The 110,000-nt window shown below is 39.0% G+C and overlaps 5 protein-coding genes across 16 annotated transcripts in view; 1 reads left to right on the forward strand and 4 right to left on the reverse strand.

Annotated features, from left to right (window-relative positions):
• Got2 (glutamate oxaloacetate transaminase 2) overlaps nucleotides 1-14,618 on the reverse strand; it is a 37,522-nt gene extending 22,904 nt beyond the window's left edge. Inside the window, exons 1-3 of the mRNA XM_067081379.1 lie at nucleotides 14,207-14,618; nucleotides 6,565-6,721; nucleotides 6,254-6,382 (exon numbers count right to left, since the gene is read on the reverse strand). Of these exons, the coding sequence (XP_066937480.1) occupies nucleotides 6,254-6,382; nucleotides 6,565-6,721; nucleotides 14,207-14,286 (366 nt within the window). The 5' untranslated portion in view covers nucleotides 14,287-14,618. The remainder of the gene's footprint in view (nucleotides 1-6,253; nucleotides 6,383-6,564; nucleotides 6,722-14,206) is intronic.
• A 7,452-nt stretch (nucleotides 14,619-22,070) lies between these two features.
• Nucleotides 22,071-55,545, reverse strand: Secp43 (tRNA Selenocysteine associated protein). 5 transcript variants are annotated; one of them, XM_067081373.1, is made up of 7 exons: nucleotides 55,527-55,545; nucleotides 42,028-42,105; nucleotides 39,300-39,422; nucleotides 38,551-38,704; nucleotides 38,093-38,258; nucleotides 22,766-22,947; nucleotides 22,071-22,262 (listed from the first exon to the last, which is right to left on the reverse strand). In XM_067081373.1, the coding sequence occupies exons 2-7, from the start codon at nucleotides 42,091-42,093 to the stop codon at nucleotides 22,135-22,137; spliced, it is 819 nt and encodes a 272-aa protein (XP_066937474.1). In that variant the 5' UTR covers nucleotides 42,094-42,105; nucleotides 55,527-55,545; the 3' UTR covers nucleotides 22,071-22,134. The 5 variants fall into 5 exon arrangements, with proteins under 5 accessions (XP_066937474.1, XP_066937475.1, XP_066937472.1 ...); XM_067081374.1 differs by lacking the exon at nucleotides 55,527-55,545 and adding an exon at nucleotides 55,308-55,462 and having other exon boundaries at nucleotides 22,770-22,947; XM_067081371.1 differs by lacking the exon at nucleotides 55,527-55,545 and adding an exon at nucleotides 55,308-55,462.
• Nucleotides 55,546-61,119: 5,574 nt separating this feature from the next.
• Nucleotides 61,120-67,085, reverse strand: LOC136825286 (zinc finger protein OZF-like). Its single transcript, XM_067081377.1, has 2 exons — nucleotides 66,618-67,085; nucleotides 61,120-63,043 (listed from the first exon to the last, which is right to left on the reverse strand). Exon 2 carries the CDS (start codon nucleotides 62,593-62,595, stop codon nucleotides 61,582-61,584), a length of 1,014 nt encoding a protein of 337 aa, XP_066937478.1. The 5' UTR covers nucleotides 62,596-63,043; nucleotides 66,618-67,085; the 3' UTR covers nucleotides 61,120-61,581.
• Nucleotides 67,086-67,740: 655 nt separating this feature from the next.
• On the reverse strand, nucleotides 67,741-82,127 carry LOC136825287 (docking protein 1-like). The gene is made up of 9 exons (XM_067081378.1): nucleotides 81,360-82,127; nucleotides 76,030-76,224; nucleotides 74,807-74,875; nucleotides 74,292-74,385; nucleotides 72,564-72,805; nucleotides 72,025-72,192; nucleotides 71,568-71,838; nucleotides 69,600-69,649; nucleotides 67,741-69,002 (listed from the first exon to the last, which is right to left on the reverse strand). Exons 1-9 carry the CDS (start codon nucleotides 81,444-81,446, stop codon nucleotides 68,781-68,783), a joined length of 1,398 nt encoding a protein of 465 aa, XP_066937479.1. The 5' UTR covers nucleotides 81,447-82,127; the 3' UTR covers nucleotides 67,741-68,780.
• A 16,780-nt stretch (nucleotides 82,128-98,907) lies between these two features.
• spir (spire type actin nucleation factor) overlaps nucleotides 98,908-110,000 on the forward strand; it is a 506,323-nt gene continuing 495,230 nt past the window's right edge. For 4 of the 8 annotated variants that reach the window (XM_067081383.1, XM_067081380.1, XM_067081381.1 and 1 more), the window contains exon 1: nucleotides 98,919-99,189. In XM_067081383.1, the coding sequence (XP_066937484.1) occupies nucleotides 98,934-99,189 (256 nt within the window). In that variant the 5' untranslated portion in view covers nucleotides 98,919-98,933. Of the gene's footprint in view, nucleotides 99,190-110,000 lie in introns of all 8 variants that reach the window. The other 4 variants (XM_067081387.1, XM_067081385.1, XM_067081388.1 and 1 more) reach the window with 2 other exon arrangements.

Raw genomic sequence — 110,000 nt, forward strand, 5'->3', positions numbered from 1 at the left:
TGGATCATCAAAGAAAAAGGACAGTCATGGAATGGCAAATACTTCAGAGAAACTGTGCTTACTGGTAGAGTATTTCCTCTCCTCAAGGATCCTGAAAATGTGTTATCTGTTGAAGAAGTCACATTTTTGCATGATAAGGCACCATCTTTCAAGGCTCTTCAGACACAGGAGCTGCTTCGAAACAGTGGTATCGATTTCTTCTCGTTAAGTGATTTTCCAGGTAGCTCCCCTGACCCTAATGTGTGTGAAAACATTGGTAGTATCTTAAAGGATCGCGTTGAAGCACGCACAGTGACCTATGATGGTATACCAAGCCTCGACGACCTGCAAAGAGAGGTGACCAAAGTGCTCAGGGAAATGGAGTTTGAGTCTCGGTTTTTTTGTGATTTACTGAAATCATACCCCTCGAGAATGCAGGCTGTGGTACAGGCAGATGGAAGCCACACAAAATATTAAATACACATCTCGCACACATTTGCCCTGATGCCTTTTCTCTAACTGACTCTGCTTCCAGAGCCTTCTTATACGTGTATGGGTTCGATGCCTAAATCTGGTATAATTTCCCCAAGCTTCATCCAGATGGGAGCAATTCATCCAGGTTGTTGCCAACAAAGTCATTAAGAGACGGAATAGAAAAGGATTCAAATCTATCGTCATGAGAAGTCTTAGCCAGGAATTCTGGGACAAAGTCGAAGGACAAGGACATCCAACCCCTTGTATGTTTGACAACAAAGGAGAGGCCACAGAGTTCACCAACTTGTTTCGAAGAGGCCACGGCCAACAGGAAAACTATCTTAAGAGTCAGGTTTCCGACTGACACATAACATAAAGGCTCAAACGAAGCACGGGTGAGGCTGCCCAGTACCAAAGTCAGGTCCCGACTGGGTGGTCTAAGTTCTTTTTGAGGATAAGACTGCTCAAAGCTCTTGAGAAGAATTGAGATTTCCCATGAGGAAGAAAGATTGACATTCCTCATATGCAGAACTGCACTCAAGACAGCTTTGTAGCCCTTGATGGAAGACAAGGAAATTAATTTCTCTCTGGGCATAAAAACGAGGCAGTCTGCTACCTGCTGAACAGAAGTTACGACTGGAGAGAGACCCTGTTGACAACACCAACCAAAGTAAATGGTTCACTTGCCCTGGTACACGGCTGAGGAAGATCTGAGAAAGCCAGACATCACCGATGCTGCTCTGCGAGAAAAGCCTCTCGCTTGAAGGAGATACTGGGTAGTCTCCAGACGTGAAGAGAGGGACCCTACCGAGCGGTGGTATCTCTGGAAATGGGGTTGACACAGGTTGTGCCATGGAGGAATCTCTCTCGGAGCTTCTGACAGTAGGGTTAGGAGTTCGGGGAACCATTCTGTGTGAGGCCACGTGGGAGCAACTAGGGTCATTCTGAGATTCCAAGAGGCCATTTACCCTGTTCAGAGCCTGACAGATTAGGCAAAATTAAGGGAAGACATAAACCTCCACATTGTCCCAGGCATCCAGAGCCACGGAACAAAAGAACTCTAGTTTCTTGTTGAATCTTGTTGCAAACAGGTCTATTGAGGGCCTAGATGAAAGAGCCTGTTTGTTATGTCCTGGTGCAGAGACCACTCTGTCCCTATGACCTGACTTCAACAACAACTGAATGATCTATCACCCACTGATGAAGGAGCACTGTCAGGGAGTGAAGCTGGCGTGACACCACTTACACTGAGCCCATTCTCTGGACAACAAAATCGAAATTTTTTTTAAAGAAACCCATCACTCATACTGAGTTCATTTTGTGGACACAAGATCCAGGAGACTTCAGTTGTCCAAAAGAAAAACAGTAAGAAAATGGGAGTCAGCCAGTAACCCTGCTCATTTATGTGCAGATCCAGAGTCTCCAACAGCTGAACAGCCTTCATCTGTATTGGAAGAGATACTTCAGCTCATTGCTTTTGGGAGGAGAATTAAATATGTCAACTCAATGCTGGTGGGACAGGGAGTGGGTAAAATCATAGAAAGAATTGTGATCCTGAAAATATCAGTCTGGGAGACTGACCGTTATTGACTGTAGGGTACCGGAGGCTCCCAGTGGTACAGGAGCTGTGGGTTGATGCTATATAAACCATGGGTTTGATATGAAACAATTCAGTATTAAGACATTGAGATATGAACTCAATCTTTGTCACAGCTATAATGACTGACATCATGAACTTAGTGAATCTACCTTAAGCTTCGACCTATCCTGTTGTGTTCTGCAACTTTTTCTATTTTTAATCTCTTTTTAGTGTTAACTGCCAGCCTTGAAAATAGTGCAGTACAGGTACACAATCCTCTATCCAAAATCCTTGGGGCCAGATGTTTTGGTTTCTGGAATTTTTTGGATTTCGGAACTACGGGGTCAGGAGCATAATCAAACCTCAATACTGCAGCAAAAACAGATTTTTTTCTTTTTTTATATTTTTTCATTACTACTGTTATTTATTCATTATAGTTTATTATTATTTATATTATTAATGTTAAATGATTGTGAGATAATTAGGATCAACAATAATAAAATAGTGGGAGCAGCCAAAAAAATTTGACGATACTTTAAGGAGACCAGCAGCACACTCCTAGCACTAATACAGAGCAAAAGTGTTTACACTAATACTAAGGAAATAATGTAGCAAACACCCACTTGTGTCCTTCCCACCTTTAACTGTTCGCTTTTATTGTTTAAAACCATGTTGAAAAAATCACAAACACACCACACAATGAAAAAGATGAAAGAGGTTTCAACCTGATGGTCAGTCAGAGCCACCAAGACATCACAACTCGACCTGCAACTGAAGAAAAAATGCTTGATGATGGTATGTGAGTGGGGTGATTCTTCCCTTACCCATCTACCACCAGTTGACTACCTTGTTACCTAGTTTCAATAACCCTTTCCTACTTAAAAGGAAATGGTTTAAATTCCAGTAAGAATAAACAGAAAACCATCCTATAGCAAGTGAATGGAAGCAAAGCTCTCAGCAAGGACTACCATCACTATTCCTGTAGGTGGTAGGAAAAGAAACTTATTCATTTCAAATAATCCTGATTGTGTTAATTATGGGCTATGTGCAAAATTTCACTGAAATCACTTAATAATCAAATATGCTGTACAGAAATTCTGAAATTAAAGTTTAGCACAAGAATCTGATTACACCCCTCACACAAAATGGCCATACCTGGAGTATCTCATAACTCATTCAAGACAATGTTACAAGCAAGCTATGTGCAAAATTTATTTGAAACTGCTTTATAATTATATATGTGAGAGAATTCTCAAAATCCTAGAACTATACAAACACCTTACTTTCTCAAATAGCATAACTGTTAAACCCAGACTACCTTATAAATCATGTTAGGAGCTATCAACATGGTACAGTTTCAATGAAATTAATCCATTCTCTTAGGTTTTGGAGTAAACAAACATGCGATAGACAGATGAGCTGACTGACAGTTTTGGTACATCCCCCAGACAGCTTTGAAAGAAAAGAATGAGAATAGGGAATGTTGAGGTATGTTATCAATGATATGGTAACCATACTGGGTTTGCAAGGTGTCACTAGCTTAATCCTTTACACATAATAATTATTAAATAGCATAAGAATGCAAGCAACTTCACATCCCACAACACAATGACTACTACTGGCCACCCTCAGTAGTCTGGTTAAACTACTTAATATCTCTACCCTTACAAGTGTTAGGCAACCAAAATGATTTCAAATGACCACCCCAATGATATTAATCGTAAGATGAGTGCCCCCTCAACCCCCCAAAAAGCCAACAATGACCCATCTCATAACTTCACAACTGTATCAAGTGCAAGGTATGTGTGTGCATAATATACACTCTATCACTGCTTGACTGTCTACTTCAGACACGATTGTATCAAGTCCAAGGCACGCATAAAATACACTATCACTGAAACTGCTTGGCTGCCTACTTCAGACAAGCAGGATTCCTGTGAATGCAACACATACCAGACTTTCCTAAACATAACTTAAGAAAAGAAAGAAAAAAAAAGCGACAACCTAAGATCATGGCAAGTGCAAGATAAGCGTAACATGTGACTGAAATACAGCCATACTTCAAGTTAAAAGAGTAAACAAAAATCATGATGAACTGACAGACTGGCTGAGGCTTCTGTCATCAGGAAAACTTTTGAGAAAAAAACATGCACTATTGGAGTATGTTATCTGTGATAAGGTATCAATTTTGGGTTTTAGATGTCAGTGCATATGTTCATCATTAGCCAACTTATTATAGAAGTAAAAATAAACTACTGTTTCCACTTTCATAACCATTATCAAGACTTATCTCTGCGATGACAGTTATTATTGTCAAGACTTATCTCTGTGGTGAATGTTACCTAATACTGTATTTCATTTATGAATTTAACAACACACTATGTTACTTGATATACAATTTACTGTATCAGTTCTGACCTAATATTATTTTAACTTACTATACAGTGCACACTGGCTATCTAAGATATATTCTCTTGTTCCTGAATGTCTGAACTTTCAATTTTCAAATACTTGTATATATAAGTTCCTTGAAGAAACAGTTGATGACTTCAGTAAATTAAGCTTAAATCCACATCTGTAAGTGAAGGAGATAATGTACAAGAACAATTTTAACTAAAGCTTTAAAATATTGTTTCAAGAGTCAATAATCTACAAGTAATGAATAAAATAATAACTGTATTAAAAAAAGTTAAGTATACCTTAGTTTTACCAGACCACTGAGCTGATTAACAGCTCTCCTAGGGCTGGCCCGAAGGATTAGACTTATTTTACGTGGCTAAGAACCAATTGGTTACTTAGCAACAGGACCTACAGCTTATTGTGGAATCCGAACCACATTATAGCGAGAAATGAATTTCTATCACCAGAAATAAATTCCTCTAACTCTTCATCAGCCGGCCACGGGAATTGAACTCTGGCCCATCGAGTGACAGTCTGAAGCTCAACCGAGTCAGCCAACAAAGGGCTTAATAACTGTATTAACCATCTTCCTTTTGGCTCCTTCTTATTCAGTTCTAAACTAAAGACCTTAGATTTTGTGGCCACTCCTTCCATAAAAACTACTAGTTTTTGCTTGATACTTTCTTAAAAAAAAAAAAAAAAAAAAAAAAAGCAGCAGCAGCTGAGAGTACTTGTTTTGTCCCCACCCTGTTTTTGAAAAACACCTTGCATCAATTTAAAAACAGTACAGTACAATACGGAAATCTAAATTAACTTATGTAAAACTCACCTTGATCTTGTTCGTGCTCATTCTAAAAAAAACTCTGTGAAGCACAAGTGAGCACTTGTGTACTTGGGAATTTGTGCACGTGCTTGCAGTAAACAAACTTTTACTATATTCAGACATTTCACAGGTGGTTACTATATTCAGACATTTCACAGGTGGTTACTATATTCAGACATTTCACAGGTGTTTACTATATTCAGACATTTCACAGGTGTTTACTATATTCAGACATTTCACAGGTGGTTACTATATTCAGACATTTCACAGGTGGTTACTATATTCAGACATTTCACAGGTGGAAGATATGTGACTTGGGTGTTTGCTAATTCAGCACCTGCAGTACAGCCACCTTGGGATGTCTACGTGTCAGCAACACGTGTTTTGGGCCGGATCGAACCTTCTAGAAGGTTTTGTCCGGTTTTAATCAGACTTCTAGATGTATTAAACAGAAGTGTGTATTATAGCCCTATATGGGAAATGGAACTGGTAACATAACTGACTTTGAAAGTTATGGACAACAAACCTAGAAATAATGTGGACTGATTTGGTGACTTCATAGGAGACAGGAATGAATCCCCACACAATATGTTTTTCTTGCGACTGTTTGCTTTTGGGGTGTTGATTTAATGGGCATAATTTTATTATGTTAGTTTGCATAATAAATTTTTTTGTTTAGAAAAAGAGAGAGAGAGAGAGAGAGAGAGAGAGAGAGAGAGAGAGAGAGAGAGAGAGAGAGAGAGAGAGAGAGAGAGAGAGAGAGAGAGAGAGAGAGAGAGAGAGAGAGAGAGAGAGAGAGAGAGAGAGAGAGAGAGAGAGAGAGAGAGAGAGAGAGAGAGAGAGAGAGAGAGAGAGGAAGTAAGTTTCGCCTGAGAGAGAGATTCCCAAGGCCATTGCTACCAGACTCTTAAAACCAGGTAAGTGTTATTAAAATACAGTATACTAATCGTTCATGGTAGGGGCATAACACATACAATAAATTCACAGAAAATACTCACCAATCCATCTTTAAGAGCTGGGTTGTCCTCCCCAAGAGCTAGTCCAATAGAGAGCTTGCAGAAATCAGCATTACCTGAAATGGGCAGGTACTCCTTGTCCAACTTCTGACTTACAATCAATTCTTCAGCCTGAAATTGAGCAATAACAACTATAACCTAATAATAAAAAAAACATATCAAATTTCATCTCCATGTGAATGCACAGCACAGTATCATGAACTTTGCTTCAAGAAAAGCGAGTTTTACTTCCATGATAAGTTATAAAACCAATAAAGTAATTGCAAACTTCTCACATCTTATTTAAGATTCACCTTTCTCACTGATGGAAGGACAAAAGGCTTGCCACTGTCATCTCGATATGCACCAACACCAAGGTTCATCTTTTTGGGATTAGTATCCCTTTTATAGGCTTCTGTGACTCCAAGGATGGCATCAGGAGGACCCATTTCAACACCACTCCACCAAGAGCTTAAATAGAGAGAACAAGATTCTGTAATTATTCCAGTTTATGCACAATACAACCACTATGCATGAACATGCAATGATTCCCACAATACAAAAAATTACTGTCTTCTGCCTTTAGCTGGTATACCACCATAATTATCAATTACTAGATGACCAACCTGGCACTGCCTGAAAAACTGAATGACAACCGATAATCTCTCTCTCTCTCTCTCTTTCTCTCTCTCATAGCATTCCACAGCCTCAGGCCAGGTATTCATTATCAGATTTACCTGTCACTTCTCTGTCAGTTAACTTTCATGTAGACAACAGTTTGTGGGCGTAATCATTCCATTCACCAGAACAGCTGAACTGATTGAATTACCTACTGTAAGGTTCTTCTGACCGACTGACAGGTAATTGCAAGTGTGGATGGGTAAGCAACAATTCTGCGACAGTTCGTCACTGGATTTCATCCGGGAAGAATCTCAGCCATTTTGATAAGAATATGAATAAATATGTATAGGCCTAATTCATTTCATTGTTAGACCCTTCAGTGCAATTTGTAGGCCATGATGAGTCCAAATCATATAATAAAAATGTAAAGCAACATTTCCATGTGATACAGGCAATTTGGTATAGTCCTAGGCCAATATGCTCTCTTTTTATGATAGGTGTTACTATAATGAAAGTAACTTCACTGTCCATTCATAAAAAACTGAACCAACCCCAGGTTCTAATTTAAACTCAAACATTAATATTGTAGGAGAATATGTCTTTTTTTTAATAAGAAATGTTTAGACTACATTGTTATGCCTTTTTGCTTGTTTCCTATTAAGTGAGCTGCGCAGCTGTTAAGTCTTCCACCTCCTCATCAGATTAAGAAAAAAAAAAGTGGCAAAACATTTTCTAATACGGCTAACTTCAATTTGTGATAGGTATACTTCATATTAGTTCTTTGGACGTTTTTAACACAACAATAAATTACAACTCATTATCTTTACAATGACATCAAATTCATTAATGTAGCATTCAGTATAAAGTTACATGGAAATACAAAAAAATTACAATATCAACCCCGTCAATTCGTGCCTTTGGTGATGACGTAATCATGTACATATTATAAACAAAAACATTCCCTTTGTGGACGAATGTAAAGCAAACAGTTATTTATTGTTTTGAATAAATAACATTGATAAAAGATAGAAATTAATACATACCATTCTAAGAAATAACCACAAACAATCATTTTATTTTCCTAAATGACAAGAATGGTTTTCCTTACTGTATACGATTACACCAGCAAAAGGTGCAAATTTTGACCGGTAGTTCAGTCTTTCTGTCCAAGGGTTGATGTAGTTGTCTGACACCACAATGTGTAAGTGAGATTTAAATTTAGACATAAGGTTTTAGTTGGTGTTTGCTCTTAAATCTTGTTAAGTATTGAATATAAATAGAGTTTGCAGAATGAGAGTAGATTAGAGACAGAGAGAGAGAGAGAAATAGTAGAGGTAGTTGTAGTATTATATGCTTTTTTTTGGAAGCAGTTTTACTACAGTATTAGCAACAACGCTGAATTTAACAGCAATGTCTTCGCTAAGATCTTAGTAGTTGTACAGATGCAGTTAGCATCAACTTGTTAAACCTACGTCCTCTTATTACACGCTTTTATTTGACTTGACTTCTCTCTGCCTGTCTGTCTCTTTGGGTCAAAACTTGCAATAGATTTTTGACCCACTTCTACCCAACCGATTTCACCCAGATTTGGTAAGGGATATGTAACAGAAAAAAAGGAAAACTGGTTTGCTTTTACAAATTACAGACATCATCCTACTTAAGAACATTCAACTCACAAACATTCAGATATAAACAAACGGGATCGCATATTACAATTGTGTTCAGAGCACTCCCCTTTGCCACCTGTAAGTTCAAGTTTTGATTTGAGTACCTACAGTATTCTGTAATTACAGTACTGTATGTACAGTGTATTGTGTTTTAGGATGAAAAAACATACAGTAATGTATTGATTTTATATCATACTGTACTTTAATAAGCATGAAGATTACAATAACAAACTACAAACAATTCAATATACAAACAGCCATCTGAAACGTAACTCACTTGTAAGTATGGTGGTGTCTGTATGATGAAAACAAAACACTGGCTAACCTTTCATAAATTTTTATTGTTTTTTATAATACCAGTAAAGGCAAACTTAAAGCACACTGCTTACCAATGCTTCCCTTGTGTTTTCTAAGAATTTCACCATTACAATTGACACTATACTACTGTATTCACTTTTCCCAAACTTTGAAACACTGTTTCTCATTATGGTTCCCTGTAATATATATGCTTCCTGTTTGAAGTGAGGAATTTGTAATACTACTTACAAATATTTTGGCTACATACTGCTGAAGCTACACTGCTTTCCACTAACTGGAATGTCTCTTTCCTTATGAATTTAATACCAAGTAACATTATCTTGCTAATGGGATCCACGTAATGCCAAAATTCTATCACACATCTTTACAGTCCCAAATATTATTAATTATTTTGTAAATAATATACCCACATTCTGCCTGAAATTTAATGCATTCTAACAATATCCCCAAGGGTCGACACAGTCCGCCAAAGTTCATCTGAGATGCTAGGTTCAGTAGCCTTATGCCAAATACAGTATAGATTAATACTAAAACCAACTGCTAACTTTCTGGTTATGCAGACATTTTTCTTTTATTGTGATTAAGCTACTCATATGTTTTCCTTTTAGTGTATCTGCTTATTTATGGCAAACTTCAGTCTTCATTTCCTAATAGTTCATTTTGCATCATTTATGTTTTTGGCATAAATCTTAAAACATTTAAATTTTGGGTACAGTACTCCTTTCCAACAGCTCTTTTTCATTTCCATAGGCCTATGGACATTCTTGCCTCTTTTAGGGAATTAAGCTACACAAGTCTTGGCATTTTTCATTTGCTCACATGAAGTAATTTGACATGACTTGGTATTTTTCATTTGTTCTCATGAGTTAGTAAGACGCATGGCATAAAACCTCTCAATCTTTGCTTAAAGAGGCATTTGTAGTTTTATAACCTGTCTTGATAGACTACAGCCTTGGTGTAATGGCAACATCACAACACCCTCAACAAAACTGTTTAGTCTTGGTTAGGGCTACTGTCACTTGCACTATATTTAAAGATGTTAGGCTTCCTCAACTGGCCTCATTCCATGGAAATCACTGTCTGGAATGTATACATGAATTCCTGTACCTGAGAAAAACTATCTTGGGTAACCTAAGAGATACAGCTAACATAAAGCATCAATGACTACGGTTTGTGAAATCATTAACAGGATTACAAGGAAATAAGCCATTTGCTCTTGTTAGGGGGATGTTAAAAAAAACTGATTATGTAATTTAAAAGTCATTAACATAAGATTTATGTCCAGCCTGATTATCAAAGTATGAAATAGCAGCCATCCACTAATCCAAAACATCAGAAACAGTAAAATAGAAAGGGAAAAACTATAAGAATGATGGGAAAAAGGAGGCTGCTTTACCTTAATGATAAGCTCACTGGAGTTTTATAAACATAGGAAGGCTTGCATCATGTTTCTAAGTCCAAAATATGAAGGCTTGCATTGTGTTTTTAAGTTAATGTTGCGGCTCTGAAGGTGTTTGTTTCATATGTTCTTTGTCAGTGGGCAAAATTGTGAGGTAATATGAAGTTTTAACAAATGCTCTCTTTTTAAGTACAGCACATGTGGGAGCTTTGTTTTCTATTACATAATTAAAACTTCCTAAGTTATGCTAAAGTACTCAGATATTGTTGCTACTGCTCTCAGTTTTCTACTATTGAATGCTTCTCTTCTACAAAAACAAATTTGGCTGAAAGTCATTATAAGAACTGGAAATGGGGCAAATGTGTGCCTTTTAGCTTTTCAGCTACGGACATCCCAACTTCTAGTTAAGGCCTATGCCTAAGCAATGCTAAGAGGGAAACTGAGGGTGGCCCCAATTGCCAGTTAGGGTCCAGTATGCACAGTTAGGTTGAGATTAAATTACGCATAATTTCTGACTTATGATGCACCAGGTCAAAAAGGGATCCATCTTCCAGTCAGGCACCATATGTTGGGTTAGATAAAGGTGCATCCCTGTATGTACTTCATAACTTTTACGGTGCTCTTGACCTGGTTAGGTAAGGAGGCACCTGTGTGACTGTCCTTAGTATACATTTATGATATACTTGAACTAGGTCTATGCACTTTTATGACTAATTAGGCCTATATTGTAATTTATATATTTCTTACCTTCTAACTGGTGCATCGCACTTGCCTTTTGGTTTTCCCTACCAAAAACCTCCATTCCCACACAGGTCACCAATTATGTTGGATTTAGTACGGAGGGAAAACCAGAATGGTAGTTTGCATCCACAATGTTAGTTGAAAAAGCAGCCATTCAGAAATTATATGGGTTTTGTATTTGATTAAGAATTAAAGTAGTATTACCATATTGTTGCACTGTGGGTAATTTAAAGTATTTTCTTGTTTCACTGTTTCTTCATCAACTTTTATTATTACTGCCTTTATTTTTACATCAAAATAATGTCTAGCTTATTATGCACCCCTATTAGGCAATATGAAACCTTGTACAATACTCTTGCTCCAGTATTATTTTCATCTATTCCTGCGCGGTTCTTGTCCCTTAAATTTACTGACACCCAGCTATGATTATTATTGGTATTATTATTATTATTTATTTTCTTCAACAGTGGCCTTGTATATTCAATGACAGGCAGTCCCCGGTTAACGGCGATCCGGTTTTATGGCACTTGTCTAGCGACGAAAATCGGCAATTTTCGGCGCCGATAATTGGGTATTGGCACCAGTACATGCCTAACAGAGGCGCCGATAACAGAAAATCGGCGTCGATAAGCCCCGAAAATTGCCAAAAATCTCCTATTTTCAGTTAGCGGTGATTTTCGGTTATCATCACACCCTCAGAAACGGAACGCCACCGATAACCGGGGACTGCCTGTACATGCTTCATTACCCTTGCATGGACTGCTTTCATTAAAGTTATAGGCTTTTATTAAAGTTATAGCTTCATTAAAGTTATAGCTTCATTAGCCTAATATATGAAAATGTGATTACTACTGAATGAAATTAAGGGTAGATCTAAGCCAGCTGTACGCATTTTTAAATACAACTTTATCTGCTGAACAAGAATTTGAAGTAATATTTTGTCGCTCGGCTGTAATTAGACAGTAAATTATCTTAGGACTCATTGGTAAAAATTTGAGGTTTTTGGTGGGGTAAATAACTTGGGAAAAGGTTTCGGTACCTTATTGTATTTCCTGTTATATATGTCATTTGGAACACGAAAAACAAGCGTAAAAAGAAGGGCGAATAAATGGATAGTGGGAGCCGTTACAAAGGCACTTTTCATTCATTACTAGTACTACTGATTCTAAGCCTTAACACGCATACGATAGCTTTTGGTTCACCAATCACGAGTTGCTGGTTTTCTGCGCTTTCTGAGAACTGCGAGACACTGGCAACTGACGTTTTCCTGTTATTTTACTTGCTGAACAAGAATTTAAAGTAATTACCTCTTGCCAGAACATGTGAGCTTGCAGTAATCTTTAAAAATGCAGATAAGGCGCGCAGCACCGTTCTGCTACAGCGACCTATAGAGGCCACCCAAGTTGAAAGTGAAAATGGTCACGTTTTGTTTCCTGTTTACGAAAGCTTCAAATAGTGTGCAGCGGAACTAGACTATGGCAACTGACGTTTTTCTATGTTATTTTACTTGCTTTACAAGAGTTTAAGGTAATATTTTGCCAGTCAGCTGCTGCTAAATTGTAATTTAACCTTGAGCTGTGTGCAACCCACTGGCGGTTCTCTCTGCCCACTGGTACAGACATGCAGTTTTCAGGGGTCAATTACAATTTTAGTTACACCCGACCGACAAAATATTATTTAAAATTCTTGTTCATCAGGTAAAATTACATAGGAAAACGTCAATTGCCATAGGCTGGCTCACCGCAGACCGCCGGCTTAGAATTACCAAATCAAGTAATCCCATCCTTATAATATAGGCTACGTACCATATGTATTACAGTATTATTTTACAAGTTGCCAATACACACTATGAAATTGTGACTTACATTTTTGAAAAGAGCTCTTCATTCTCATTATTTTGAACCCCATAAACACTATGCTCAAATGGTAAATAAAAATCAGAAAATTTACGACTTATAAGGTAAGAATACCCCCTCCATAGCTAATACGGCAAAATTGTAACCAGTCAACATAGGTGAAGTTATATTGGTATTTTAAGGTTCTTTTAGTGCCTTATTATTTCCTAGTCATTTTTTCATGAAAAACTCAAAATGGTTTTTCGTGCAAAAATGGCTGGCTGGAGTCTTATTGGCAACTTATAAAATTTTACCTGTATTACAAGCTACTCGTGAGCAAAAGTCCACGGTCACATTAATGTTGTATCTGACAAAGTAAGTATACCTTAGTTTTACCAGACCACTGAGCTGATTAACAGCTCTCCTAGGGCAACACTACGAATGCAACCATCCATATATCATTATTATTATTACTATAAGTTAAGTTGCTATTACTATAATCATTAAAATAATAATTATTATTGCTATTATGCAACCCTAAGTTAATTTTACTATTGCTGTGTTTAACTTATGTTACTACTATTATTATTATTTTTGCTATAAGTGTTACTTGAGTTATTATCTATTATATTATCACAGTATTACAATGAGTAGAACATCTTGGAATGCAGTTTTCCTGACCCCGTTCCCGCCTACTGCACAGGTATTGCCTAACTGAGCTGAAAAACGCTAATGTATGTTATCAATTCATTCTATTTCTTTGCACCTATCCATTACAAATACGTTTAATCCAACAAGTTTAAAAATTATTTTAAAAAGATAACCCATGCTCCATTTATAAATGCAGACTGGCAGGCACCTTTCGTTACTAGACAATTTATTGATGAATTCCAGTCGATGATTTCCAGGAACTCAGTAAGAACAGAGCAGACATACTTTTTGCGTTAATTATACTGCCCTGGGGAGTTTAATCTGCATTTTCAAGTCCTTGATTTTCATTCATTGGATAGAAATTTATTTCTTTTTTCTTTAGAAATTTAAACTATCACCGGAGAGAAATTGGATTCCTTTGATAACTCTAATTGTGCCTACGTGCCTGCAAGCAACCTCCGCTAGAGAGCCCTACGGGTCGAATAATGGAAACTATTAGAGGCCTACTTATCTCCCTACAGTATATTAGGGACTGCGGACGACAACACCGTCATGCCAAGGTGCACCTCATTACCTGTCATAATACTCTCCCGAATAGCCGACCTTTCCGTGCCCTTCACATAACACAACCCCATTTGCTTGACAACCGGTTGCCGACACATCAGTATTTGCCTGCAACATTTCACCGGAAAAGTAAATAAAACGTCATCTTCCTATCACTTGCCTGGCCCTCGAAGACACATTCTGAATGGCGCCTAAGTTGTGCCGAACGAGATTCAAAGTCCGAGTGCCACTGACTGCCATATTGCCGAGATTTGGTGGAGGGTGTCACGTTGTTAGTTCCGCAACAGTCGCGGGTGTTTCACCTACTGCAGGAGATAAGTGTGTGTCGGGCACTGTCGGCTGCTACGGTGTCCCTTCAGAGTTACCAACTGGTGTCGACTCCATGTCGCTATATTTATTACAAAAAGACGGCAAAAGTACTAATATAGATGTGCCTTATAAAGATCTTAGATATATTAATAAAACTTAGATAGTCCCTCAAGAAGTCTCTGAGTCTTGTAATAAAGAAGGAAGGTTGCTAAAAAGATAAAAAAAAAAAAACTCGCTGATTTAGCAACAAGAGCTTAATTGGCAACTGTGGGTGTCAGGACCCTGCGTTCGGTAAAACTCTCATGGCCAGCCAACAGCTGTACGAGAAAAGCGAGCTCCGTAAAATAGAATTTATATACTTCGCATTTAAAGCCTACTTTAGCATACGCTTGGTCACATTAGACTCCTTGCACATTGCGTCATGGCGATCTTACTCAAACGCTACACAAACGAAACGCTTCCTGTGGGTGGCGTTGGAAACTTTTCGTACAAATATATTTATCTAAAATTCCCTTTGTATAAATATCAAGAAAAGTACAACGTAGGATGACTTTGATTTAAGATGAAATAACGACAAGGAGTATCGTTATTAGGTTTTAATGCTCAGAAATCGTAAAGAACGTATCTAATATTCTACTATTTTGATCTATATTAATTTCTAATATATTTTTTTACATTGCATGCTACTGCATTTATATAGTTACTAAAGCTTTTACATCACCATTAATTGATATGACTGTTTATTTACAAAGTGCATAGCCTTTCGTCACGTCAGCTTATCTAGTTCAGCCAAGTGCTGTTGTCAGAAAATACTCGTGAAAACAGACCGGATTTTCTCATCTTTTATCTTAGGGTGATAAGATTTGCTGTTTTTCATATGTTAACATTTGTACTTCTTGCCACAGGTGACTGCGGATTCTGGCAAAAACAACAGATAATACTGCAAGACGAGACAAGAAATAATGGGCGAGTAAACAGAATACGTATTGCAGAAATGCAAATGACTTAGTTTTTGCCAATTCTCCACCACAGAAAAGCGCTGTATCGTCACAAAAACTCAAACCAAGTATAATATAAAGACCATATCAAATGAAATTAAGATGTTATCACCGACGACCCGTAGCATCCATAAAGGAATACCTGTTTACAAATATATTTAAAATTCTCATACAAAACTTTAAAGTACTGGAGTTTAATTAAAACTCAGTCAAACTGGTGATAAACCTACACCGGATATGGTTTTGCTCTTCTGTAACTATAAGTGCATGAACAAATACAGCTAAAAAGGCTAAGAAGCAACAAGATATTAAAAACAACAGTCTGACTGCCCGCCCCCCAGACTATCCAGTGAATTGCCTCAAGGATTGAAAAGATGTAAGACATCTAATCAAACCCAGTTATCGTGTTGAACAGATTATTCAAGAAAACTATAAAATGACACTGACGAGTAATTGAGGACTGCCAGGTGGACCAAATGACGGCCGAAAGACACAGGATGGCCCACAAAAATGAACAAGGGAGCTTGAAGGAAACTGGACAATGGACTAAGGTGACCATGAGTCTCTAACACAGCCTCAATTTTACTCCTCGGTAAAACTAAAGAGGAAACAACAAAGACTAATGCATTTAAGAAAGAGACTACTACTCTAAGACAAAACTTGTCGAGAGGATAGCATTGCTTTATCCTTAGACGCGACTCCAGTAATGGCAAAGTAAGCAAGAGTTTTCAACCTAACATCAAGCCATAATGCTGCCTGACTCATCAGCCAAGAAGTCCCTTCTTGGAGTCTCTCCAGAGGGCGTTCGTTTATCATTCCGCAGGCTGGTAGTCAACCTGAACAAGGTTTGTTTCAGTATTCTCAGGAATGTGAATTCCCTCATATAATAACAGCAAGGGGAGTAGCTTACTTGATCCGCTGGACAATCTTTTTCTTTTAACGTGCTTGTTTTCCCATTTGTATGGGGTAAGCACGATGTCTTCTTTTTGAAGGTTAGCGTGGTCTAAGATGGATTTAGGTTTGACAGTGGCCTTTCTGCAGTGGTGCTCCAACTTAGGCTGAAAAGACTGATGGTAAAGGGCCCTCTGGTCCTAATAGATCCCCCAAGGCATGAGTCAGAACCTCTGCCAAAAGAGACCTGATGGTGTCAGTCACTGCCCCTAGACCCAAGGTTGAATGGAATGAGCACACTCCAAACTGATGACAAACCTTTTGTAAGAACCCCTATGTCTGTCTGAAGCAGAACCAAGAGAGGCACTTAGTCACACTTAGCCATGAATTCTGGACAATTCAGGAAACACCCTGAGTGCCTGTGCAATAATACACGCTTACATAAATATATACACACACATGGGTTGCAAAGATACCCATCAGCATCAGACAACTGACCCTTCTCAGGGGAAGGGTTGTTTGCACAAGCAATATCTGGAGATCGTGCACACACCGAACAAGAAGGTATTGTTAAGTGAATTACAAGCTAAGGAAAAGACTGGTTCAATCCCCAGGTCATGAGCTTGCTCAACAATCCAGTGTCAACCCTACCTATGGCCAACTTCCTGCCCCAAGTGAGCAAACACATAGCTGCCAACCTTTGGAGAGATGGATGACATTCACTACACGTCCAATGAGATTCTTTTGAGAGGCCCCCCCAGAACCACTTTTTCATCTACCTACAGGAAGGGCTTGTGCATTTCTTAACCTTACATTGTCCATTAGTCTTACTCTCCTCAGCTACATCCCAAGATGAGATCGTGGCAAGTACAGGTGTAGTTGGAGCACTGCCTTTGTTTGACACCAAAAGGGTATCTCCCACATGCAGGATGACTGTTACAGGAGGCTTAACAGGGTTGAGCACCTTAGCAGAAAAAACAACCACAGAAGCAGAACAAGGGAACACTTAGCTGAAGCCAAATGCTTCACAAAAGCAGCGAAAGATGGGTCTCCTAGAGTTCCCAGGGAGTCACACCTTCTGCACCCCAAAAGAGCTAGTCCCAAAAGAGCTAGTTCTAAAATAGCTAGTGCACCCTAAGAGCTAGTGATAAAATAGCTAGTGTGCCGTAAGAGCTGGTGTGACAAAATAGCTAGTTCTAAATCAGCAGTTAAACTTGTATTACATACGTGGTTATTACATGTACTGTATCTTTTAGCAAATCAATTATCCAACTGGCAACTCTAACAGTTAAAGAGATTTGTTTTAGTTTGAGATAGTTGTCTTGTGATTTGGATTCCATTTTGGTTGTGCCTGCCTTAACATAATTAAAGATATTTGTTTTAGTTTGACAATAGTCGTCTTGTGATTTGGATTTAATATTGGTTGTGCTTGCTTATTTGTCTGTTGGTTGTAATTATTTTAATTATACAACCCTTCAACATGAAAGTAATGAAATCACACAATGGAAGTGATCAAATATGTCACGAAGGATACATTTATGGAAGAATACAACCAATAAGGAAACACAAAAGTGGAGATGAGTTATCAAAGGCTGTATAGGAACAGCTACAACTGCAGTTGATTACAGAGATAATGCTGATGTCATTTTAGCTCAAAAGCATTCACATGCACTTGCTATGCCACAGGAAATGCTAAGAGTGCCTTAAGTATGCTAAGAGAAGAATCTTACTCTTTAACTGCACCACCACGAAGAATCATTGCTAACATTACTCAAAATATTGGTCATAAAACTGGTGTCTTTATGCCAAAAAGAAATGCATCCAAAGAAAAAGACCAAAAATTGAAGCTTACTTTCCCAAACCAGAATCAATCTCAAAAATCAATTTACCTGAAGATTTTAAAACAATTACTATAGGGAACAATAAAGAAAACTTTTTACTTTATGATGATGCCAGTGATTCCCACTAAATACTAATATTCACAAGTAAAACCATGCTAGACCAACTTCCAACTGCTACACACTGGATGTGTGATGGTTCAAAATGGTTCCACAGTTATTTTATCAACTATATATGATCCATGCTATTAGAAGTGAACATTTATTTGCATGTTTATATCTTGCTGACAAATAAAGCAAGGAAACTTATAAAAAAGCCTTTAGAATTTTGAAACAACAGTGCCCAGATTTAAAGCCAAGTGCAATTACTACAGATTTTGAGAAACCAGCTATGGATGCTTTCAATTTTTCTGAAAATGTAGAGATACAAGCAATTTGGAGGAATATTCAAAGTATTGGTCTAACAAGTAGTTATGTAACTGATGCTAACTCTCACTTTTATTGTAAATTGCTTGCTGCATTAATATTCCTACCCTCAAATAAAATAACCCAAGCATTTGAAGAAGTGCTGGAAACACTGGAGAATCTTATAATGGGGCAAGAAATGGAAGAACTATACTGTACTGTTATCTTGAAAATACATAAATTTGAAGACCTCAAAGAACAGGAAGAAGAAGAAAGGAGCCTCTATTTTCTCCAATAACTTGGAGCGTTGAACAAAGGATGGCAGAGGATTTACCAAGAACAACAAACAAGCTGTGGGATGGCATCAAGCAATTCAGACCCTCTATGATTCCCCACACCCTTCCTTATGGCAGTTTTTAAAAGGCATTTAGCAGGAGGAAGCTATGCAAAGAACTAAGTTAACTGCATATTTTTCAGGTGAAAGGGAGACCAAGTAAAAAAGCCAAAGAAATTAATGGAAGGACTGAAACATTGAAACAACGGCACCAAAATGATGAAATTTCAACATTTGAGTTCCTACGTGACATTACCTGTATTATGAAATACTGATTACCGTAAATATAGTCATGATTTATTTTTTACCATGACTTATTTGTGACGAGCTTTTTAAGTAAAAAAAATTAGCTTTTTAAATGATTTTTTGTCCCACTAACACTAGCAATTTTAGTTACTAACTATTAAAGTACTAGTGCTTATGTAGCACTATCAATTGAAAAATAAGACATTTTGTTGATCATGATCTTACTGTGAGAGGGGAAATCTTCACATGAACAATCAGTGCAGTAATAGTATAAATAAGGTAGATTCAACAATTAAAAACAAAGCTGTTAATCAAAACTTAATCGTTGAGGCAAAGGATGAAAAATAAAAAGATGGTATTGTAGCATGTACACACATTCAAAAATAATGTAAAGTATAATGATAAAATCTTGCTCTTAGGCAGCGTAAGAGGGGCAGGGAAATAGGAAGATAAGTCTGGGAAGAATGAGCGGAAAAAAATTCAGCACTGTCAAGGGTTGAGCATTTGCTCCTTAAGACAATGGGAAATGCTTTTTGGCCTTCCTACACTTCTTTCATACCACCTCCTCTACAGTAACCAGACAATGCACTCCCCACAGAGAAAAACAGGATTCCAGGACTTATCTCTGCAGGAAAAACACATTTTAAGGGTGGGGATCCACCAACACAGAGAACCACTTTTTGACCTGTGTTGCTTACATCCATCATCAAAAATTAGTACATTAAATAAAAAAGTAAAGAAAAATATCTCCAGCGGTTCACTTCTGCTGTACCAGGATACTTTATTCAGATCTCATTTATCAAGTTTAATTTGAAATTTAAAACATTTTCAAAGACAATGTATGATCATGGCTCAAATTTAATTTTGAACCTCAAAGTTTATGCAGATTTTTCTTATGATTATGGAACCTACAACTGTAAGCTTTAAACTTTTGGCCATAGCCATATGTTCTAAGAAGGAGTATAAGGAAGGCTCACTCAGGATGCCAAGAGAAGGATACAATGCCTTTGGCACTGTGGCCCTCTCTTGCTACCCTGAATGAGCCTTGGCATCCTTTTTGTTTCTGCAGGTCAGCAACAGCCAATTGCTGTCTGGTTTGCACATACCCCCCTTGAACCAAGCAAGAGGGAGAACTTCGTCAAGGTAGGTACAGGACCTCTGATTTCTTCCTTGACCCATACTTCATCCACTGGTCAAGTCACCAAGGGACACAAGTCAGTTTGACCTATCACAGGTCTCTCCCAACCTCTTACATGGTTGTCAAGCAAGGAATCAAGGCAAGCATCCAAGAGGAAAAGACGAAGGAGTTGCTGGAATAGCTACAACAGGAGCAATAAAAGGATCACCAGTGTTGGTGTGCATGGTTTTAGTTGGAGAGGCAACTACCAAGGCAGTGGTGTCCATCAAGATTAGTGCAAGCTGAGAACCTTTGGACAAAGCCACATGTTCCAAAGAATCAGCCACAGGTTCTTAAGTAGATCCTTCACCTTCTGCTGGGGAATCCTTAGAGTTGTCAACAAAGATGCAAGAGAAGCAGAAAGCAAAGCATAGGTAATGGAATGACAAGAATTAACATCATACTGGCCAATGTTCTTGCCGGGACGAACACTAATAGATCATTGTCTGGTCCACATGTAACCTCCTTCTTACAGAGAATGAAGGATGGGCAGATGCTGTCCCAGCAGTAGGAGGAGGGATCAAAGCAGGTGATGTAAAGGAAGGAGGAGGGAGTGAGAACAGTGGTGTATTCCCTCTGAAGACACTAGTGGTGCTTTCCTCACCATACTTCGTCTCAACCTGTTCTTCTTCCACTAGTCAGGCAAAAATGAGACACACAACACAGTTCAGAGCCAGCATACACTTCTGACCTCTGTGAAATGCATAGGAAGAATGAGATGCAGCACATATTAAGAGCATGAATTATACCCCACACATCATGGGTACCTATGCCGATCATTTTCACAAGTAAGAAAACATCATTCTTACAATAAGCATCAACAAGGTCAACAAGCAGGCCAAAAAGTCAGCAACCATTCAAGCCAGACAATACTTGGATGTTCAACTTCAACAACCACCATGTTCATTGCATAACTATAGCACAGATGTGTCCAGCAAAGTGGCTAAAGAAATAGTGTATGTTGTTTGCCATATGAGTGGATGGTTTATCCACCACATCAGTCACCCACCACTGCCTGTTACCAAGCTTTAATGACTAGACCAGATTTTGCCTAAAGCAAATATGGTTTGTATTTTTGTAGGAATAACAACCATTTCTTAAAAACAGGTTAAAGATATTAAGTAATCACTGACAGGGGATGGCTACATATAAGCTGGTCGTAGTCTTGCGGTTTAGCAGCAATTTAGTTTTCCTCAATGACCACACAATTAGGGATCCAACACACTTTAACACTTACAACTACACAATTTGCATAATAAAAATAACTTGGTGTACCAGAGAATTTCTGGGACATTTGTTTTGAAAGTTTTTTATATCATGCCTGATCACGGTGGTATAAATTTTTGTGGTGGTGTATTCATTTTTAATAAACTACATTACAGTATTGACCTTATTGCACACAGTGCTGCTGTGAAAACAAAACACTGTTAAGTAAAAATGTTATCAATTACATAGTGTAAACCTCAATGTCTTGTATGCTCGTTGCATGCTGTGTATAAGGTTCCAGTGCCAGTATAGTTAGGTACTGTGTGTTTGGAGCAGATGGTTCAAGGAAGAAGAAGTTCATGTACTGCATGAATATTAACTCTTCTATTGACTGAATAGCCATTTGTTGACTCAGTAGCCAATCAGCTCCACCTGGGAAGGACAGGGGTTACTTATAAAAACATGAAGATGTCCCATTGGTCATAACAGGGACCACTATTTTCTCCCATAAACTTAATTGAAATAATGGTATGTAGAACATCCAAAGATACTTAATAGCAATATAACCATTGAGTGCAGAAGATTTAAAACTCAATTTAATAGGGAAGTAAACTACATAATGCATGGTATCCAATAAATTTATTGATACAAGATCATAAAAACAATGAGTCACATGGAAAGATATTATTCTTCTTCTTTGGTTCCTTCATCCCAGAAATTCCATCGAGCTTTCTCAATAGCTTGCCATAATTCTTCACTTCGATCAATATACTCCTTATTGGCTTTATCAATGTCTATTGGAACATTCCATTCTGTCAGAAGAAAAAATGGCTTCAGTGAAAACTCTCTTGTAACAAAAATAGTGTACAGTAATACATATTTTAATGTTCTGGTTACAAATAAAAAGCAACAATGTAATACCTTTATTCTTTCACAGATTTAGCTTGGAAGAAATGAATGGCAATGTTTCATTCAATGGTTGATTCCAACATAGAAAAAGTGTTCGTGCAATGTCCTTATCTAACTACGCTTAGGGAGTGTTAAACACAATGTTTCATTCAATGGTTGATTCAAACATCAAAAAATGGTCGTGCTATGTCCTTATCTAACTAGGCTTAGGGAGTGTTGAACACAATGTTTCATTCAATGGTTGATTCAAACATCAAAAAGTGTTCATGCTACGTCCTTATTTAACTAAGCTTAGGGAGTGTTGAACACAATGTTTCATTCAATAGTTGAATCAAACATCAAAAGTGTTCATGCTATGTCCTTATCTAACTGAGCTTAGGGAGTGTTTTACAGAGTTAAAACTTACCTACTGGCTCAAAATCTTCCTTGCTCGCATCTTTTGAATCTCCCGAGCCCCCTTCCATCCCAGTACTGTAGTCCCCATACGAAGATGAATATGGGTCATAGTAAGCATTGTAGTTCTGCCAGGCTGCGTAATTGTTCCAGTACTGTTCATAGTACTGACTGTAATCACCACCCATGGGATTCCTGTTATCAGATAAAAAAAAAAGTATACATTACTGAAAAATGTTATTTTCATGATAAAATGGTATTTTCATGATAAAATTAAGTTTCATATATATACTTACCAAGTAATTATATAGCTATACTTTTCCACTCATGCAGCAGCTTAAATTTTAAAAATCGCGGGCACTTCTATTGCTTTCATGAAGGTGACTATCCCGCCCACTATTGGGGAACAATAGGAACAAAACAGAAAAAGTCACTTCTTTTGTGCCCTTATGAAGATTAATTTGAAACAAATACTCTGTTAGCATTGGTAAAATGCTTGTTTTCTTACCTAGTAAGAGAGCTACTGCAGGTGATTACTGCCTCTGGTCAGGGCTCATCCTGACCAGTAGTGACTTAGTGGAATAGTCACAAGTAGTCACTACTTTTAAGTGGAGTTTTGGAGTAAAGTATTCCGATTACCCACAAAACATAAGAGTAGCTGTCCTTGCCTTGGGTGCAGTAACAAAAAGACAATAAAGACCAGACAACACTGTCACCTACACTGTAAAACAAATAAAACCATAACCCAATCACTAAAGACTGGTGGGCATTCCAGGTATAAAGTAACCCCCAGGTTCCCCTAAAAAAAAAAACTTAAGACACCCTAATTTCAAGGCAAAGAGGCCAGGGATGGGAAGGAATGCTCCTATGCTTCTTCCCCCAATACCATTGCCAGCCACTGATAATGGACCAAGGGCACTGCGGTTTTCAAAAACTATTTCTATATCTTTCAAATAGTGAGTCACAAAAATGGAATTACACTTCCAGTAAGTTGACTGAAGGATTGCTGAAAGTGATAGAGTATGCCTGGGAGCATACGAGGTGGCGACCGCTTTAATCTCGTGAGCTATCACCTTAAAGATACGCAGGACGTCCTCCTGGATCTGTGAGTGAGGCTCAATTAGATCCTTAAGAAAAAACAATGCATTTTTAGATACGGGATGAGAGGGATTTCTGACAGAGCACCAGAGATTACTGGAAGGGCCTCTGATTCTCTTGGTTCTGTCTAGGTCATACCTCTTCTTCTGGACAGAGGATGTCCATAAGATTCTTAATGGTGAACGAGTGTGGCCAGGGGTTGGATGGTGTCTGCTTCTTTGCCAAGAAACATACCGTAAAAGTACAGACTGCATCTCCCTGGGCGAAAACAATTTGCTTGTCCATGGCCTGTAGTTCAATCACTCGTTTGGCAGTAGCCAAGGCTACGAGGAAGAGAGTTTTCTTCATCAAGTTCTTAAGGGACATGGAATGGAGTAGCTCAAAAGCAGGCCCGTTAACCTCTTTAGAACTACGTCCAAGTTCCAAGATACGGAGTCAACTCTTGCTTGCTTGGAAGTCTTGAATGACTTAATGAGACCACTAAGATCTTAGTTAGAAGCCAAATCTAGGCCCCTATGCTTAAATACAGATCAGAGCAATATAGATCACAGCAGTGCTCTATAGCCTTTGATTGTGGACGTAGAGAGCCCTTGGCGGTCCTCAAGATAAGGAGGAAGTCCGCTATCTGGGTATAGAAGTTTTAGTAGACAAGATGTTACAACTGCTACACCACCGACGGAAAGCCCACTTCGATTGGTAGACTTGGCAAGAAGACTGATGTCTACATCTTGCAACAGCTTCCGCAGCTGCCTTGAAAATCCCTTTGCTCTGACGAATCTCCACACAGTCTGAAGCCTGTCGGAGCTAGAGTGGATAGTCCTTGATGGAATCTCCAAAGGTAGGGCTGTCTGAGTAGATGCGGATCTTGCAGGAGCAGTCTGGGAAAATCCACAAAAAGGTTTAGCCGGGAACCATTCCTTGAGTGGCAAAAACAGCTATCAGGGTCATTGTCACATTGTGATGGGACCGAAATTTGTTGGCGATTTCCCTTACCATGTTGAATGGAGGGAAGGCATGAAGGTCCAAATTCAACCAGTTTAGCAGCATTGTGTCAGTCGCCCATGCCTGGGGGTCAGGAACCGGCGAACAAAAGAGAAAGACGGTGACTCTTTGATGTGGCAAACATGTCTGAGTCGGCCTGCCCAACAGCTTCCATAGACTGTTGCAGACCATGGAGTTCAGGGCCCATTCTGTTGGAGGATCCTTAAAACGTCTGGAAGGAAGAAGCGGAGAGCTGTCCATGTCGTCCGTGCGTCTCTCCAAGGGATGAGACTCACCTGGAAAACGCCAAAGGCAGCTCTTGCTGGGACTGGAATCCGAGTCTGAAGATAACTGGTGAGCACAAACTGAGATGCCTTTCCAATGGCTGTCTTTTGAAGCCTGGGTGGGCACAACAGGTTCAACTGTGGGAGTGACTACCATGGGCAAACCCCACCGGCCTCCTTTGGACCTCCAGTATGTCTCCTCCCCGGTTCAGGAAAGTATGACATGGACCTTTGTCTACAACTGGCAGGATGGGCAGCCACCTCCTCCACTTGCACTGGCACTGCACTATTCACTTTGTCCTAAAGGACTTTTAGGGAAGCCCTAATTCAGCCACTATATTCACCACTAACTCAAACTTAGTCAAACTTGCACTCAAGACTGGCAATGGCATCAGGTTCGCAAGCATGGGAGCTAGGCACAGGAGACGTTACAATGTTAGGAGGACTGAGGATGGAAGAAAAGGCTGGAACAGGGGAAGAAGGAATGGCAAGATCATCTACAGCACTAGATCTAGGTGCAGGTTCTAGGCTACAAGCCCTACTCTTGGCATAGAGGCCGCCTTCCTCTTCCTAGTTCTATTAAGTTTATCTGTGATTTTAACCCCTTCCACTGCTTATCATCCCAATCCTTACACTCATCACAAGTAAGCTCTTTCGAACATAATCAGGCGTATAAGGAGACAGGGGCCAATATGCCATTTTTTAAAAAATACAAAAAGGCCATAGAAAAGGAGAAACAAAGGGTTAAAGTTAAAAGTTTGTAGAAGGAAAGCCATTAAAGATATTAAGATGAAACTTGCGGCAAGTTATAGATGATGTTGTTGGAATTTTTACAGACCCCCAAAATTTGTTTTGAGAATGGCTTGTGCGCATGCAAGCGCGCATCAAAGCAGACAAAATAAAATCATTAAATAATTAATATTTTTTGGGTTGTAAATGACAAAGATTTTTTTGCTATAAAATCATTTCACCATAACCCCTCGCATCCCTCAGAACACACTATTGCATTATTGGCGCGCATGCGTGCGTAAAAACACACGCAAAATAGTACAATAAAAAAGAATATTTTTCTATGTTGTAATTTAGAAATAAAGACTTTTTTTGGTAGATAGTTGTTTCATTCCGACCCCCACTACCCCCAAAGTCCTAAAATTGTATTCCAGATCCGCAAGCGCGCGTCAAAACATACGCAAAATAGCAAATTGGAAGGAATTTACAGTTTTAGGTAAAAAAAAAATAACAATAAAGGTATTTTTTTATTGTTACGTTGTTTCATTTTAATAACCTAACCCTAAGAATTCCCTAATTTGCCTTAAGGGAGCACAGGCAAACAGCATTTTCATAGTATGCAACAATAAACAGTACAATGAAAAAAACATTGTTATAAAATTAAATGTAAAATAAGAATATTTTGTAACACATCGATTGCCACAAAGTAATATTGGAATAAGATAATAATAATTGCAAGCATGCAAGCAAACACAAAAACAACAAACACAATCTTACCCTAAAGCAATGATTAAGCATTAGAAAAAAAAATAAGACTGTAAATTGAATGAACAAGGACAAAAACATTAATGAAATGGCAATAAAACAAAATAATTAATGATAATAACACTCACCCTCCCGAAGATCTTGCATCTGCTCCAAATGCCCCCCTCCCCCCACTGATTTGACTTAGTAGTCAAAAAGATTCTCCTGCACCTCATCATCGTCGTCCTCTGCAAATTTATCCTGCTCACGACGACTGGGGCGCCCTTGTTTAGGTGCAGGCTCAGGAGGGGGGCCGGGGAGGGTATTCTGTGCAGCAATAATTTGCCGGAAATACTCTTGCTTTACAGGAGCTATGTACAGGCAAAGGGTTTTAAGGTCCTCCAACTTGTCACTGGCAATACGAATGGGGCCATTATACATTGGTTGCAAGGCAACTTCCACAAGGTTAAAGGCTTTTGCACTGAATCTCGCTTTCCCTCTCATCATGCGAACATTATAAAGAGGGGCATCTTCACTATAAGACCCCTTTATTTTAAAGCCTTCCTTGTAGCCACAATCATAAACTACGACCCTTGAATCCTTAAAATTAATTTCCTTGGCCTTACGTGTTTTTACAACATAGTTCTGTAGTTCATTGATATTAAGGAAGTCCTTTTGTTCAAGCTCCTTGACTTTAAAGCCTCTCCTGACAACATTCTTTATCAGGCGGATGTCGTCTTGTTTTGTTTCAATGTTTGCATGCTTTCTAAGTGCACGTTCCATGTTCCCAAAATTGCGATCGAAAGGCATGTACGAATGTCCCGGAACTAAGAAGTAATGCTCAATGGTGAAGAAACACTTCTCATGAATCAACCTGAGTAACGAGAGCGTCACATTCAAGTTTTTATTTTGTCCAGAACTATTATCTGTGAAAATAACTAGTTTTGTCTGTTTCTCTGGGTCATGATTATCCTTAATCCAGTCAAGCAAATAGCTAGCTATCTCAATAGAGCCCCTCTTTGCTGTTGCTTCATCCCAGATGTACATAGTTGCATCCCGATTCTTTATGTTAAGAAGCCCAAATTGTATGTGCACAATCTACGGCTGTAGTATGCCACATTTTACCTTTTACCGAGTCGAGTCGCATAAATCCCTTTCTAATTAACCGCGCAAGCCAATTTTGGCCATAATCTTTCAGATGAAAAAAACAGTTTTCAACCTACAATAGCTCTTATAGATAATGGTGCAGGGGCTTATAAGTCATACCATTGGAAAGAGCATGACTAGAGCAACGTTTTATGTTTTTTTATTTTTCTGGCATAAACGCCCCTTTCTCCTTAGACGCCTGATATCTGCCCCCTACAATTTGAACAAATCATGTGAGAATCATAAGTGGCTTTTGTTAACCTAGTCTTACAACCCTCTCGAATATACCTAATGCTGGAGGAACTCGAGTCTGACACGGTAAAATCACAATTTTTTAAAGTAAATTGTATTTTTCCTAACTATACAAGCCTGAGGTTCTTTGCATCAGGAATTACTTACAGCGAAGCTGGAAACGGCCGTTAAACTCTTGAACAAGGTGGCTAGGCAGTAACTACCATCCGGTAGGCAGGAATACCCGCCTACCCAGATGTATAAGTTCCAGTTTGGCTTTTGGCCCAAGTTTCAGATTGAGTAGCAGCATGAGGTGGGCATAAAAATGTAATGTAAAGGACCTCAGGTTTGTCTAGTTAGGAAAAATAAAATTTACTTTAAAAAATTGTGATTTGTTCCTACACTATATACAAACCAACAGTCCTTAGCATTAGGAAGACCCTCTGGTTGCAGGGAGGAATCTGAGTGAGTCTCTCTAAACTCACTGGAGTTCTGCACACCTGGGTTGTTACTCCTGGTCGAAAGAGCAAGGAGTACCGTGCCTCTGACATACTGATCGCAGTATAGGAACTGCGAGATCAAATGTCAGACATCTGGACCTTTTCGAATGAGTGAGGAACTGTAACCCATATGAAAACAGGCTGGGAAGAATCTGAGTCGGAGGCAGTAAGTAAAGACCCGAAAAAGGGTTTCCCTTATTGCCAGGATCTCCTTCTTCCCCTTGCTACAAGGAGTGGGAGTGCTTATGTGAATCTAGAGAGAAAAACAGAACGGGTGCTCAATGTGTACACTTACTGCATCAGACACCAGTTCCAGCGTTGGTTTGAGTCCCCATTCTCTGCCCAAAGGAAGAGAAGTAGAAGGGCAAGGAAGGAGGAGGAGGAGAGGCCAGTCACTTTCGGAATCCTTCTCACTTCCAGAACCATACACCTTAGGCGAGATGCTACCTGTCCTCTTAAAAGAAGCTGGGTAAGAAAACACAACTTGTTGAGCAGCCACCACAGGACCAAGGAAAAAAGGTTCCAAGGGCATGCAGGCAAAGACCCAAAGGTAGAAGACAAATGTGGTCTGATGAGACCACATCTTGCTTCCAGACCGACAGAATCTTCCAGAATGTGAGGGATGGACCAGGCCATTGACTTCGTGAGCTCTTAGGCGGAGTTTACCAGGGTCATTGTCGCCAGCTGTAGCGTACATCCTTCCGGTTACCTCACGAAGCCAGAAGAAAGATGTGTCCTTAGACACTTCTTCCTTGGGAAAGTCAGTACCAGTGAAAAAGTAGATGACATCCAGGTTGGGGATGTCAAGCCTTTTCAGAAAGTACTGCAGCACCTTAACAAGACAAAGTAGCGATTGATCTGGGTCATCAATTAACAAAATCCAAGGAGGAGGAGATCAAGAGGGACTCGAACCTGGCAATAGACGCCAACGGATTCGGAGTCTGCTACAACATCCCAGATGGTGTTGAGGCATTGATCTCCATCCCCTGTAGGCCCATGAAGACCGTCCATCCTCTACGCAAGGCCAGAGCGAGACTAGAGATGATCTTGAGAGGCAGATCTCTGTCTGACGACTCTCGTAAGGGCGCATGCAAAACACGAGACAGGAACCCAAGATGAGTCACATTCCACCCGGACCTGAGGCCCTTGGAACAGCAAGACCAATAGAAGCTTCTCATCAGTAGCTAAATCTTTCACAACTGAATCGGAGAGAAGCAACCATCGGAGGAGGAGACGAGGAACCCCGCAACCTGTTGAAGAGTGGCTCTGACTAGAGAAAAAGTCCTGTTAACAACACCAACCAGTGAAGACGGATCCAATCCCTATGTACTGCTGCAAAGGATGATAGAGATATCCAACTATCTCCATTGCCGCTTGGCGAGAAGCCTATGCTTGCAAAGGAAGCCGGATAAGTCTCTAGTTGTGAAGGCACAGGGATTGTACTGCCTGAGGAACTGCTTCACGTGTCACTGACACATAAGGTCGGGTCAGGGAGGAACTCTTCTCGGTGCCTTGGAAGCAGAGCTAGCAGGTCAGGCAAAAGGTGAAGTCTTCCAAGATTCATCTAAACTTGGGGTGAATGACACTTGCTGAACACCTTGCGAATTAGACAAATACAAGGGGAAGGTGAAGATGTGGAGGTTGTCCCACCATGTCGGCATGCATCACCGTAGTAGTCTGTGGATCTGGTACGATTAAGCAGAAGACCTGCAAACTTCTGTTGAGCTGGGAGGCAAACAGAAGGATGATAGGGAGCCCTCAAGTCGAGCAACCTCTCTGTGTGAAGAATTGAGTGAAGGGAGCTCTCTGTCCTCATCACTCGATGCCAGAGGCTGAGCTTGTATGCCAATACATCCCATTGACTGGAGTGTATCTGGCTGGCAGCTCTACAGAGTGCACCAAAGTTCACTCGAGCACCTGCAGTCAACCGAAGAAACAGGAGGGAAACGCGACCCTCTTGTTCGTTGACATATCCCACTACTATGTCTATGTCTATGTCTGACGGTTTATCAAGTATCCCTTCTTTCGCTATTAAGCGTTCAGACGGGATTTCCAAATAACTTATATTTTAGTTAAAAATTACAAAAGTTTAAAAGTCTATGTAATGTAAAGAGGGTTAATTGCATTTGTCTCAATATTATAGCTGAGTGAAAATAAATGGGTTTTCAATAGCTTTTTGAACTGAAAGATATTTTCAGCACACTTAACTGATACCGGAAGTTGATTATACAATCTAGGAGCACAGTGCTTAAAAAGTTCGTACCCAGAGTGGTCGTTGCGAGGCTCATCAAGTCTGAAATCATCACGGGAAAGGCGTGTATGAACACCAGGCCCAACTACGTATCTTTTCAGGCAACCTTTAAGATACAATGGTTCTCCGTGCTAATAGCTTGATATGTTAAGACGCAAAGTTTAAAAATAATCCTTGCTTTAACTGGTAACCAGTGTAATTTAATTAAGGTTGGAGTAATATGTTCTCTCGGGGATATACCAACAATTAGTCTAGCAGCTCTATTCAAAATCATTTGAAGTTTCTTAAGTCGATAATTAGGTAAGTTGTAATACAACGAGTTACAATAGTCTACTCTACTAACTACCAAACTATTAATTAGCAGCTTAGTGGCATCTTCGTTAAGATATTTTCTAATGGATGCGATATTCCTCAGATGATAATTTGCGGTCCTAACCACATTGTTAATATGTTCATCAAATGTCAAAGAACCATCAACTACTACCCCGAGATCTCTGACTTTATCAGTTAACAAAATATTCTCCTTATTGATGGAGATGCTATTAACGTTATCAAACCTTCTTAAGTTATATTTAGTGCCAATTAGAATACATTCAGTTTTATTTTCATTTAGTTTCAGCTTTTTCTTTTGCATCCATTTCGAAACATCTGCCATGAGTCTATCAATAACAGCTTGATCTTCAATCATGTCATCCACTATTAAATAAAACTGGGTGTCATCAGCAAAAAATTTACATTGAACGCCATGTAATTTAAATATCCAAGACAACTCGATTGTATAAATACTAAAAGAACCGGGCCAAATACGCTTCCTTGTGGAACACCCGTGGTGAGCTTTCTACTTTCAGAATATCTATCTTTAACCTTCACCTTGAAAGATCTATTCGATAAATAGTTATTAAACCATTTAAGAACATCCCCATCGATCCCAATAGCAGTCATATCCTCTATTAACACTTCATGAACCACTGTATCAAAAGCAGCGCTAAGATCTAGGAGAATAAGCAAGCTACATTTATAGTTATTAAACCATTTAAGAACATCCCCATCGATCCCAATAGCAGTCATATCCTCTATTAACACTTCATGAACCACTGTATCAAAAGCAGCGCTAAGATCTAGGAGAATAAGCAAGCTACATTTACCGTCATCAGAGAAACCTAACAAATCATTAATTACGGCACAAAGAGCTGTTTCAGTAGAATGGAATTTCCGATAAGCCGACTGATCTTCAGGAATAGCTCCAATTACTTTCAAGTGCTGACTGAGTTGATCTAAAACGGAAGTCTCGATCATTTTGACAAAAAAGACAAGTTAGAAATTGGTCTGTAAGATTTCAATTCTTGATGATCAAGGGATCCTTTAGAGATGGTTTAATGATAGCAACTTTTTTTCAGAGGACAGGACTAAGCTCTTAGTAATACTCAAGTTGACTATCGAAGCTGCAATTGCAATAACCTATCTATGTTCGGGGCATCGATGACCTCATTTATTGGAAAAGGATCGTTACTGCAATAAGAGCGGCCAGAACTAATGAACATAGTTTTGTAAGCATCAGTGAAATTGGCTCAAACTGCAAAAACTTTGAAAGGAAAATCAGGAAAGTAAGGATAGGGGCAAGAAACATCAGTTGTGAAATTACAAAGTAAACAGGCAACCTTTGACTCAAAAGAATTCAGCAAATTCATTTGCCAATTCAAGCTCAGACCTCCCGTCTGGTAAAACATGCCTCTTAATTTTCCTAAAAGTTCATCAAACAGAGAATACAGCCTTTTGATATTGGACCCAACCTCAGTTACTTTTTCATTATAATATGTCTTCTTTACATTTCTTAATAATCTATTTACCTCATTCCTAGCTTCCACATATAACATTCAATTTCTCTTTGTTTTATGCTTATGCCAACGTGACTCTGCCAACCTCCGTTTTTCCTAGCCTCCCTAATTGCAGCATTGAACCATGGGAGCTGTCTTTTATAACAATATCTTTCTCTACCACAGGGCACATTGTGGTGTTGTTCCCTAGTAACACCCCAGAGTATCTCAAAATACCGATCCTGAAACTTTTGGAGGGCCAGGAAACTGCCCCGAGTTCCAGGATGTTGATGAGAAGGTACTTATCTCGGTTGCACACCTCGAAGACAATGGTCTTGCAGGTGTGTGCCTATTCCCCGGTCGGTGCATCTGAGAACAGAAGCATGTCTCAAGGAAAATATGCAGACAATCAGAGGTTCCTGTCGATCAAGCAAATCCTCCCTCATCCTTCGAGAGAGGGAAGGATTACGAACTAGAAGCATATCTCCTTCATTCTCCATGAAGAGAATCAAAGGCGATGCTGCCCAAGGGGACAGCTTCTGCAGCAACGACAGGACACCAAAGACAACTAGCTCTAGCTGGGCTCGCTGCTCCTGAAGTTGGGAACATGGGAGAGGAGAAGGAATGGAAGTTCGATGAAAGGTGGCTGAGACCCGGAGGAAATAGATACTTCTACTGAAGGATATCCACTGCCAGATCTCAGCTATGGTGCTGTCATATAGCCCAATGACTTGACAGTCATTCCTTCATCAAGGCACCAGCAGGAGGAGAACGCTGTTCTGAGTGTTCCCCCTTCCTCTCCTCCCTCTGCCCTCTTCCTGACGGAAAGAGGGATGAAAAAAGGGTACTCACATGCACACATATGCACACTTATTAAGAAGAAAATGAGGAAGGCTGAGTGTTCTGCGAGCGCCCTTGGAGCCTGAGACTTCTAGGGACTGAGGAAGGGTTAGGCTGATGGTGTCCGGAGGACAAAGTGGTTGCCCTGGCATGTTCCTTGACTACTACGGTATCTACCTACTCTCTGCAAAAGAGGGAGGCAGAACCAAGTAAAGGTCCATTCCTGAGGGAATGTGACTATTTGGGAATTACTAGACTGGAGATCGGTATCAGGACAGTGTCCCTCTTCTTAGTACCAGAACTGCCCACAGGTTGCTCTCTGATGCTGGGTAGGCAAACCTACCTCTAGACTGGAACAGTCTCTAGGAGGCAGAGACCTCTTCAGGAATGATCGCATCCGAGGAGGCAAACTCTTGAAAAAGTGAAGGATCAAAGATTCATCAGACTACCTGGAGGGACACCATAGTGGTGTCCTCAAGGTTCGCCATCTCTTGTTGTGAGAGGGAATACCCATTGCAGCAAAGAAAAACAGCAAGAGATCCAAGTCCGGATGAGCTTGAGCCAGGACAATCTGCTAGTCGGCATAAGACCCCTCTGACGCAAGAAGAATCGCTTCTGTCAAGGAAGAGGAAGGGAAAGGAGCTTGATTGGGTGGCTCGACCAAAATGAACTCCTTGTCTAGGGAAAAGGCATTCATCTGGTCGAGAAAGCCCTTATAGCGAGCAAGGACCATGGCAACCCCAACAAAACCCTGAGATCATTGTGCTGACGAATCAGCATGAAGATCTCTGCAAAAAGAAAATCGACACTCCCCATCTCCTCTTCTTAGAGGGATAACCTCGCCAGTACCCAGAAAGCCATCCTCTACTACACGAATGTACGGCGAGCCGGTCCGAGAACAGAGCCTGAGACGTCGATCCTTGTAGCGGAATTCTGATAAGAAACAAAACTTGTCAGAGTCCTCTCTATCCAACTCGCATACCCCGGCAGCAACTGAAAGAGTTTAAAGCAGGAGGCAGGAGAGTGCTAATGCCACGGCAGAGCGATAACCTGACGAGAGCGAAAGTTCACTTGAGGTGAGTCTCCTGAAGGAAGGAGAACCTCGATGGTATTTGGTTCACTGAACTAAGCAGGCCGAGTCGATCACGTAGAGCAAGCTGAGCCGATCACGTAAACGCCATCACGGGCCAGGTGAGCAAGCCAAGCAAGTCGAGCCAGTCTCAAAATGCGATCAGTGGCTGGGCGAGCAGGCTGAGCCGAGTGGGCTGAGCTGATCAGAACTGAGTGCATAAACACAATCGGTGGCTGGGCGACCAAGCAGGGCTGTGCCGAACCGAGCCGGAAAAGTTCGGCTGTGAACTAGCGCTGTCCTCAAGACATGCTTTAATCTCCTCCGAGGCCGAAGCCACTCGAGAAGAAGATTTAAAGAGGATTCTTATCTGCTAACCAGAGTGCTCGAACCCAAGGGTTCGAGACAAGTTCCGGAACTGATCGACCACTCAAAACAAAGTGGGCAGGTAGTGTTGAAACATCTGAATGTTTCGACACCTTCTCTCGTCCTGTGCCTAAACCGACCAGAGAGTGAACTCCTTAGTAGTGGTTTGGGGAGTTTCCAAGATTCCGCAGAATCCTGGACACTCGACGACTCGCTAGTTGAGCGCTTGCGATCCCAAGGAATCCAAGGGCTCCTCACTGAGCACTCGAGATTCCAAGGAGTCCATGCGCTTGGTGAGACTCCCAAATCTTGTAAGAACAATCATCGGGAGTAAGCTCCTCTTGGCTTCCGAAGAAAACCGAGGGACAGGCACAGAATCAGTCTTAGACGCAGACTGTTAAGAACTAGAATCAAGAATGCTGTCCCAAAAGGTTGGGCACTCAAGGCCCCCGAGGCACGAGACCCCAATGGGGAATGCGAATTGGTTCCCGACCCCAAGGGCCGGGAAGAGCCAAATGAGAGAAAGCACTGCCTTTCCGAAGAGAGGTAGTCCCTCAGAAGTCCTGCAGGACCTCTGAAGGGAACTTCTTCCTTGCCTCTCCAGGTGCTCGAACCCTGGGAACCGAGACACTAAGCTGGGAACCTGACCGAGCACTGTTTCGAGCACTGGTTCGGAACTGACCGAGCACTGTTTCAGAACTGACCAAGCACTCAGAACTCAGTACTGGCAGGAAGAACCAAGACTCTTGCATGTCTTGGTTCTTTCTCTCGCCCTGTGCCTGAACTGAGGCAGTTAGAGGTCTCTCTGACATTGGTTCGGGATGCACGAGACTCTGAGGATTCGCGAGCATTGGTGTGACTCAACAAAGTCAAGCACCCGGCACATCACCAGTCTAGAAGCAGAACCCCTAGAATAGCGATGGGAGCGCAACCGAAGTCTGCATGGTCGTTGCCAACTCCCAAAACGCAAGACCCTGGGGTAAGCAATTTGGTTCCTGAGCCCGAAGGTGGGGAAGGGTCGACAAGAGATCCCACTGCCTCCCCGTGAAGGGAGGAAGCTCCTTAGAAGCCCCATGGTGGGACTTCTTAGGGGAGGGAGAGGCAGTCCCCCTCTTCTTCGCCCACTGTTTCAGAATGAGCCTGAGAAGAAGGGGAGAAGGCAGCAGAAGATGAAGTCGAAGATCAAGTTGACGAAGACAACTACATCTCACAGGACTTCTTTCTCGATCTCTTCTCTGACATCTTCTACAGGATGGTGGTCAGAAAACAAGAAAACCACCAGGCCAGCTAAATCAGGAAGCACAACGGGAGTGGCCCAGGTGGCAGGAACACCAGAAGCGACAAGAGCGACCAGGGCAGCTGAGGCAGGAGGCAAGACAGGAGCGGCCCATCCTGCAGGAGCTTCATGAGCATCAGCAGTGGCAACAGGGGCAACCAGGCAGCTGGGGCAGGAGGCACAGCAGGAGCTGCCCAGTGGTTGGTCGCCAGGGCAACAGGAGCAATCAGGACAGGAGGCACAGTGAGAGTAGATGGAACCACAGATACACAGAAACCGAAGACACCAACGCAGACCTAAGCCATCACCACCAAGGTACTGTGGTCGTTTCCGAAGTAACCACTGTATGAGTGTCACAGGGAAACTCCTCAAAGCTAAGATATCCAACAGTGAGATATCCAGCCATCTACTGCTGTGTCTACAATGCTCACAGTCAACCTGAAGAAAAAAGCAAACATGATTAGTACAGGGAGACTCCTCAAGCTCCGAGGGGAACTGCCCTATGAAGCGAGAGGCAACCCCTATGAAGAGGTCACCCGATATCCACCCCCCAACGATCCTCGCCTGACAAGCGAGCAAAGAGGGCAAAGAAGGGACAGCAAGAAGGGAAAGCTTACCAGGAGAGAGAAATGAGGACGAAGGGCCGGCTACCAAGGGCGCTGTCGGAAGCAAAAAGTTTTCAACCACGCCTGGCAACCTTCCTCTGGAGTTTCCTCCCAGCAAACTCATCCACAATGAGGCAGCGAAGAGCATAACTCAGCACAAGTCAGAATAGGGATACAGTCATGCCCTTGTACAAGCAGAGGGTGCGAGGTCCAATAAAAGGGGAGTGAACTTGTTATGCCCCTGGCCACCAAACCCAAGACACACACGCTGGGGGATAACGGCCTACATAAGGCTATCATAAATCGTGGGTTTGTACATCAACAAATATCAAACACACAAAATATATACACAAAAAGAAAAAAAGATCCCATCGGAAAAAATGAGCTTAATGACAGTCAGGCAAAGAGGTCCGAAAACACGTCTGCAATGCATGACGGCTGAAAGCAAACTGGAATGTTTACATCCGGGCAGGCAGGTATTCCCGCCTACCGGATGGTAGTTACTGCCTAACCACCTTGTTTAAGAGTTTAACAGCCATTTCCAGCTTTGCGTAATTAATTCCTAATGTAAAGGACCATGGTTTGTATATCGTGTAGGAACAATCACAAAATTAGGAATACACACAATCTGAGCTAAGCTAAAAAGCTTGAAGGCTACACAGTAAGTGAATTCTTCACCGAATCCTGGAAGGACAGACCCAATAACTTCATGAAATAAATCAACAAAAGCTGCTGCAAGCATTCTATGTTATGTCACAGGCCAGCTGAAAAGAAGTGATGCTTTCTGCTTTGTTGTTCCTATTGTTCCCCGATAGTGGGTGGGGTAGTCACCTACACAAAAATAATAGAAGCGCTACCGCAATTTTTAAAATTTAAGCTGCTGCGTGAGTGGGAAAGTATAGCTGTGTAATTACTTGGTAAGTTACTTATATGAAATTAATTTTTCTAAACATTACATGAAATGTTCCAAATAAAGACATACAATGGTTAATGTGAAAAATAAATTTACATGCTGTTAATCTAGTTTATGAAAAATTTTCTAATTTCCTTAAACTGAATGCTTTCAAATTTACCACAATGTCTTTTAGCCAGTTACTCTCCATTTAGAAAATACTTTTAAATCAATTACACTTTCCATAACATGGAGTAAACAGTTTAATGTACTATACAATCAAATAATGTTTACTGGAGTTTTAAATTGACTGGCTGCAGCTCAAATTACCTTAAAAGGCCAACCCAAATTAACCTAACAGCATATGGAACATTACAACATAATTAAATGTTTATCTATGCATTCATTATATGAAAAAAATATTGTTCCTGGTAGGAAAAACACAGCATTAATAAGTGATACACTTCCTTACAGAAAATAATCATGCAGCAAGTTTTCTATACGATTAACTTACATGCCAGGGTAGTGTTGCTTCTTAGGAACAGCATAGCTCACTTTCAAGGGCTTCTGGCCTAGTCCTTTGAAACCATTCATGTGAGTTAAAGCATCTTTGTACTCATCTTCTGAATAAAATCTCACAAAGGCAAAGCCTTTACTCTGGCCATTGGGGTCATAAATAACTGTAAAAAAAAATTACTAAATTACATAGGATACTAATGGCAAGATATATAAACAAATTCTACATCACTGTGTAATACAGTCGTTGTTATTGCAAACAGGACATTATCACCCAATATTACCCATTCATCCTTTACAAATTATAAATTAATTAGGTCTATTATTTGTACAGTATCCTAATTTAAATAAAAATTTTGTATATCATATACAAACACAAATTACAGTTAGTAAGAAAATTTCACAACAAATCTGAAATTTTCATGTCAATCTGGGAACATACAAATGTACACAAACCTTTTGCTGTTTTTATACTGTTGTATCTACTGCCAAAGGTCTTGTAGAGGGCAAAGTCATCAACATCTGGGGTAAGATCACCCACCCACAAGGAAAATTCCTTGTCTGTTGTGTTTCCTCTGGTACTACTGTGATTCAACTTAAATCGGACAGGCTACAAAGAAAAGTAAAACCAGATTTTAAACCCAAAAATCAAAGTCAAGCACATGGAAAATAAAATATAATCAAAGTGAATGCATGTCTCAGTAACTGAAAGTAAGAACAGCAGGGAAGTTATGTGTTAACTTCACAGTGGCTGAAGAAAGTGGTAAGCTTGTATGGTGAGCAGTGAAGGCTATCCTGCCAACTATGCTTGCCTTTCACACACCTGGTTGCCAAAAAGCTAGCACCTAAAGCTACGCCTATTCAAGATGGCATGCATAACTCTAGAAACTAACAGTAAACAATATCAAGACAATGAGAAACGGAATGTTAACTATCACAAGATTTAAAGAAGAGAAACAAAAATCTGAATACACCTTACTTTTGACCCAAGAACTGGCTTTTGGACAGCCTGGACAATTTAAAACATATGCATGAATTATGAGCACAACTTTACAAAATGTCACAAATAACATTAAAACATAAGGCGGAATATTTTATACAAAGCACCTTTTCACATAATTACAAGTACCAGTTTCTGGGCAAATTATTTTTACTCAAGTCTATAGAATCACAAGGTTGAAAGGTCTTTTGCACATTTTACTTACAGGTTGACTGTGAGGAATGACTTTGCCATTGAGTTTGTGCATGGCAGTCAAGGCTGCTTGATCTGAATTGAAGTTAACAAAGCAATAGCCTGCTGGATGGCCAGTATAGCGATTCTTCATCACCTGAAACAAAAAATACAGAATCTTGCAAGGCTATACACAGTCTAAAACATCTTTAATTACTATACTAAAGGTATTTTATATGAAATCTGAACTTTCTACAGGAAATGCTCAGAATTTCAACATTATTAAAATACATGCCACAATATTCAACATTCCTTTGTCATTTCATTCCATATCAATTACATGGAGTACCTGACCTACAGAAGCAATTACCATAATTAACAGCCGACACCTGATCTCTCAGCAGTAAAATCAACACATGATTAATAACTGTAGGACTGTACAGTAGCAACATATGCCAAACAACCTGCAAGCAAATTCTTTATTTAACACTACTGTACATATTTCACTGAGCATATTGCTTTACCTGACTATAATACAATACAGTACAGTACAGTGTATGCCTAAAGGCAAACCATCCATTCCCTGGTAATATAGTGTCCTTCTAAATGTCAAAAAAATTTACAATATCTAATTTTACATTCAATTTTACATTCAGTCTACCTCCTACTTCCATAAGCAGTAACTGGGCAAAATTCCAAGATATTGGAATTTTGTAGATTCTTAATTTACCTCAAGATTCATTGAATATTCATCTTTATAGCTACTGTACATGTAAGAGAATCCCTTCCCAATAAACTACCAGGTACATATGAAAAACATATGGCTGATATGATTTGACATGACATTCTAACCAAAAACTGCTTGAGGTATTACTCATGGGTCATGGAAAATGTTCATTTATACTTATATACTTATCACAGTAGAAAACTCTACCTACAAGGTTTACAAGGGATTGAAAGATATAAAACAAGACATGGACAGCCGAGATCCTGCCGCCAAGCCAAATTCTAAACCTTAAAATGCATTCCAACAAGTAATTAAAATTAATTTAGAACAAACTCTACATACTGAAGCTGCAACTGAAGATCAGTGGTTTATTTTCTGCATCTGTTTCTCTCAAAAACATGCAATTGCACTATGCCCAGTTCTGATGACTAAAGAAGTTAGGATTTCAAAAAATTTGCAAGATAAAGGTTTTACCTACAGTTCCAAAACTATAAACAACTGATGAGGTATATAATTTTTCCTGCATCCATCTCAACTTTATCATTCTGTAAGTAAAATACAAAATCACCCATAAAATAGCTATGTAAAGTATCAGCCTAAAAAAAATAAAAATACGTGCCTATTCAAGTACAGTATTAGATTGAGTATGAAAATATTTGAAAAACTAGAAAGTACCTAGTCTTCCAACTTAAAATTACTGGCGCATTCGTGCACCAATAAACTACTAAATTAAACAAACATTGACATAATACTACAGACTAAACAGTTCAATCCAGTAGACTTATGATAGCAAAACATCATCAATGGATTCTGTTCAAACAAAATTCTGGTTACAATCCACAATTTTTCATCCCATTCCGTATTTTTGAATTTTCTTATGCACCTTTCAATTACCATATTCTAAAACTCAAAGAGCAAACAATATAACTGTCAAATCAAATACTGTACTGTACTGCATTTTCAAATGCAGTACTGTTATCCTTTTACACCCGACCCTGAGCATTATTGCTTTAATGTTCAAAATTTTCTGTCTGAAGTGAGTGAACTTCCCATTTCAATGATGAACTGAATTGCATCACCAAAAACTTATGGAAATGAACCTGTAATTATAGTTCATAGGTTTTTTCATTTATCAATGAAGAAATATTTATTGGTCATATATGACAGGTTCTTCAGCCATATAAAGTTGTGCTTTGCATGTGCAATGTTGATTTTTTCTGGATGGAATACAGTACTGTAATATTATCACAATGATCAGCATATAATTTTCCATATCCATTCATAGTATATACAAGTGACAACTAACCAAGAGCTGAGGCTCGGAAGCAGTGCAACTACCCTTCATCATCACCGCAGTGGGAGTGAAGTTTTCAACACAGGTTACTGAGTACACAGTTTATGACAAACACAAGTGAATGCCGCTGAGCATTATGGCATCCTATTGACCTGATAAAATCTTAAATCTAAAGCTGGATTCTGCAGTCTAAAGAACAAAAAATTACCTCTTCCCTTTTTCTTTAAATACAGAAACACTATATAGTATACATTAGAAAAATTCTTCCAAATTGAGTTTAATGTAACTCCTTTTTACCTTTGCAAAGATTATTTGGCAATCAACGGTCACTCTCAAATTCTTTAAACATTGGCATCAGATCACTGTACAACATTTTAGGTGCTGTTACTTCTGTAATATATAAGATCTCCTAAAACCAAGGATAAAAAAATTTTGCATATGCTGGTTAATCCAACTGATACAAAATGAATTTAAGAGGTCATCAATACAGATGTTTGGGTATAAGGGGACAGTTTTTGCATCTCTGACCACTACTGTCATTTCTCCATTCAGTTAAAAAAGGATTGTTAAAAGTACATAAAATTACCATACTGTACTGTACACTGCTCATTAGACAGCATGACATAATTTACCGAGAACGATGGCAGTAAAATACAAAAGAGAAACTGAACCGAATTTGTCCAGAAAACATCAAAAAGCCAAAGCAGTGTTGATCTTGTGGCATTTTATGCATATTATTACCTTCACATTCTGCACATTCTCTTCCCCAAGAGCACGGAACGCAGCTATGATGAAGTTTTCATCCATATAGTCAGCCAACTGTGAGAAAATAAACAAAGGTCATGGTCAACATTCAAACATAGAGCATTTTTATCGGCATTCATAATTTTGATAAAGCACTTAGGATTGTGTCAACCTCTCTCTCAGTCTATCACATATAGCAAAAAGACTTGTCATTCTCAGTAAATTACTATTCATACATTTTCTTGTTTGCATTTTAACAACATAAACATTGAAATGCAGTGTGGCCTAACTGTACAGTAGTAAATGTAAGAATGCTTACACCATCTAAGAAAAAATTTTTTTTTTAGTCTTATGTTCCAAAATACAAAACATAACTTCACATAACACTAATGGTTACAAATATAGCCAAACCATACCTAGTGAATAACTTGGTAATGTTACAACTACATGCAGTATCAAGGTAATTTTCCTAAAAACAGTCCCTTCTAATCTAAGGCATCCTTCCAAATCAATCCCTACTTAGAAACGATTAACTAACTGAACATTCGATTCATGCTTATTCCTAAACATAAGCCTCAATGAAAATGACTGAGAAATAACAGTGGCACTCTTCACTGAGCTGGACACGGGAAGAATAGATCATAAAATTATCAACAATACAAGAAAAGTTCGTTTATTCCACGTAATGTTGCTTGTAATAAAGAACAGTGAGCATGGATTAACATTTTAATGAAATACCTTGGATGATCTACTTAAAGTCTTTTCAACTGCAACAACACTGTATGCTCTTTCTCATACTGTATCTTAAGACTATCAAGGGTAGGCCTTTTAAGGGCTAGTCTTCAACAGACCCGGACCTCCTTTAATACCATAGGATGAAATATCTAAAGAGGACTGGCATCTTTTGGTAAGAAGTAATGAGTATTACTGAGCTACAGCTGCAATAACACAACTTTTTCAATTTTATTTTCTCTAGTTGTGCGGCCATTACGACAGATAACTCAATAATGAGTCCTCAGCAACATGTCTTGTCATACCAATGTTCCCAAAGACTGGACATCAATACAGACCCGTTAAGAGAGATAAATAAGCAAAAGTACTGTACTGGAATCAATGTGCTTGAATTACTTCCTTTTCATTCTTAGCCTGCACTGAGGAAAGTAAAGCAATGTTGTGCCCCAAACTCCCAGCTAAATTTAGGTCATTTACAAAGTCCACTGGCTAACAACTTTGAAAGTACAGCCGCTTACATGGCTTATTACACAGCACAAAATATAACAACAATACTATCTTGACATTGTGGTGCAAGTGAAAGCCTCTCTGAAGCTTTCTCTATAAAACCAATAATTCCTCCTTAACTGTTACAGAAAAGTACTAAACAAAGGAAGTCAGTTTCACAGGCACAAGGGATCTGAAGAAGAACCAAAGCAAATGTTTTTATGCTGGCTGGAGCTGTATCAGGAAAAAAATTTTTTTTTAGCATACTTTAGCTGGAGGCTTATGAACAATGACCTTTGACTTTTTTTTTTAAGTCGAAAACTAAGCATTTCCGAAAACAATGGTATGAAATATGCAAAACCCATCAAAACAAGCAAGAAAAATATTGTGTGTAGCCTGAGAGGCAGTGCAGGTGTAAAGTATAATTTTACTGAGAATCTAAGACTACAAATGATCTCTAAATTTCACAAACAGGAAAAAATTATACACAGCTGCTGACAGTTACCTGGATGAAAGTAAAATCAGGATGATAGATTATCAATAGGAAACTACAGCTCCTCCTTAGATAGCTTTTGAAACTTCAAATAGTTTTCCTCATAATATTACCAAATGACATTTGTTAGCGATCTTCTTGATCTTCCTGTTTATACAGTACTATCAGTGGTGGTATGAAAAATTCATCACAGTAAAAATATTAAGCTTCCCAAGTTTCACAATTGAAAAATGCCAACAGCTACCTTAAAAACTGTTCAGTTTTTATACTGAATGCACATTGTCTCACAAATAGATTCTGTAAATTCCTCAACATGTAGCTGTGTGGGATGAGCAAAAATCAAGCTTGTATCTTGTATCATTAAGAGGAAGATGAAAGCTTGTTAAAGAAGGTACAGTTAAGCTATGACATAATGCTGTAATTAGCAGTAACAGATCTTTGTCCTTTATTTTGTGTTTTTGTGCCTGTCACTAATCCAAACATGATCTATGTATTTTCTAAATGGCCATCTTGTGATTTATATACATTTTAGACCATTCCTATTAGGCTAGTACAAGTTACACATTTTTTGTTATCCATCACCTAAAACCCTAACTGCTGGATTTACGAGGTGAAAAAAAATAAGTGGTCTACACCAACAATAATAGTTAGACGTATAGCTTCAATGTGGGTAGTATGCAGACTGGAAAGGTCACGGCTTACTTGGGGAGGGGGAAAGGTGGGGGAGCCCCCAGCCTGGTAAGGCACAGCATCCTAGGTAAGTTTAGGTAAAGGCAGGTCTTGTTAGGTTGTATTTCCTCTGAAATGCCTACAGCAGTTAAGGGGTAGCTTAAGCCAGACCACCCTACATTATATATACGAATGAATGCTGAGTGAGGGGTCTTGGCTACTGTATTAGGTATTTCTGAGGGAATATTACCTAATCAGACTTACTTCTACCTAACCAAGCATCAGATGCCATGCCTTAACTTTGCTTAAGGGGGGAGGGGGGAATTCACTCTCCCTGGATCCCCACCAACTAAGACCTGACCCCTCAATCTGCATTTTACTTTCCTATGTTTTTATGCAGGTTTTGAACATTTGACCTTCGTTTCCTTACCAAATAACCTAACCAATCACACCTAACCTAACCCAGGGTACCAGTCTACGCCCTAGTGCATGATATTAGTTTGAAAATATTCCATAAACTTACCTTAATCTGAATGGATAAAGGTCTTAGTATTTCACTTGTTTTGTGTTTTCCTCCACCCAAAACCCCGCTTTCCCACAGTGGTGTCCCTGGGTAGTTTTGGGAACAATGGGAGCAGGCTCTAACACTGATTCTATGAGCATTTAGGGAGGTTGGGAGGAGGGGGTTAGGGAGAAGCCCCAGCCATGTCATGGTATGGCACCTAAGTCAGGTTTGGAAAGCAAGGTCAGGTTAAGGTCAAGACATGGCTAATTAGGGTAGAACTAAGCAAGAGGCTCTGTATATATTGCTTTGGAAACTGACTGTTCATATAGTATATATTTTGGTTGCTTATTAAGAATTTACCATTATTTTTTGTTGGTCGACTGTAATTAACCTCAGAAGTTGTACACTGGCCATCCTGGAATGCTATCACGCATGCCCACTGTTATAGGGAAGCTTTTGGCAAAAGTGGAGTTTCCTTCACTTGGGGGTCTGGGGGGCAACAGCCCCGACTAGGGTTAGGTAAGGTTAGGGTACATTAGACTATAGTGCGACCATTTTAGGAAGAGACTTTTCCTCACTGACAGAGACAGTACGTTGATGCCACTTCTTCGTCGTTCTTTTAATTCTAAACCTGCTAAGAGAAAACGATTGTGTTTATTGCAATAAGAATAGTGTTGGTATTTTTAGGACAAGTATATACTCGCTGAAATTTATTTAGTTCATAAATCATTGTCGATGTTAATGTAATTTAGAGAAGCGTGGCATATGTTTTTACAGGCGCTGCCAATAATTCCTGTCAGCTTAAGGCAGGTCATTTTCGGGATGGTTAAGCCGTTTAATCAGAGAAATAATGAAGGATTATTCTCTTAAAGTGCAGATTCTGCCTGGAAGCATCCAGTAACTTGGAATGTTTACAAGTACTTCATCACAGAAAAAAAACAACGGTCCCTTACGGCGTTTCAAAAAGCAACAACGTCTACTGGAGCAAGAAGCTAAGTAATCGACTATTCATTGTATTGTTAAAGAAGCTGAAGAAACTGGAAGAATATAAACTCCTGTTTTCCCACAGAAAACACGCTTAAGATCAAAACGGTGACAAACTTAGATGACTTTGATAAATTGTGCTTTGAAAGGACAGTGCTAAATTTCTACCTCAGAGAGGAAATTCCCACCTCAAAAAATTTTGTTTGCATTTAAAAAGAGAAATATAGGATTCAGTGGATGCAAGGAATCATTCACGGAAAATATTAAACAAATTGGGTTTAGATACTGAAAGGTGAATGGAAGAAATTTTCGTGGAGCAGACAGATGTAGTCAGTGCTCGGACGAAATTTCTACAGGACAATGAAAAAGTTGAGAGGATGGATATAAATATGAAATTTTTATGATAAAATAACGTTTCACTTATACTTACCGGTAGTTACATATGGCTATGCGTCTTTGGCGTCCGCGGCAGTATTCAAATTTCGCTAGCGTAAGCGTTACAAAAGGTGATCCACTACTGCCTCTAGTAGGAGTTATCGGGAACCGTCCCAAGAACGCGATCATAAGTTTTTGCCCAACTGCCCAGGTGAGGAGGAGGAGGTTATGATTATGTAACTGCGGGTAAAGTATAGAGTGAAACGTTATTTTATCATAAAATTTCATTTCACTTATAACGCACGACAGTTACCTCTCTCTTGATTAGCACCTTGAGGAGGTGAGACACTGGCAGCTAATAAAATTCTTGGTCTCTACTTGCAACAAGTTAGACATGGGTTCCTTACCTTTAAAGGTAGCGGCTCAGTGGTTACTGCCTCTGTAGTCTGCTGGCCTTTATATTGTGCGGAGGATATAAGGGATCCGTGTCGGACACAATAAAAACAGTACCTGCCGTGAGAACATGGCTGTGATGCGGACAAGTCTGATACCCTTGATCAGGGGCGCAGTACAACCGAACAACAAAGCGAGGGATCACCTAACATTACCATAAAACCAATACCAAAGATTAAAAACTGGAAGATACTAACACATCATGTATCTCCAGGCAACCTTCAAAAAACAACAACCCCAACACCAAGGTGAAAATGTTAGTTAAGGAGCGGACTCCTTTTCACCCTCCAACACCCCGTGTCAGTATAAAGAGACTGGCGTACTGTACTCAACCGAAAACAGTTTACGTCCACTAAATAATGCGATGCAAACGCTGACTTGCATCTCAAGGTAGACTTAACCAAGTCCTTCACAGATAAGTTTCTGCTAAAACTGCAAGTCGAAACCGCTCTAATCTCGTGTAGCTTTTACCTTAGAATACTCATCTCGAGTCAGCACACTGCTCATGAGCTTCTTTATCAGGCTTCTCAAAGAAAGAAAGGGCATTCTTAAGAAGTACACAGAAGGATCTCTAACCGAGCACCCAGGGTAGTCATTGGGACCTCTGAGCTTCTTAGTTCTCTGAGCATTAGAACTTGAAGAGCTCTCTGGGGGCAGAGTACCTTCGGGTTCTTCGGGACCGACCAATTGGGAAAGGTCCTTAATTTGAACTCATGTAGCCAAGGTCTAGACAGGTCTTCGTTCTTAGCTAAGAAACCAGGGGAAATGAACACATACTGCCTTCCCCTTAGCAAAGCCTACTCTTTTATGTCGCATGTAGCTCACTTGCTCTCTGGCACGTAGCCAAACTACCAAGTCTTTCGTGAGATCCTTCAAAGGTGTTAGCCATCGGTTCAAGGACCAAGTTGTAACCATCTCAACCTCGATCAAGATTCAGCCACTGGTCTCTTCTGGTCTCTCTTTGGCGTATTAAATGATCTAATCGAATCTGAAGGTCTTGACTCAAAGACACTTCAAGACCCTATGTCGAAGACCCGAAGCTAACATGGCTCTATACCCTTTAATGGTAGGTACAGCAAGCTTTTTCTCTCTGTGGAGGAACAAGAGAAAATCGGCCATCTGGGCTATAGACGTCGAAGAAGAAGACACGCCTTCTCTTCGACACCAGGACCTAAACTGTGTCCACTTCGCCTGTTAGCTTGTTAGCCGATTCTCTTCTTGGCCGCGATAGCTTCGAAGCCTCTCTTGAAAAACCTCTCTTTCTGATGGAGTCTCCTGACAGTCTGCAGGCGACAAGATGAAGAAGCGGACAAGTTTGGTGGGACCTCTGAAAAGTCGCGGCTGTCTGAGTCGTCTGGTCTCTCTGGCAGAAGTCTCGGAAAGTCCTGACAGTAGGTTTAGAGGTCCGGGAACCACTCCCTGGGCGGCAGAATGGAGGCCACCAGAGTCATCCGCCTGCGTTTCGATGGCTTGAGAACTTCGAGTTACTTGCCGCAGGATCTTGAGCGGGAAAGGCATGCAGGTCAAGTCCGACCAGTCCATGAACATTGCATCCACAGCAGCTTTGTTGTCTGGAACTGGAGAGCAGTAAAGGGGCAGCGAGTCGTTTGTCGGTTTGCAAAGAGATCTATGAGGCGTCCCATATCTTCCAAACTCCTAAACTAGAGGATGTAAAGTCCACTCGTTGGATAGGACCTGGTTCTTTCTGCTGAGAAGATCCGCTGCTACATTTTCTCCCCTTGAATGAATCTAGATTTACTAGTCTGGTCGATCTCCTCACGTCCAAACTAGAAGCTCTCCCGAGGTCGTAGAGGACCCGCAATCAAGTGCCCCTGTTTCGAATGTATGCCAAGCGGTCGTGTTGTCGCCTGGACCAAACGCATTGCCTTCCACTTCTTTTTGAAAGGCCCCAACGGGGCTAAGTGAACCGCTTTTAGTTCCTTTCTGATTGATATGCCAGTTTCTCTCTTCTCTTTGCCACTGGCGAAACTGCCCTTTTGTCCCCATAGTCGCTCCCCAGCCCTTGTCGTCGGAAAAAGAGTTAGGTCTGGGTTGGAAGCTGAAGAAGGAAGTCGTGACAGCCTTCCTTGACCTCCACCAACGGAGAGCACTCCTTTATCTTTTCGAAATGGCCCAGTGTGAAGGAGTCCGGGAACTGTTTCCTGGGCCACTTCTCTTGCAGGTAAAACTGCAGTGGTCTCAGGTTTAAGCGCCCCAGTTTTACAAACTTCTCCACTGAAGTTAAGGTTCCCACGAGGCTCATCCATTCGTTCGCGGAACAAATCTTCCTCTGCAGAAAGTCGTCAATCTTCTGCAGGCATGAGGCTATCCGTTGGTTGGACAGAAAAGCCTGAAAAGTCTGAGAGTCCAGACTCACTCCCAAATAGACAATCTGCTGACTGGGAGTAAGGCAAGACTTCTTCTGTTAATCATGGGCCTAGAGACCGTTAATTGAAGAGTCTTTTGATAGGTCCTCCAAACAGCTCTCCCACTCGAAGCAGCTTTGAGCAGCTGTCGTCGAGGTATGGAAACTCGAATTCCTTCCAGGTGAAGATGTCAGCTACGGCAACAGGATCCTTGTGAAAACTTGGGGCTGTCTGACAGACGGCAGAGGCGAACTGATAAACCTGTGCCTCGAGGCGAACCTCAGGAACTTCGCTTGAAGCCTGATTAATATCCCGGGGCGTGAAAATAAGCGATCTTGGGGTCTACTCCGAAACCATCAATCCCCTGATGTAAGGCATGCAAGACAGGCGGAGTTGTCTCCATGGAAATTTTGTCTTCTGAGCGAAGACGTTGCGCACTCCGCGTCAGGGCGGGTCTCCATCCCCTGATGCTTTTCGTAACCAGGAACAGGCGATTGTAGAAACCTGGAGATAGAGGGCTAGGCTGCTTCTATAAACTGTCTCCAGCATGGCTCGGACTTCTACTGTTGGCGTCTAGTTGTGAGTTGTGCGAGTACGCCTGTAAAGAAACTGGAGCCTCCACTAAAGGAGGTTTGGAAAGGAAGGGGATGGCATATCCTTCTTTTAAAACTTGGATCGTCCAAGGGTCTGCCGAGATCTGTTGCCACTCTTGCCAGAACCTTTGCAGTCTGGCTCCTACAGCTGAATGGAGGACAAAAGGTTCATTTCTTCTCTGGGGCCGTCGAGGTTCTGAGCGTGGCTTGCCTTTTCCTCTGGCCACACCAAAAAGCCGTTTAGAGGGTCTTCCTTTATACTGTCCATCTGACGGGGGTGAGCTTACCAGCACTGAGGCGGTAGAAAGCACAGGTCTCTTAGCTTTCTTGGCAGACTGCGACAAAAGATCCTGGGTTGACTTCTGGGCTAACGCCTGGGAAATTGCAGCAACTAACTCTTGCGGAAACAGATGAGCCTTGTTTAAAGGAGAAAACAAGAGAGCCGACTTCTGGCTTGAAGAAACACCTTTTGCTAGGAAGGAGCACCAAAGTTGCCTCTTTTTGAGAACCCCTGTCGTAAATAAAGAGGCCAGTTCTACACTGCACCGTCATGAATGCCCTATCCATGCAATCCACTACTCCTACCACATCATCCAAGAGCTCGGAAGGAAAATTAAAATCCTTAATCTTCCTGGCTAAGGGCCTGTCGCCCAGTCCAGGAAGCTCACAATTTCAGAGTCGAGGAAATGCGCTCTTGAGCTTGATCAGTTCGGAGGGGCGTAAAGACCTTCGCAGAATTAAGTCACCGGTCCTCCTGCGGCATCCATGAACTGGAGAAGTCCCCCTGTCTTGAGAGCAGCCACACCCAGGAAAACATTTCCCCAGTCTCATACCAACTCCGGTTCTGGAAGGAGTGACAGCGAGAGGGAGAAGACAGAAGGCGTTCTTTCAATTCCTCTTCTCGGTAGCCAAGCATCCATCTTCTTAAGGCCTTTCGCCCGCGGGAGCGGACAGGACAAGTTTGGTAAAGTCCAGAAGAAACAGAAACCTTGTCCCTCTTGTACTGGGACCCAGGAGGCGGAGGCCGCTGGGCGGAGCAGATCAGGGAAGTTCTCAATAAAGAACTTCAAGAGCTTCTTGTAGGAAGAGAGTTCGCGAGACTTCTCCCTCCTTACTGCTCCTCTAAGCCCGAGAGGGTTAGTCAGAGAGAATTGAGGATAAGTCCAGCTGGACAAGCATCTTCATCCAAGTCTCCTTAAACTGAGACTTGCAGGTTACCTGGCGGGGAGCTGGAAGGCTAGTGACATATTCTTGCTGTATCACTGAAGAGTTTAGGCCTGTTGAGGAGCCATCGGGCGCCAAAGGCGCAGTTGATACAGCAACCGAAGGTGGCGCCAAAGGCGGAGCCGTCGTTACCACAACGACAGGAGGCGTCAATGAAGGCGCAAGCGGCGGCGCTACCGGAGCGGCAGACATAGTCGTCGAGGCGGGCGCCCTTCAGTATCTGAGAAGCGCCAAGGCGCTGTCGGCTGCTGTAAGGTAGGCGCCAACGGGCGCAAGCGGCGCTGCAGGCGACAGAATGAGAGGAGTTGAGGTGGGCGCGCTGGCATCGTAGGAGGAGCCAAGAAGAGACTTGATTTACCAGACAAAAGTTGTAAAATCCCGAGTCCAAGCGAGCGTTAATTCCGTCAATCACAAGCTGTTGAGGTTCATCGAATGCTGGGCGGTAGCCACAGGAACAGGAGTCACAGGAGTCGCTGGGCGCCAAAAGAACGAGCCTCTCAGATAGCAATCGATCGTGGGGAGGATCCGCCCGATAACGAATGAGGCAGTCCGGCGAAGAAAGCCTCTCGGTTCTGCCAAAAGCTACAGGAGGAAGGATCCTCCAGAGAGCCTTCTTCTTGAGAATCTTCAATGGAGAAAGCAGGCGAGACCTCTTCAAAGGTCTAGAAGAGTCAGCAGCGCCAACCTCTAGAGGCGGGGAGGAACTCCAACTGGATCCACTCGACACTCTCCGCTCCTCACCTTTTCGGTGGTGAGGGCCAGCAGCCTGGGAAGCGGCAACAGGACTGCTTGAGGGGGCAACTACTCGGGAGTAGGTCCCACTCACCTCCTTTCGGCTTTCAGCATGCCTTCCCTGGAACCTGGGAGCCTGACAGGCTAGAACCTGAGAGCGTGAATAGGCAGAAAACTACCTCCTCCTAACACTTACACAAGGCACAACACTCGCATTATCACTGCGGTCTACTAACGCTGCAAATTGTCCCAAATTTTCTGCATGGAAGACAAGCGCGTGGGACTGACACGGTATCAGGATTGGGAGAAAGCGGTGTCGGTGAGTAAAACTACCCAGGAACTACAGAGAGCAGGGATAATAGAGTTTACAAAAACCTCTTGACTACCTCCTGACCTCAAGACCTAGAAGAAAGGAGCCTTCTAATCCCTATCTCTTTTCTAGCTTCTTCATGTACTTCCCCTACTCAGTCAGACAAAGTTAAGTTCACACTGGAATTTAAGTCAAATCAGCAGAACATTTTTGCCCCTGCATGAAAGCACCCAGGGTGTCGGATCTAGACTAAGCAACAAGCCTGGTTTTGCAGCCTTTGCTGCAAAACCCGGATACCATAGAACCAGAATCAGACATAGTCTAACTAATATGTAACTCTCAAGCTTATTAACTAAGCGCCAGCCCAAGAACAACAAACCGGTACTTCACCAAAAAAGAATTAGAAGTTCGAATTGTTGAAATACTACCAACAGCAGAACGTATTACCGGTTCGACGCAGCAAAACTAATAGCGTGTTCTTGGGAGGCGGTTCCCGATACCCGATAGAGGCGGGGTGAAGGATCACCTTTGTAACACTAAGCGCTAGCGCGAGAATTTGAATACTGCTGCGTGGCGATCAAAGACACAACAACTATATGTAACTACCGGGTAAGTTGTATAAGTGAAACCGTGATTTATGTCGATGAAACTTGGGCAACTCAAATGATACCAAACTATATCACAATTATATGATTTCGATAACGGCAACGGAACAGTAATAAAAAAACTATAATAAATGACGTAACTCAAAAACATTGCTCAGTACAGCATCCAAATAAACGAAACTGAAAATGAAAGCGCATCTAATCGAAATATAGGTTTCCAATTTTCTTGCATTTACCATTTTTCATATATTGAAGATACATCTAAAATTTAAGTGGGACAACAAAGTTCATTCTAACTTTCTAATATAGTACACGATGCTTATTAACGAAGCGCAAACAAAAGAGCTTGAAGTCGAGAAGGTTAATCCAGGATTTACAAAGTCAATTTAAAGTGAATTAGGTATTCCCAAGAGTAATCGGCTTCTCTTGACAAGTAGGATTGAAGGACATCAAAAGAAGAGCAATACCGCACTGTCTCTGTCAGAGGGCAAAGTCTCTTCCCTAATATGGGTAGTACTATAGTATAGTTCCTTTTACAACAGGTCTCCTTAGCCAATCCCTTCAAACATATGAAAAATCACAGTGACTTGCACATGCGCTGAACATTTCCATAACAACAACATGTGGTCAGTCTTTCTCCCATTTACATATGTGTTCCCAAGGGTCCCCAACCATTGGGTAGATATGAGTTAATAATAGTTGACTGACAAATACCACCTTCACCAGCAACACCAAAGTATAGGAAAAATCAGTTTCAGGTCATAGTCCATACAGATACTTAGTCCATACAGAGTTCTTGCTTACATATGTCCGAATTTGTGAGTTAGGTTTTCCTTTGCTTGGGAATGTGTCCACGTCATTCTCAACTGCGTTACAACTTTACTACAAGTTGTGCATCCTATATCCCAGTAAATAGCCTTTCTTAAATCTCAGTAGTTGTTACTGGTGACACGCTAGGCTGCTCTTTCACTAGTTCTTCTGGTCACTGCAGTATGTCGTTACTGTTGGGGGCATTTTGAAGAGTTGAGTCAAGAAGCATGCGCATGCACAGACCAGGTTTGGGTTACTGCACATGCTCAGTTTTTTTCTAATTGATCTACCATATTCTCCGATTTCGATTTGATCCAGGCCAACCAAACATAGGACTAGGATTATACCCGCCAGGGCTGGGTTGTCGACCTTGCTCTGAATTCGTCCATCTGATTGCCACCCACGAATGCAATGGATCTTTGCCTCAGTTGTGATTTAAATATAGTAGTTATTTCTGTTATATCTAGGGATCAAGAGTTAACTCTTGAATATTTTGCACGGTACAAAGTGTTAAATTTGACATATAAATGTCCAACCTTTTGTATGCAGACTAGCGAGTCAGAAGATTGCAAAAACTGTACGTTTCGGCTAGCAGGAAACCCGAATTTTGCCTCTGTAGTTTAGCAGGCCAGCCTTAAGTTTGTAGTCTAGTGGGACCTTTTGTATGCAGACTAGCGGGTCAGAAACTAGCGAATTTGGTACGTTATGGCCACCAGGAAACCCGACTTTTGCTTCTCCCCACCCAAAACCACAGTTCCCAACACGGTCCCCCTTACTGTTTATTACTTTTTCGGTTGCTTTTCCTTTGAGCAACACTGACAAAACCACGCTTTTCATTACCGTCATGAAGCACAGAGGGAGCTATTTTTTTGGCGCGTTTTCTATAGCGATTTTTTGGTCCCAAAAGTGGGGTCCCGTGGTCTTTCACGGGCTCCCATTTCTAATACAGGTAAGGCTAGAACGAAGTAGCCTAGCCTAAACGACGTTTCTTATGTAGGCAAAAAGTAGCCTAGGCTAGTGAGGTCTGTAGGTGCAGCTGGGTGGACTACCCGAATGTTGTAGCCCTTCGCCCCCCGGGCCAGGTCACGGCAGGTCCCCCTTAGCGTTTGTTAGCCTATAGGCTTCTGCATATTCATCTGCTGCATGCTTACGACAATTACGACAAGATAAACGTTTTTCGTGCATTTTCTAGCGCGAAATTGGCCGCCCAACTGCTATAAGTTTTGGTAAAATTTTATAAGTTGCCAATAAGGCTCCAGCCAGCCATTTTTGCATGAAAAACCATTTTGAGTTTTTCTTGCAAAAATGACTAGGAAATAATAGGGCACTAAAAGAACCTTAAAATACCAATATAACTTCACCAACGGGTGTTGACTGGTTACAATTTTGCCGTATTAGCTATGGAGGGGGGGGGTTATTCTTACAAGTCGTAAATTTTCAAATTTTTTATTTACCATTTGCGCATAATGTTTATGGGGTTCAAAATAATGAGAATGAAGAGCTCTTTTCAAACATGTAAGTTACAATTTCCTAGTGTGTATTGGCAACTTATAAAATAATACCTTACCCTCAACTGGCTCGGCATGGTAAATCTGGCGAGCAAGGCTGAATTCCGTACACAAGAGTATCTTAAGCCTACACCTAACTAGGTTAACCTACTGTCACGTTTTACCACATGGAAAGTTAACCTATATCACAAGTATACAATTGAAATAACTACTTACATCGCCCATCCACAAAGCCCCTTCCCGCGCCATATCTACTGTAATATTAAAATGCAACGCCAATAAAATGCACAACGATTAAAAATATGTCGAGCGTCCGCAGATCCGAGGCAAATGTAAACAACGTATTAAACATTCCACCGGCTACAGTAAAACACGAAGATGAACTTGGCACACAATTTAAGCGCATTTCTATAATACATGTGAATAACTTACATCTCCCATCCACAGTGCTCCTCCCCATGACATTTCTGTTGAAACATCAACAGGTTCGTAATAATAGCAAAAATCAGTGTATAAACTTGACATGTGGTCGTTATCTTAACGAAACCTAAACCAAAATAAAAACTTCTACCGGCTGCAGTGATAACGTAAACTTAGCAAGTACTTTTAGTAAACTTTAAGTTTTCAAAAAAAAAGTTCCTTTGACCTTACAATAGTGAAAGGCTCTCAATCCAGAAGAAAACAAAATTATTTACAGAGCAGGAGTTTCAGGTTCTATAGTAATTTAAATATATCTTGTTTGAATAAATAAAAAAAACAGAGATAATATACTTCTATCCTCTAAAGAAATACAAGGACCCTAATCAATGGATTCTAAAAACCTAATGGTAACTTTCACCACTGCTTACATTTTGCTAGCGATGATTACCTCATTGAATATTAATTAAAGTAATTTTTCATATTCTTTAAATGTTCGTGTTGAATTTTCTGTGTACACACGTAAACTTATGTAGTATTAACACAAACCTCCCCACACTTAATAAATACCACAGAAAAGCGTGAATAACTTCAAGTCCTCTTTCAGATCTATGAATAATTCAGTTGGATCAAATTTTACTTCATTTTCCTTTAGGCTATTAGTCTCATGAATTTCTTTGGCTTTGGGCTATATCACTTTCTTCAGTCTATACAACAAAAATCAGTTTACTATAATGTGTTAAATCTTTGGCAACAAAAATAAATTTTGCTCGAAACTAAAATTTGTTTATCAACTGCTATCTAGGGTACACCTACACCTGCATCTACAGTACATATACCCCGTCTTAGTGGTCTAACTTTTTTTTTTTTCACATAACCAAACCACCTCAACAAACACTAGACCATCTTCATGTAACCGGCGAAATAAAATTGTATCATTGGTGTTTAAGTTGTTATGGTTCTTTGTCTGTTTAAAAGAGTCCCTAATGAAGTCAAATACGGACTGGGTTTTCTCCAAGCATCTGTGTCCTTTCAGGCCACTATGGATAAAAATTAATCTCCTTGCATGAGAACGGAGCTAAATAAACACAGAATCAGCCTTAAGCGCAGAGGTCTTAGATTAATGATCATGAGACTCAGACGATAAGGAGCCTATCTTGGTTATTCAGCGCCCTATTTATTTATATTTTTCTAAGGGCAAAAAGGAACTCACTGTTCTTAGAATATGCCACCAGATATGCTACTTGAATCTCATAACTTCATCAGATTGCAGATACTTAAACCAACTGTAAGTTTAACTTTTGAAATCTGTTTTGTATCACAAGAAAAAATATATACAATGTATTACCAGAGGAGATTCATCTATTGTTGAAGCGATTTCATTAGTTAAAATCGAGCTAGAAATTATTCTCACTCAGCTTCGAATTACTTAAATAAGTCCGCCAGGAGGCTCACGGTATGAATCGCGTATGTAAGTCCCAGCTTTGAATGGATAACTGAGGGCGCTAGGTAAGTCCCATGTGTACGGTAGCTTGGCCCCCAAGACTACGCAGGATCTTAATCAGGGGCCTGGTCAGTACGCCAGATCCCCACGGTGGCCAAGCAAACAAAACCCCCGAGGGCACCCCTCCCCCACCAACAAATAAATAAATAATGAAATGGTTCAGCTATAGCTAGACTGGTTCTCAAGCTCCTGGTTGTGCACAGAATCTTTTAAGGTTCATTTAACATTAGTATTCACAAATCTATGAGTTGTATCACGGACTTAAAATTTTATATGAAATTATTCTTCACCAAGCACTTTTTGTCAGAATTCCAATTCATAATTGAAAAAAAACTTGAGTTTTGCATGGGAAAAGTACTGTATATGAAAATCATTTTTGGCTCGCTAACTAGAAAATTTCCATGGCATTTACTTTGTATGTTACAAAACTATATTCTTCAGTCTTAATGAAAATATAAAAAAATGCAATTTCAAACAAGAAAAGGCACAAAATGATGTTAGATTTTTTTCCCCTTAATTACAATCCCATTGTCTATCAACCGCCCCTCCCCTACCTGATGGAATAAAATTTTTAAAAATACTTCCCAGTGCCCAAAGTAATCGGTCCAAATTTGCTCAGGGTTGGATGAAAAAAAAAAAATGGTTAAATATCTAATTAATAATTATACATATATATATATATATATATATATATATATATATATATATACATATATATATATATGTGTATTAACATATTTTTACAAGGCTAAACATTCTCAATCAACTTAGGAACTCCATACTTGCCAACAACACCATCACCCCGATAGGGGGTTAGTGCTGTGAGTCAATCTTACATGGTTCGCAGTAGAATTACTAAAGGGTGTTTACAGTTTCCCTTTAGCCTCTAGCTACACCCACATTTTAATCTCTTACTTAACCGTCATTCCTGCATCCTTTCTTCAATCTTGCTGTCAAACCTCATTAACCAGTAGTTTTCAGTTTAACTTCGGGGTTTTCACCCAACTCCACCTTTGGATCCTTGTACTTCATCTCCTATATTTTCTGGATCTCTTTATCTTGCTCCCCAAAACATTCCGACAGCCTCTTTACTGTCAAGCACTGAAAAGCTGAAAGTGCCAAGTGCTTGGCATGATCTCGATTTTATAAATCAAATCAACAACGCCCGTCACCACCTCTATCTTCATCCGCGATCTTTGCTCTCATCTTCCCCGTTTTATGTTCCTTTCTGGTAAGATTATTGGCTTTAACATTTGTCTGTCAGGAATTTCCTTTGTTTAACTCCCATTCATTTCTAGCACAGTGATATTCATCTGTATTTAGTTTAGTGACACTGTGCCTAGTACACATCTCTTTTAAGACCTTATGACAGTCCATTAAATTTACAATCCCATTAATTAACTTTACTGCCCACTTTTGGAAAAGAAATATTGTGGGACATCACTCTGCAGCTTGCACCTCTTGAGGGTGGCTACAAGCCGGTCAACATGTAAAAATCTCTTACTGATTTCTATTCAAAATCACAGATATTGAATGGGCAGATTAACAGGCATACAGATGGGAAATTAGCCAACAATATGGGTGCTCCACAAACCTCTTTGGCTTAATACAGGAGCAAGGCTGTCATAAAAGTTATTGGAAACACTGGGTAAACAGGCCAGAATCTGCTAATCTACCCTTGACCCAAGCTCACCTGTGTGCTTTCTGCTTTTTGTAGAAGTGAGTGACCTTGACATGACCCCAACCGTAAAATGTTGCTGCTCAGTTTCCCATTGAAATTAATCACTTTCATATCATATAAATATATTTTTTTGTATGAATTTCCTTGAAAATCATCAATATTTGATTAAGATTTGCCCCTTTTATTTTTTTTTAGCCAAAAAATTAAGGTTGTCAATCTAACACTATTTGATAGCAACAGTTAGGCTGCTAATTAAACTTCAAATGATTTAATTATTTCCCCTTACTTGTCTTTATACATTGTGAACAATAATCTTCAAACTTTCTTTATGAATTTATCTCCCCTTTGAACTGAAGTTTGAATATTGAATTGAATAAAGAATTTAGGGCAAAGGCCAAGCGCTGGGACCTTTGAGGTAATTCAGCGCTTAAATGGTAATTGACGGTAAAAGGTTTGAAAGGTGTAACAGGAGGAAAACCTCGCAGCTCCACTATGAATCAATTGTTAGGAGAGGGTGGAAAGTACTATGGAGGAAAGCGAATATGAAAGGAGGTACAGTAAAAGGAACCAAAGGGGTGGCAGCTAGGGGCCAAAGGCATGCTGCAAAGAACCTTAATTAATGCCTACAGTACACTGACAGCACTAACCGCCTCCAGAGTTGAATTGAAGTTTTGTGCAGTTTAAATCTTGATATGAGTATATGTATAAACTGAAGTTGACTTTGTAATCATTTTCTTCAACTGAAGAATCTATGATCTCCAGTTTAAATATGCTGAAGTTGCTGATTCCATACTGCTGGTAAGGCTACAATACTGAATTGTCTTTTGCTTGGCTATTATGTATTCTGGTGATGTTACTTGTTCCTCAAGAAGCACGGACAGAAACCCTTCAAAGTTATAGTTTATTTGGATTTTACAGTGTGTGGTCAGTTCCAATAAAAGAGGAAATGGTTAGAGGAAGTTTGAGAAGGTTGGAGAATATTAATACACCAAGATTTGATGGGATTATAAGTGGGATACTGCAGCATAACAAGAAAAAGTGTGACTGAGAGGCTGACCAGGATTTATAAGATATGCCTGGATGATGAAAAAGTACCAAACAATCTTGCACCAGGAATAGAGCGCTAAGCACATAGCCCCCTACCAGAATGGTTGCCTTAAACAACGCTGTGGTGGACCCAGTTATACATAATCCCAAAGAGGCACCTGCTCATAATTCTGGTCTCTGGAATGATTCCTACAAACAGTAGGCCATCTAAATTGTTTCTGGATGGAAAATTGTTATTCTCATTCGACAATGTAAATGCACTCTGCTGAGACATTCCCCTCAAGCTATGGCTAGCCTTCCCAAAACTGTTCTATCAGGTTGCTCCCTTCAACACTTTTCAATACTGCAACAGGACGCCAGGACCAACTGGGGATATAAGCACAGAAATGGCAAGCAAATGTGCAACTGTAAAGTGCACAGTTGCACCTTTGCTTGTTATCTACAGTTTACCAGACTGGACTTTGAGTGTCTTCAAGCCAGAGTGTTCGGGGAGAAGGAGCCATGACAGACTCAGCATGAAAAAGAGACCACAGCTGAAAAGTAATAAAGGGAGATTTTGGAATTAAAGGCATTGTAATACCCTGCAAAGATGCCAGCAATTACTTTTTGGCCTTCTTATGATTTGCCCAATACTTCTCCCACCGTGATGGAGACCAGCCAAAATATTCCTCACAAGTCAAATCAGAAGTAAAAGTCTGACCTCTGCAAAAGGAGCACTGAGAACAAGGGTTTGCAGGCCATGGGTAAAATTTAGAATCAACCCAAAACCAAAGGTATTCAAACACCTTTCTCCTTGGAACAGCCATCCATCATTCTCTCATCGTTATATAATCTCCAACGACATCCAGCACAGATAACAGATGGCAGCAGCCGAAGCTGTAACGAGTGCAAGTTAAGCAATTGAAAGAGCAGTGGGTACAACCTACTCCTCACTTACCTGCAGCTAACTTATTACATTCATAAGACGCATTAACAACTACAGGAAAAAATTATATTCTTGTGATGCAAGTGCCTAGATATACATAACAGAAAAATGCCTCCAAAGAGGCTGGTTTACATTAAGTCTCTCTTGACTTCTTCCCATGAATTTCATCTACATTAGTTAAATGGATACCTCGCTGACCTATGATAACTTGCATGAGGTGGGTGTTACTGCAACATGTACTCACCACCTTGAGCTAAGATTTAAAGTTCCAAATTTCTCTTCTAACTTGCAGGTTTGAGATCATCAAAGGAAATTTAAACAAGGTATTAATATACAGAGCAACCTAGAGATTTCAAAGAACAGCTTACCAGTAGGGCAAGAGCACATCTCAATCAATGGGTGTTCATGAATCTTGCGAAGAAAACATGCAATAATTTTCTCTAAATTCTTTTAAAATGAAATATCTTCAAAAGTATCCCATCAATGTACCCTCAAGTTAAGGAATACATCAATAAAAATAATTAAAATGATGGCAAGGTCTCTTCCAGCAAAGGTACATGAAGTATAAGGACCATGCCTCAAATAATACCTATATTATTTAGGTACTGACTATAATAACACCTATGCAATGCAGAGCAGGATAACAATTATAAAAATAAAATTACAAATGTACTAAGCATGATGTACTGTATTTCACAGAGAGGCAAAACACATGAAAATAAAAAACTATATGTACGGCACTATGCTACTACTGCATATCCATTAACACAACACAAACACATAAAAATCACCTTGATAATACACAATTCTTTATTAGAGAGAAAAATGCATTGCTGACATCAAATCTACTGACAAAAGTTGAATGGGATTAATGGTGAGCAGTCAAGAAGTAACCCGGTAGGGGCATACCACTAAATTATGCCTTGCATGACAGTGTATATGGCACTGATGGTTCTTTTACTTTCATCAATTACCTTCAGCTTCTTCCTACTTGGCTGTTCATTTTCTTTATTTTGCCTCACTTGGATTTCATGAACAAATCTCACAGGTAATCATCGCCAGTCTAGAAATGTCACTCGATGATCTCAAATAATTTATAACAAGCAGTCAAACTGCGCATTGTTTTTTTTTTTCAAGAACAGTCAATATCTGCTTCTCTTTTTACAAGATTAAGTGCTTCACTTCTAGGTGGACTTGATTTAAGCACACGGGGAAAATTATTAAAGTCATTTTTCCTCGATAACAAAGATTCACCCTGATTCTCATCTTTAAGCAACGACATAAAACCCTCTTTAGATGAAGAATGAATACTGTCTGAATCATATTCCCTTTCAGTATTCTCCTCTAGCTCACTAGTCTGGTGATGCTCTATGTGCTTGGCCAGGCTAGACTTACATTTAAATACTTTTCCACACTGATTACACGTAAATGAATGCCTGTCCCGTGAGTGAATGCCTAAGTGTCTTGTTACCTCTCCTCTATGGCCAAACTGCCTACCACAAACAGGGCAGACGTAATTCTTTTCCTTGGTATGTACAACGTTATGTTCCGTCAAATGTGATTTCTGAGAAAACTGCTTCCCACACAATTCACACTTGTAATTTTTCTCTCCTGTATGAATCACCATATGCCTGCTCAAATGTGGTTTTTGATAGAATTCTTTACCACACACAATACAGCTAAAGTTTTTCTGGCCACTATGTATGACCTTATGCCTAACTAAACTTGACTTGAGGGAAAAGCCACGTCCACACAGCTCACACTCAAACTTTCTCTCTCTTGTATGCACAATCATGTGTCTCACCAAGTGAGACTTCTGAGAGAAGGGTTTTGCGCAGATGGTGCAACTGTAATTCTTCTCCCCAGTATGAATGGCCATATGCTGTATAAGATTGGACTTCTTTGAAAATGCTTTGCCACACTCTTCACATATGTGAGTTTTCTCACACGTATGCACAGCCATGTGGTGATGCAGACCAGATTTATATGGAAATCCTTTTCCACAAACCTCACACATGAACTTTTCAGTACTGAACAACACCACTGGTTTAATTAACAGCTCCTCTGTAACCACGTCAGGTTCACCAAAGCCTTCCTCCTCCTCTTCTGTCTCCTTCTTTATGTAAACAGTCTCAACTCCTTCCATTTTATGATAAAAATTTCAATTAATGAACAGTAAGAAAGTACACATTGTATACAGACAATAATACATGTTTCATAAAAGTTATTTCGACATCCTTTGCCATAATGTAATACAAACAGTCAAGTATAAATAAATATCTCAATACTAAATATAATTACCTTAAGAATTATACTCATCAATAATTGTAAGAATAATTCACCTTTAATGCGCTAAAACATAGTGTTAGTACCGGGTACTTTTAAGTTCGCTGTTACAATATTTTTTCAAGCACAATATTGTATCTACTAAAGAACAACATTGACATATGCACTTAATAGATACCCTTCATGTTCAAATCAGGGTATGTACCATAACAAATTCATCTTATCTTAGTCATCATCTCTAAATAATTAAAATAGGCTCATTGGACGAAAGTCAACATTTCTTCTCCCTCTGAGCTTCTGCAGCCAACCTGAAAAAAAAAGTAATTCCATGAAAAATAAGTCCTTTCTTGAAATGATTTCATAAGACATTATTTAAGCAATAAATACACATTCATTCAAATATCTAATTTTAAATGAGAAAGATTTAATCACTAAAACAAGCAAACAGCACTTCATCTAGGAGTTAAATACCCACTGCATGTACCAGTCTCATTTGTTTGAATAAGTTAATATTTTGATCATACCACTATAGTCATACACAAAATGATCAATAACAAATTCTGTACGTACTGACAACATTCCATTTAAAAGACTGAAGGAAAATATGACAAATAAACAAAAAAAAAAAAAATATATTGTTGTGGACAAGGATATGGGGTACTGCACCTCCATATATATATTCTATATTCAAATCTGATATTTCAAATATGTTTATAACTAAAGTTCCTTTGTTCACTCACCTTGTTAAATTTAGTTTATACCTTGGTTAAACTGAGGGCATTTTCTTGCTACACAAGATGTACTGTACAATATGCTACAAATTATATTAAGTACATTGCAGATTAAGATGCAGAACTTTACTGCAAGTTCAAAGGCCCCTTTAAACATAGAAGTCAGCAGTTCTCTACTAAGAAACGCAGTATAAACTGTACAGTAATTCAAGACAGCAAAACTAATAAATTTTTATTATACAGTGCAGCAATAACAGAAATAACAGAATGATGTGACTATGTTTTGTCAACAAAACTTAAGGATTCAAGAGTTTTGTCAAAGAAGTAGATGAAGAATATTCTAATTGATAGAGGCATGAACTGCCTTTAATCACTCGGCCATAAAGGCACAAATGTTGTATCAGCCATTCCAACTTCAGTCAATATGCTTTATCTTTAATAAAATCATAAACAACCTAGTCAAAGTAATCCTTAAATAATCATTTTGTTAAGATGGGAACGAAATAAATGAAAATAAATGTCACTAAGATCAACAAAGTCCCATTTATCCAATTCTAAATCACACAATGTAAAAAAATATATAAAGCAACTGAACTCTTGGCTTACAAAAATAAAAATATTCTCTTAAATTGTAAAGGGATTAAAATTAGCATTCAAACCACAAGTTATGACTTCCTCACCCAGAATGATGTCTATAACTTCTTTTTTATGTATAGAAGTGGCCAAACTGAGAAATAGCGTATCAGTTATATGAAGCATTTTTTGTATCTATCCAACATTCTAAAACAATGTTGTGCAAAAATGTTTTGCAACACTGTGTTGTAATATTCATAGACAACATTCATAGTCTTTATTTTGAATCATAGGTACAAACATAGGCATTGATCATGGAAAACCACTCCTAATCTTCAGCACCAAGCCCTAATACCCTGATGTGTCACAAGTCCAAGCTTATGCAGTACTCTTCAGATTTACGTCATTTCTTCACATTTTCAGGACTATTACAAATTCAATGTCAAATTTCAGCTTCAGAGAGCACCTGGATGGATGTTTTTCTGACTCCTCCCAGTTTTCACAACCATTTCTTCTGTTTAACAATGGCTGTTTTATGTACGAAGTGTTGCAACTGACAAATGACACTCCTCCACAAAACAATTTCAGCTGCAAGAGTGAATTGCCGGGATTGGGAATAAGACAAGAAGCAACAAGTGACTGCTAGCTGTGGTCATACCAACCTAAGGAGGGGGGGGTGCCCCCATATTATAACCCAGTGTGCAAGATTAGGTTGAGACGAATTTCAGTATTTAACTAGCTTGATTTATGGCACTCCAGGTCGCACTCTACGTCAAGTAAGTTGGTCTTCATCCTTTTGGTCAGGTAAGGACTCAGCAGGGTAATAATGCGGAATAGTCGTGCACAAGTTCAGCTATGTACGATGCAGTGCTGGGGAGGCCCAGGGACACAAAGCCTTCCCAAACAGGTTTTGGTGCAATGCCCTAGAATAGGTTAGGTTAAGGGAAGATAAGGTTAGGATACACCCACAGTGCTTTAGAATAGGTTAGGTTAAGGGAAGATTAGCTTAGGATACATCCAATTTGAAGTATCTTAGAGTTGCTTTGAAGCAAGGCGTGACCAGTGGAAATACATCCAATGCAAACAACTCTTCTGCAGTTTTACCTCCCACCAGTTAACTGTTAAGCTACTGTTGATAGCATGAACTAGGCTATGTATCATTTAAACTAATTATTTTGTGGTATATGCATTTCCTACCTTTCTGAATGATGCAAAGCTCTTGGTTTTAGTGTTCCCCAACCCAAAAATACCCGGTTTTCCATTGCTGGGTCCACTATAACTGCTGGACACACAGGGGACGGAAATCCACAAAAATATGTGGTTCACACCAACTATAGCTTAATGGACATTGTTTTGCTTTAATACAACAACTCGATATTGAAGTTTTTATGCTGCGCTCTCAAGTCTCCTTAATAAGCTTAATGCAAAAATCTTATTAAAATCTACAGCAAATTGGTAAAATCTTACTTTGAACCATTATTGCATTTTAGATCTGAAAGTATCATTTTCCCATATCTTAATGCAAGCTCTGACCATTTCTGAAGCTCAATCTATTAGCAAATGAAATGCCCAACTACTATTACACCTATCCTTACCTAACCTAGGGTACCTGGACCTTACCCTAGCAAATGATATTAGTTTGTAAACATTCCATTATCATACCTTGATCTTAATGAGAACTATCAGTGAGTCTGCTGTCCCCAAATTTCATTTGGTTTGATTTTTTCCAAACCCAAAAACCTCACTTTCCCACTGTGGTCTCCCAAATCGTAGGATATTAGGGAGGGGTCCAATATCTCTGAAGATATTAATTTGCTAACAAAACAAACGTCAGAAACATTCAAAGCATACATTAAAACATAAGAAAACATTTTCAAATCCAAAATGCAATAATGCTTTAAAAGTAAAATAATACCATAAAATTTACTGTTATTGAGATATTATTAGCATCTCACATTTATGTGTGTGCTTATGGTCCTTGGGCCAAACACAGCATTCATGGAAGCAGCTGCGATAGGAGTGGTTAGAATTGAAATGGAATAAAACTTTAGGCTAAAGGCCAAGCACTGGGACCTATGAGGTCATTCAGCACTGAAAGGGAAACGCAGAGTAAAAAGGTTTGAAAGGTGTAACAAGAGGAAAGCCTCCCAGTTGCATTATGAAACAACTGTCAGGAAAGGATGGAAAGTGAGATGGAAGAAAGAGGGCATGAAAGCATGTAGGATATCGCACAGGAATGAACGAGACTGCACCTGCCAGCCTAGGGGCAGAAGGGAGGCTGCAAAGAACTGTAAGGCTTGGGCTACAGTGCACCGTCTGAGGTGGACCAACCCCTTCAGGAAAAAATGATTTGGAGTGCATAAAACACATGATAACCAGCCGAAAATAAATATAGTTACGCAAATTCACGCAATCTACGCCAGACTAGTAGGCTACGCTGATATACTACTAGACTAGGTTTAGAGTAAAACATATAAGTAGCCTAGGTTAACCTATGATAAGTCCTAAGTAGATTCTCTTCTGCGGAAAACCAGGATACTCATCGTTAAAAGGACAAAGACATAGTTGCCTTTCTTACCTTTGAAATTGGCGATTTCACTCACATGCCTAATTAATCGGGTAACATCTGTCAAATCTTGGTAGGTTCAACGTTGCTGAAAATACAGACGAGTTTTATTGGTAAAAGTAGTAGTAGGGGGACAAGCTTTGCAACGGCTCCCTGTTTTGTTCTCTTCTTCTTCTTCTGCCAGGTTGGCTTAGTTTAGATAACGCACGCCTGATGTGGACTTAAAGAGTTCAAACGTACCCAGTAAAAGATGAGTTTGTTGGTATTTCTGATAAATCCGCGGAAACACAGAATAAAACAGTCTAGTAGAGGTAAGTCGGGTAGATCAGATAAGTTTTTTTTTCCCTTTTATTTCCTCCTTTTCATTCTGTCCTTCTTGAAGTTGAAAAAGTAAAGACACATTCAAAATTCAGATGTTAATAATAAACTGCTGAGAAAGAGAGTGCCACTCAGTAGATGAGATGTCCTCTCCCTCAAGTCAAAGGCCTCAGGGTGAAAACGGAAACAAGAGAGATAAGAGATGATAAGTTTTTATAAAGCCGCCATTTTGAAGATTTCAAATAATTCTGCAGTAACAACAATATAACTGAAATAATGTCTAAGTATTTTTTTAAAGGTAAGTGGAGCTGGCGTCTGGAGTTATGATTTGTTACCAAAGAATTATTTGGAACTTCTGTTCACATTGGTGGTATTTATTTTTAAGAAAGAAGAATCAATACTTCCTCCCTGGGTGAGCGGGTTCCGTTCTCAGCTACCACTCTGTTGGTCGCGAGTTCGAATCTCCGACCGGCCAGTGAAGAACAAGAGGAATTTGTTTCTGGTGACAGAAGTTCATTTCTCGCTATAATGTGGTTCGGATTCCACAATAAGCTGTAGGTCCCGTTGCTAGGTAACCAGTTGGTTCTTAGCCACGTAAAAATAAGTCTAATCCTTCGGGCCAGCCCTAGGAGAGCTGTTAACCAGCTCAGTGGTCTGGTTAAACTAAGGTATACTTATAGCATTGAGGCATTTTGACACCACACACAGAATTTTAGAACGACTATAGGATTCTTGAGAAACTAAAATCTATCGTACTTCGTTTCTGAAACAGTTACATTGCATACCGAAAGTGTTAATTTCAGTAAAGAAAACTACATTTTTAAGCTTTTACTCGTTTATTCATTTAAAAAATAGAAACATGAAGATCACATTTGATTATATCATGACACCCATTTTACCATGAACACTGAAAATTTTGTGGAACATGTATGACACACAAGGTAATTCCTTTAAAAAAAAGTCTTAATTTCTTGCTTGATGTATAATGTGTTACACATGGTCTCAATGTTGTAATAAAAATATTGTAGGCTATACATAGTATTTTAATTGACTGATTGATTTATAGATTTTAGGCATGCGTGCCAAGCACTGGGGCAACTAAGGCCGTTTAGCCTGAAACGGAAATTTTCAGTAAAAGTTTGAAGGTGTAACAGGAAGAAAACCTCGTAGGTGTACTATGAATCAATTATTAGGAGAGGGTGGACAGTAAAATTGAAGAAAGAGAATAAGAACGGAGGTACAGTAAAAGGAATGAAAACAGTTGCAGCTAGGGGCCGAAGGGATACTGCGAAGACCCTAAGCAACGCCCAAATTGCACCGCATGAGGTGCACTGACGGCACTAACCCCCCTACGGGAACATAATATTTTAGACTTACTGACACTCTTGTCTTAAATCAGCTGTTCTCGTCAAGTGTAATGAAGTGTAATGATCTCAAATATTTAATCAATGTTTTCTTTAAATTTCTTGTTTATTGTTTTGCATAATCTTTCTGACAATTACATATGCGTTGACTTCAATTACATTGTTTAATTCCTGGTTGAGATTAGAAGAATCTGAAACCTCTAAAACACATCATCACATTATCATATTTAATTACGCACTAACTACAGTATTAATTATATTTATTGTATAATGCCATCATATTAATGTTATTCATATTGCTGTCTAATTATTCAAGCACCTTCAGAACCCTGCATCAAATCCCTTCTGCAGATCAGATCTGACTATTTGGTCCCCCTATACACACAAAATTCCTGGCTACTCTATTTGCCTGTTGCAAAGTGTAGCTAATTCAAACGACTGTACAGTAGTATTTTTCGGTTCGTTGGACTCGCCATCACTGTCTGCATCATCTCTATTGCTTCTCGCTTTTATTTTGCTTGCAAACTGTGGCGTAATTCTGTTCGCTGGTACCTTCGTCCCTCTCGGCGGGAGCTGGGTTCGTGGGATTTTTGCTCTTCTTCTTCGGCTTATAAACCTCGGCGTAAATCGGTTCGCTTCGAGTGCTCTCGTTGACGACAGTATTTTTCTGGTCTGGTTTGTCCTGATCTGGAGTTTTGCTAGACGCACCCCTCTGCTGCGGGTCAGGACGGAAAGGAAAAGTTAGATTGTACCTCAGTAGTGTTTAATTTTGCTGCGAATATAATGCTGACTGCAGGCGCGATAAAGATATACAACAGATATAATTATAACAGGATTTAAAAAGCTTGTGTTGGTTCTGAATGTGGTACGTTCATTAAGAACGATATACAGATACTTCTCTTCAACTTCTTTATTCAAGAGAATAATTTTTTCATAAACTCTCTCTCTCTCTCTCTCTCTCTCTCTCTCTCTCTCTTACTGTTATTTTATAAATGTAGTCTGTTAGTGAATATATGGCGCAAATACACACGCATTTATACACAAACACACACATATATTATATATATAATTATATATATATATACATACATATTTTCGATTATAAAAAAAGCTTTGAGAAGAATATTAGGAATCAAATGGCGGAACAGCGAGAAAAGATACCACATGCAGAAGAGATACTGAGAGGGAAATGCAGTTGACTTAGACAAGTCCTTCTCCAGTTTGTTTTTCAAAGAAGAGGAAAGCAAAATGAATGAGGAAGTAAATGCTCTCCTAGCAACAAGCGGAGAACTGAGTAAACATCTCTACTCACCTCGGACACTTTGTTATAATACTGCAGCTTATCATATTCCCCACTCTCTTCTGAAAAGAAATGCATAGAAATTACATTCATCAGTTGTAGTGGCCTGGTGACTATAAACCAGAAATCATGAGTAGCTGAAGAAATGCTTTTAGATGCTCAGATACATCGTTCGTCACTGTGAATAACTTCACTTGCGTAAATGTGTATGTGAATATATAACAAAATCCACGAAGGAAAGAGAAACAGTGGAGTGCTGCAAGGCCTTTCGACTCATGCTATTATGTTGTTGTTTTCCTTATGGCTATTTTTTTATTAACATTCCTTTTAATGTCTTATTATAGGAAAAAACGAGGTTGACATTAAAAGATTTTAACAATGATTTTATGTTTTTCCTATAATAACACTAAAAGGAATGTTAATAAAAAATAGCCCTAAGGAAAACAACAACATAATATATAAAATTCCATGTTTGGACTTAATATATGAAATTTCATGTTTGGACTGTTCCACTTTTTACATAGGCTAATCCAGCAAGGATTTAGATGTACGGATTAAACAGCATAAATATTTTGTCAAAACTGGACAGACATCCAATGCTATATCTATTCATTTAAGTGAAAACTCTCACAGGATAAACTGGACTGAAAGTTCAGTGATTGCCAGACCAAACTATTTCTCTTCTCGAAATCATTTAGAATCTGTTATTATACAGCTTACTTCCAGTTCGGATATTAATCTTAGCCCTGGCATGTATTATTTGGACCCCTGTTTAAGTAAAATTTTCAAGAATGACCTAAAAGATAAAATCACCGACTTAATTAAAAATTAGTTACCTTGTATATATATATATATATATATATATATATATATATATATATATATATATATATATATATATATGAATATAAGAAGGCCCATAAAACACTATTTAAACGTTGAAACCATATATTTCGGGCACTAGCTTCTGTGCCCCTGTTCATTGGTAGAATATGGACAGGTGGAAAGTTACAATGGTATATATACAAAAACATAAAGGTGTTTAAATAGTGCTTTATGGGCCTTCTTATATTCATATTACACTGTAGTATTACAGGAAAAGACATTCATATATATATATATATATATATATATATATATATATATATATATATACACACATACATACATACATATATATATACATATATATATATATATATATATATATATATATATATATATATATATATATATATATATACATATATACTATATATATATATATATATATATATATATATATATATATATATATATATATATATATATATATATAATGCATTCGTATGTTTAATATAAATTTTTTTAAATGTTCACCCTGTAAAAATTGTTATAATTCACTGAGTTGTAAATTTTTATATAACATTTTATGGCGGTCAGTCACCTTCCTTGTACAATCTTTCAATTGTCCTGTCCCTGCTTTTTGAGCCGTTGAACCTAATCCTTTGTAAAATCTCTTAAATATTAACCCTGTTTTGGTACGTCTGCTAATCCTTTAATTGTGTTGTTTTCCGGGTACATATTTTTCCTTTGTAGTCCCCGTCTGTCATCTATACGAGCCTTCTTTGTAAACTTATTTTTATATTTCTTTAGCCACGGTATGTTTGGAGGTATTTCCCCTTTCTACAATTATCTTGATTTCTTGATATCATAGGTAAAGAATAAATTAGTAAGCAAGGAAATATGAAATCAAGCATAACATAGAGTAAGTTGGACGAGTGAGAAAATAAACAATCGTATGCAAACAGATAATAATGATAAACGTACATCTACAAGTACTGACAAAATAGTTAAGATTAAGGTGGCCTTGTGCCAGCACGGGATCTTAGAGAGAGCGCCAATTCATTATACAAACAGCTTACCCCTGCAGTTACTAAGATGTAAATACTATATGATGTTGCTTGTCTAGACGGAAATGTTAAATATTTATAAACTTACCGGCAATCAAATTTTCGTAAGTCGGTTCCGTTTCCCTGCCATAGGTCTTCCATGCATCCTTATATTCGACGGTCTCGTAATATACAGACTGTTTGGGAGTTAAGTGGTTCGGACTATCGGGCAAATGTTGCACCGCTGCTTTTGTGGACTGTGATTTCACTTTTGGTAGCGAGTCCAACGTCGGCCCTTCTTCGCCGAGCTTTCCACTGGTAGGAAGCCTTCCTCTTGCCTGGTGGGCCCGAGCTGGCTTCGCAGGAGGCGACCTCGGGTTCTGAAAGGTATTGAGAATATGCTGTACTGCAAGAACTCTCGTTTTTTAAGCACTTACAGGATTACTCCCTTCTTCCTTCCTTTTCCTTCGAAACTCAGACAATTTTGCGTCCGTAGGTCTAGAAAACATATTTGCTAAATGTTATCTGATAGCATTCCTACCTAAACTTCAAAATAACTTTTTTACCGTAATATTGTTGACGGAAACTTCTTCATAAACGTGGCCTCCCGTGGTCAGCGGCATTTCACATTCATCGACGATGGCCGCCTTGAGTCCGGGAGACAAAGGTTGTTTACCAACTTTCCCCTTGACGAAAGACTTCTGCATATTCACGAGGCTATGAATCTGTTTTCCCTGAAATTCGAAATTAAAATTAAAAAAGAAAATAAAAAAAAAACACTAATGCGGAATGAATGTTGTAGAACGGGACAGATTGTGTGGACTTTGATATACTGATTTGATTAAGTGTCCGGGAGTCATAAATGAACGTCCGCTTTGAAAGAGGCCTATAACCTTGCCCTAACCTGCTGATTTTAGCAAGAATCGTGTCTTTACAGGTCTGACCTCGCCTAACCTGCTGATTTCAGCAAGAATCGTGTCCTTATAGGCCTAACCTGCTGATTTCAGCAAGAATCGTGTCCTTCTAGGCCTAACCTGCTGATTTCAGCAAGAATCGTGTCCTTATAGGCCTAACCTGCTGATTTCAGCAAGAATCGTGTCCTTACCTGGCTGGTTAGGAAGGTGAAGCACCCTTCGCCGTGGTCGCTCTTTCGTCCCGCCTCCAGGTGGAAATTGCTGTCTGTGTAACCGAAGCGCCGAAGGTGCTCCACCGCCCACCTGCCGATACGGTTCCCCTCTAACGAGATGAGAGTGATGAATCCGCTCTCCACGTGAAGGCGGACTTCTCCGTCCACCCCGAACTTTTGGCGGACTATGGCTCCGGCTGTCACCAGGAACTCCCTCAAGACTACGGAGAGAGAGAGAGGTGAGTGAGAGAGAGAGAGAGAATGAGAGATTTAGGAGAAAAACTTGAACGATTAAACCAGCTTCATTTCAAAAGCAAATTTTCACCAAAACACTGTATGAACGTTTCAACCACATGTTTCGAGCACTTCCTACCAGTTAACAGGGGCACAGAAGAAAGTGCTCGAAATATATGGTTGCAACGGTCATACAGTGTTCCATGGGCCTTTTTATCCTCATATTATATTGTTGCATTACAGTAAACGACATTCATATATGTGTATATATATATATATATATATATATGTATATATATAGCACTTAGGGTCACATTTGCTTTTGAGATGAAGCTGGTTTAATCGTTCAAGTTTTTCTCTGAATCTATATATATATATTATATATATATATATATATATATATATATATATATATATATATATGTGTGTGTGTGTGTGTGTGTGTGTGTGTGTGTGTGTGTGTGTGTGTGTGTGTATAATTATGTGCGTGTGCATGACAAGTAATAACTAAAAGGTAATGAGGACACTTCTTAGGGGATAGGCAAACGAGACTTAGTTGAAGCAGTAAGGTTGGGTTAAATGATTGAACGAACTGTCTTTGTTTCAGTGCAGAAGAGAGATAAAGGAGGGTCACATCCCAAACTTGAGGGCAGTATTCAAAACAAGGGCAGATAAGGTCAGGATAAAGCTTTAGTAACTGTGATGAACAGGAATTAGCAGTGCTCTGAAACATCTGATGAGAGAATAGACCGAAAAATAAATAAAGGCTGATGTATTTTTTCCGCTCATATAAATTCTCAGGCTCTGAGTTGATAGATGAAGTCAACTCGAAAACATGCGTGACCCAAGAGGGTTAGCACACACCATGCGGTGCACTGTAGGCGTTACTTAATGATCTTTGCAGCGTCCCTTCGGCCCCTAGCTGCAACCTCTTTCATTTCTTTTACTGTACCTCTGTTCATATTATCTTTCTTCTATCTTACTTTCCTCCCTCTCCTGACAATTATCACAACTGCGAAGTTTCCTCCTGTTACACCTTTCAAAACTTTTTACCGTCATTTTCCCTTTCAACGCTGAATGACCTCACTGGTCCCAGCTCTTGGCCTTTAGACCAAATTCTATATTCTATTCTATGCCATAATCAAAGCTATTTACAGTGGTGACATTATACCTTTGCCTTATTTCTAATGAACATTCACTTACACAGTTTCACACAAGATTTGACGGAACACGAGAACACTCGCAAACGCTGCCTCTCAAAAAATCAAGTTGTATTTTCAGGTCATTAGCTCTGCTATCTTTTTAATTTTAAATGCAGTTTTTATGTGACTGAACACCATATTCTTTGGAAGCTTGAATTTCAAGTCAGTGGCCCCTGAATAATAATAATAATAATAATAATAATAATAATAATAATAATAATAATAATAATAATAATAATAATAATAATAATAACGAAAACTGTTTACTTACAACAGTCCGCTGATTCATAGACGTCGTTCTCCAAAATCACGGTCGTTTTCTGTGGCTGAGAACTCGACGGAGAGAATAGGGTGTTTCTAAACTTCTGTTTGTAGAGAAAAAAAAAAAGTATATATAAATATATATATATATATATATATATATATATATATATATATATATATATATATATATATATATATAAAGAACTTTTAATAGCTAAGCATATCTGCATGCGTCACTTACTATGTATGAGTAGATTCTGAAAATCTGAAGGCAGAAAATAATGATTTAACGCAAGGAATGGTGTCGTAATCCATTGTATTCAATGACCTCAAAAGAAAATTTCAGATCTCTCATTTCTCACGTGAACCCGAGAAGTGTTCAGCAAAGTAGAAGAAAAGTGATGGCGAATAAAATAAATGAAAAGTAGTCACCGTAATTTTGATATACTATATCCCATTGCTGCTTATATGTTTACTTAGTTAAGTGAAAACCGAATTCTTTACTTCTTCTGATTAACTTACCTGTATCCAGTCAATTTGATCCTCCTTGTTCAGAGCATAAAACTGGTGTTGGGTCTCCTTCGTCGAGATCTGAAATATTTCAGCACATTGGAAATAAAACTCTTAAAACAATAGTGTCCTGTTTGGTCAGTTTTAGAAACTTTATTTATTTATTTATTTTAATTAGGCTATAGCAACTACATTTCTTCTATCACTACTGGAAAGGAGGGAGAGTCAAGATATAAGAAGAATGTTTAGCATATGTACTGTAAAGAAGACTAGGGAAGCTCGTTTGAGATACTATGGCCATGTAGTAAGAAGAGAGGAGGTGGAACCAATCAAGAGAGTTAAGAACATGCCAGCGATGGGGAGGAGGAGTGTGGGGGCGTCAGCGGATCAGATGGTTGGATGGATGTGGTGAGGAGGGATATGGGTGAGGTGGGACCCGGGGAAGGAGATGCCAAGAATAAAAATAGATGGAGAAAGTTGACTCAAGCGGTCGACCCTGCTATACCGTGGGACTAATAAGGTCGAAAGAAGAAGAAGAAGAACTACATTTCTTCTATCATACATCAGTGGGCAGTACAAGCATCGGGAAGTTTTTATTACATTTTTTTGTATTACTTCAAGTGTCCTGTGTGGTCAGTTTTAGAAATTTCAATTTTTCTTAGGCTATCACAACTACAATCCTTGTAGCACACATCATCGTTCGGTACATACATCAATCGTTTTTATTAATTTTTTTTCATTTCAAGGGATAGGGCCACTACATCCATCATTAGAAGCAAAAGCACCTACTGACCCCTTACTCCCACGCCATCTAAACATTTTTTTATATAAATCCAGAATTGCTGCTGGTTCAACCCTCAATCTCTTCTATCTTGGGAAAGACTTCTGAAACCCCGTACACCCCATTCCGGAGGTCTTCTCGACCCCGACCCAATAATAAGACCTCTTCTGAGCAGGAACAGGCCATGGTCTAAGAAAGACTTAGACCATGGTACAGACCGTGGCGTAGGCCTAACCATTTCTACCCAGGCATACCAAAGGTCGATCGCCCCTTGACCGGTCACCAGGCAGTTGTTTATAAGCAAACATAGTGTACACTTCCGCGTTGCTGATTAAGGTTGTTCTGTATATTACAAAATACCCAGTAATTGTGCATTTAAGGGTTTTTTTTTGTCACTGAAAGGGATAAATGGGGAAATGAAAACGCCTGTTTTCGAAAGAGTCGAGTCACTTACGACGAAACCGAACTGCTCCTCCGACGAACTACTCGTAGGCTTGTAGCCCTCCTTGACGGAGACTATTTCGGAACCGGGGATCAGGAAGGAATAGGACGACCCAGCGCCGAGGCTCTTCCTGCTGTCGAACAACTCGAGGCGCGCGACTCCGTTGCTTGAGGTGGCGTACAGGACCGCGTGGTGTTTCTTGAGTTTCTGTTGGGGGAGGCAGTTCATTAGTACCCAGAAAAACGTAATATTTATTGAGTTCCTGTTGGAAAAAGTTAGTCACTGACACAGAATAACGTACTACGTATTGAGTTCCTGTTGGAAAAAGTCATTGACACAGACTAACATACCATTTATTCAGTTCCTGTTGGAAAAAGCCATTGACACGGACTAACTTACTATTTATTCAGTTCCTGCTGGAAAAAGAGTCATTGACACAGACTAACGTACTATTTATTGCGTTCCTGTTGGAAAAAGAGTCATTGACACAGACTAACGTACTATTTATTGCGTTCCTGTTGGAAAAAGTCATTGACACAGACTAACGTACTATTTATTGAGTTCATGTTGGAAAAAGTCATTGACACAGACTAACGTACTATTTATTGAGTTCCTGTTGGAAAAAGAGTCATTGACACAGACTAACGTTCCATTTATTGAGTCCCTGTTGGAAAAAGAGGCATTGACACAGACTAACGTACTATTTATTGGGTTCCTGTTGGAAAAAGTCATTGACACAGACTAACGTACTATTTATTGAGTTCATGTTGGAAAAAGTCATTGACACAGACTAACGTACTATTTATTGAGTTCCTGTTGGAAAAAGAGTCATTGGCACAGACTAACATACTATTTACTGAGTTCCTGTTGGGAAAAGTCATTGACACAGACTAACGTACTATTTGTTCAGTTCCTGTTGGAAAAAGAGTCATTGACGTAGACTAGCGTACTATTTATTGGGTTCCTGTTGGAAAAAGTCATTGACACAGACTAACGTACTATTTATTGAGTTCCTGTTGGAAAAAGTCATTGACACAGACTAACGTACTATTTATTGAGTTATTGTTGGAAAAAGTCATTGGCACAGACTAACATACTATTTATTGAGTTCCTGTTGGAAAAAGTCATTGACACAGGCTAACGTACCATTTATTGAGTTCCTGTTGGAAAAAGAGTCATTGACGCAGACTAGCGTACTATTTATTGGGTTCCTGTTGGAAAAAGTCATTGACACAGACTAACGTACTATTTATTGAGCTCCTGTTGGAAAAAGAGTCATTGGCACAGACTAACGTACTATTTATTGAGTTCCTGTTGGAAAAAGAGTCATTGACACAGACTAACGTTCCATTTATTGAGTCCCTGTTGGAAAAAGAGTCATTGACACAGACTAACGTTCCATTTATTGAGTTCCTGTTGGAAAAAGTCATTGACACAGGCTAACGTACCATTTATTCAGTTCCTGTTGGAAAAAGAGTCATTGACGCAGACTAGCGTACTATTTATTGGGTTCCTGTTGGAAAAGTCATTGACACAGACTAACGTACTATTTATTGAGTTCCTGTTGGAAAAAGAGTCATTGACACAGACTAACGTTTTTATTGAGTTCCTGTTGGAAAAAGAGTCATTGACACAGACTAACGTTCCATTTATTGAGTCCCTGTTGGAAAAAGAGTCATTGACACAGACTAACGTTCCATTTATTGAGTCCCTGTTGGAAAAAGAGGCATTGACACAGACTAACGTACTATTTATTGGGTTCCTGTTGGAAAAAGTCATTGACACAGACTAACGTACTATTTATTGAGTTCCTGTTGGAAAAAGAGTCATTGGCACAGACTAACATACTATTTATTGAGTTCCTGTTAGGAAAAGTCATTGACACAGACTAACGTACTGTTTGTTCAGTTCCTGTTGGAAAAAGAGTCATTGACGCAGACTAGCGTACTATTTATTGGGTTCCTGTTGGAAAAAGTCATTGACACAGACTAACGTACTATTTATTGAGTTCCTGTTGGAAAAAGTAATTGACACAGACTAACGTACTATTTATTGAGTTATTGTTGGAAAAAGTCATTGGCACAGACTAACATACTATTTATTGAGTTCCTGTTGGAAAAAGTCATTGACACAGGCTAACGTACCATTTATTCAGTTCCTGTTGGAAAAAGAGTCATTGACGCAGACTAGCGTACTATTTATTGGGTTCCTGTTGGAAAAAGTCATTGACACAGACTAACGTACTATTTATTGAGCTCCTGTTGGAAAAAGAGTCATTGGCACAGACTAACATACTATTTATTGAGTTCCTGTTGGAAAAAGTCATTGACACAGACTAACGTACTATTTATTGAGTTCCTGTTGGAAAAAGAGTCATAGACGCAGACTAACGTACTATTTATTGAGTTCCTGTTGGAAAAAGAGTCATTGACACAGACTAACGTACTATTTATTGGGTTCCTGTTGGAAAAAGAGTCATTGACGCAGACTAACGTACTATTTATTGAGTTCCTGTTGGAAAAAGAGTCGTTGACACAGACTAACGTACTATTTATTGGGTTCCTGTTGGAAAAAGTCACTGACAGACTAACGTAAACCCTATTCAGTGCCTATTGATAAGGTAGTTTCACTGGCACTGAGAATATTGTAATATTTGTTGAGTTCCTGTTGAAAAAGGTAGATTCGTTGGTTCTGAGAATAACGTAATTCTTATTCAGTTCCTACTGGGAAAGACATTCACTGGTGCTGAGAATAACGTAAACTTATTCACTTTCTGTTGTTAAAGACAGTTTCATTGACACAGAATAACGTGAATAACGTGGTTTATATTCAATTCATGCTGAAAAAGGTTAGATTATTATTATTATTATTATTATTATTATTATTATTATTATTATTATTATTATTATTATTATTATTATTTTGTCTATCTCAGTCATCCTGTTCGACTGGGTGGTATTTATAGTGTGGGATTTCGGGTTGCATCCTGCCTCCTTAGGAGTCCATCACTTTTCCCACTATACATGTGCACTGTTTGTTATAGCACGCTCTGCAGTATGAGTCCTGGAGGTACTTCGGCATTTAGTTTTTGTTATTATTATTATTATTATTATTATTATTATTATTATTATTATTATTATTATTATTATTATTATTATTATTATTATTATTTTATTATTATTATTATTCAGAAGATGAATCCTGTTCACATGGAACATGCCTACAGGGACCATTGACTTGAAGTTCACGCTTCCAAAGAATATGGTGTTCATTAAAAAGAAGCAACAGAAGGTAATGAGAAACACAGAAAAAAGATATCGCTTATTAAAAAAAGAAAAATATAAATCACCAAATTAATAAACAGACAGACAGAAATGCAAGTAAGTTATTGTGAAAATACAAGGAGAATTGCATTAGGGTAGTAATGCATTGCATGTTTGCCAGAACTTCTGAAGTTACAATTGCATAACATCCTCGCGGAGACAATTCCACATCCCAAGGGTGTGAGGAATAAAGAACCTCTGGTGCTGCTGTCCAGCAAATTTGGTTGCTCTCGGCGAGAAAAGGGGACCAGGGATCGACTTGAATGTGAAACATCTCTATTGAAATACAACTAAAGAAAAGTTGACGAACAAGGAACCATCCGTCGATGGTCCAAGTCATAACTATTAGTATCCGGAAACAGAAATATACCACCACGATTCATTGGCACTGAGAATAAAGTAGAAGCTATTATTATTATTATTATTATTATTATTATTATTATTATTATTATTATTATTATTATTATTATTATTATTATTATTCACGTGCTAATTTATTAAATATTAATATAATTTGTATCATATGTACTTCAGTGATATTTTCCGTCTTTTAAGTGATAGAAATTTCCCAAGAAGTAACAGAAGGAATTTAGAGACAGGGGACAGAACACGTTCCAATTTTAAACAAGCTAGACTACAGAGAGAGAGAGAGAGAGAGAGAGAGAGAGAGAGAGAGAGAGAGAGAGAAATCAAAATTTATCACCCGTCTCATCCGTTCCTTTGGTATCTCTGACGTCATTTGAGAAAGTGAATGGGGCATCTTATTGGTAAACGGAATTTTTTGTTCATATTTTGTAGCCGACTACTTAGGATTTATTCTGTGGTTTCGCAAGAATTTGCATGAGTTAAATATACCTTAGTTTTACCAGACCACTGAGCTGATTAACAGCTCTCCTAGGGCTGGCCCGAAGGATTAGACTTATTTTACCTGGCTAAGAGCCAATTGGTTACCGAATTTATATATAGGCCTATATATATATATATATATATATATATATATATATATATATATATATATATATATATATATATATATATATATATATATATATAATGAAAAAACCAATATACACATACAGTATATATATATATATATATATATATATATATATATATATATATATATATATATATATATATATATATATATATATATATACATATACATACTGTATGTGTGTGTATATTGGTTTTTTCATTATACAATTAATAAACTACTTTTTGTCTACCATTACTGCTCATGATGTGTACCCAAGGTGGTAGCCGCATCATGATCGAATGGTCGTTTGGGCTAGTCTTCTAAACCAGCCACCATCAGCACTGTTAGTTGTCCTGGGCTGTTCAGTCTACCTGTAGTAGTGAGATGAAATTCACAGTGAGGGCGAGGCTCTGACGATGAATGTGTAAACAAGAGGACTGCGCTGTCGAACTTCCCAGTTCCAGAGGTCCTTTATTCCTCACACCGTTGGGCTGTGGAACAGTCTCCTTACTGAGGACGTCGTGCAATTGGAACTTCAAAAGTTCAAGCGGAGATGTAACTCGTTACTACCCTAGTACAATTCTCCCTGTATTTTAATAGTTTACTTATATTTTTATCTACTTATTTATTAATTTATTCGTTTATTTTTTTAAACAGTGATCTCTTCTTTCTGTATTTCCATTACCTACTGTTACTTCTTTCGAACGAACACCGTATTCTTTGGAAGCTTGAATTTCAAGTCAGTGGACCTGGTAGGCTTGTTCCATGTGACTAGAGTTCATCTTCTGAATAATAATAATAATAATAATAATAATAATAATAATAATAATAATAATAATAATAATAATAATAATTCATACAATATCCCGCTAAACGTAATTATAAGGTGAGTTCAAGACTACTCTACTTGACTATATCGTGGCATTAATGTATTCAGCAAAACTTTATCAAGGCGCGGGAAACGATGAAACATCTCTCCCGCTGAAGTTGGTTAGGTATTAAGATGTCCGTCTGGCCTGTGCCTTGTAAAAGAGCCTTACCTTTATGACGTGATTTTTGTTCTTGAAGTAGATATCTCCCGACTTGACCTGTCCATGCGAAATATCAGCAAGTTTCGCTTCGGCCATTTTGCTCTGTCGAGATCCTTCTCTCTGAAGTCAGGTGCCAGTTTGACGATCAGCTCAATATGAATTGCTTGTTCGGGTTCGAGGGCGACACTTGTTGCGTGGGGAGCCGTTTCAGAGAAGTCAAAGGGCACAAACAAATGTCTCGAGTGATGCGAAGCGATTGTGTATTACTGGACGACTTGACTTCGTACACAACGACTTCTTCGCTGGGCGTTATATCATGATTCAAGGACACTGCCCTATACATTGGCTATCCGAGACACTGAGAGGTTCTTTAATTTTCTCCGGAGTTATGTCTATCCTTTCGCGTTGTGTGCAGATCCTAAAAATGCACACCAACGCCGAAGGGGACCAAGAATTCAACTTTCTTTGGGCGATGGACCGAGATTCTGCACCGAAGTAGAACTGGTAAAGAGACATGCGCTAGGCACTGTGGTTGGTTGCTAGACGGTGCCGGATGCGGCAGTGCCAACGTCTGACGTCAATCTGTTGTGATGTTTCCACTCAAGTGCCGATCATTAATTTCTTACCGTCCACTGCTGGAAGCTTTGCAGGTCTTGAAAAGTGTGATTCACGGAGGAAGAACTTGCGACACGTCGGAAACAGCAGTTAGGATTTTACGTATTTCGCAGAGCCTGGCGGGTAACGCCTCAAATTATTCCGAATAAAAAAAGAATCTTCGGAAACTCCTCTTGCAGGAAATCCGGGAAGATAATGCTCACGAACTGACATTTTCATTACTCGTCTTTCTTATTTTGTTTGACTTTTGCTGATAAACTGCAGCGCTGAATTTGAAAGATAGGTACTTTTCAAAACTGACGAAAATATTGCAGAACACACGCACACACACACACATATATATAATATATATATATATATATATATATATATATATATATATATATATATATATATATATATATATATATATATATATATATATATATATATATATATATATATATATATATATATATATATATATATATATATATATATATATATATCGCTCATTTGCCAGAAGAGTGACACAACTCAAAAAAATGTGTTTTTTGAGTTACTGATACTAGCAGATAGGCCGTTCTTTGTTTAATATTGTGGTAAAAAAGTCTTATTTGTATTTGTAATACGAACCGCTAGAGGGCATGACATGTCACTATTACACTATAGAGAGTATAGAGAGTATTAAACTTTAAAATGCTTCTCCTGAAAAATAGCAATTTTTGGGTTATGTATATGTATATATGTATATATAAGTATGTGTGCGTGAATTTTTGTCACATACGCCGTGGCATTGCTTATATTCACAAGCCTTAAGCTACAAATGCCGTTTAATATAAAATTCACTCAGCATATATGTATGTATGTATATATATATATATATATATATATATATATATATATATATATATATATATATATATATATATATATATATATAGAAGAAGTCGAAAAAAAGCATTGGTACAAGCTGAAATAAAGTAAGAACAAAAAGATTAAGATGGAGGCTATAGGTAAAATCCTCCTGGAACCATTTCTATCAGCTTCTAATGAACCAATCCATTTCAGTCGTCGCTCGCTGTTCCTCTTCTCCACTTTTCTCATTTCAACTGGTGTTCTGAAGGCTTCTGTTTGGTAACCTACTCCTTACTTTCATTTCATAAATCACTTCGTCTAGCCTATACCTGTTTCTACTTTTCCTGCCGAGAGCGACCAGGTTCGCTGCACAGCAGCACCAGTATGTAGTAAATGTGCCTCGCTGTCGAACTTCTCAGTTCCTGAGATCCTTTATTCCTCACACCGTTGGACTGTGGAACAGTCTCCCAGAAGATGTCGTGCAATTGGAACTTCAGAAGTTCTAGCGAAGATGCAATGCATTGCTACCCGTTACAATTCTCCTTGTAATTTGATAATTTATCTACATTTTTATCTACTTATTCATTAATTTGTTGATTAATTTTTTATGCCAGTAAGTGAGATCTCTTCTTTCTGTATTTCTCTTTGCCTCCTCTTACACTCTGCTGGCCGCGAGTTCGAATCTCCGACCGGCCAATGAAAAACAAAAGGAATTTATTTCTGGCGATAGAAATTCATTTCTCGGTATAACGTGGTTCGGATTCCACAATAAGCTGTAGATCCCGTTGTTAGGTAACCAATTGGTTTTTAGCCACGTAAAATAAATCTAATCCTTCGGGCCAGCCCTCTCTAGGAGAGCTGTTAATCAGCTCAATGGTCTGGTTAAACTAAGATATACTTAACTTGTCCCTTTTGTCTTAGCCTGCAAGTCATTCTCTGTAACTGACCCTCAGCCTTGTCTTCTAACTAAGACTCCATAACTCTGACGAACTCACTTATGCGATTCTTCCATTCTGTTTATTGAAAATTACTTACACTTTCCTCCGCCTTCGGTGTTTTGAGTGTCTAGGTTAATCAGATTTTTTTTTTTTTTTTGCAGAGATGACATCGTTCAAACTGCTAGTTGTGCCTTTTTGTAAACGCTGACGTTCTATTTTAACATCAAATTTGTTCTTTTTCATCCCAGAAACTGTAGCTTTAGTATGATCTACACCTGTGGTTCTTAACTTTTTTTTATTACCACGCCAGTTCCTCATTGGACGGGTGGGTATCGTTCTCAGCTAGCATTCTGCTGGTCCCGCGTTCGATTCTCCGACCGGCCAATGAGGAGTTAGAGGAATTTATTTCTGGTGATAGGAATTCATTTCTCGTTAAGGAAAAAAAAGAGAAAGAGGTGTTTTTATTCTTTTGGGATGAATTAGTGAGATACTTGACACTGCTTCATAGCACTCTTGTTAAGAGAATAACGAATATAATTAGAGCACTTTTAATTTTCCCCTAGGGCTCGCGCCCCCCCTTGGAAATTGCTGATGCCCCCCTAGGGGGCGAGCCCCCGAGGTTAAGAACCACTGATCTACAGTATCTTTCTGTATACAATAGCGACCAAGTCTACGGAAACGTTGGCATCAAGTACAGACTGTCATGATCATAGTACTGTTCCACTTCTCTTGACTCGTGTTTCAGTTTTGGAAATGAACTTGCATTCATTGGGTTTCAGTGCCTAAACTCATATGAATTTATGAGCCCTTGCTGTAAGTCTCTCTCTCTCTCTCTCTCTCTCTCTCTCTCTCTCTCTCTCTCTCTCTCTCTCTCTCTCTCTAATAGTCCCCTATTCCTTTGAAACAGAAGACAGGGACAAGGTGAAGACCTGACAAAGGACATTATGAAACTAGGTTCATGGTTATGCAATTCTAAACATCTTTGTGTCTTCCTTGTCCACTACCTTCTTTTGTTTTCATTCCCCAAATGATCCGGTGAAGATAAGGATACTAGGAATGCCGGTCCCATTGGTCATACAAAAAGATTCACAAATTCCTTTTGGGGTAGACTCAAAACTTCCCTTATTTCTTTTGGTTAAGAGTAGCCAAACGCACCACCAAACAATTCTGAATTAAAAATTAAATAAAAAGCGTCTACTTCGAATTAATTTTGAAAGATCTCCACCAGGATGGTTAATCTCCCAGTTGAATGCATGTATGTGTGTGTGTCCAGATCTTTCGAATCTGGACAAGCCAAACGCACCACCGAACAATTCTTAAAAAGCAAAAAATTAAGTAAATAAATAAGAGCGCCTACTTAAATTAATTGCGAAAGATCTCCACCAACATGGATAATCTCCCAGTTGAATGTGTGTTTGTCCGGGTGGCTGAGAATCCTCGGATTATTTGTGGAAAGAATTTGATCCCTGGCATTGCTGTGTTGTCACCGAGCCGATGCGGACGTCATGTATCCGATGGAATCTTTCTTGTGGTTATTCCTCTGTTTCTCTCTTTCTTTTTTATTCGCTTTTTTTGTCGTAATGCGAGACCGCTTTTCCTGGTCCGCCGATCTTTCTGCTTCTGGTGAGGAGGAGTTGCTGCTGCTGCTGCTGCTGCTATCTGATTTGACTGATGGTTTTTCCTCGACTCGTTTTCCCGGTGGGCGTAAGAAAGAATGTAGGGGTTACCGGGATTCACGCTTGGATAATTGAGGCAGGAGAGAGAGAGAGAGAGAGAGAGAGAGAGAGAGAGAGAGAGAGAGAGAGAGAGAGAGGAGGAGGAGAAATGAGGGGGGAGAGAGAGAGAGACAGAGAAAAGAGAGGAAGAGAGAGAAAGAGACAGAGAAAGGAGAAATGAGGAAGAGAGAGAGAGAAAGAAAGGAGGAATGATACATTGGAGGAGGTCATCAGAGAGAGAGAGAGAAAACAGGAGGAATATCTATATATACATATACAGAGAGACAGAGAAAGGAGGAATGAGAGACAGAGAAAAACGGAGAAATGGAGTGAGACGGGGGAGAGAAACTTATCTAGAGAGAGAGAGAGAGAGAGAGAAAGGAGGAATTTATGAGAGAGAGAGAGAGAGAGAGAGAGAGAGAGAGAGAGAGAGAGAGAGAGAGAGGGAGAATGAGAGAGATAGAGAGAAAGGAGAAATGGGGAGGAGGAGAGAAAGAGAAAGGAATGGAATGAGAAAGAGAGAAGAAGAGGAGGAATGAGAGAGAGAGAGAGAGAGGCCAACCATGTCTTCAAAATGTCATGGTATTCATTAACCTTTGCTGTCCTTGTTCAATAGTAAGAGCAATCTCTTTCCATTCGTACGGATTGCTATTATAGTCTGAGGTGTCTTAGGGATTTAATCTTTTCATTTATCTACAGTGCGGAGGACTTTGAACAGTTGCTAAACCCCTGCATATACAAATCATCATCACTTTTGTAACACGAAAAAATCCAACTGTTTCCTTATCAGTTTTCAGACTTTCAACGTAAGAACTTTCAGGATCCTTTGTTCATGTGACGCCAGTCATGAGTCAGAGTCGTTGCTTTCAGTAGTTAGTGTCAGAAGTTGCAGCAATGGTACCGTAATCTTTTTCTGTTTCCTGATATCTTTGTTTTTTTATCAGGATACAGTGAATCACTATCTTATTTTTATCATGTACTTTCGCCAGTAACGATGTCTGTTTTCTCTACCGTATCAGCGACCAAGTCTACGGAAATGTTTATATCAAGTATAAGACTGTCTCGATCGAAAGAGAAACTCACAAGATTCCTGTGTATAAAGTGATAGAAGGAAACAAAGGATTTACCTCAGAAGATCCCATAAGCCGAGCTTTAATATTAAAAGAAGCTAAGATCGACCCTTCTGACCTGGAGGTCAGGTCTCCTGCCCAACAGACCGTTGGTGACCACTCACTTACTACAGGGGTTAATCCCACTGACCATCAGTTCAGGATATCAGACCGACAGGAGGAGATTAACAACTCTCAAGACAGCACAGGGAGAAGAAGTTCCAGAAGATTGCTGGGCCTTGAACCAGCCTGACTACCTTCACATCTCTTGAAAAAGGTCACAGTTAGGACCTGAAAGTACTCGAGATTAAAGTAGTATGTAAATATTTACAAGTAAACAAATTATACACAGGAATCTTGTGGGTTTCTCTTTCCATCTTCAGAAGAAAACTGAAAGAAGTTTTTGTTTGGTACTGTCATGGTTATTGTAGTGTTCCTTTTCTCTTGCAAGAAGTCTCTCTCTCTCTCTCTCTCTCTCTCTCTCTCTCTCTCTCTCTCTCTCTCTCTCTCTCGCTAATGATTCACCATCATTACCAAAAACTTCTTCACGATAACATTCAATCCTTGAATTGAATCCGGATAATGCATTTCTTCGAAAATACCAAGTATGGTCACATTGCACGGGTACGCGTATGTACAATTGTTACGAATACAATAGCTAAATTGTCAGTTGCTACCAAACAAATCGTCTCTCTCTCTCTCTCTCTCTCTCTCTCTCTCTCTCTCTCTCTCTCTCTCTCTCTCTCTTCTGAAAAGATTCTTTGCCAAGAACGGCCACAGAATAATCTCTGTGAAGAGGGACGTGAACTTTTACCCTTTATCCCAAAGAGTCGACAATCAGTCTTGTATATTTTGTTTCGAGGTCTTCGTAGCTTTGTCTTTAAAAGTCTTCTTGCACGAATGTATACATGCGCCTTTTATCTGCTTCGTGATAATGAACGAACTGAAAATAAGTTCATTATAAGTTAACCAGATTAATCTTCTGAGTCTTGCCCATGGCGAGTTTGAAATCCGTCCGTTTTTTGTGTATCGTCTTCTCTTTGTTAGAAGATCAGCTGGAAGATCATTTTCGTATCAATTTCAGTTACATGTTTATTTTTACCTATTACTGATTTTATGCATCTTAATCCACTAATCTGTAGACACGTTTTCCGTGTCATTTAAAAATTGTTGTTTAGTTACGCTCATGATCATTATGTACTTGATTTACGTTTACTGACATGCTATTGTCATCTGTGTCGAGTTGGGTTAGAACGAAGTGATTTAATCCTGAAATGGGCGGCAGAACTCTCTTTAAAAGATGGAAGTTTATGAGAACATTTTAATAAATGGGGATGAGACCATTCTAACATTTGGCTGAAGGTGAATGAAAGTCATCGTCTAAGTTTCCTTTCCCGATACAGAAAGATGAACTGCTATCATCTGCATCAGAAAATGTCTTCCTCGGTGCAATGTTTAGCCCCTACGTAGTTCGTACCCAAGTAAGGAAGACCTTAGGCCTACAAACAAAGTGCCTCTGTATTTTTAAAGGGTTTCAGCGCCTCCCGTACCTATTCTACCTACGTCTAGAAATGGGTAAGAATATTTCCTTTAACTCCCAGCGATAACTGTTGCCGAATTTCATATATTATTTGAAGTTTCAATGGGCTTCAAGCCTTTTGCAAAGAGAGCAATAAATCTAATATCCGCGTTCCACGCTGCTCTCTTTTTGTAAGACTATCAGTGACAGAAAAGAATTGCCTCTTTTACTGTTTGAGAAACATTTTGGACAAGCGTGAATGCACAAAAGAAGGAAATGTTGTACACAGAGGCATTGTTAATTCTGCAGCTGTGATGCCTTACTCCAAAAAGGGCATAGGTTATATATGCAATTCATGCAACCTTCCTAAAAACGATAAAAGGAATGTGAATCCTTGAGACTCAAACAGTATAAGAGACAGAACTCCTTTCAGTCACTGATAGTCTTATAAAAAGAGAGCAGCGTGGAACGCAGATAATGGCTTATTGCTCTTTTTTCAAAAGGCTTGATGTCCACTACAAAATAAAATTATATGTAAAATTCGGCAAAAAATATCGCTTAGAGGAAAGAAAATATTCTTACCCATTTCTATATGTAGATAGAAAATGTCGAGAGGCACTGAAACCCTTTAAAAATACAAATGTACTATGTTTCTAGGGCTAAGTTCTTCCTACTTATCAAGGACTAGCGTTCATTTTGTATCCCTTAAAATAAAGAACAAAAATAACTAAAGAAAAACTTGCAAACTATAAGCAAAGAAGGAAGGATTAAAAGTGCAGTAATCAGGATATTCTCCTCTCTAGAGTCTGTTCTTCCAGATCCACTCACGGACTAGGATAGAGGCGTGGCTAAATTTCTTTTTCAACTAAACATATCCCTACTGCACTGGTACAGCGTATTCCAGCAGAAATTCAGGACTTACTGACAGGGATACATTGTGACTCACACATCCCGCAGATAAAAACAGCAAACTCTAGGCTGGTTGTATCATGAAAACAGATCCTGTTTAGTAACTGTGAGTAGCTAGAATCTAAACAGTGGTGATACTGGTTTCCTGAGGTTATTTCTGAAAGTTCAGTAATTCAGGACGTCAGTTCTGACGACAGGAAGTGTCATAATTACAATAATACAATTGCAAAAGAATAAGATAGCTTTGACTGATATATTTCTTGTTCTACCACGATTTTCTATAAAAACTGGAAAGAATCTTTGTGGTTTAATCATGAGTCGCAGCCGCAATTGACTCAGGAGAAATCATCAGTACCTGTTTGTTGTAGAGGCCTTTACAGCAAACTTCGTTAAAGCTATAACCGAGGACAGTGGATTAATTAGGACGCTCCACTTCTACTATTTTCCAAAATTATGGGGTACGTAGGCTCCTGTGACCTATCTGAGGGAGCATGTACAATAGACCTGTACCCTCATACCACAATTCTATGTTTATAAACTGGCAGCAAGCCTGGAGAACCTATGTTAGTTATTATGGGTCAAAATGAGACGTGGGCATCAAAAAGGTAATTGGTCAACCAGCAAGCGGCTACCTGAGATGAGCTCACTTGAAGTCTTTTGTCCAAATGCAAAACTACGTCTTTTACGGGATCTTTTTCCCCTCCCCCGGCTTGGCTTCCTTCTCTCTCTCTCTCTCTCTCTCTCTCTCTCTCTCTCTCTCTCTCTCTCTCTCTCTTTTCAGCTTCTCAGTGACAGGCTTCCACCAAGTGTCACAAAGAACTGCAAGCGATCTTATCATTATCATCCCTAACCATATCGACTAGCATTCACTGACTTAAAGGGTATGTGCCGCATAGTTAGGGCAGGTCGATTGCTCACATTAAATTTTGTACATTTAAGTTAAAGGTGGACAAACGCGATTGCTAATCACGTTAGTCCTAATGGTTATTTCAAGCACTCGTTTTTTAGACATTCAGAGATCTGCACCAGAAGGTCTACCCCATGTACAACAAACTACATCATTCATGATTGTTTTGTATTTACTTTCGCACTTCCTGCATTTACATAGTCCGCATCATTCACGATAGTTTACATTTACCGGGTACTTTCCGGATAAAAAGGCCCTTTCTTCCTAATACTTTTGCCTCAGGTTAATACATCAATTCTTAGGTCTAAAAGCTGCACTAAACTGTCGACATTCTACAGCTATATACGTCTTGCCCACAAAAGAAGCACAGTGAAATGGCAAGTATAGAAATGGCAAGTTTACTACCTTAGTTGTATTCTGAAATATGCCAGGATTTTCATAATTATGTTGAAAGCTTTTAGTTTACTAACCTTATAGTGTTGTCTTTGACCCCTGAAATATGCATCCGACATGGATAATTAGAAGACATTTACCATATTCACAAGGAGGTATTGCCGACCTGGCTAATTATGTTGCCGAAAGCTTGCCGACCTTTAGTTTTATTGCGACCTAACGTTGCCGACCTGTGAAAGGTGAAAGTTTTATTATCATTCTCGCGACCGCTATTCACAGGCACTTCCGTCTGGATATTTTCGGCTTCGTAGTTACAAGCACCACACACATATAATATATAGGGCTATATATATATATATATATATATATATATATATATATATATATATATATAAGTTAAGTATACCTTATATAGACCACTGAGCTTTAACAACTCTCCTAGGGCTGGCCCGATTAGACTTATTTAACTTAAGTTTTGGTTACCAGACCACTGAGCTGATTAACAGCTCGCCTTATAGGGCTGGTCACCAGAAATTAGACTTATTTCAACGTGGCTAAGTACTAACTGGTTACTTAGCAACGGAACCTACAACTCATTGAAGAATATAACCACATTATATATAAAATGAATTTCTATCACCAGAAATAAATTCCTCTAACTCTTCATTAGCCGGTTGAGAGTCGAACTTGGAACCTGAGGCCTACCCTGAGTGCAAGGCCACAACTCTTCCAACTCATTGCCCAACGAAGAGCTTATATATATATATATATATATATATATATATATATATATATATATATATATATATATATATGTATATATATTTCTATATATATATATATATATATATATATATATATATATATATATATATATATATGTGTGTGTGTGTGTGTGTGTGTGTGTGGGAGTGAATACAAAGAAAAGTTCGAACCTAAATCCCAACACCTGCTTTATATCTACTTATATTGAATTTTACGCCGTTTGTAATTGTAAGGTCTGGAAACTTAGACTATAATGCAGTTATTCCTCAGTAACACCCCCCCAGTTTCTTCTTTATCCAAGTGGAAAGCAAATTACATTATAGTAGTACCAATGTGTGGTGAGGGTTTGGGCGTGTCTTAAAACGAAAACACACGTTGCCATATCTTCAAGTTTTTTGTGGAGGCGACCAAAGTCAAAGCTCTGTATTTCTTACTAATCCCCCAAGGGAATCATTCATTACCCTAAAGTCAAAACCTTTCTATGTCCTGTACAGATTATCCTCCTTTCAGAGTCTGGTGAGGGGGTGGTGGGGATGCCCACTACAATTGTCTTAGAAGGGCTCGCTGGTATAAGTTTATTTTTCCTTTGTTCAGATATTTATCATATAGTGTGTATTGGCATTAAAACTTCAGAGTTATGAAACGTTCTTTTTATTCTTCAATTAACTTATTTATTAACAATCCACAAAAGACACATAACTAAAGGGAAATCACGGATATGATAAACAAATTTCACACATTAATAATTTCTTTATTTTTAGAAACATTCAAGTAATAAATACAGTATATCTGATAAATGATAATGATAATGATACACTTCATTTAAGCTCGTGATCATAGGCATCTACAATGGTTTACAAAGAGAACAATACAGAACAGCGTAAAAGACAAAATATATATATATATATATATATATATATATATATATATATATATATATATATATATATATATATATATATATATATATGCACATACACAAAATAATACAAATGTATATATATGTGCGTATAATATAGTAAATTTAAATTGTTTATAGTATACACACACACACACACACACACACACATATATATATATATATATATATATATATATATATATATATATATATATATATATATATATATATATATATATATATATATATATATATATATATATATATATGTGTGTGTGTGTAATTTAATAGCCACAATGCCCTCTTAACTTGTCGAATTCTTCGCGCTTTTTTTTTTGGATATGCTTGTAACTACGAAGCCGTAACATCCAAAGGCAAGAAATTGAAGAGACTTGTGATTGCCGGTCGCGGGACACGAACCCGCGTCACCATAACCACAAGGTCACGTTGCCGACCTGACCACAAAAAGGATAAGGATAAAAGTTTATTACCTCTTGTACATACATATACCTGTCGTTTTCAGATATATTTATTAGAGCTGGAATAGACCCATCCTCACCATCGTAGCCAAGTGGGCAATCGTTTTTATTGCTTTTTATAGTCTGTTTAACATTCTAAGATCGCTGGGGTGGGGCCAGGAAAAGAATACAGCGGTGTCAAACGTCTCGTTATGATTAAAAGTTTTGCCTTGTTAGAGCTTGTTCAAGTGAAGTTTGAAAAAGAAATGTTATTCATTTAAAGATAACATCGAAACATATTAGGCTTCACATATTTGCAGTACAAGCCTAATTTATCTTCATAAAAACAAAGAGATATGGCATCATTTTTGGCCGCAGCTGCCAAACGTCAGTTTCCCTGACACGTGGTCAGCGAGGGCATTTATATGGCCAGCTCGATCTAAAACAATAACAATGGTGGTCACCTCAAGCAGCCAGTCACTGGACAGTATTGATAGCCCAAGGGATAGCCAACATCTTTACTCCCAGGTCAAGTAAACTGTTTATAATCTTTTAAAATATTTCATATTAAAGAAACAACAAGGTGCCCCATAATTAATGGTAATTTTCTCTCCTAAATGATGAGTGCTTATTTAACCTGCAGAGGCACTGAAAAAATACAGTCGCATAACCAATATGGAATATGGACAATAATCAAATGGCTTGAAAAGCCATTCCTGCCGAATCACCCACAAAAATTTTAAGATTTTTAATGCAATAAACGCATTATGGTATTATTATAAGAACTATGATTATTATTTCCAAAAAGCACGCAAAGAACAGAAAATCATTAAGAACAACCAAAAACTACTCGTTTCTTTACAAAACGGAGTACAGTAAATGACAGATCTCAGGTAAAGGCATAAACAAGGGATTAACCTCGAGGGTGAGATTTAAAAGAATATATAGATCTGGCAACGCTGTATTCCTTTCCTGACCCCACCCTAGCGATCTTAGAATGCTGAACAGACTATAGGCTGAAATATACATGCAGAATCTAGTGGTCACTTTTACCAGACACATATGTAATTCTACATATATATTTCAGCCTAAAAAGCAATAAAAACGATTGCCCACTTGGCTACGATGGTGAGGATGGGTCTATTCCAGCTCTAATAAACATATCTGAAAACGAAAGGTATATGTATGTACGAGAGGTAATAGACTTTTATCCTTCTCATGGTCAGGTCGGCAACGTGACCTCCTTGTGGTTGACGCGGGTGGTCCCGCGACGCACAAGGGTTTCTTGCGTTATGTCCCAAGCATATCCAAAAAAAAAGAAGACTTCGAGAAATTAAGAGGCATTGTGGCGAATTACATATGTGTCTGGTAAAAGTGACCAGTAGATTCTCTTCAATTTCTTGCCTTTGGATGTTAAAAGAAGTGGAACCTTAATTCCTTGGGTGCAGTTACAAGCATATCCAAAAAAAAAAACGCCTCCTGCTTTCCACGAGACCTGGGTTCGATCCCGACGTGAGTCAGAAATTTATTTCTATTCCACAGATTGTGTGTTGATGATTTCTATCTTATTCACTCAGAAGGAGAAATTTGTCTATTGGGTCAATGCTGAGTCGGGAAGTTGGGGAAAACTTGGTATGCAAGCAGTTAGCTTGCCCAGGTAATTCCTTAGGTGCAGTATCAGGTTCCAACTTTTTTTAGACTTGTATGGCCCAGTGGGTAACGCCCTTGCTAAAGACCTGTGATCCACGTGAGTCAGAAATTTATTTCTGTTCCACACGTCTTGTGTGTTGATGATTTCATATATATATATATATATATATATATATATATATATATATATATATATATATATATATATATATATATATATAGAGAGAGAGAGAGTTGCTTTAAGAGGACTCCTCATCAGAAGATTCAAGACATAATGAACGAGTCAATATATTCATTTATCAAAATATCTTTCTTTTGCTGCATCTTCCATTTGCAATTGCTCGGCATGTCTTACGGTAACCAACTGGTTCTTAGCCACGTAAAATAAATCTAATCCTTCGGGCCAGCCCTAGGAGAGCTGTTAATCAGCTCAGTGGTCTGGTTAAACTAAGATATACTTACTTTTACGTACGGCCTTCTGCCAATTTTCAAATGTCACAGTATCCAGAGCTTCCTTGGTAAGTCCCGATAGATTTGCCATCTTAAAATTGTTTCGTTTCGCTATGAAACTTTTCACTTAGTCCCAAATTAGTTCTATCGGGTTGTATTGGCAGTGGTAGGGAGGAAGGAAGCCGGATAATTTCATGCCCATTTTCTGCTGCAATTATATATGTCGTACTCCTTCCTTTACCATCTCTAAAAGTTGACTTTCCAACGTTTTCTCTGTTGGTTTCGCACCTTTAGAGATGAGCCATTCTGTACTGACTGCCTATTTGTTTGACATCGTTGGTATTCTATCTGCTTTCCTTGAATGATAAGGAGCATTATCCATCACAACTACTGATGTTGGTGGTATGTTCGGGAGCAACTGGTAACGAAACCATTCTTCAAACACTTCGTGATTCATTTGAAGGTGATAATCACCATCATTTTTTGCAGTGAATTTAAGCTCAGCGTTTGGAATGAAGCCTTCTGCAGAGCCTGCATGCCGGATTATAAGTCGGCCACCTTTTCCTGACGGCACTTTAATTCCAGTAACATTCTCGGATTTATTATCTTTCCAGCATTTTCCTACAGTGTAATTTTGATTAACCCAAGTCTCATCCAGATAAATTACATTTCGTCCGTTCTCTCTGACTTTTTGTATTTTTTCTAAGACTCTTGTTCGCAAGCACTATATATGTCATATCATTCCATCAAAAATTTCCTACCATCAAGTTTTGCGTACCGGAAACCAATTTCTTTCACAATATTCCTTAAAGATTCTCTACCACCTTTGAATCCTGTTCTTTCCCTCATTTCAAACAACACTTTGCTAATGGTTGGAATTTCTTTCCTTCCATAAAATTTGAGAATTATCCGACGAAGCAAACATTTGTCAAAGTCATCCAAACCAGTCACAGGTTTTGATCTTTTCCTCTTCTTTATCTCGAAAACTGGGTCACCAAATAATTCTTGCGACTCTCGTGCTTCTTTACATATTCGTTCAACTGTAGCTTTACAGACTTTTGTTGACTCAGCTGTACGAAGAGTTGCATTTGCAACATCAGTAATGGGTCCCCTGTTCTGTTACTCCATTGTGAAGCATCTTAACACTATGAATAATTTTCCTTGCCTGTCCTTGAATGACCCCCAGTGAGGAACTCTGACCATCCATGACGACTACAAAAGGCTGTATTGTCCTATAATGATTGTTGTTTAAGATTAAGCCAGCCTTGTGCTGGCACGGGCTCTTGCTCCTGAGCAGCCCGTAAAAAATCTGACAACTGCAGCTCATAATATACTGGTGCCTGGCCCGAGACACGAGGTCAGAGAAGTGTATACCAAGGCCACATTTCTTTACTTTATAAGGTTAATGTTAATGACTGGTTTAACACAATATTCACCGGGATCTGTGTACAACAATCAAGATTCAATCATTTTTGGAGCAAATTTATTATTTTCAGTTACTAAACTGCTCCCTTTATATACCTCATTAAAAATTGTAATAGATTGATGTTTGGTAACTCCAGACCAATTTCAATCCTAACCACGGTATTTAGATTTTTTTTCATCTTATCACCCGAATATTTTTTTCCATATTCAATTGGCTGTAGTCTTGAAACAATCTACACAAGAAAAAAAATAACATCAAAGATGGAAAAAACAATTTCATATTCAAATTCCTCTATTTATAGAAAAGTTCAGATAACAAACATCTTTTAAGCATTTAATCACACACACACACACACGCACACACACACACACACACACGTGTTTGAGCGCCAACTATATTTACATCCGCTAATCCTCACCTTCACCATAAAGGACCCCAGCTTATAAGATTTGACCATTCTTAAGAGGTTAACGAAGGGTTTATTGCTTCTTAACTGACATACAGATTTCAGTACTTGACCTGAGAATCGAGATTATAGATGTGGCAACATGAATGCCACGTTTCTCAGATATGATATTGAAAAACTGTTTAAAATATTGATCATTAACAACTGTATACATAAAAACCATGTTTAATAAATATTTCAGAGTAATTCCCTTCAGTTTTGTTATATAACAACGACCTATATTACATAAAATTTTCCTTAGAATGGAAGTTTGGCATAGCACGTAAATGACTTTCGTCCTAACAAAACCCTCACGAAGGTTTGGTTTGACTATAGAATTAGTCTGGAAAATACTAAATCCTAGATCGGACAGTCTGATTTATATCGATCTTTGCCCTTAACAAGAAGTCATTAAATGTACTCTCTCTGGTTTCACATGGTCCGCGCATGTGCGAACCATTTAATTCTCGGAAGCCTTTGTCACTTCATGTTTCACTGAAACGACTATGAGTAGAAAGTACTCTTCCCACTTTATATCCACGAATACCTCCGGATGGCGAATTTTCCCTCGGAGTTTCCACGGCTACTTGGAAAGTGTATCATTCCGCTGTAAAATATTTGGCGGGAATGACATACCTCTGGGGAGCACCACTCCCGAGGGATCTTGGAAGTTGGGCTCACTCGCCGCGAGTCGTGATATTCGCGGCGGTTTTGTCTGCGTTAGAAGCTATTTCCGGTGATTTACGGAAAGCTTGTGATGACTCAGGAAGAAGACTGCCATAATATTTGTTTACCTAAGTGCCACACGTTAGCGGCTTCCTTTGTTTCGGTCTTAGTCACACAACCAAAAAGGCATTAAGAATGTGCTCGAATGATGAATAAGAAATCTATTTTTAGGAACAGGTTGTGAGGTTTTCGTGACATATTTTTCGGTTGAATCGATAAGCCAATGTATTTCGCTGGAATTGGCTCAGTGGTGTGACTACAGCATGCGTTTCATATATTAAAAAAATATATATATATATATATATATATTAAGAGGTTATACACATTGAGAGGTCGGTCTGACGAAACCCTGTGATACTTAAAGGATCTTACAACTTACCGTTGATCTACGCGACTGGTTCTGTGGCGTCCAGTTAAAAGTCAGTAGGCTAAAAAAGAATAAAGTATCGAAACTTTATGATTACTTTAAAATAACAAAAGTATTTTTGCTAAAGAGAAGGTATTACGATTTAAGAAAGCTCAATCCAAAGTTCTCTCCGTCCAAAACCCAGTGTTTATTCTTGATAACCTGTTTACTTTCAGCAAATCATCTGCCATTCAGTTGAGTTCCCCCTCTTCTCTCTCTCTCTCTCTCTCTCTCTCTCTCTCTCTCTCTCTCTCTCTCTCTCTCTCTCTCTCTCTCTCTCTGGTATCACGACATTACTTAATACACCAAAGAAGGTATATGGTATATTGTAGGATTTTGGTTGATAAACTAAGATATATGACCGATTATATTTATATGTGTGTATCTATACTATATATATATATATATATATATATATATATATATATATATATATATATATATATATATATATATACATACATACACGCACATAGATACTCAGCATAAAAACACTAAAACTCTGTTACATAACCTTTCTTGCACTACATACTGTATCAGCTGCTAATAACAGTTACTATAACAGCAACAGCATCGTTTTTGTTTTCTCAGTATGATTTTCATTACGGCAACAATTACTGATGTTTTAATCATAAAGTTATTGTTAACGAGATTCGAGGTTTATTACCAGCAACACCAAGAAAAGATTTTTTTATACAAGTAAGATACAGTATTAAATGTAAAGTGTATCGTTTTAATCAGGTGTGAAATAACAAAATACGCAATTGCATCAACTCTGTTAAAGGCAAAATGTCATTCTGATTACGATGCTCTTTATTGTATTTAATCTAGACGACAGGGGGGAGCGATTTGTTGATTTAAAAGAGCGTTTCCCTTGCTAGTATTATCACAAGTTACGGCTATACAAAACATACATGAAATGCTGTAATAAATGCTGTAGAACTGTAGTAGTATACTAAAAAATGAATAACTGTCTACTGTTGTTTTCCTGAAGTTCCACTCCATCGAAGGCGCTCTGCGAAACCAACAAACTTAATTCATCATAAAAACAATAATGCAGATATATTCTGGGATTTTTTTTTTATTTCATTGTATGGCGTAGGCCATCCATATTATAGTCAAATCTACGATGTTATAAAAAAAAATAAAGTCTTTATTTTGATTAACTAGTATAGTGATCCCTAAAAGGATCCAAGTTTTATATTTTATTATATGGCGTAGTTCATATTGATAGTCAAATCTACACAGTTGTATCACTCAGAAAAAAAAATATTTATTTATTTTCGTCAACTAATATAGTGACCCCTAAAAGAAACCCAGTTTTCTATGACATTGCGCGGCAACTGCTGCGCGGGATTTTGAATTGGAGAAGTTCTCGTAGTGTCAGTGTTGTGTTCAGTGTCGTGAGGGTAAGATGTCGACGCGTTCCTCCACGGGATGCGTGCTCGACTCCAAGGGGCGCATAAGCTTAGAAAATATTTTGGCTGGATTTAATTCACCGATATCGGAAGAGCAGGCGTGGGCTCTGTGTTATACCTTGATACACTGTTATAATGGATTACGTGCTGAGGAAAAGGCGAAAGTTATTCCTCCAACGGAGCTAAGTTCAGTAATATTGCACAAAGATGGATATATCAAAGAGGAGACATTCCTACCCCTCGGTAGAGAAGGTAAGGAATGAGGAGCCTTTTTTTGTTTTCGTTTTCATGGTGGGATGATGACCAGGGATCCTGCGATGCCCATTTTGAATGGGTATAGACCTATTCATCCCTCAGGCTTTTGCAGTTTTACGTTGGGCCGAAAAGGCTGCTGAAGTGTACCGTACGTTTAATCGGGTATTGATCCGTCATTTTCCATAGGATCAGCTGTTTGGCTTTGACACTTGGATGACATGTGACGTTAAGGCGATTTTGATTCGCTCAGTGCTTCATTGTTTACAAAAAGTGCTTGATAATTGTGACGTCAAAAGTGTGTGTTGTGATCAGTGTAATTATATATTTGCTTAACAGGACCAGAGTAAAATATATGTATGTATAGGCCGATTTATTCTCGGCGGTCGTCAGACTTCGGAAAAAACAATTAATTGAAAAAAGCTGGCTTAAGGTTTTACACCCAGGCCTACAGTGTTTGTTTGGGCGCATGTCTTCTCTCTTAGGCATGCGTTATTTAAAAGGACGTATCGGTTGATGTGGAAAGCAGTGCCAAAATTTTATTTTCATTGCCACTTGAATAGGTACCGGTAGGTCTACTGTAGGTCATTCCCGGTTTGGCATAAACATCATTGGGTTAAACTAGGTCAATTCTAGTCATATGTCAAGAGTATACGTGCTTGTTTGTAAACAGCCTGCAGTACAATTATTGAATGTTTTGTTTAGCTCTCTCTCTCTCTCTCTCTCTCTCTCTCTCTCTCTCTCTCTCTCTCTCTCTCTCTCTCTCTCATATACGTATATTATTTTTATTATTTTTTACCTCGTGATTCTGATAATGGTTGCATCAAGACACGTGTTGGTGAAACAAATTCGTGATTCAACCAAAGCACGACAGAAGTCCTGTACATTTCTTAATATATAAATACTGATGCATATTTCTGATAAGCCAGACCCGTGTGTAACTTTTTTGCAAGTCACTGCAAGGTTGAGAATAAGGAACATGACCAACACAAAAGGCGCTATCCCGACCAGATATATTATTATCATATAACATTGTAAAACGTTTCGAGTGTTACAAGTCGAGGTCAAAATAACCACCATCCTTTACTATATCTTGTAAATAACGCCAAGCAGTTTGCCACTGGCAGTGTGCGAGATTTGCCACTGGTAGTGTGCGAGATCGATCCTGTTGTTGTTTAGAACAGTGATGTTCGGTAGAAGTGACTGTAAACATAAGCTGCTTAGGTAGGCCATGCTGGCTGCTTATCGTTTTCACGTGGATTTTTGCTTCTTTTATTAACTTCCGTATCCAGGACTGTATGTTTGTTTCCCGTGTTATTGGTATATCGGAGAGACGAGCTTGTGAGATGAGTGAGCAGCGTAAATATAAATGTAGTGCAAGGGAGCTTGAGGTTGCCCTGTGCAAGTTAAAGGGTGCTTGAGTTATCCCTGTGCAGGTTAAAGGGTGCTTGAGTTAGCCCTGTGCAGGTTAAAGGGAGTTTGAGTTAGCCCCTTTGCAGGTTAAAGGGTGCTTGAGCTAGCCCTGTGCATGTTAAAAGATGCTTGAGTTGGCCATGTGCAGGTTAAAGAGTGCTTGAGTTAGCCTTGTTATTGTAGGTTGAAATATATCCTTGGCCTTTGGAATATTTTCGGTGTAGACACTGAAGAGGGATCAGTTGGTCCAAACGAATTAGGCACAGTTTCGCCCGCAAAAAATGGTAGGAAATTAGGGTGCGCTAAAGTTGTAGTATTACTTTATAAAATGGTATTGTTAGAATGCATGGCACAATACATTTAATGAATGTGCTACATAATGCCGAGGCTTGTGTACCTGTTAAGTACGGTGGTTGTGAATAGATTATCCAGTATTAATTTATAATTTTGTATATCGGGCAGCAACATTTAAATTTTACCCAGTATTGCGCATGATGTTATGGATTTCGTAAACGGTTATCAATGCGAGGGTTTTGCTTTTAAATGCTCTTGATAAGTTTTCGTAAAATTTTGCTGTAGGACACTGGCCAACGTGTCTCGGGGTCGGTCAGTGCTACTGTTCTGAAACAGACATCTGTTTTCCCTGAAAGTAACATGCCTTTATGGAATATGTTATTCAGCAACACAACATACGGTAATCGTGCATTGTGTTTAATATTGTTTCTATTGCCGTCAGTAGGGGGAGGTATTGGACGGCCAGTCTCCTCCAATTCCGGCGTAAACAGAGGTTTGGTTTTGCCACCGATATTGGCGGCGTTTCTTAAGTTCGGTTGTCACCGTGGTGAGTCTGGAGGTCCACGCCAGACCTCCCAATCCCTTTAAACCTTACTACATTTACCCAAAGGTAAGGTGCCGCCTTGACATAACCAGCAAGAGGTAAAAAAGAAATAGTAAGGGTAAAAAACGTATGCTTCCAGTGACATTTTTACTTGTGTACGGGAAAATTATGGAGGTAATTAGTCGCCTGCCCATATTTAGTTTTCTTATAATGCCTTTGCGGTTTGCTTAATAATTACTCTAGTTTCGAAGGGTGGATGTTGCTATGAACTACATAGCAGAGCTTTTCAGCTTTTAGGAAGAAGAGGTGTTTGCAATTATTCACCGGCACCGTTTCCAGTTAAAACGTTGACTGCGACCACTGAAGAAAGCACGAGAGAGAGAGAGAGAGAGAGAGAGAGCACGGCGATGAAAAACCTGAAATACATGATCAGTCCCAATTCCCTGTTTCACACAATAATGACCTCCTCCCTCCCCTCCTCCATTCTGAGTCATCACCCTTCCGCTAAGCCTGTTAGAGGGCAAATGGGAAGCTTAAAAACGGACAGCAGTGTTTAACAATTCAGCGCAGCTTCGTTTTCGAAGCTGTTATCCCAAGTTTATGCGTCCCCCCCCCTCATGTTTTTTTTTCCCTCCAAAGCATCCACGACAGGGACAAAGGGCTAAGGGGGAGGGCGGGGGTTGCGTCCAACCTACTTGCTCTAACGTGCTGGAGCTACATTTGTGTTTAGGCCTAAACCGACTTAGGAAGAGATGGCTTTGCTCTAACGACTTTGGATGTGCTTATGACATCTTCGAGGGATAATTTTATCTGACCCTTTGACCGCCACAGCATGTTATTTTTGGCAATTATATTCCCCTTTTGGGACCACTGTTCCGGAGGCCTAACTCCAGGACGAAAAGGAACAAGCGATGGCCCACTGCTTTGAGAATAAAAAATGCCTGGAGGGTAACGCCTGTAGATCTCTATTCCTTTTATGTATGCAGTGTTTTTTTTTTTTTTTATTATTCTGTTCTCAGTCTTACTCGGTTTCTAAGTTGTACTTAATAATTGTTACTGTTTATGTAATTTTTTTTCATACTTTAGAAATCAATGGCATGCTTATTGCCACTTTTGTTTTTATATTTTTTAAAGTCCGCCATGTATATACACTGTACCCAGATGTCTTTTGTCCTGTAACAAGTTCTTAGGGTCTACTCGTGAGAGCAACATGGTTGATTGATTGATTTATTACTACTAAAACTGGCGTGACAACAGTGAGTCTGATAATCCCAACAAGCAAATATTTCTTCGCACCCACGTGTTTGCCTCTAGTCTTTGGTATTTATTGCCACATACCTTTACTATCCTTTCCGCCAGGTTCTTTATAGGTCCCATTTATGGAAGGATTAGCAGAAATTCCCTTGGGCTATACGAACTCCTTCACAAATTCCAACCATTTAATTCAGCCCCTGAAAGCGCCGAGACTTTTCCCTTATAATTGGTTTGTTTTATTACTGGTTCTGTCTTGATTCTCCAACGAAAAAGACACTGTTTGGTTGCTCCTCATAAAACAATTAAATGGTGTTGTAGGCGTCTTCAGTATATCCACTCTTTTTGTAATTACAAGGTTCGATTTTGTTTCCATGATTCATGAGAGCAAATAGATGTTTATTATTTTTCTGAAGATGTCTTTATGATTAATTGAACTTGCCGGTGTGTACAATTTTCTGGAGAATTGGCGTTCTGTCGCTGGTAGTATTACTCTTTAACTAGATTGGAGCTGTTTATTAGTGAGTGACTGTGGTAATCTGGACTCTTACACAATTAAAATGTTTTGATATTTCGTGAAAATATGTAATTTATAGTAATAGTTTTGAGTTATATTGGTTCTAAGTGTACCCAGTTGCTTGTGTCGTCATGTAGCCGATATTTATTTTCTTGTTTGTGAATGGCTGTTACAAGTTTAACTACTGAATGCTCTCTCTCTCTCTCTCTCTCTCTCTCTCTCTCTCTCTCTCTCTCTCTCTCTCTCTCTCTCTCTCTCTCTCTCTCTCGCAGTGTCGTCCTATTAGTCAATATGATTAGCCTAATACTGTATGCATTTCAACTTAATTATATGTGTGACTGACTTGTTTAAAAGCTTTGTTTTAATTATACACGGCAAAGGTCACTTGTTAATATTAATGAACTGTTTGACTTTAGGACTTGTTGAACCATTTGCATTTAGAGCCTTTGAAAAAATCTTTCTCTGGAATTTTTCGGGTATTAAAAAATTCCAATTTGGAGACTGCTCACACCAGCGAAAACAGGATTAGTGATGCTTAAAGAATAAAATGTTTTTCCCGAAGTGCGTCTAATTTGATGGTGTGGGCCGAGAATAAATAAGTGAAACAAGTTATGCGTTGGGATTTTAAATAAAGAAATGAACGAGGTTAACAATAAAAGGATTTAGCTTTTAAATGTTTTTAAATGTATTCAATTCGCAGTTTATGGCGTGTAAACAACGTCTTTTCAGTTATAATTCCCTTGAGTAATGAGTGGTAAAAAGTTTGAAGAAGGATATTGACATTTGTTTTCATTCCCTCTCTCCGTCGTGCTTATTTTTGGACTCCGACTTAGGTTCATCAGACAGATTCGTGTTTTGCCGAGAAAAGTTTGTGCTCTTGAATATCTTGTTCCCACGTCTTGCGAAGTCGGGGGGATGCTGTTGAATAATCTGATTTCGTGCTCTAGAATATTATATATATATATATATATATATATATATATATATATATATATATATATATATATATATATATATATATGCCTATGTTCTTTTGATATCCTTTGTTCAAATGCAAGGGCTGCGTTTAGAGGTAATTTCATATTATTCCCTTGGCAAGTTTGGAATGAATGTTGATTGGAAACGCTGCACTTTTCTTTCATCATAAACTTTTGGCTTTGATATTTATCCTTCGGTTTTTAATCCAGATTGAGGTTTGGCACAGCGAGGGGCTCCTCCCTCCCTCTCTCTCTCTCTCTCTCTCTCTTCGATAGGCCTAGATGATTAACGGCGATAAGGCTGAATAACCATGGTTGTGTTTGGGGTCTCTTAATACCTTTAATGGTATGTTGTATGTGAGTGCTTGTACGTGATGGGTTAGGCAGATTTTCACTTTGGCGATAAGAGAAGGCCGAGTGGCTCCGGGGCGCTTCCTCTAACCAGCGACTACTGTTTTTACCTGGGACGGTTTCTTTAGACCTTGGTTTCGTCCGTGGTCATGACTCCTTCGCTTCGACTGCCCCGTAGAGGGGTAGTACCTCAGTGCACCTCACGCGCGGTACACTGTAGGCATTACTTAAGGTTCTTAGCAGCGTCCCTTCCTTGGCCCACTAACTGCAACCCCTTTCATTCCTTTTACTGTACCTCAGTTCATATTCTTTTTTCCATCTTACTTTCCTTAACCCTCTTCTAACAGTTGTTTCATATTGTAATTTCAAAAGTTAAGTATACCTTAGTTTTACCAGACCACTGAGCTGATTAATAGCTCTCCTAGGGCTGGCCCGAAGGATTAGACTTATTTTGCGTGGCTAAGAACCAATTGGTTACTTAGACTCTCCTCCTGTTACACCTGTCGTCTTTTACTCTCAAATTTCCTTTAAGCGCTGAATGACCGCACAGGTCCCAGCGCCTGGCCTGCGGCCTAAATTTTATAGTCTATTCTTCGCTTCGACTGAAGGACGCTTGGAAGGAAGCAGGAGACCCTTTGGGATGGTCAGTTACGGTTACCGGCAGGCCAAGGCAGTGCCCTTTGCCCGCCCACCCCGCCCCCAGCCCACAGCCCACACCAGCCTTCTGTACCCTCCAGGTAGCCTATCACCCTTAGTGGTACTATTGTCTGTAGGGGCATTTCAGTGCCCGCCTTTCTCCAGTACTCCGGAATTGTTTTAGCCCCGCTGGGGTATTCTTGATTACTTCTGTTGGTTCGAATTGTCTCTTCGTAAACTGATGGGATGTTGTGATGATATGTGCTCTATCTTTGTCTTAGTTATTTTTCGACACCTTCAGAGGTTAAGCGTTTTTTTTAATAAAGTTTAGAGGCCTACGGGACCGGCAACCGAGCGCTCCAATAGAAGTGAGAAAAAGTAAAGTGACAAGGAAAAAAGAATGAGGTTTAATAAGTAAGGAAACGGCAGAATCCTCGTTTAAAGTACAGAATGGTGTGAGAGCCAAGGAAAACGGAAACGTTAGAAGAATCCCAGGGCTTTGTAACAGTTATTGTATTCCACATTGCGCAGTTATTCTAGTTTCCATTTTCCTTAGGGGCATTAATGCTAGCTGTACGCATTTTCAAGTATGTTTTTAACGGATCTCAGTAGCTCATGTCGATATTTCCTTCAGTCCGCCACTTTTGACCAAACTTATTATTATTATTATTATTATTATTATTATTATTATTATTATTATTATTATTATTATTATTATTATTATTATTATTATTATTATTATTATTATTATTATTATATTATTATTATTATTATTATTATTATTATTATTATTAGTATTATTGGATTTGAAGTTACTGAAGTTATAGTAGGCACGTAATAGTAGCGGTCCTGTGTATCTTCCTGGGTCACGGAAAGAAGTTAATATTATACTGCAAAATTTTCACTTCGTTGTAGATACTTTATGCCTTGACCCCACTGACGGAATCTCTCCTTCCAGTTATCGAATAGGCTTTTCACGCTTCGCTTAGCAATGGCCGCGGCAGTACTTCTTTCTCACTTGGCCGCTTAATGAACGCCGAGAGTGCTATTAGCGAAGTCGGGGAACTGGTCTGAATTATCATCAGCCGCATGCTGGGTTCTTGGTCGTACATTTCAATTTTGGAATTAGTCGTTACCATATTATCATGATTGTGACTGTTGATTGTTAACACATTATCATGACTGGGACTATTGATTTCTTACCTTAGCATAACCATGACTGTTGATTTATTTCCATATCATGATTGTGAATGGTGATTATTACCATATCGTTATTGTGAATTTGATTATTACCGTATCATGATTGTGACTGGTGATGATTGCCATATCACGATTGTGAATGCTGATTATTACCATATCATGATTGTGACTTGTTTTCTTACTGTATCATAATTGTGACCGTTGATTTATTACCATATTATCATGATTGTGACTATTGATTCATTACTATATTATCATGATTGTGACTTGATTTATTACCATTTTATCATGATTGTGACCGTTGATTTATTACCATAGGCTATATCATGATTGTGACTGTTGATTCATTACCATATTATCATGATTGTGACGGTTGATTCATTACCATATCATGATTGTGACTTGATTCATTATCATATCATGATTGCGACGGTTGATTCATTACCATATCATGATTGTGACTTGATTCATTATCATATCATGATTGTTACGGTTGATTATTACCATATCATGATTGTGACTGTTGATTTATTACCATATGATTGTGACTGTTGATTCATTACCATATTATTATGATTGTGACTTGATTATTACCGTACTGATTATTACCATATCATGATTGTGATTGTTGAGTATTACCATATCATGATTGTGACTTGATTTATTACCATATCATGATTGTGGCTGTTGATTCATTACCATATCATGATTATGACTTGATTGTTACAATAGTATAATGATTGTGACTGTTAGGCTAATTCATTAACATATCAAGATTGTGAATGTTGATTCATTACCATATAATTGTGACTTGATTGCTACCATATTATAAAGATTGTGACTGTTGATTTATTACCATATTATCAAGATTGTGTCTGTTGATGTATTACCATATCATGATTGTGACTTGGTTTATTACCATATTATCAGGATTATGACTTGATTCACTACCATACTATAATGGTTGTGACTGTTGATTCATTACCATATCATGATTGTGACTGTTGATTATTAACATACTATAATGGTTGTGACTGTTGATTCATTGCCATATCATGACTGCGACTGTTGATTTATTACCATATCATGATTACGACTCTTGATTTCTTAACATATATTAGTGATTATGACAGTTGATTATTACCATATCATGATTGTGACTGTCGACTATTTCCGTATCATGATTGTGACTGTCGACTATTACCATATCATGATTGTGACTGTCGACTATTACCATATCATGATTGTGACTGTCGACTATTACCATATCATGGTTGTGACTGTTGATCTATTACCATATTATCAGATTGCGACTGTTGATTCATTACCATATCATGACTTTGACTGTACGCTTTGCGTTATTAATTATCTTGGTAGTTTAAGTTTTTATGTCTAATTTTCGAGCATTTGTTGAGAGATACACTTTTAAGTACATAAACTGTGCTGAGGTTGTAATTCAAATTCCCCTCAAAGCAAAAATTGTTCATTGGCAGAGAGAGAGAGAGAGAGAGAGAGAGAGAGAGAGAGAGAGAGAGAGAGAGAGAGGTGTTTATGAATTTGTTCAAGGCTATGGACTATGATCATTTCAGTCAGTTATGAGAAGTATTTTGGTAACTTCCGCTTAAATTTAGAATCGATTGCTTTGAGTGTAGGTTAGAAAGCCAGCCAAACACCGAGAGTGTCGATAAGAGCGAGATAGCGATGAAAGAGTCTGAGAGCTGCAAAGTAGGTTTATGGGTTTACACAAGTGAGAAAACGCCGATACAACCGAGAGATAGTTTCAAAGCAGTGCTTCGTTTGAGAATGATTGTTTACAAGTAGTTATGATTTTATAGTAGATATACAGTCTAAGGCTATCAGATTTGTTTTTATGGAGCCTGTATCATGAAATCCTTTTTTTTTCCCTCGATTAGTGACATAATACACCGCAGTCTGGATGTCATGAATGGCTAGCTGGCGAGGTGGGTAGAGGGGTCGGTGGCTGGGCGCTTTGGGGATAGGGGCAGACAGACAGGTTGGGATGTAGGTCCCGAGGTGCCTGGGGCGCTTTGCCCCACAAACCACACGCACTGACGAACGAACGTGCTCGGCGGCGATAGTAGTAGTAGTGGGTATGGAGCGCAAGGAATGGCTGGCATTGCATTGCTTTCTCACTGCGCACGGTTGGTATCCGTTTGCAATAATTTGCTGAATGGAGGAGAGGTGCAGAGCGGAGATGTTAGTTCTTTAGTTCTGTTCGTGTTTATGCTACGTCCCCTGGCTGTGGGTATTTGCTGAGAGGGATGGGAGGATGTCAAGTGCTGTTTTCCAGCACTGACATGAGTTCTTAATGGCCTTCGGTAGTGCATTTCAGATTTTTTGTTGCATCGAGCCGTGAAAATGAGGTTATTGGGTTATATATCCCGTGCGTCTGCATGGAGCAACACTGAAATGTCATTAACTTTGCAAAGCAAACTTCCACAGGAGGGAGTGTTCGCTTGCGAAAAAAATAGAAACAAAGATTATTATATGCTCATAATGGCCCTAGTCTTTCTGTATTTCCCTTCACCTTGTCTTACATCCTAACGAGCACCATATTCTTTGGAAGCCTGAGTTGCAAGCCAAGGACCCCTGTGGTGTGATTGTTCCTTATGAATAGGGTTCATCTTCTGAATAATAATAATATCAGTTTCTCCTCTTCGGTTCAGTTGCCAAATTCATTCGCCCTGTGCTTTTCCCTGTCATGACTGAGAGACCGTTCATCTAAATGTAAGCGCATTACGTAACAAATAGTCTCTTAAAACGTGTAGTGTGCTCTCCTATGCACTGACATCTTTGTGGACTTAGAGGAAGGGCGATGACTCAGGATGGACGGGAGTGCCGGGGGGAAGGGGTAGGTCAATCTTGTGTGAAATAGAGAATTGGGACTGATCATGTATTTCAGGTTTTTCATCGCCGTGCTCTCTCTCTCTCTCTCTCTCTCTCTCTCTCTCTCTCTCTCTCTCTCTCTCTCTCTCTCTCTCGCTCGTTCTTGTGCATTCTTAAGTTGTCGCAGGCAGCGTTTTAACTGGAAACGGTACCAGCGTTGCCTTTGGCTGTCCAGATTTTCTAATAGTCTTTTGTTTTATTTCGATCATCGAGTAACAGTTCTGTTAAACTTTTGTATTTTCATTGTTTCTTAACTGTTCGTTCCACTTTTGCTTCTCTTCGTTGCTAACATGCTAGTGGTGCTTGATCAAGAGGAGTTTTATAATGGGGTCACCTCTCGTGCATCGCATGGGAATGTCGTTGCAACACGAGTTGAAATGATGAATGAATGAATATGATTTGCTGTTCGTTTGTGAAGAATGAAAAAATTAATAGTAACGACGGCAGTTATTTTGCAATGTCAGCATATCACTCAATATGCCTGCGCTTATTTTGCCCTATATATCCTACTTGAACACGTGGTAAACACTCATTATATATGTAATGTTTTTGTAAGTAAATAGTTTCTCTCTCTCTCTCTCTCTCTCTCTCTCTCTCTCTCTCTCTCTCTCTCTCTCTCTCTCTCTCTCTCTGCATTTCATTGGCTGATACGATAAACTAATTATCTGTCTGCAAACCAATGTAACCTGTTGATGAACTCCATATTTTGTTTTTACTTGCA

This window comes from Macrobrachium rosenbergii, chromosome 37 (genome assembly GCF_040412425.1).
Source record: "Macrobrachium rosenbergii isolate ZJJX-2024 chromosome 37, ASM4041242v1, whole genome shotgun sequence".
Taxonomy (NCBI): Eukaryota; Metazoa; Arthropoda; class Malacostraca; order Decapoda; family Palaemonidae; genus Macrobrachium; species Macrobrachium rosenbergii.

Coding starts and splice junctions, on each gene's coding strand:
- Secp43 (XM_067081371.1), bottom strand. CDS start 55,400: ATGTCAAGTTTATACACTGATTTTTGCTATTATTACGAACCTGTTGAT. Junction 38,705..39,299: donor TCATTCCTCACAGTCAACCT/GTAAGTAAAATG, acceptor TTTTCTTTGTAG/CCTGTCCGATTTAAGTTGAA. Junction 38,259..38,550: donor CAGTATAAAAACAGCAAAAG/GTTTGTGTACAT, acceptor TTTTTTTTACAG/TTATTTATGACCCCAATGGC.
- LOC136825286 (XM_067081377.1), bottom strand. CDS start 62,595: ATGGAAGGAGTTGAGACTGTTTACATAAAGAAGGAGACAGAAGAGGAG.
- LOC136825287 (XM_067081378.1), bottom strand. CDS start 81,446: ATGGCCGAAGCGAAACTTGCTGATATTTCGCATGGACAGGTCAAGTCG. Junction 72,806..74,291: donor CTATGAATCAGCGGACTGTT/GTAAGTAAACAG, acceptor CTCTCTCCGTAG/TCTTGAGGGAGTTCCTGGTG. Junction 69,003..69,599: donor ATTATAACAAAGTGTCCGAG/GTGAGTAGAGAT, acceptor CCTGACCCGCAG/CAGAGGGGTGCGTCTAGCAA.